General features: G+C 39.8%; 4 protein-coding genes across 6 annotated transcripts in view; 3 read left to right on the forward strand and 1 right to left on the reverse strand.

The window, feature by feature from the left end:
- Positions 1-24,749: 24,749 nt before the first annotated feature.
- On the reverse strand, positions 24,750-25,645 carry LOC116652029 (uncharacterized). Its single transcript, XM_032439726.2, has one exon. It carries the CDS (start codon positions 25,562-25,564, stop codon positions 24,884-24,886), a length of 681 nt encoding a protein of 226 aa, XP_032295617.1. The 5' UTR covers positions 25,565-25,645; the 3' UTR covers positions 24,750-24,883.
- Positions 25,646-31,517: 5,872 nt separating this feature from the next.
- On the forward strand, positions 31,518-120,940 carry LOC26530364 (uncharacterized). The gene is made up of 7 exons (XM_070209488.1): positions 31,518-32,025; positions 68,220-68,262; positions 99,515-100,488; positions 110,175-110,619; positions 110,721-111,016; positions 118,300-119,262; positions 119,327-120,940. The coding sequence occupies exons 3-6, from the start codon at positions 99,558-99,560 to the stop codon at positions 119,199-119,201; spliced, it is 2,574 nt and encodes an 857-aa protein (XP_070065589.1). The 5' UTR covers positions 31,518-32,025; positions 68,220-68,262; positions 99,515-99,557; the 3' UTR covers positions 119,202-119,262; positions 119,327-120,940.
- LOC116652028 (exopolyphosphatase PRUNE1-like) lies at positions 34,948-37,603 on the forward strand. Of its 2 annotated transcripts, none has more exons than XM_032439723.2 (2): positions 34,948-35,824; positions 35,873-37,603. In XM_032439723.2, exons 1-2 carry the CDS (start codon positions 35,758-35,760, stop codon positions 37,030-37,032), a joined length of 1,227 nt encoding a protein of 408 aa, XP_032295614.1. In that variant the 5' UTR covers positions 34,948-35,757; the 3' UTR covers positions 37,033-37,603. The 2 variants fall into 2 exon arrangements, with proteins under 2 accessions (XP_032295614.1, XP_032295615.1); XM_032439724.2 differs by having other exon boundaries at positions 34,949-35,824; positions 35,893-37,600.
- Positions 120,941-128,559: 7,619 nt separating the features above from the next.
- CHES-1-like (Checkpoint suppressor 1-like) overlaps positions 128,560-137,983 on the forward strand; it is an 18,284-nt gene continuing 8,860 nt past the window's right edge. The window contains exon 1 of one of the 2 annotated variants that reach the window (XM_002055115.4): positions 128,560-129,037. The gene's annotated coding sequence lies outside the window, so the exon portion shown is untranslated. Of the gene's footprint in view, positions 129,038-134,843; positions 135,011-137,983 lie in introns of those variants that run through there. The other variant, XM_032439660.2, reaches the window with a different exon arrangement.

Genomic DNA, 137,983 nt, shown 5'->3' on the forward strand with positions numbered 1-137,983 from the left:
AATTACTCAATCTGCAATTCAATCATCACGTCAGTAATCAAAAAGACCAGCACTTTGCGTTCTAGCATGAACCAGTTCACCGTGCGGAATCAGAACGCGCAGCATTAGAAGTGAATTGCATTAAGTTAATTCCTTCAGCACCCTTGAGCTGCCTACCTATGTATAAGTATACCGTAACTTGAACTGTATCTGCAGCTGAAAACGTAACTGTAGTCGTAGCTGCGGGCCAATGTTTGAATGCCGCAGTAAGCAACAGCTTTTGGCGGCTTAAAGCTAAATTTAAGTTTCAGTTTTGGCTGCTGATTAAAGCAGCGGGAGCATATTTCAATTGTAATTTTAATTAGACGGCCCGAAACGAAAGTCGCATAACTTTTGGCCAATGCCAAGCCAACTGATACTGTAACCAAGGCATAGATACGCGCATGCACACACACACCACACACACATACACACACGCACAGTCAGTGTTTGCGGGTGTTGGTGTGTGTGTGTGTGTGTAGTGGTAGTTGTAGACAAAGCGCGCAGTAGTAAGAGAATTCAATTAAATGTTCATCAAAAACTACAACAAAAATGGCGCACACAGATACACACATACAAAGTCAAAGATATCTACAGAGGCGAACAAAGAATGGTAACGATGATGACAACGACAAGTAGATGATGATGATCCTGATGATGCTGATGATGATGATGATGATGATGATGGTGGAAATGATGAAGGCACACTGTAGCTGCGGCTGGCGGTGGCCGTGGCTGTAGCTATGACTGCGATTGCGACTGTGACTGTGACTCTGACTCTGACTTTGGCGTTGTAATCAGCAAGAGGTGCGCAGCAAGCGGAAAGCCAACGACGACGCGCACAAAAGTTATAAAATACCAGATAGATAGTAATTGCAGCAACTTCCTCTCCCCCTTCCCATCGTCTATCTCGCCCTTGGTCTGCTAGTATGTGTGTGTGTATGTGGCTGGCGAAAATAAGCAGGAAACTGGAAATTACAAATGATACGGAAATAATGCGATATCATGAATCATTTTTATGAGAATCGAGACTTTGATTCTCATGGGCAAATGATGCTCTGTCGTTTAATACGCCTCTCTCTTTCTCTTTCACGCTAACGCAGTGTTTCTCATTTTGATTTTTTTGTGGAACGGCCTTTTGTTGAAGGCGACAGCTATGGAATTGAAATGCATGTGCAACACTTTTGAGTCAACAACTTTGCATCGGCGGCGACCAACTGGCGTCGACCGCACAAATAATGTCAACAACATTGCCAGTCATCAATAAAGAAAATCGACAGCTGGCATCGAATTCCCATTCCCACAACCAAGCTTCTTAACACGACCCCATACATTTTCATTCCGATTCCTTGTGCTGTGTGGTCCACGCCACAGATTGGCCAGGAAGTTGGCCCCAGCAATAAGCAGACATATTTTTTTTAGTTCCTTACCGGCTGTGCTCTTTACCCATATCATTTCATCTTTTTCTTATATATCTGATTTCTTGGACATGCCAATAACGACGTTATTGGCACAACAAAAAAATGCGAAAAAAGTTTAAATAATAATTTTATTATTAAAAACAATCGATACTTCTCGAGAAGCTCACTTTACTATTGATTATAATATCGCTAATAGATAAATTTTATCTCATCAAATGTTAAAGTTTTATAATCTGATAGACAAGAAGCCAAGCGAACCCCGTGGAAGGTCTGAGAACCTTTAAGTATCTACGAGTACTGAAAAATTGTTAGCATCCTTCAAGCAACGCCTTATGCAATTTTCCTAAGTCAATTTAATGTTAAGTGGCAAGCGGCAAGTGGCAATTGTCTGTTAACCGCTGCCCCCGTCGGCAACGGCGCCACATTAAAGTCAATTTTCGGACAGCAAACGCTGCTTCGAGATGCTAATGAACTTAAGTAATAGAAGGAGGGGCAATGTTGCCCGTAGCAGCTACCAACCTCTGCCGGCTGGAGGCGGGCAGGTCAGATTACTGAGGCTGCCAGTGTCGCCAGGGTCCTCAAGGTTGCTTCAGGTGGCCACGTTAAACAATTTGCAGCCTTAATGTGGCACCAAAAGTGTTAAAGTCCAGGCCCCATAAGTTTCCGACAAAATGGGCTGGCCTTTTATGTATGGCCCATTTACGTGCCGAGCCAGGCTTTCAACAGCGGTCTGGGGCCAGTCAGGCACCGGAGTCGAGTTCGGGGCGTTTAATTATGAGGGGCAAACCCTTGCTATTAAAACAACTGAAGCAATATCTAATGTGTATGTCCCATAATACAGGGATACACGGAGAGAGAGAAAGAGAGAGAGAAAGAGAGAGAGAGAGAGAGAGAGAGAGAGAGAGAGAGAGAGAGAGAGAGAGAGATAGAGAGAGATAGAGAGAGATTGGGGGAGAGGGAGAGAGTGAGAGATACGTTCACATTCCGGTATCGACGAAAAATTGCCGCTCATTTCGGTATGGTGCGAAGGGAAGGGCGGGAACGGTTCATTGAGGCTTCGACTTTAAAGTGTAATTTCTGTGGTTACATTTGCTAAACATAAATCTAATGGATATTAATACAAGTAAAGGCACATACCCCCACCTCAACCACCCCGCCGCAACCGAACAGCGCTTGTTCGTACGTGTGCCCGTATATTATACGTGCCATGGCCGTCGGGTTTGGGGTCTACGTTTGGTTTAGGGTCTGTCGGTTTGCTGTGGCGCTCGTCTCACTAGCGATTTCCGGCATTTGTGCAGCCCATTGCTGGTTTATTATAATTCAACACGTGTGTGTGTCTGTGTGTGTGTGTGTGTGTGTGTGTGTGTGTGTGTGTGTGTGAGCTTGTGTTTGGGACTGCTCCTGGTCTACATTAACTTGCTGCTAACATCAAAATATTTCAATTTTGCAGTTCGCTTTGCGGCCGTTTTGGCATTTCAATGTTTTTTACCGGGTCAGTTTTGTGGGCCAGGGCTGAAGAGAGGCCGGCCGGGCAGAGAGGCAGAGGGAGGCGTAACATTTCTACTTTAATGCCATAAAAAGCCATATCCGGTTTGTGTATGAGATTTTATGCGCTTTATGCATAGGAATAGCGAACGAGACGCTCATTTAAATTAGATCAGCGGGAAAGGTTTTTCGGACAGATTTGGCCAAAATGCTTTTGGATTCAGCCGCAGCTGAAAATCTAACTACGTGCATTTGCATATGTGTGTGTGTGTGTAATATATGAGCGTGCATATTTAGCATATGTAGCAGGCTAGAATTGATGACTGCTGTTGGGGGCAGTGGCTGCATTTGCCCAGCAAAAGCCCACAGTTGATGAAGGTCAGGATAGATCTTCTCCAAAGTGGGGGATAAAGAGAGAGAAAGGCGGCAAAGTTGTGGGATAGATTAAATCAGGTAAGCGGAAGTTTGTTTGAGAATTTAGTTGAGAGTCAATCGCTTAATTGAGGCAGCCGCTTCGATTTGCCTGGGTCGCCGCCTGCGGAACGACGCGCGTCTCGAACTTTGATTAAAAAGTTGGCACGTCAGACGATGAAGCTAGTCAAAAGTAGGCGGGGGAAAGCATGTGAAAAGGATTGAAAAGGAGAGAGGGCCAGCCATAGAGAGAGAGAGAGAGAGAGAGAGAGAGAGAAAGAGAGAGAGAGAGAGAGAGAGAGAGAGAGAGCGAACGAGAGACGGCGAGAGTCAGAGAAATGGAGAAAAGCCAGAACGAGCGGGAGATGTGGCAATGACACGAGGCCCACAAAATAATACAATGCGAAAGTTTGTTTCAATCAATGTGGCTTGCTGGCTTTCGCAACAACAACAACAACAACAACAAAAACAACAACAAAGTTGTAAACGAGCACATAAATAACTTTAGCTGGTGCTGGGCAACCCGGAGAAGGTCGCCAAACGTCAATGGAATATCAATTTTAAAGCACCCAGCAGCCGGAGAAGACGTGAGGCGCAGCCAATAGGGGGCATAGCCGGCAGGCAGGCAGTTGCGGTTGCGGATGTGGATATAGATAATAGACATAGATACGGCTGTTCTTCCTGTATATAAGCACATGTAAATACATACATGCCAAGCATTACATACATGTAATATCTTGACGTTGAGCCCAAGTCGGAACTCAAATTGAAATGCAAGCCGGAAGGAAATGAACAAAAGTGCCTTCTCAAATGGCCAAACCTAGCTGCATGCCCAGCTCCTTCTCTCTGGCTAGTTGGAAGCTATACCAAACTACGACGCTTATTTGTCACTAGGGCTGTCACCATGCAAAAATGTAGATTTTGGTGTGCCATCTTTCAGGGTTGTGTCTACAAGAGCAGCTTGCACTTAGGGATGTCATAGGGATGTATAAAAGGTCGCCTTTTCTTCACAACGCCCTAATTATAATGTTGCCTTTTTCTAGGGTCTCTAATTGGGATTTGCAAGTAGGATCATGTTGTCAAATTTATCATTAATTCATGGCTGTTTAAAAAAAGCATCAACAGAAATATTAATTATTTCAATTGTTAATAACGTTCAATGCGAATCAGTCAAATTCAATTGGAACTTTTGGTATTGTAGAGGTCAAGCAAACGTGTCTTATTCAAAGGCATTCGGATTCGAATCATAGCCGAACACAACAATAAATCTTCTTGTTGCACACGCCTCAGGCAAGACTTTGCACAATAACAAAAAATAAAGCAGTAGAATCCCAAATTAAGGCAGGATATAAAACTTTTCAACGAAGCTTACACGCACTTTTCTTTTAATAAACAATAAATACAAATGTAATCTTCGCTTACAAACTATAAATTGAGACTAGCTCCCACCTAATCTGCAGCTCATTTATCCTACGAATAAATTTATATCCGGCTGACACTGTGCATGACCAAGTTAATGTTTAAATGAGTAGCTGCATCAAGGGTATATAACAATGGAACGACAAATAAATTACCAAAAATGAAAGAAGAGCAACAGACAATAGGGCAAAAAATCCCGATAAACGGAAATAAAAAACAAGAAACGTGCACAAATCTAATTTCCAAATATCACGCGCACAGCCAAACAAAAAAAATTCAAAGGAAAAAAAGAATACATATACAGTATGTCAATAAAGTGTTTTTACTAACAAAAAAAAACTAATTTTTTGGGTTTAGTTGAAAATAAATGTACCTAAAAGTGAGAATTTTTTTTCAATTATAATTTATTTCGATTCTATATTTCTCCTAGAACTTAATGGCAAAAAGAATTGTTAAATAACATTACCCAAACATTTTATAAAATTAAAAAACTAAAAACATTCACATTTTATGCTGTCAATAAAGTGTTTTTACAGCTACGGTAAATTGTTTTGCCGTTCTCTTTTGGGTGATCCCGTTAGATTTGGGCCCATGCGTTTTGGCTTCTCTTGTGTCTTCGACTTTTCTTGTCATTTTCTATTGCAATTTATAACGTTTTGCTTTAATTTTATGAAAAATAAAATGCCAGGAAAAAGAACAACTTTTGAAGTCGCTCAGCTGGTGTATTATAACCATCAGATGGGACGTCAAGTCTCGGAACTGGCTGATATGTTTAATTTATCAAAAGCAACGATATACAACATATTAAACAGAGCCAATAAGGAAGATAGGCTAGAGGCAAAGCCAGTATGTGGTCGACCCTGCAAAATTTCTGACAGAGATAAGCGAAAAATTCTGAGAAAAATTGAGAAAAATCCACAAATTTCGCTTAGGGATATTGCTCAGGAGTTCAAGGAAGAAAGTGGTGTTGATGTGTCACATGAAACTGTCCGAAAATTACTGAATTCCAATGACTACACATCACGAGTTGCCAGGAAAAAACCTCTACTATCGGCGGCGAATATTTTGAAGCGGCTATCGTTCGCTCAAGTCCATGTAAATAGTTCGAACGATTTTTGGAGTAACGTCATATTCTGTGACGAAAGCAAGATGATGCTATTCTACAACGATGGGCCATCCAGAGTCTGGAGAAAGCCACTAACAGCGTTGGAAAACCGCAATATTATTCCAACCGTTAAATTCGGAAAACTATCAGTGATGGTGTGGGGGTGTATTTCGAGCAAGGGTGTAGGAGATTTGACCTTCATTGAGAATACCATGGATGCTAGACAATATCTGAGCATTTTACAGACACATCTCGTCAGTAGTGCACAGAAATTTGGATTCTATGAGGACAATAAGCCAATTTTTAAATTTTACCAGGACAATGACCCGAAGCATAAAGCTCATATGGTAAGAGTTTGGCTGTTGTACAACTGTGGAAAGGTGTTAGACACTCCACCACAAAGTCCAGATATGAATCCAATAGAAAATGTGTGGTCATATTTGAAAAAAAAAGTCGCAAAGCGGAGTCCAAAATCAAAAACTGATTTAAAAGCTGCTGTACTGGAAGAATGGCAGAAGATTCCAGAAACATACATACAAAACCTTATTGTTTCAATGAAACGGCGATTGCAGGCTGTATGTGACGCTAATGGCAGCCACACAAAGTATTAAAAAAAAATATTCCTGTTTTTTTAACATTGTTATTTAGTAATAAAGTTTCGTGTAAAAACACTTTATTGACAGCATAAAATTTGAATGTTTTTAGTTTTTTAATTTTATAAAATGTTTGGGTAATGTTATTTAACAATTCTTTTTGCCATTAAGTTCTAGGAAAAATATAGAATCGAAATAAATTAGAATTGAAAAAAAATTCTCACTTTTAGGTACATTTATTTTCAACTAAACCCAAAAAATTAGTTTTTTTTCGTTAGTCAAAACACTTTATTGACATACTGTAAGCAGAAATGGAGAGCCGGACTAGCAACAACACCAATAACAACAACAAAGGCAGGCCATAGATGACGACGACGTCAACGGCGTAAAAATTGAAATGAAGATAGACGCCAGCAGCAGGAGCAGCAGCAGCAGCAACAGCAGCAACAGCAGCAACATCGACAGCAGCAACAATAGCAACAACAACAACAACCACACACTGGCAAGAGCAACAACAAAATGAAACTTTTCAATATCCGCATCCGCTCATGAATAATAATTTATAATGGCAGTCGTTCGCTGCCGCTGTAAAAAGCGACTCTCACTTGGGTCCAGGCATCAAGACGAGAGGCAATTGAGCTCATCCTGAACCACAGCTGAGCACGGCGAATGTCTCCAGCCCGCAGCCAGCATATTACTTAACCGACGCAAATAAAAAAGCAAGCAGCGCGCATGGAAAAGCCAAGGAAAAGCCTGTGGAAAAACAGACTGACTAACTGACTGCCGTCGCACTGACAGGCACGACAAGCAGGTGGCATATATAGCGTCTATAGATAGATGGCATGTAAGTTATGGGAAGAGTTTTCAGGTTTCAATTTTCAGATTTGAGCTTGGGTTTTCGGCGTTGTATGCCAATGAGACGTCTCTTAGCAGGGCCAACACCAAACTGTTGTTAGTTGTTTTCGCACAACTGTACCTGGCAATGCGCACTGTAAATTTTGATTGTGCATTTTAAACGGATTATTGGCAAACCTTGATGTGTTCGCATGGCACTTAAATACAACGCATAATATTGAATAGCTTCCATTTTTGGCTTCGTGCTGGCTTATTGCTCGCTCGTCACTGCTGACATTGGCAATTTCCAGCGATTTGCATGCGCAACGATAATGATAAAACTTTTTGGCAGCGACTTAAAAATCAAAGCTCCTTGTGCCGCTTACCGCTTACCGCTTACCGCTTGCCTCGTGCCACACTCGCTTAATTCTTTGGCAGCACTTCGGGTCTCCATTAACCGCACATCAAATTCTTATTAGCGCCCATTGCCAGCGCTCAATTTCAATTGATTCGTTTTGCCAGATGCCAAAACTTTTCCAATCAGACCATCGCCAACAATTCCTATCCTTCTTGGGCCTCCCCTTTTCTTGGGGCTTTTCTTCGCGTCGCTCTTTTTGATATGTTTTCATTTTTCTCATCGTTGCGTGCACGCTAAAAACCCAATTAAACGCGCCATTAAATTATTTTGCAATTTGCATATATTTCGTATTTCGACTCAATAAAATTTCACACCTGAGCGCCTCTTAACACACACACCCCTCGCACACACATTGACACGCAGACGTTGCAACCCGACAGCTTTGCAAGTTTTGCTCTCCTTTTGATTTTTGTTACCTTTTATTTTTGTTTTGCCTCCTTGTATTTCGTTTTAGCTGGCATTTATTTGATTTGTTTTCCCCCAATTGTTGTTGGCTTGCATATTCTTTAATATGCGTGGTTTTTTATTGTTTTTTATTCTGAATTCAGTTTATTCGGTATTTCAATAGAAATGTGCTAACAGGCGTAACCACTAAAAGTAAGTCGATCTATCTAGCCCGTTTGTCCTCCTGCTCCTCTGAATGAATGAGATAATCTCCTGGTTAAGCAAAAGAAAAAAGCCATAGTCTTCAAATTTGGAAATTGATTTTATGTAACAGGCAAGATCAAAAAAATGTTGAAAAAACAAAATCAATCATTGTCGGCAATATGATTCGTGTTTCATGTTCGTATTTGTTTTAGCTTACGGCTTACGAATGGGATTTGACACTACGAATTAATATAGCTTCGGCTTCAAGTTCATTATAAGGAAAATAATTTGCCATTAGGGAAACAAAATATGCGTGTTTAAACAGAATTTGACGCCTCATAGCTTGTTATAGCTTAATCCAGAGGGTATTTTGGCTTGTTTAATCAAATGCCTAATAAAAACGAGTGTAATTTAGCACCTTTGCTGTTTAATTCAATTTTTTGACTACGTCTTGCGCAGCAATTCTGCTTGTCCTTACTCCAGATGTCTTATATACAGCTTGCTTGCCCCTGACTTTATTTTTGTTTTGATTTTATTTTACATCATAAGATCGGGCATTTGTCGATCCGTCGGAAAACGAGTTTTTGGATGAAAAAACGTCTAAGTTTTGAAATATTCCTAAAAACTGCTATTGGTCTACAAGGGCGATGTTGCCTATGTTATTCTATTATGCTTTCCAATTATTTAAAAATGATTTTCTGTTTTCCATTTTTCACATTTAGCAACTGGGTATCTTAAAAACTTGAATCGTTTGGACGTTATCTTATGATACTTGGCGCTCCTTGGCGTTCGAACTCTTTGTTGCAACTGTGCAAGCATTATCGTGAGACACAGACGGAACTCAGAGGTAAGTGGAGCTACTTAATAAATAAATATTTATAAGATGCTCAGATTGATTTAATGCACTGCCATGTCCTTCCACCCGCAACCGTCCAGCAATTCGACTGCTCTTTAAATGACCCAGAAATGTATGCAGCTCGCATATAACTCTTCAATTTGTTACCCTTTCTGTTTGTTTTTTTTTTCTTCTTTCTTAATTTAACTGCTTTGCACCCGCCCGTCCATGCCTACCCCCACAACCTCAAACGTCGTGCAATGCACGCAAAGCCGCGCACATAAAATAATAAATAAATAAAAATAAATAAAAAAAAAACCGTCTACATGAGGCGCATATTTAATTTCCCAAGCAGTCCAGCACCAGCCCCATCCCAAATTCCGACCCCAAGCCCCACAGATCCTGTCACAAAAGGATTTCCACTGCCTGCTGTCGGCCTGGGTTGTTCAGTTCTGTTTTTTTTTTTGGTTTTTCTTCTTCTTTTTTGTATTTTATTATTCGCTTTGAGCCTTTCTCATACGCTATATTCGTGTTTTTAAATTTCATTTTATGCATACTTTATTTTTATTTCTTTCATTATTAATCGCATGTTTACACACCAGAAACGCACCGTGCATGGACGCATGTGTGTGTGTGCGTGTGCGCGGGGCGTGGTCGGGTCGCAAATTCTTTAAATTTCCAAGCACGCATCGGGCAATGTTTTTCCAAGTTTTTGTTTTCTTTGCTTCTGCGCGCGGGCATAATGAAGTGCGATCATAAATCACATTAATTGCTCGCTAGATGGCGCTGTCAGCGTTCAATATGGCGACGCCTAAGTCAAAATGGCGCAAGCACACACACACACACACACACACACACACAGGCACACGCAAGTACACACGGAGTAAAATACATGTACATTAAGGACGAAATTAAATAGAGCGACAAAATAAGAATGATAGCGAAATAGACAGGGACACAGAAAACAGAGAGAGAGAGAGATATATATAGTTAGTAGCTGAGCGCGCATCAAAGTTTAATTAAAATTTTACTTGGCCAAAGTTGTTAAAATGTAATTTAAAATTGACAAAAAGCAACAGCAGCAGCAACAACAACAGCACAAGCAATCACAACAACAACTAAACAAACACAAACTAAATTGAACGCCAAAACCTAACGAAACGTGCAAGGAGTCAGCGCACATAGAGGGAGCGACGCTGGGTAGTGACAACTGCCAGAAGCAACCACGAAATCTGCTGGCAACAAGCTATCTACACACATTTAAACGCGCGCACACACACACACACACACATATGCAGTGTATTATCAGTGCATTGTCATGCGCCACGCCCATAAGCCCAATTCCTGATAAAGTTCAAAAGTGAATGCTTTTTAGTTACACAAATTGCCAAACAAACAAATACGCCAAACGCAACATAAAAAAAAAACTGTTCGCCCACACGCGCAACCCACACAACCGCATTGTGCAACCACAGAGTGCAGGCCATGTACCACACACACACACACACACACACACACACACACACACACACACACAAACACACACACACCCACAATCAGGCACACAGATACAAGCTTATAGCCAAAAGATAGCCAGCACACGGCCCACTTACCGTCAGAGTCAGCGGCAGAGTCGCAGTTTTCTGTTTCCAGCTTCATTTCCCAGGCGCACCCAACGCCGCCCGTCGAACAAGCGATTAGCTAAAGAAAAACTAAAAACATTTTATCCCAACAAAAAAAAAAAAAAAAAAAAAAATACGTGTAAGTGCGCCAAAAATATAACTGCTTTTAGTTTCCACTTCCGTTTTAATGCACCGCACAACGCGGTCGCAATGCCCAAAAATAGCTTTGCTCGAATTGAGCTAACGCTGCTGCCCTTTACTGAGCATATTGACTATCTGTTAAAAGCGATTGAATACAATTGAATGTAGCATTGGAAAGATCATGAATGCAGTGGAAAGCGGTTGAACGTTCTTCGTAGTTGAATGAGTGTAGTTGATAGTAATAAAATGCAGTAGAAACAAAATTGAATTCGTTGAGTCCAGCTGATAGCAAGTGAATGATATTGAAAACAAATGAATTCAGCTCAAATATTTTTATTAATTTAAGTAAAGTTTAATTATGGTAAAAGCGATTTCAAATATTAAACGTAATTTAACGTAGTGTAAAGCATTTAAAACAGGACAGTGCTGGGAAAAGAACTAAAAGTCGTTGTTAAAAAAGAATGAAGTAGAAAAAGGAAAGCGAATACAGTACCTTTTGCAAGAAATTAAATACAGTTAAAAGCAATTAAATTGAAGCAGAAAAACCAGTTGTCAACTGCAGGTGGAAATCAATTAAGGGCAGTTGAATGCACGCTAAGGCACGCAGAAAATATTGAAATGAAAATTGTTGATTGAAAACCAGCTTGAAATAACAATATTTTTAGAAATCAAACACTTCTGAAAGTTAGACATGATTGAAACTTGATTTGAAATAAAGCTCTTAAAAGCAGTATTGTTATTATATTAAGACTATTTTGCAGCTATATTGAAACACCATTGAAATTGCAATGAAACACAATTAAAAGTAATTGGAAGCTCTTAATTTAAAACTAAATTCAAACATTCTTCATACTGTACTTAAGCAGCGATTAAGTTAAATGATTCCTGTATTGGAATTGTATTGCAACTATATCGAAACTGAATTGGTGCTGCATTGAAATTATATTGAAACTCTATTGAAATCGCATAGAAAGCACATTGAAAGCGTATACAAAGCTTGTTGCAAACAGCTTCGATGCTGTTAACATTGTGGACCGTGGCTCTCAAGTTGGTCACATTGGTTGAATTGTTTAGCTCGCTGGTTAGTTGGTTGGCTCTGATTCGCCTGGGGTTGCCTGTCGAAGTTGGCGCTCTGTTGTTGGCATTGCCCTTGTTGTGGCTGTTGTTACTGAGACTGTGATTAACGCTGCGATCCGCCTGGATCCCCGACACGAACCGAAAGCACTTCGACCTCCGGACAATGGCGATGCCTGCTGACCAGACTACAATTTGCACCTGTTTGTGTATATTTTATGTAAGATAATTCAATTCAATATTCGGCTGACATTTGAAATTTAGTTCGCGCAAAGCGAGGACAGTAAATTGTTTTGACATTGGTTTAATTGTGTGAGAAAGAGTCAGCAAGGTAGAAAGCGAGTAAGAGGGAGAAAATAACAAGACAGAGACATAGGCAACTGCACACGTTGGCCAAGCGGAAATGCCTTCCCAACCGGAAACACAATTTCAAATCTCTCGTGACGTAATATGAGCGACTTCCGTTTGCACTTTAAGCATCCGGTGAGTGACACAACAAGTTGCTTTTGTCCGCTGACTTTCAGTTACCCAGCTCATCAAATTCTCAGCGAAAAAAGCACACTGCAAAAAATGGATTATCAACTAGTTTCAAGATTTGTAAGAAATAACACTAAATAATGCTCATAAAGTCGAAAAACCAACAATTTGCAAGAGACTAGAAAGTCCAAGAGCGAAACACATAAAAATCAGACTAAAAACAATTTAAAAAAGTATTTTTAAAAAAATTTAGCCACAAGTGTATAACAAAGATTGTTTTAGATTTAATTCCAGCTTACAGTGAAATCAACCAAATGTAAGTTTAGGATAATGATATAAGAGACTCCTTAAAAAGTGAAATACTTTAAGTGTAACTCTCTGCGCAAACCTCTTGAGGCCTTTAACTAGTTATTTATGTTTTGTTGAAAATAAGTTTTCCAGCACAGATAACTAATGATTAAAATAACGTGGAAAAGAACCCACTCAAGTTTGGTGAGTAGCCAAAGTCCATAAGATCCCCAGCATGGGAATAGGACAAGTTTTTAGGGGAATAATCAAGTAGTCGAGGTCAACGTCATCGTCATCGCCGCTGTGTCTCCAGCTCCATGTGGGCCCTTTAATTATTTATGTGCATTCGGCTTTGAGCGGCGACTGGGCCAGTGCCATTTTGCATGTGTTTTTCACGTGTTTTAATTAGTTTTGCAGAGTTCATCAACTGAGACCACCTCCCGACCAACCCCCTTTGCACAGCACATTCCACAAAAGTTGTGAGTTATGGCGCCCGCCCATGGCAAAGTCCTCGCAAATAATGAACATCACAAATCAACAGCTCGTCATTAGCACACAATGCCTTTGCCAGGTCAAAGCTGCCATAGTATTTTAGACGTAGGAGACCCAATTCTTTGGGTACATGGGATATGGTATATGGTATGTAGCTGGTGTCTATAATTTTTCAGCTCACTGAAGCAAGGTGTTGGGCCGCCCAGGTAGGGCCTGGGAACTCCGCCTACAAGTAATAACAGCAGCTGTTGACCAAATTAATTGTGCAGTGTGTGTGAATGGAGTGTAAAAGAGAACAAACACATACTCATACACAGGTGTATGTGCGTTGAGTATATACATATTGATAACAAAAAAAAAAACATTTAAAAAATTCTGTACTCTTTCTCTACTTATTGACGTGTATCGATATTGTATTATTGCGTGTTTCAATGACATTAAATATTTATTAACATGACTTCGCTTCTGAGGCCGATGAATTGTTTAAGTGACAAAATCATCAAGCCGCGAAATAAAGAGAATCCCACAGGAAAAGACATTGAATAAAGCTAATAGAAGCTTAAGTTAAAACTTTTTATTAAATTATTCGAAACTTAAATTAACTATTCCTCGCATTTGAATTACGTTGCATAATGCCGCGGGGTTGACAAAGTGGCCCATATGCCATTCATAAGAATGGTTCGCAAGCCTTAAATGCCTTAGATGCAATCCATGCATAAAGTGCATTCATGCGTCCTAAAATTTGACCGCCCATCACAACTGCCTTATCTACGATTGTTTGTTTTAATAAGGCACAAGGTAAACAGCAGCCAGTTCTGAATCGCGATAAATTGAGCAAACAGCAAATAAAATATTAAAAATATTAAAAAAGTAAAAAAAAAACACACACACACAAAAACCAAGCTGCTGATAGATACCCAGTAGATACCCTTTTAGTCTGCATGCTGGACATGGTATAACAGCATAAAGACCTGCATACCAACCTTGGGTTCTCATGCTGTTTTAGTCTCTAATGCGGTCACTCAAGCAGACAAATAAACACATATGAAATATATGCATATACACTTCAACATACATTTATATAGAATTATGCTGTCCTCCTGTGATAGCCGGGCATAAAAAATGACTGAATGCAAACCAAGTTGAAGTTTCATCTTCACTTCATAAAATACAAGATATTTTATTTTGCATGCTAAAAGCTCCCCTTTGAAAAAAATAACTTTAAAAAGAATGTTACAGAAATGATGTGAGAGCTCATATAAAATTGTTTTCATAACTATTTTTTTTTTTTTTTGTTTTGCTGGGCTTTGTTTTATCTGCTTGCATATATATTTTTGTAAAAGGGGGAACGGAGCAAATACAACCGGTACCTCTGGGATATATTCAATCAGACTCAATCAATTTGCCACTCAACACGAAATACGTAATTAAAAATATATATATATATATATATATATATATATGTAAATATATTTACTCAAATGTAAGTGCCGTATAATATATAATACTCGCATACTGCGCGCACTCACACATAATTGTAATTAGTTTGGGAGTAGTATTGCTGCACATTTACCTCCAAGCGAATGGTGAAAACAAAAAACGGAATACAACAATAACTATGAAAGCAATATGAATATCGAGAACTGTTTTCCCATTTCCCGTTTCTGTTTAAACTCGCAGTTTGGACATAATGCTTGTGGTTTTTCGATTTGGCCTTTAGGAGAGCCCATAATTCGGCATTGCCTGCCCGGTAGGCATGACCAAAATATGTTACCACTTCATTTGAAGCGTACATTTTCCTTAATGGAAAAATTTCACATTTTAGACTAGATATCTGAAGTATGCATGTGATTTTGCAAATGGGAACGCAACTGTTTGTCGTTTACCACGGGGCCAAACTGCATTTTAATGAGTCGCGAGACTGCAAAAACCTTGCGGCTAACCTGATAATAATGCAAAAAGTGTTCGCAGCTTAACCAAGCCAGCATAATTTGGTTTTGATTAATAATTAATGTAATTGCTAACAAGTGAGTGTCTCTGATTCTCTCTGTGTGTGTGTTTGGGTATGTGTGTGTGTGTGTTCCTGTGAGCAGTTGGAGTGAACGTCCAAGTTTTTTGTTTTTCATTCTACTCACGTTAATATTTGTAATAATATATTACAAAAGTAATTTTACATGTTGGGTGTATTTGGGTGTGCAAGGGATTTTGAATTCATTTTAATAACTGATCCATTCTCAAATTTTTCGTATTTTGCATATGCGCCAGGGCACAGAGCTACTGTGCGTGGCTATAACTCAATAACCACAATAAATATTAAATAAATATTAAAATTGGGAATATGCGCTGTTTAAGTGACTCCGTCATTCAAGCAGCTGAATATTGAGTATTCGGTTACGAATCACATGCAATATATGTAACTATATCCTACAGTGTTAAAAATTACAAATATAATTATAATAACAATACAAATAATCCGAATAATAATAATAATAATAATAATAATAATAATAATAATAATAATAATAATAATAATAATAATAATTACGTATACTGTTTAACATGTTAGCACACGCTACGCTAGTCAGCTTCCTTTGACGCCTTCGAACGCTGGGTTAAGATTAATTCATAGCGATTGTTTTCTGTGTGCTTTCTGGCAATATTTTCATTTTAATGCGCCGTTAGCAGCGTTATTATTTAATTGGCACATTCATTTAACCACAATGCCCTGATAAAAACACATCGCACCATAAAATGTAAATTTATTTTACTATTTTTTTTGTTAGTGCTGCAAGGCAATTTAGCCAGTGTTGCCAACATGCAGCGTCAACAATATTAGTGAATGCTGCAAATTAGCTCGTGTTCAATGACTAATTTAATGAACATTTAATGTGGATATGAAACCGAACTCGCAATGTCGAATATGCACAAGTACATGCTGAATGCATTTTTCTGTGCTAAACAACTGCCAACAATATACGTATGCGCGCGAGTGTGTGTGTGTGTGTTGTAGGCGTGTCTCCAAATTGCAAGCAAGTAAATCATAGCGTCAGCCACAACATCAATAACAATAACAACAACAGTAACAGAGTCGAGTTGGTTACGCAACAAAATCTGCGCCAACTGCCGCAGCAATGAAGTTTATGTTTTTTAATTAAAATTTGCTGCCCAAAAAATTTGAATGTGAATGTGTGTGCTAGGGGGTGTGTGTGGATGTGTATCTGTGTCTGTATATGTGTCTGTATTCCTATTTCGCTTGTTGTTATTTCTTGCTGCGCATTTATCATGAATGAAATTTTATATGGAACGACCACATTATGCGCAGGTGTGCTCAGGTGCGCATGTGGCTATTTAAAAATGGTCAGCGCTCATAAATTTTGCGCGAGCAAGAGGATATGCCCCACCCACACCGCCTTTGTATGTGTATGTGTGTGAGTCTATGTTGGTGTGAATAAAATCAAGCGTGCTAAGAGCCAGCAATTTGGAGCATTGTGTCCATAGCGAATGTTCAGGTCCTGACACCATTGCCATTTAATGCGTTTCTAAAATGAGCAAAAATTATTTTGCTAGTGTGCATTTTTGGGATGATTTTTCGAAAATCTGATATATAACACATGTGTCAAAGATCTATGAAAACAGCTACAAAGTCGGGTTATATCACAAGGCTTCTAGATTTTCCAAGAAAAACTCATGCCTTATACCACATAACGCAGTTACAGTAAATAAGTCAGGCAGTGCATTATATAGAAATATATATAGCCCGGGCAGCAGGTAAAGCTGCTGTGGAGCAAGGTTTTTAAAATAAAAGAAAAGCTTTTATAACTTTTAAATCTAATACAGATGTACGCAATGGGTAATACATTTAACCATACAATGGTTAGTGGTTATACACTCTTTGCTGTCATCGAATTTGAAGCTCGATTAATTACCTGCCACTTAAAGTTTGTTTTGTAATCGATTGCTAGACTGTCGGCTGCCAATCGATTGTCAGCTACAGTCGATTACGCGGCCAGCGCCAATCGAGCAACTTTTGTGGCTTTACCTGCTGCCCAGGTTATTGTCCAATTCACGCTTCATTTCGGCCAAAAGCAACGACCACAGCAACAGCGACAGCGACACAGCATCAGCAGCGAGACTCGATTAATTATGTGAGCTAAGGGCACCCCAACAGGCTGCACTCTAGCCACACACGCATGCACATACACACTCATGTGGACGCACACATGTACTATGGGCAATTAGAGGCATTGCTCTGGCAAAAACCCAATTTTTAAATGTGCTCAAGATATATATATATTTCATTTATTTTCGATTTATTATTTTGATCAGCGTAATGAAATCTTAATTGTTCGCCAGGTCTGAGATTGTCTATGATTGTGTGTGATTTATGGTATGGTAATATTTTTGAGCAATTTTTCTGAAACTTAACTTCTTAGCCGCTAACCTAGATTTTAGCAATGCTTGGCAAAACTGTGTTAAACTTTATAAAAAATAAAACTGGGTGCCATATCTATTTTCCAAAAATGCTTTTTTAAAATACACTGCATTGATTCAAGAGGATAATAAAAAAAAATACAGTACCCAAAAAGCAGCCCCAAGTTATTAATTTTATCCATAAAAACGGTTGAGATATCCCATAGTGACATGGAGAGACTCATGTGTGTTGGCGTTGGCATAATATATGCGTTCTTATTAACAATTTCGTCGCCATCGCAGAGCGCAGATGAGTTGCGTGAGTAGGGGGCGTGTGTGTAGTGGGTTTTGTAAGGGGTTGGAAGGTTGGGGGAGGCGCCATTATAACTCTCAACAACTGTAGCTTCATTTGGATGTGTAAACGTGTTATTTATTTCGAAAACTGAATGTTGCCTTTTAAGTGGCAATAAATCAAATTGAATGCCCCCAACATGGCCAAAAAGGGCGTCCATGTGGCTGACGTGAGCGCGGGCGTGGCCCTGTTAGTCAGTCAAGCAGCCAGGCAGAAGCCAAGCAGCAACAGCAACAGCAGCAGCAGCAAGCAGCGCAGTAACTTACTTTCATATTTGACTTAGTCATAAAAGCAGGGCATCCCATCAAGCGCCACAACCCGCCGTCGTATGTTAACCAAAAGAAATAAAGCTTCCAAAGCGTCAGCATAGAAAAAGCCAGCGACAAGTCAGGGTAAGAGCGGCAGAAGCAGGAACAGGAGCATAAGCAGGAGCAGGACCCGGCCCAAGACCAGTACCAGGACCAGGACCAGTACCACGAACACGAACCCCAAGTCAGTCAGCTCTAAGCCAGTTGACGACGATGACGTTGAGAGTCTCAGACTATGCTAACGCCTTCACCCGCTGCTTTCGGCTGAGCTCCTCTGCCCCTGGGTCTAAGGCGCTGCCGTCGTCGACTTCGTCGCGGATTTTGTGCGCTGCGTTGTTTGTTTAGCGCTCCTTAAGCTCTTAAGCTCATTTCGGTTGCGTTTTATTTGTAACTTGAGGCATACACTCACACACACACACACACAGGCACATACAAAAATTCCCACACGCACACACACATTCATTGCCAGTTGGCCTTATTTTTTTTAAATAGAGCTGCCAAGCTGGTAAAAAACATTTAGTCCAACAACTGCCAGACTACAGCTGGCAATGCAGTAGCGCAAGGACTCAATCAAATAGAACCCATCTTTTAGTCAGGTACAAACTGCGCTTGCACTGAGGCCTGGCTCTGAGCACTTAGTCGACTGGGTTCAACTTTAAGACAGCTGTAAAAAGGTTAGTTGAAGACAGAAGACTTTTGCTAAGGATTTTAAAAGATAATACCTAATTCTAATGGACTCTATCACAAGGAAACATGTAAGAATCCAAAATGAAAGAGGAAACAGAATCCCGAGATCAAGTTTTTATTAGAATGTGATATTATTGGGATTGTTGGTAACATCCATACAATACAAAATCTTAAATTGGCATCGATAGTTTTTGTAAACACCCGGCAATAGGGTATATTATAGTTGCGCACTCTCGCTTAAAGCACTCTAATTTTGATGAAGAAATTGTAGTTTTGTTTATCGCAGTTGAATTTAACGCTCTGTTGTTGTGCGTTTGAGCGAAACAATGACAGAATCCTTACTCCTTAGCTTGTATCAGATATCTTCTATCAACTATCGAGCATCTGCTCGATGTGGCTCTGCAGCTTCTATTGTTTCTAGCTTGTCTCTTGGGTGTTCACTCTGCTGCCCTGATGTCTGACTTGCATATCAAGTTGCTGGTTCGCTTTAGCTGTTTCCTAATCGTCTGTCTAAGTGTCAGTCCGTTTTGTTTGATTGATTTTGCGTGCCCCCAGCGAAGTGCCCTCCACACCATCAACATTCCCAGCCATATTCACATCCACATCGGCATCCACATCCCGATCCACAAAACGACTTTCAATTGGTCTCTAGCAAGATTCTTGTGTGCATTTATTGGCGTAGGAAATTCAATTTTCAATTCAAGTAAGAACGAAAGCCGATTGACAGCAGGCAACAGTGATGAGAACGAGTGTGCAGGGGCTGCTTGGATCATGCATATTTGCATAGTCCTTTAATCTTAAGATGTTGCCACTTCAATGCGGTTTCCAGAACTTGCAAAATAAGCAGCCGACATGACCTTTCATCGACTCAAGCTGTCAATTCTCTTGGGGCTTAGCGGCCAAGGTTTCGGTTAATTTGTTGTTAACTTGTGAAGTCTAATAAATTATAAAAATGTTCTTTCCTTGCATGCTTAAACATTTTCCTTTGACTCACTTCCTACTGAATGAAAATGTGAGCGAGCGAATATGCATGAGTGAAATGGAATGCAATGCATGAGTGAAATGGAATGCAATATCAGCCTACACGTTGACACCAAAATTATCGATTTCACTAATTAAGTCAACTGTTTCCGTGCTACTTAACGCTGCTTAAATGCACTTATCGCTTTGCAGCTGTGCGAATACTGAGTAATTCGCAACATACACATAATTTTCAGAATTAGCTAATGAACATATGACCGCGTTCTTGCGTGTGGGTGGGTGTGTGTGCATATCGCAACAGTATTCGGATGTTTTGCCATAATTAGCATTTCATCTTATTTCACTCAAGCGCGCAGCCGTGCGTGCAACATTTCATCATCAACAAAAACAACAAGAGTGCAAGCTGCAAGCAGCGACGCGAGCAGCAGCGTCAACTGCATTCCAATTGTCCGTCCGTGCGTATCCGGTAGACAGCAAACAGGGCGCCGGGCAAGCTAACATACCATACCGCATGCCACATGCCGCATGCCCCATGACTGATGCATCGCTGGTGACTTCTTGGCTCACGCTTTGTCAGCTGCCCACCCGCTGATGATGGCGTATTAATGACCTGAATGCGGAATGTAACAGAAATTTTTTAGTTGCATTGCAAAGCGCAAGGATGACTCTTGACGGTCGTGGGCGGCCCGGCGTGAGCGGGGCACATGCCTGACACGCTGCCGGAATGCATAATTGAATTGCGAAGGGGCCGAACGTAACGAACGAAGCGAATGGAGCGAATGGAGCAAATGTCGAATGATGCGAATGAAGCTGGCGCTTCAACACATTCGGCGTCGAGTGGTGCGGGCGGCTCTCCTGGTCGCCGGGGAGGGTCCCAGAAATATGACAAGCAGCGAGGCAGCGTGCATTCAGGCAAACCCTTTGGCTGCAATTGCAACTGAAGAAAGTCACAAAAAAAAAAAAAAAATAAAAAATAAAAAAAACTTAGCGCGGGTTTCACATTCCCAGTTACTCATAATGGCAACAAGCTTTCGGGCTGGCTGCTCATTGCATTTTATTTGATTCGTTTAATACCAGTTTGGTCCGTTAGCATTTCAATTCGAGTTGGGTAGGTAATGCAGACCGATAACAGATATATTTCAGATTTGCGATTCAATTCTTTTCAAAAAATTGCGTGTAAATCGGTTTGAAATTTGTTAAAATATTATAAAAGTGTGTTCTTAAGCACAATTTTGAATTATATGTGTACATGTACATTTAACATAAATATGAAGGTATGTCTTGTATCAGAGGGGATTAATGTGGCATAGCTTTATTTAAAATTCAGAATTGGTTTGAGGGCGATTCAACCCTAGTTTTATTAAAATCATATGAAATCCAAACAGATTTTTGGTACAATTCATCAGCGAAGTCGTCTGACACCTATTCGCCATGCCACGAACCCGAACAAGTTCACGGCCTTGATTTTTGGCCTATTTGTAGGGGCCGGATTTAGTTGTCAAATCATTTGACCTTCATGCCAATACAAATACCAAGGGCATTTTGCTCACGCATGCCCTTGCATACAAGCATATGTTGTCCGCCTTATTTTACTTAGCAGCCATATGTATTTTAGCGTTACTTTTTTTTACATATTGCTCATACGCCGTGTTGCATGTGGCACGTTGTCGATCTAAACGCTGATAAGACGCAGCAACAGCTGCCAGCTGCCAGCTGCTAGCTATGTATGTGGTATGCTATGTGGTATGCGGCTGTGTATATGTGAGTGTGTGCTTGTGTGCGTCCGCAAGTGTTTGCTCACTGATGTATATGTTTATATAATTCCCACTTACCGCTGCTACACATGAGTACAAGTTTATTGGTGTTTTTGTCGCTGCTGCTGCTTTTGGCTCAATGCTTGGCTTTTACTTGCCGTGTGTACTTTAGTCCTACACGCTTGCATATACATATTGAAGGGGGTTGAAGGACGGTCCCACCTTCCAAAGGGAAAGTAAAGCAAACCGGAAACCCGGCAAAATGAAAATTATGCTCTTTTTGGCATTAAGTTTATGAATAACGAGCTGCTCCACACGAATGTCTGCGGGCTGCTGTTATGCGCTCTCCAGAAAGCTTACAGGAATTTATTCTGTGCCATAACTACACGCACACACACAAACACACGCACATACACACACACACACATATAGATATCTGAGCGCGCGGCTACCATCGTGTTTTGCCGCTGCCTGCCGATCAAAAGGTGTTAAGTTCTGTTGTTATAGTTAAGCGCCTGAAAAACCACAAAGACATGCACAGCAAGCAAGAGCACGTTGACAGCAGCGAAGCTTTACTCCAGTGGCAGGACGAACGGACTGCCTGCCGCTTCATCCAGGTGCCATACTTTTGGAGGGGCCAAAGATTTGCCGTCTTAATAGTACCTGATGTTGCCATTCTGTGTGTATATTCATGACAAAGTTCAAAGACTGTTGAAAGACACGAGATTCCTTAGGTTCCATTTGTGAAGCTAGTTATAGTAATTCATAAGCCATATCTATATATATTGTAGCGAGTACTACCCGGCCTTCCCCGAGGATGACCGCGCTCCTGAAATTTTATACATAACCTATCCATCCATAATCCACCCGTGGAAAGTTTAAATTTTCTTGTTATCTTAACATGAAACATATTTAAATTCTTAAATTCTTATCTAGCATATAAATACAGAAAATATAGCTCTGTTGTCGGCTAGGGAAACCAACAACAAGCCAATATAAATTAGAGCAATTGGATTGTGTATCCATAGCCCAACAGCTGCCCGGAAACAACATCTCAGTCAAGCTTCAGGCAAATGTCCGTGGACATCACAACATTTGATAGTCTCCCGACACGAACAAGGGCAACGACAATATGAGGATATTAGACAATCTGCGACAGCTAGTTTTAGCAAAGCGAAGATAAGATACTCTTACAAATATAATACAAGTATATATAACTCAACTAAAACAGCAGCAATGTTTATACTTGTAGATAGTTGAAGTGACCTCAACTCAACTCTTGTTTAAGCACTGCAAATGTATTATATTATGTTGGATAAGCCCAACGAATAATCAGACATAGGATGAGGTCGCTATACGTGCCTTCATTTAAGCATTCACCGGCTGGAACTGTGGCCCATTGCCTCCACTCAGCTTGAGAGCCAGATTCGCATTTTTGAGTGCGTGGTGCCGTTCCAGAGTTCTGAGTCGCACTGGTTCCGTAATTATGCACTTGTCGGTTCAATTGAATCCCATCGAGTTTTCCAATTGAATAGCCGTGTGCGATTCGGGTATATTTTAACGAGCGCTAAATGACTGAAGTGGTTCGTCCACTGGCCGGCGTTGTCAGTTATTTCCATCTGCTATCAAAGCATGGCTTCTAACAACCCCCCACCTGGCAGCATGTGCCACTCGGCGCTCGTTCAAGTTCCATTTAGCCTTTATGTCTCGGTGTCGGAGTCGATGTCAGCATTGGCATTGGCATTGGCGTCGCCCCACCTAAGGGATGTTGTCGTTTTGAAGCACGCAGCGACACACACATTTATGCCAACAAAAGGCCTAGGGGATATAAATGGATAGCGAGCCAGGGTTTTTTGTGATTTCTGCTCAATGGGAACATGCCAACAGGCTTTCACATAAAACTATGCAGTAAAAGAAGCGGATACGGATGCGGATGTGAATGTGTATACATATACAAATGCATCGTAAACATGTCGCCGTGTTATATTAGTATTTCAAGTAGCGAATATGAGAAACGCTGTCAACGCTGATGTCGTATCAGCCTTTGTTGTTCTTTGCGAGGTTGTGGTCCACTAGGCATAAGCGCACGCTTGGCGATTCAGTAGGTGGGTAAAATGTGTTTGGCTTATTGAGCAAGCTACTTGGCTTGTGAGCTTGTCAGTTGGGACATCTGATCCGATACATTCTGCCAGTTCGAAAAATAGCCTTTGGTTTTCACCAAATGTGGCTTGGTACTTTACGACATGATTTACCAGCTCTTTTGAATAGATGCAGCTCAATATAATTGGGTGCAGTCTGCAGAATTTAAGTAGCGAAATAAATTCGCCGTTCCATTTAAGCCATTTAAGCAAGAACGCTTCTACTATAAAAGAACTAGTTCGCAAATGCACGGCAATAAATATGGGCAATTATTGAAAAACGAATATATTAAGCACGCTCTGAATCCAGCTTGAACTTAGGCACAACACGGAACAGCTAAAACCCCTGCAGACAGCCAGTTTTGGGAAATCACTTATATTCTGTTCGGAAATCAGATCTGATTTGATCTGTGTGTTTGTATGTCTGTCTGACTGACTGCCAAGACATAAAACACCGTAATTTATGGCACATTTCCAGCTTCACGGCGCGCCATCGGCTGTTGCGCTCATAAAATGGTCCTCGGCCCCGAGCCCAAAAAGAGGCAACGGGTCAAAATGGCGCAACGAGGCAAGTGGCAATAAAGTGCCAACCGAAATCAATAATGCGCGCGCCTCACAAATGTGGCAATAAACTTGCAAAATTCGTGCTTAAAAAAATAAAAAGGAAAACGAAAAAAAAAGCATGGAAAACTAAATAAGAAGAAGCGACCAGAACTGAGCTCAAGTCAACTCCAAATTGATTTTGGCTTATTAACAGAACTAAGCGCCGTAAACTGCACTAAGCGGAAAAGTTTTGGCTCATTATGTGAGCCCAGCTGACAAGTGCCACCCTCCCCTCCCCACCACAATTCAGCCATCAGGGCATCCAAAGCCAAAATCAAATGAAACTTGCTGATTACATTTCTTTTTCTTGTTTTTTGTTGTTTTCATCTTTTATAATCAAATGTAATTTGCATAAATTTACAAATATTCAAATGCGTGCAAAGCAAAAGTTTTCCAGGTTTCATTCGTTCCATTTCGTTTCAATTCTGGCTAATAGCCGCCATCTACAATGACCACCTCGAGGAAGGAACCACCCTCGTTGGGGCTGCACATCTGATCCATCTGGCTCTCGCTCAACGTCAGATAGTGCCTATCCGCGCCCAGCAGGAACTGATTAATGTGCATGCGGGTTGCAAAATTGCGTAGCTGGCGACAAACGCGAAGCCCACACTGCAGCTCCCGGTTGAGGAAGCCCAGCGTGGCGCAGACGGGGCGCTGTGTCACAGGTGCCACTAGCCAGAACACATACAGATAGCCCATGCTGGAGCCATCATTATCAAACTGTTCGGAGTTCAAGAGCAGACCCGGCCATGTAGTCTTGCAGACCATTACCAACACTGGCAAACAGGTACACAATGATCGATGACACAGCGGCAGATTGAGCTGTGGCGGCGACAGATTTCGACTGCCATCACCCGTCCAGTTAAGCACTCCCAGGCAATGATCGTGGCCAGCAACCAGCTGCTGATGCACCATCAGCAGCAAGGTGCACTCCCCAGTTCGCACCTTGCGCATGCGCAACCCAAAATTAGCCGCCATCGTAGGCGTTTCCACTAGGTGCTCGCTGAACAGGTGGCCCAACAACTCTGACTGTCCTAGCAGAGCCTGGCAGTCGCCCAGCGGACAAACTGCTCTGCTCTGCTCACCCTGCCGCACTGCATCTCCCATCATTTTGCTGCTGTTGTTGTTGTTGTTTTTGTTTTTTTTTTTTTTTTGGTTATTTTATATGTTTTCTTTTGTTTGTTTTTGTAAAAAATATTATAAATGTAAACCTTAAACGAAATTCAAAACTGAGAACAGATTACTTTTTCGAATGCAAACTTCACAGACATTGATTACAATGTACGTATACCATCAATCTGAGAACAGGTGACAAACAAGCGGAAATGCAAGTTGAGTCCTAGCATCAATTTATACGCATGTGTCATTTTTGCATTTATGTATATATATATATATATATATATATATACACGTGTACGTGTATACAAAACGTAGACCAAGTTTTCTTCTGGCTTCTCTGCAAATTCTCATGAATTCAAGTATGACTTACAGATTTTCATGCTTTGATTATAAGTGATAAGTTAAAAATATAGTTTTCAGGTTTCAATCTCCTCCTTTCCTTTCCATTCTTTGGTGCTCTTATTCTCTAATACGCTCTTTACTTCTCGTTTTCTTTCAGCTGTGGTAACAAAATCAACCACCCTCCTATGTGTTAATGGCCATAAAATAATTGGGATTTTTTATGTAAATTCTTGGGTAAGTACATAATTACATATATTTTAATATACACATAAAAATATAAAGATTGAGATTCAGACCTTATCACTGAAACCATCTGATATAAAAATTATTATCTGAGCGATCGATAAGTCTTTTAATTGTCGTTGACGAAAGATGGTGTAAGCTAAGAAGATAGGAGGAGACATGGCGATCAGTGTTCCAAATACAGAAGCCGTTTATAATTGCAATGCAACGCTGCGCACACATCATTATAGTCAGTACTTGAGAGCCAAGAACCTTTACGCAGGCAGTGGGTGGACCAGGAGCTGCGGCAGGAGAAGTAGCACCAGAAGGTGGACGTTCATTAAATGTGCAAATTGTGTGCCCTGCCGAAAAGATTTTTAATAGATTGCAAGCGTTTGAGACGCGAACCAACTATGGGGCTATGGCCTCCCAATATACAGCAAACGCGAATGGGGTAGCGAATGTGATGTGCAAACTTGGTGCTTAAAACGACGCATACTCTTAACTTAATGCATATTTTGTGCCTTTGGGGCAAGGGTAGGGTAAATAGGGGTACAAGATGGTGGCCAGATGGTGGGTAGGCAGTGGGTAGGTGGGTGGGCGGCAACGTCACAGTCTGTTTGCGTAACTTTTAGCCGACTTTCTGGACTAAAAGTCAAATATTTCATTTGGAAATTCCAGGCACTAAGGCTGGAATGAAATGTGAATATTTACAAATACATAGATAGAGGAACACACACATATATATAGTTAACAGAGAGTGTGTGTGTGTGTGTGGGTATGTGGGTGTATGGGTGTGTGGTGACACGCCTACAGCAACACCCAAACGATAGCAGCAAAACACATTTTTCTAGCTGCGCCCCCAACCCAGAGTACAACTCCAGCCGGCGGCTGCTTAAAAACTATAAATTAAGTTTACAACTTTTCCGCAAAAAACTTTTTTTGCAGCCGGTCATTTTTGTTGCTTTTATTGTTTCATTTGGCTGTTGCTATTGTTGTTGCTACTATTATTTCAGTGTTTTATCACAGTGTGACAAAATAGCATTGTAGCAGCAAAGACACAATAAAAAATGTGTGTCAAGTTGCTTGGCGACCGAACAACTTTGACATCCATCATTGCTGCGCTCGACACTTGTTGACCCTAAATGGGACAGACAGGACAGGATCGCTGGAGTAGCTATCAGAGTGCAAGGGGGGGGGCAGACATTACCAGCCCTGCAGCCAACAACTGACAGCTAATCAAAATGTCGCACAAAGTTCATTAACAACATTTTCCAGTCAATTGTCTTGTCAAGGTAGCCAACAGCATATTTCTGCAAGAAGTCGCCGACTCTGTTTGCGTTTTGCATAGACAGGCAGAAGCTGCCGAAGGTCCTTGTCGGAGTAGGTCGTTTAGGTCGTGGCAGCACTTTGTTAACAAGTTGGCATCAAGTTGTTTGTCTTTCACCTCAGCGTGTCGATGACACGACTCCTACTTAGAGCATTCTCAGCTGGGCGGGTGTGACCAATTTTATTGCCAGGCAAATCAACACAACTTAACGAACTGTTCCCACATTGCTGCCACTTAGAAGGCATAGACCGAGCTCCAGCTTTCACTTCGGTTAGCCAATGAACTTGAAATTGGCAACAGAAGGCTAAGCAAACAGACCGTAAATTGTTTATGGCCTTATACAGTTGCAACCCATACCATGCCCAAACAAATCAAAAATCATCTACTCAAATAGATACAAATCATGCATTTTGAAATTGGGTAAAATTTAAAATGCTCTTCATAGATTGCCAGCTCACATTACTTGTTCACATTCGCAACTAAACCCATTACCATTAGTAATTAGAGTTGTTAAAAATTTTAAAATATAAGAATAAATAATGCGTAATACTTAGTATCTTAAAATTGTGGTTCTATTTAAAGTGGCATTTAAGCAAATTAGAATTTCAGCTTTAATTTTAACTAAAAATAATTTGATATTTATTAAAATAAATTAATTTTAATTGGTTGACATTTATTTGAATACGCACTTAACGTATGTTTATTGATTGATGCATTATGATTCGCAATTAGTCTTAACTCAAGAAAAGATTGCTACTGATAAAAAAAAACGCAATCAATATTTTTTATAATAATAAAAACCCCTTGAGTCAACTAGGTTAGGGTAGACTTAGAAGAGCTTCCTAAGAAAAACTTGTCGTAAGTTTTTAAGTTTAAATTTGTGTCCACGATGTGCTTACTGAGCTTCACGCTGCTCTTTAATTCGAATTTGCTGGGCTTCCTAATAAAAAGAAATTTTAGAGTCTAAGAAAGCAGACATTTAATTACATAAATGCTTGATTTTAATTAAAGTACGCATAAGTTCATGGCCTGGCTTGACACTATGTTTTATATTATGCCTTTTTCATGCCAGCTTCAACTTTAATTACTTTGGTTCTGCTTTGAGAGCGTTTAATCCGCCCTCTCATCGTGTCTTTTGCTATAAGGAATGCTTCTGTTTTGTTTAGCTGTATTTTGCTTGCTGTGTTGTGCTTGGGTTCAGGCGAGCTTTAAGATTTCTCAATATTTATGTGAAAGTCGTTAACTGCATGGATTGTTTGCATATCAAATGGGCATAAGACCTGTGCGTGTGTGTGTATGTGTTTTATGTAAAATATGCGAGTAGTGTGGCCGGGCTGCAGGCACGCACTGCCTGCCAATGGCTAGGCCTTTGCCTGTTTAACTTCCTGGCACGCACAAAAGCGCAAGACACGCAAACGGGTCAAGGATATTATGCATATGAATATACAGAACGTAATCACAACAGAACCAAACCATGCCTTACCCAGCCAAATAAAATAAAACAAAGCCAAAAGCAGTTGCCAGCAATTGTAGGCAAACGTTTCATCAACTTCAAAGCAGTCGCTGCCGCCATTTTAGCTGCCATTGTCGCTGACGCGGCGGCCATTGTTGTCGAAGTGTGCGTGTGTGTGTGTATGTATGTGTGTGCCACTCAAAAGTCGCAAAAATGAACGCGTAATTGTTTGTACATAAATACATTGGATAAACATGTATTTACCACACACACACGCGCGCACACGCACATACACACGCAGACGTACACATTCAGAAAACGCTCCTCGTTCCTGCTGCGGCTGCATGCAACGCGCATTCATTTGCATGCAAAGACTAGATGAACGTCTAGATTGCTGCACATTGCCAAGTCAAAGGCGTTTTAATCTGCTTACCTTGGCGACATTTCCTTTTCTATTTTTTTTTTTATTTTCCTGTGCCACAGTGCAAAATTCATTTGCATGATTACGGGCGACGAATCGGGTGCCCGAGGGTTCGTCTGGGTTGGCTGCTGAGTGTGCGTTGCCGAGGCTGCAGCAGCTTTGCTTTAATTACGAGCCAGGCTTCACTTTGAGCACATAAACAAATTGAAAATTGTTTATGGCATGCAAATTAATCAAATCTCTTTCTCAATTAAGTCGCCTGCCGTGGTGGGGGAAACTGAGCGGTTCCTGGTCTGCTTCTGGTCTGGTTAGGACATGCAGACGGCAAAGCGCATCGAGATAAAGCACGACGGAAATTTCATCTTGTAAGCAGCAAATGCAGCCGCCCTTGAGCACAATTTACATTGTAAGGCATTAGTCCCAGGACAATAATTATTATAATTAAACTCAAAATACATACGCAAATCTTTTTGCAATTACGTTAGTTTATTTGCACTCGCCGAGGGTCGCATAAGCTATTACCGAGAATGTGGAGCGTCATATTTTGATTAAAACAAATTTTCAGAATACATATCGGTATCCTAAAATGACCCAGCAAATTAATCGAATGAAATGAAATCTCGTTTTGAACAACTGTTGTCACAATTGCCTGGATTTTAATGAGTTGTGTTAATAATTCTTGAAAACTGTAATGTCTCACCATTTTAAGAAAACTTAAAATCAAATTAAATAATTAGTTAATAATCACAGCAGTGTGTATTGTACCTTCGACAGATCTATAAGAACAATAACAACAAATCTGTTGTTTTTATGTGCTCCCAATCTTGCCAGCCAATTAGCAAACTAGCGCCTTGCCTCGGTTTCTTGGACCTGCCACATACAGCTGTTTGCAGTAAATGTCAAATTTTCGGTCACTTGTGTTGGCAAAACGTATGCTCATGCGCCGAGAATGAGTTGGCTCATTAAAAACTAAAGTGTAATTATTGTGCAGTAATGAATATAACGACAGCAAATCCATTAATCATTGCTAAATGGATTTTGATGGGGCAGCCAGTTGTATTTAAATTTCAGACAATTGTCTGTTTTTGCCTGCTCCAAGAACCTGAGTCACTTTAGATGATGCGCTTTAATAATGATTATTATGTCATATGGGTGTATATGTACATATAAATATTAATGTGTAAATATATTTATATAACAGCTGCAAATTAATTTGAATTCTTCAAGCATGCCTGCTCCGCGGTCACTAAACAAACATATTTATTTATTGTGGTTTTAATAAGTTTTCTTAAGTAAAGTTGACTTTCATATGCTTCATTTGCGGTTTATTTTAATTTTATAATCGCTCGCATAATTTGTGGTTAAAGCGACGCTTACACGTTATACTCAAGCTAATAATTAAAAGCAATGTATTTATATTATTCTCAAACTTGCTTATTCATATATTAACGTAATATATTCCAAAATATGCAAATAACATTTTACTTCTAATGACAATGATAAATACTTGGCAAGTTTCACAAGTTCAACTGAAATGAGTGGGAAACTCTTATATCCTGTGATGGTCGCAAAAATGATTGCAGCTATGCCAAATTTAGTTATTTTTTTTTCGTATATGCTCACATTTTAAAGCAATAGAAAACTGCATTGCGATGTAATGTAGCTCGAAACTAGCTTATGAGAGTAAAGCTCTGCGATCCCTTCGGCTTCCATTTCCAGTGCTATTTGCAGCAGTACTTTAGTATAGAATGCACGGGAGCTGCGCCTAGAAACACTCGCCAAAAGTAGTGATAAGGAATATACGGGGACAAGACATTGGACTGACACTTGCACGTGTATGCCCCGCACAGTCACCTCTTCCCTCCCTGCCCCTCTCCCACTCCATTCCTCACACCACCCACAACGCATATCAATTATGAGACAGATTCAGTGTAACCGATTCTGGCTTCGAGCAGAAGCGATTAGCGCCTCGCATCGAGGACGAAGAGAAAAGTACAGCAAATCAACAGCTGGCAAAGAGCATAGCTTTTGCCAAGGTCGCTCTCTTGCACACCGCCGCTCAGTTCACCACACTCACGCATGGAGTGCTGGCAGGAAACTCACCACAGTGGCTGCTTCATGCTGCTCGTCATCGCCAGCAGACAAAGCCGCCATTCAGTCTATCGTTGAACTCTGCTGCTATTTGTTGCCCCAGTGGCTGCTCTCAGTGGCTTCTCTCAGTGGCTTTCCCAGTGGCAAACGGTACGTGTGTTCGACAACGGCGTCAACGGCGACGACGACGACAGCTACGCGACGCGCCTTACGCCCGCCCTTCTTCCACAAATAGTTGCCGCAGCACGCGACTTACGGCTTTCCGTATTGTTAAGTTGTAATTCAAAAACGCGCCACCATTTTTTGTGATCACATTTTTTTTTGTCGTTTTTTGAATCTGCAAACATCTAAACGAATTTATTGAAACGTGCAAAGTTGGTTTATTCAACGGCGTTCAGGCGCAGGCAACTTAGTAAAATGCCGGCACAACAGTGCGTATGATTAATGTTTGTTAGTGCTCAAAAATGCAACAAATACAAGTCGAGATCCAATTCAAAATCTATTTATTAATGCACAAGCGAGTGTGAAATATTGCATAAACTTTTTACACTTCCACGCAGGAAATAGCCAACAGTTAAATTCCAGCTGAAACGGTTAGTAAAAATGTTTAATGAATTGAAAAAATGAAGGAATCTAAATAATTAACATATTTGCTGGCAGCGCTAATTGATAATTGCTGTTTTCATTCAATTTGACACCATTTACATCACGCAAATTGAGCGTTATTTTTTTTTTATTCAGATATATTGGTATATAAGTTAACTAGACGAATCAAACCACTTGATTAACAATCTATTACATTATATCCCGTCATTAAAAGATGTATGACCGAACACTCAGTGCAACCGAACCACTAGATTTCGGTTATTTATTTTTTTAGTATTATATTGATGTACTAATATCGCTCGGCACCTCCGTGAACTCTTTAAATTAGCTTAGCTCATATGATTATTTTTTGCATTGTGCATACTGACAATTAAAATAAATTCTATTGAGGCTTACGAAAATTCGCAATGAAAAACTCCTTAAAAAACAGACGCAATATGTAAAAATTAAATGTAATATGTGTTGACTTTCAATTTATATTTGTCTTTCATTTGAACTTAAAAAATAATATAAAAACGTTGTATATTAACCATTTGAAAATATTGTTCAGATAATTATTTCTTAAATTTCCTTATTTCAATATTTGATTCTAAGTCTTACTATTAAAACTTCTCATATTTTTACTTCCAATACTATTCGTGTTACCTACCTTGTATTGATTCAATTGATACTACTTACCTACTGCTTAGTACCCCACATGTAAATAGCAGGACTATTAAGTTACCGTGAGCCAAGTCAGAAACTTGTAAGCAAGCTTCATGCCTATATATTTTTATTTTTTAGCAGACACAAAGTTGGCTCAGACGTAATTTTTAGCCTATCGATTTCCCATTACTTCTGCTATCCATCGCGATTTTTTTTTAATTGTTAAAGTAATTTGTTGCCTGCCTTTTAACTTTATTTTAAAAGCCAGTGAATTATATATTTATATATATACTTGCTTTTTATTATACATCACTGCTCAATTTTAAAGCAACTACAACGAGTCGAGCTGCGTCGGTTGTCGCAGACCCACCGACCCACCAAACCGACATGACAGACTCGATTCGGCAGACGTATGTGTATCAATTTGGTAGACTAATTTTTTCCATGTTAGCGTGTCGCCAAACCAATTGTCAGTCTGTCATATTCAGTTGATCTAACAGGTTCTAAAAGGTATTACTTAGATATGACAAATCAGCTCGAGACACAAGCAGCCAATGGCATAAAGATCCTGGGTAACTTCGAGATATTGAAATGCTTGAGTTTATAAAAAATAAACAAGCTTATCTTATCTTAAGGCTTAGCTCAAGAACTAATTACCCCATCTTAAAATTGCCTTCTATTTGTGCTGATTAAGTAGCACCGGATTCAACATAACATGATTTGTGCTTCAGAACACGCAATGTTAGTGTTGGTAAATGCTTCGCTAGCTGTGACGCCTTTGGCAACGTTGCCAGCTCGTTATACCAGAAGACAAGCAGTTAATCAATCTTGGGTTTGAAACCGATAAGCAGTTATAAATATGTGAGAGCATAAAACAAAACGGAGCGCAAAAAAAAGAAAGCAAAATAACTATCCCTTAAGCGAGATGATAAAGAAACTACTTGTATTTGAAAGTGCCTAAGAGCATTCAGCAAAAACTGTGACAAACACGAAACGCCAAAGCCAAGAAACGAAAGCTCAGCAAAGACGGAAAGAAAAACACTAGAGGGGGACAGAGGCCGGCAGAGGCGTTAAGCAGTTGCTGGCATTGCCGGGCAGCTGAAAAAGGATCTACATGATTTATAAGGTACATTAAATTGAATATTCAACATAATGTAGCATTTAAATGGGCAAGCACACAGCAACTATCAGCATATGTATATATGTGTGTATGTGTGTACACAAACGTATGCATAACATAACGTATATAAATACATATACATACGCACATATACATACATAAGTGCGTTGCCATCTCAAGGTCATTTGACTCGCAATGGCATTTTTGGCTCAGAGCTGCCCACTTGGCGCGGCTTGGGTTGACTTGGCTAATGTCTAAGTGACTTTTGGCTGCGCCCGAGAGCATGCCACAAAATCAAAATACTTAGGCAGCACCTAATGGCATGCCTTGTTGATCCGTGTCCTTTTGCTGCTTCCTTGTTTGCCGATGCTTTTTATTAAAGTTCGCGCATCTTCAAGTTCAGCCAAAAATTGAGTTTTTTCCTTAAATGCCAACAATAATAACAGCAACAACAAATAAAGAGGAGGAAATAAAATGAAAACGCACAACTTTTAGCGTAAAAAATTATTGAAGTTCAACGTGTGCAAAAGTAATTTACCAAACCAAAACGTAGCGAGCATTATAAATCACACGTTCTGCCCCACAGCAGAGTGCCAACTATAACTGCAAATACGTACACAGACACACGCACATTAATTCAAACGCTCACACTCACTAGCAATATGTGGACACGCGTTACGTGTGCAGGTCAAATGTGAAAAGTCAGCCAATTTGGGCCACATTTGACAGACAAAGCGGCGTCGTGACCAGCTCTCTGCCAGCTAAACGCTGCACTACACCTACTCCCCCCGAAACCCCAACGCGTTCAACGCTTAGCAACACTTAAGCACATGCAATAACGGGATCACAGACACCTTTTAAGTCGCCATTTACTTAAATAATATCGTATATGTTTTTTAACTTTCTGACCTCGGCAATATTGATAAATTTTAACCAATTCGTAAGCACTATAACGATAAGAACTATCCATCAGTGTTATATTTAGAATATATTTTTATCGATTTCCCCAAAAAAACAAACTTTATTTCATTTCCTTTTCGTTCACTTTTAATGCAAACATTTTAAAGATAAAATATTTTGATGCTTACATTTAATCTTAAGTTTTCTCATTCTGATGTGTTATTTTACGAACATGATACCCTAAATTAGATTTTCCTTCCATATTTATTCAGTTTTAGAATAACATTTTATAGCTATGCTTAAAATAACCACACGAATACCTAAGCTAAGCTATAAAGTCCATGGTTGAACTTTTAGACCGTTTTACGGACTGCTAAAGTACCTTCTGTAGATACTTAAATAAAGTTTCTAATCCTTCTGATACTGATCTACATCATTTATTGAGCCTTTCAGAACCTGTAATATTCAATTTCGCCTACTTTCTAGTCTGTAGAAACTAGTTAAATTCGAATCCAACCGACTGCACTTTATTCTGTACACAGTGTGCTAAGAACTGAATACTACCTAATAGGAAAAGTTTTAACTCTAAAACCGCAATTTCCAAGCAAAGACATTCATACTGTAACAGTGGAAAACATGAATGATTGAAATTTGTGCATAGAGATGCCTTGATCTTGCCATGATCTTTGAGGGACTTTGCGGGAATTGCAGATTTTAGGGGATAGAATGGCGAACATTATTAAAATATTGATTTTAATATGAGATCCACAATTCATTAGGCAAATCAGCAAGAAGCTTACCCCCACAAAACGTTCGGTTAATAACTATGTTGTGTCCATGTGCAATTCTATGCTGTCAGTAGCACCTGTGCGTAAAAGTCGTAGCTGTTAAAGTAATGAAAGAATAAAAGAAAAAATAACAAAAACAAAACAAAAAATGAGCAAAACAAAAGGAAAACAGAACATCAAATAATAACAACAATAATATCTGAGAAAAGTAGCAGCCGAGAAAAGAGAAAACTAGAAATCTAAAGCTATTGGGCTGTGATGAATAGATGCCGCGAGCAGTGGAGCATGGACTTCATGAGCTTTTTGGTCAACGCACAGCGGCTGACCCAGTGGGTGAGTAGATGTAGACGTTGTCGTGCCACAACATCAAGGCAACCTAAGCTGCACGGCTGCACTTACAGCGCCCCACCGGCGGTCCGGAGCTAATGTATATCGCCCTCTCACACGAGAGCTGCGATCTGGACTCGGTGGTTAGTACGTTGGCCATTGCATATTTGCGGTATCGCAATCCTGGTACACTGCAGCATAACTATATGCCCGTATTAAATATGCTGCGACGCGATTATCCCAGCAAGTCGGAGGTGCGCTTTCTGCTTGACAAGCAGCACATCAAGCCCGATAGGCACCTGGTCTTTCGCGATGATGTTCCCGAGGAGCTGCTGTTGCGCAGTCGCTTCATTTTGGTCAATCATCATGTCAGCCCCTTCCACTATTGCACCGAGGAGGTCTACGACTATCGGCCCTATCAATGCGAGGCCGCCCGTCTGCCGATCTACTGCCAGCGCATCATGCACCCGATGCGCTCCTGTGCCGCCCTAATAACTGAACGCTACGACAGCCCCATCTATAACTATGCGAATGTGCGCTGTTTGCGCGTCTTTGAGCTGCTCCATGCTGCACTCCTCCTGCAAAACAGCAACTATGCGCAGTACACGCCGGAGCAGCTGCCCAATGTGCGCGACTATCAGCTTTTGGTCTATCTGGAGAAGCATCTGGGACAGCTGGATACACCGCAGCGCACCATTCTATATGATACGCTGGTCAGTGCGATGTTCGATCTAAATGAGCTGACGTTGCCGCAGATTCTGCGGCGCGAGTTCAAGCTGCTGCGCGCCAATAATGGCAGCCATTTAGTACGCATTGCCCAGTGCTGCTTCCCGATGGCAGTAACACGTTTCATATCATTCGAGTTTGCTCAGCTGGCAATCCAACAGTTTGCCGCAGAGCACAGCTGCGACTTTATAATGCTGCTGGGCACCAGCATGCAACCCAAGGGCGGACTGGTCATCAAAGAGCTCGGTCTCATACCGCTCGACTCACTGAGGGACGTGGAGGATAGACGCTTATTTGATCACATGATTATTAATCTTAGTGCAGCCGTAGAGCCGTTGCTTGCACTAGAGCCTTATCGTGGACTCAACTTCATGCAGGGCGCCTTCTTTTTTATTAATGTCTGGAACGTTCAGTTCTACGATATGCTGTACCTTATGCAGCGCGTCATCTACAACTGGGTATCTGAGGACAAATTCTCGCCAACCTAAGCCTTTATACTCTCTACATTTATTTCGAATAAAGCCTAACAAAATTTCACATGCCCCTCGTCCCAGCCCCTTTCAGTTCTCCACTGTCTCATATGCTCAAGTTGGCCCACCCAATCCATCAACACTCGTCTCGGTGGGACCCACTTTCCGATTCCTTGGCAAGCCAAACTGAAAACAGATTTAAAAAGCTATGCATAAGCGACTTGACTCATGCCCTACGCTTCAATTTAATTAAAAAATATTCAAATCTATTTCATCAAAAACTTTCAGTAACAATTCTATTTAGCTTCGAGAAATATCCCTTGTAGGCAAACCATCCAAATATAAGTGACTTTATTATTATTATTTTAATACATTAACTAGAAAAAAATTAAGTTCTTAGTTTGGACACCAGGCTAGATCTTAGGCGCTGTGATATCTCTTATTTTTATACCTTAAAGACACAAGAAAAAATTAACTGATAATATCTACTTTTTTACTGTTTTCGCAATAATGCTTATTATATATGGAAAATATAGATAAAACCTTGGAATTTTGTAATGTATATGACCAGTTAAAAGCACATTTCATTAATCCAATTAAAATCAAATTCAAAATCTTTTATAAATTTAATGTGATCTGGATCAATGTGCTAAATTGGCATCTACCAATATGATCCGGGTTTTTTCACAAAATATGGTTTAGTTCGGGCTTTGGTTCGATTATTTGAACTGATTAGCTTTTGGCTTACAGTACATTTAAAAAAGCTAAATTGGAAATGTAGTATTTTATTAAGTCTACTTTAAAACCTGCAATCTACAATTTACCCAACTTACGTTTGTTATTAGCATGTATGCCGACATCATCGGAATATTTATATTCAAAAATTATGATGGATGTGTAAACAGTCTGTTAGGGTATGAAACATGAGTGTTTAACCCATACGCAAGCATTGAAATTATGATTTACGCACACACACGAACACACACACGCAATAAGCGTGAGCGATTGCCTGTTCTATGTGCAGTCGATGACAGAGGGGCACCGCTGTGGGGTGAGGGCGGACTGTTTAAACCATTACACAATACATTAATCTAATCATACGAGAAAATGTGCCAGTTACCCGCACGCAGCCAGTTGCCAAATTCATGAACTCTAAAATGGAGTTTTATATATGAATCTGACCCTGGTTTTTTGTGTTTTTGCTGCCATACACACCACACAAGCGCACACACACGGCCACACACACCTTCAGACACACACACACACACACACACGCACATGGGCAGGCAAAAGTATTTGCAACTTGATTTATAAGCGCGCTGATGTCAGTTACGTGCACGCACTCAATAATGGCGGCAGCAAAAGCTTGCTGCGAGCGTGGAAGGTGGGTGAGAGGTTGGGGTAGGGGGTTTGAGCGGGTGGTGTTGTTGTCTCTTGTTGTCTTTCTGCTGTGGCAACAAGAATTGGCAAAGGACTCGCCACCATTGCGCAAATTGCTTGCAACACTTTTATTTTTTTACCGTCGCCATTTGCTGTTTGGCTTTTATAAATCGCTTAGACCCATCGGCTACAAACCAACCCCACCCACTCTCCACAGCTCACCTTTTCACTGGCACCCTCCACCAACCGTAATGCTGATAACGGCGACAAGTCAAAGACGCCAAAAACAGGAAATTCTCTGACGTCAGTCGAGATTTGAGAGTCGAGAGTCGACATTATTCTCTGGCGCCACTCAAAACACATCCATCAGCGCCGCATTTATATGAAGCGCTTAATGCTCTGAGCACACCCAGAGATGCTGCCGAGAAAAAGCATTGCTTGGGACAGGTGAAGGGGCTTTGCCTCTGAGTCTGCCCTCCTAATTGTCAGACTGCACGTCTTTTTTCATTTTCATTTGATATACACTTGCTGGGGGCAATAAAACTTCAGCACGAAATGTGTAAAGCTTTATTCGCCATTCCCTACATCAAAGGCCGACATATATATATGCTTGATCCTCGTGTTATTTTAACGTGCTATGGATATCTTTACAAATATATTAATCCAATAAAAAACTATTGACTAAATAATTTATAATAAATAGCATACTATAAGCCCGTCTCAATGTAACATTTTTGCATTCCAATTATTTTATTGCTAAAAAAATAAGTAGATATTTTCAATTATTTGAATTGATTTATTTATTTGCATACACTGCCACAAGTTCAAGGCTTATGGCTGCAAGGATATCAAATCGTCGCCATTCCGTTGAAAGCGCGTTTTTTCCGTTGTCTTCAGTTGTTTTGTCTGTTTTGTTCGTTTTATATTTTGCGTTTCTTGTTTACCATTGCATACTTTTGTGCGCATGGCGCGTAATGAAGATAATTGCTGTTAAGCGCATCTCTAGGCGGATTTAAGAGCCACGCCTTGCAGCAGACTGCCCGCCCCACAGCCTGTACGGCATTTACTTGTCTGAATTGTCAACGAAAGTTTAAGCATTTGACTTTTATTCGTGTACCCTATGGGAAATGGCACATTGCTTGAATGAGAATGCCAATAGATATACCTTTTGATAACAACTGTTATAAAGGAGAAGCAATTGGTAAATCTTGATACTCAAATTATAAATATTGTTAATATTTGAATCACAATTTAAAATTATTTAGTTTGCATTCAAACACAAAACCATTCGCTTAGTATTTTAGTACTTCTGTTGTTCACATTGCAGTAAATGCTTCACATTATTTAGCAAAAAGGGCATTTATTAGTCGACTACAACACCTTGGCCTTAATGCTTTTATTTATTAAATTTTTTAGTTGCGTTGCTTTTTACGTTTCCCTTTTTAATTTGCACTTGCCGTGGGTGTGTTGGAGGTGACTGGGGCGTGGCATGGATATTATTTCAAAGAGCGCACGAGACTTGCATTAATTAAATTCTTCAGACGGCTAAAAAGGTGTTGCCTTGTTTGTTGTTGTTCTCATTGTTGTTCTTATTACGCTTATTGTAGCTGCAGCAGCTGAAACGGCAGCTAATTGGCAAACTGCTTATAGTAGGTGGCACACAAGGCGTATGGGTGATGCGGCCAGATGAAGCAATCAGTGCTGCAATAACTTGACTGAAAGACAATAGTCGACTTAACTGAAAGAATTTAAATTGCAATTAAATATCATGCGATTCTACCCGCAAGTCAGCCACTTGACCAAGAGAAGGAAGGAAGGGCAGACAGCGGGAGCAGCTCCATTGTCCGGCTATTCCAAGCAACTCGCCATTTGCTCAGCTCGTGCTGGCTTTGCATATTTCCGGCTTCCGTTTTGGCTGCGACATTGTCACAAATTTCTATGCCACCATTTTTGTAGCGAACTTTTCTATTTCTACATACATTTATTTTGCGGTTGTTTTTTCTTCTTTTGTCAAACTTGTTTACAGGCACCAAATTATTGTGACAGACGCCAACATTTATGACAAATATAATAATAATGCGAAAGAGATTGGCTTTGCCATGTAACAGGTAATTGTTTTCGTGCCTGTCGCTACGCTTCATTTGGTTTTGTTTTTCGTCTGGCTTCGTCTTTACTTTGCTTACCTATTTGTTTCGGCTTTTTTCTCCGCTGCTGTGGCATAATTTATTGTATTCTTTGCCTCGCATTTGCATAAATATTTTAATTTGCATTTTAACAAAATGGGAATTTTGTTGGGGCCTGCGTAACATTATCTATTATATACATATAGAGTTTTATCTTTATAAATATATATATACGCTATAGAAAATTTGGCGAGGGTTTCTTTTACCCAGCTTTGGCCCAAAAATATTAAAATAATAACAACAAAATACTGAACTTCAAAGAATTGAATTTAAATGTTATTATACGAGAGCCTTAAAACATAAATAGATTGCAATATGCTCCGTTGATGCATAAAATTTTCTTAGCGTATAATTTCTTAGCCATGTACACAAATTGCAAACACTTATTGCATAGTGAAGTAAGAAAATCATCATCTAAATTTATAAAATATCTCATGTAAATTTGTGGAGCGCAAATCAGAAATTAAATAAAAGTAATTTATAATTACAATTGCCTCCCATGTAATTTTAATTGAAACTAATTTTCATAATTATTCAATGGCAAAACAAGCTTAATGGCAGCCTAATTGAGCTTAAATTAAATATCTATAAAATAACATTGTTTTTTAGTATTTTTACATTTATTGCGTTCGGTTTTGCATAAATATTGCATTCATATTGCGATTTTATTATGTTGCGCATACGCCACATGTGCCCTTTTGTTGGCTTACTAAACAAAGAGCCCTCGCATATGCAAATATGTTGTGTTCCATGACTAAAAGCAAAACTTTTTACTATGAAAAAAAAATGTCTACCATGCTACGCATTGCTCGTGCCTTTTACCCTTTACCCATGCCACTGTATAATATGGATACTTAAATTTAAGCATTTTGTATAAAAGCAGTTAAAGACATCTTCGATTCATGATACAAATTAAGCTTTAAATATCCTACGCAATCTCAAATCTATAAAAACCACAATCTGTCTCTATGAACACAATTTGAAAGTTGATTCTTAAAAAAAGGTAATGGCCGCATTATAATCAACTACGCTGAACTTTTCAGGCATATGTAAGTATGTATTGGATACAGCACATTTTATGCTCAATCCCTCTTATCCCAAGCATTCTTGTATTGTCTTGTGTTTATAACCTTTTGAACCTTTTATTTGTAATTTTCCAAGCAAATTAGATGAAGAAGAATGTTTGTATATATTCGAAAAATCTTTTTCATATTTCTCCTTTAGTTTTGCCTCGATTCCCACAATTGCCAAGTCGTGGGCGGGCAAAAGTGGTGGCGAATGGTATTTTGTGAGAAGTTTGATAGATGTTCGACCTTGCCTGAGGTACATCTTTCGAAGCAAATATCAAAAGCCAGCAACCGAAGACTCAATACAGTATCCAACACATAAAGAGAATTACCTTACAGCCATTTTAAAGATATATATGTTTCTGATATAATTAAATAGCTGTGTTTCTTGCTTGCATTTGAATTCTTGGCAGTTATTGGTACCCGTTCCTATAAGTGCACCAAACTTTGATTCAAATATCATTATCATTAAAAAGTATGTAAAAAATATCGATTGTATATTTGGGGTCAACTACGGACTGACGATTATCGATTTTCAATGTTCACTGCTATGTTACAGATATTGCTATCAAATTATAAATGATACGAGTTAAATAAAACTGAATTTGTGTGGCATCAAACGCGCATAATTTAATAAAGTCGAGGCACTCTGGGGTGGTGGCGCTGCCCAACGGCGGTTGTGCCCCAAAGTAGGCAATCACTTTATTATTAAGCCAGACACACACACACAGACACGCACACACACACACACATATACACAAGCGCACACATGTAGATTGAGCAGACACAGTTCATAAAAAAGCAACACAATAATGGCATCAAATTTGAAGATTTGATGCGGGAAAATGCTTTTCACGTTTTCAGCATTTTGGTGGCTTTTGTGTATGTCTAGGCAGCTTATTGATAGATAATATATTTATATTTAAATAACACTTCATCATGCTGTTGTCGCTGACGTTCTCGGGGCAGCACTGGATTGTGCTGTGCAAACGAACATCGCAGCGTATGCGTAATATTGTTTGCCTTCATGTTACGAACTGAAGCTGGGCGGATACATGTGAACTGAAGCCAAGCGGTTGCGGCAGCCTTATAAATAAACTTGATCCATTACACACATACAATTTGACTTGGCTGCTTTCTGGAGTGCCATAAATTTGGGCTTATGATTTTATCCCTTTTATTATTGGGAACGTCCATTGGGCCTACTGGCTCAGCGGCAGCGCAGCGAGTGCCTGTAGCCCACCATTTTCATCTTATTTTCATTTTCATTTGACGGCACAGTCGCATTTTCATTTTCGTTTTCATTTCCATTTTGTTTTTGGCTTTTGCCTGTCCGCTCAAGCGTGAAACAACGCTCGCAAACAGAATCTCATACAATCACACACACATGAGCAGCGCATTGTCAGCTTTTTGGGAAGCTGAAGGCATTTGCTTGAAAATAAATAAACTAACAATATGGCAGGCAAGCAAATTAAACACACACAATGCCCTCAACTTTTTCTTTGTTCACATTTGTTTTCGACTTTATTTTTTTTTTTTTGTGATTTTTTCTTGGCCACAAAACGGCGCAGAAGTTTTTAGCTATGTAAGTAAGGACTTGCAATCAGCCAGCACCAAATCAAACAAAATTAACACAATATAACAATGGGATACTCCCGATGAATTTCCTCGACAATGGTACTAAGCATAATGAGGTCACAAAGCAAATGAACCGCATGGCTGTAAATAAAAGTAGCGAATATTGACAGCAGAACACGCAAAAAAAATGGTCGGAGGTTCGGTTCACGATTTGAACCTACATTCTACCTTTAGGCTCCTTTCCTACAGCTGGTGTTGCGCACCCTTTAACCAAGACTTTAATTCAAGCCTTAATGTGTCTTATAATTAATTCGTTTTGTGAAATAATTACATTTTGTATTTACAATCATCCGTTGCTCTGAAAATATATCCAGTTGCACATATTTCCATGAGCAAGATGTGGACTAAATTTAATCTCTTCCCAAAAATGTCAGCTACCAAACGGTGGTTGACGCCACAGTTATTTAAGCTTTGGAGCTGGGTCTCTCCCAGAGGTTTTTTCTAACCAAATATGGTATGAGTCGGGTTTTGGCTGTGTATTTTTTTTTCACAGCTGGTTTGCTTTAAGGTTCGATTTATGATAAAATATATCAGATTTCTAGCCAGCAAAAAGCAATCATTTGATTCGTTTCTTTTTTTTTGTGTTTCTAAATTGGCATACGATATGGCTTACCAGATATTTGTTATTTGATTTTTCTGTTACATTCTAATAATGCTTCCGATTGAGTTTTCAAACCTTAAGCTTAAAATAAAATAAAATCAATTTTAAATGCATACATTTTGGAGTTAAATGCACGACCAAAATCATACGACAAGCATTACAGCTAGTTAAATCTGTAAACAGCTGTCAATAGAATTTGTGAGTGACTGTGCTGTTTTTGTGTTAACTCAAAAGATTATTTTATTGAACCATTATCTGTATGAAATTCTGTCTGTCTGCGCGTAAGTGTGTGCGTGTGTGCTTGGGGTGCTTATGCGTGCTCATAATTATGTGCTACATCATCTTTTATGAGCATAACATGCATATATCTTTCGCCTCCATTTTCAAGTGTATCAAACAGGAAATGTTCGTGCCTCTCGTAACGCCGCCGTCGCCCGCCTTGTTCGCCTCGCCCGCCTCTCGCTTGTTTGTGTTTAATCTCGTTTTAATGCCGTCGAGCATCATCGTAAAAATTATTACATTAAATGTCAACGCAAAGAGATTGCAAGCAACATCCAAGCAAAACACAACACAGCAACACACACATAAAGAAATAAAGAAACTGAGAAAAAGAGAGAAGAGTAGAGCGGCAAATGAAAATGAAAAGTATGTGAGCAGAGAGTATAAAGGAAAGCGGTTGGGCCGTTGGTATAAGAGGGTCGTTATTATTAAATTTTACACACACACACGCTACACACGTACTGGGCGCAACAATAAAATGTGCGAATGTATGCCCAAAAGACATGGTACTATCTCGCTTGCACTTGCACATAAATACACACAAGAACTTTATGCCCAAGCCACTAAAATTCAATTTTTACAAGCATAATATGTTGCAATGGCAACACTGATGACACCCGCACACATACACATACACACACACACACACAATCAAACAAAAACACACATACGAGGCTGTGGCGCACCTTTTGCCGTTTTCTGTCTTCTGCCATTGCCATTGTCTTTGGTCTTTTGTCTTTGTCTTTGTTATATCTTCTTCTACTGCTGCTGCTCATCCGCAATGATTTTGGCAACTGCCAACTGCTTTTTATGTGTCGCACGTTATTAAATGAATTCAAGCGCGGAAAATTGCCAGCCAACCAAGCAGACCGTCACCTCTCCAACCAATACACAAGCCCTCACAGCATACTGCCAACAACACCTTGACACACACACAAAGTGTGGCGCTGCCCGCAGCCATTGAGCTTTCAAATTGTTGGTCCTTTTGTCAATACCCGCCAAGGCCCATAAATGTCCCATCAGATACCATTTTTCTGCTTCGCTACAAATTGAAAATTTCATAAATTCTTGCTTCTGTTTTACAGACCATTCTCCCCACAGCACTACCCATTGAGTTCTTATCTGGCGCCTGGCGACTGCTTAACGCCTCATTAGTTTAATAAATATAACACAATAAACAATAGATCTCTATGTTTATCTTTAACTGGGAGAACACAAAAATCAATAGCAATTGCAAGCACAACAAACATATTTAAGGCACATAAACAACATTTTCAATTGGATATTGCATTCATGAAATTACGATGTAATAAGTTTTAATTTTACTTGTTACGTACATTTCACAAAACTTTCGGTATGTTTTTAAGGATGAACATCAACTTCAATAAACGAATTGTTTTATATAGTGAAAAAGAAACGAAATTCGGCAAATGCCTGAGATTCAAATAAGATTGGCAAAGCAAAAAAAAATAAAAATATAAAATGCTGGCTTCGCATTCCCAACAAACCCAACAATTTAATTTTTTTCATAGCATTTTTATTTGTTGTTTTATTTTTGACTTAAACAAATGTTCTCAACTTTTTATAGATTGAATTTCTGCCGGAGTTTAGAGCATGTATATGAAATCGATAAAAAATAAATCGGACTTTATTTTGAATCTGAAACTATGAGCTCTTAGTGCGATTTAAATTTTAATTACAATTTAAACATTTATTTTTGCTATTAGGCAGCTAAAAAAGAAACGTTTTTAGTTGAAAATTGAAATGCTTTATTTTATTTGAAATCAATTATTTTTGTACTACGGTTAGGCTTATTTATATTAGCAAACAGGTCAAACTACACACGCTACATAAATATCCTACTTGCTAAATATAACAAAGGGTCCTTTTAATGGCGTACCGAAATACCCACACACATACACTTGAGCAGATGTATTTACTAGAAGTCTATATATGCAAAACTCGCACACTTAGGCAGCTTAACGTGACCAGCTGCAAATGGGATGTGCTCAGTCATTAGGCATGCACTGCTTGAAATGTCATTACACTGCAGCGCACTGCTTGTCGGCAACTTCTTCCGGTGCGCGATCAAAATGCTTAGCATACTTTTGTGTGGTGCCTTGTTGGTATGCCTCAAGCTGCAGTTCTTCAGTTGCTTATTAGCCACACAAGCTTTGTCATAGCCACACTCGCACACGCAATAAGCTCACATATATATGTATATACATATGAGAAATGTAACTAATGAGGCGTATAATCATTGTTATGTCAACAGTTTTGCTGCCATTTGACAAACGACTCACGCTCACACAGACAGTCTAGCATGCTTAGTGTGTCTGTGTGAATGTGTGTAGAAGACATTTTGGGGCGCAAGAAATATACTTGCACATGTCAATATATATAAACAACATAGATACACGCCTGGGCTACCCCAAACCCATATCCTCCGCACAGTATGTGTCGAAACTTTAGAGCATAAGCTGAAAAAAAAAAAAAAAAAAAAACGAAAAATAACTTCATTATTATCATCGTTATTTCCATCACTGTTCTGTGTGTCAAGTGACATAAACACCCACACCCTTCACAAACGCTTAGACACAAAGAAAGCGGCCCGGGCGGGGATGTAATTGCCGGCAGCCAGCATCATGTAGGAAATAAGCAATTTGAGAGATCATTAAAAAGTTCAAGCGACAAAAAAAAACCCAAAAAAAAAAAAAATCAAGAAAAGAGTATAGATAAAAAACACCCAAGATGAAGAAATAAAAACGACATCAACGGCTAAGAGACATTAAATTTCAGGCACTCCGCACACATATAAACAAAAAAGAACACACATGCTCATGTGTTAAAGAGCTGAATTTAGAGCAATTTAAAATGCGTATGTGGCAATTGATTAGTTGATGACAGCTGCACACAACTGACAGCTATGCACAGACAGGAAATTGACTCAATTTGGCACACAAAATCTTGAGACGCACTCACACACATCCGCACACACATACAAGCACAAACACACACATTGAGAACTCGAGTCGGAGTCCTCGAATGCAGTTGAATGCACGCATTTTGTGCCTCACAGGCTTTTGTCGGTAAGTTTTGTGTTTCTTTCCCCCCTCCCACCACACCCCTTTTCTTTTGTCCACCCTCCGCTGCTCTCTAACCTCTCCTGACGTACAGTTCGAGTTTGCCAAGGCAAAGACCTTGCGTCAACAGCAGCCGAAAACACTTGACAAGCGACAGCAACAATGCAAAAATTTTGTTAGTGGCTTTTGCTGGCCAGTGAACAGATTCATTCTGGGACTAGGAGGGTCTACACTCGAAGAAAACAAATTAATTTAAATATGCATATAAGGAAGCTAAAAAAATAATAATAAAATAAATATTTATTTTACACTATATTGAGCAGAGGCAATAATTAAACACAAAAGGTATTAACTAACATAGGCGAAAGTGCGCTTCTTAGCTATATATATTTATATATTTATAAAAATAGACCAAAACCATTATACTTATATAATATAATAATTAAGAAAGATTGAAGCTATTTGCTATGATAGGAATCCTTAAAATTTGTATTAAAGAGTGCACTAAAAATTTATGGCTCTCTCTTTTTCTCTCTCTCCCTATTTTCTCTCTCTCTCTCTCTCTCTCTCTGCATCTCTCTCTCTCTCTCTCTCTCTCTCTCTATCTATCTCCCTCTCCTTATGTCTATCTCTTTTCGTGTATCCTAGCTCTAATATATTATATTAATTAATTAATTAAATTCTAAAGTAATACATATCTAAATATTTTTTTAAATTATTTTAAACATAAATAACTATTGTCATAAAAAATAATATATTCCCAATGTATGCATTTGCCGTAATGTAACAGCAAGTTTCACCATAAATTTTTGTAGTGTAGTTAGGACTTGGTCAGAGGTAGGTTGGTTTGCTGCATTGTTCCGCACTTATTCTGGTTTGTAAATAGTATTTGCATTTCATTTCTGGCTGTCGTCGTTTTGGGCCAGATGTAGTTGGCTGGGCTGTGCTAGTTAGCGACTTTTCGCTGCACTTTAAATGTCATTTGTTGAGTTTGTCCGCGGCTGCCTTTAAGCAAATTAGTGTTACGTGCCAGGCCGAGCAGCCGAGCAGCCAGGCGGGCTGCATCTAAGGACCTCGCATTGTGTTTACCCATGCGCATTTCTTTTTGTGCAGCGAGACATTCTGCGGCTGCTGCAACACAACGAAGACGTCTTCACCCCACCACGTCTACGTCTCGGGCGGCCGCCTTTGTTCCACTTGGTCGCATAGTAGCTGAAATTTGTTGTAACAAGATTTGTTTTTGATTTGGATTTTCTGTTGCCGCTGCCTGCAATGGGAACATTGCCGTCCCCGTCGCCAGCATCGTCTTCTTCTCTCTACTTGAAAAGTGTGTGGCGGACGCGACGCGCAACATTTTTGCGTAAACAACTTTTTTTGTGCACCGAAATGCAAAAAACAGCAACAATAACAACAACAACGAGTGAACTGCAGGGCGGTCAAGCTGTAGTTTAAGACCGGGCTAGGGAGCCACTTGGGCCAATTAGGCTTTATGCCACAGCCATGCAGCCTCCCTATGACTGTCCCCAGTCTCTGCAGTTGCTGGTTTGCTTTTGTGACGTCATCAGCCCAACAAAACACTTGAACAATTGTGGCAATCAATTGAGCTTGAGCCAGATTAAATATTACTTGCATCTTTAATGGATTTTACAAGCTGTTCTCGGGTGACGGCCAGTTCCTTCATTCAAAGTTAATATTAATACAAGTACATTTTTAGTTAAAGTTAAAAGTTTCTTCCTTGATTTACAATATGGTTACTCTGTCAACCCTCCGCGGCATTACATCGAAGCAAAAACTTAGAGAAATCTAAAAATTAGAGACGGAAAGGGATACTAGATGTCTGCTTCAAGACGGGCGGGACGGGAACACATCTTCTTTCCCGTGCCTATATCCAGACATATGAACCATATAAGTATATGTATATATATATGTTTGGTCCAACATATACAGTATCTCTTAGTCGAACTCACTCTATTTAAGCCCTCCCACTTGTTGGTTTCTGAGTGTGCAGCAAATATTACTTATTTTAATTACAAGAAAACTTGAACTTATTTGTAGTATTTTAATTAAGAAAGCATGCGAAATGATTGACGGACAAATGAGTGGCAGATGCTAATTGAAATTTGCTCAAACTCTAGCCGTACGATAGCTGAAAAGGCTTTCATGTACAGAAGATAAAAATTCTAAAAGATAGAAACAGATTTCTGATTAAGACTTCTCTTTACTCTATTCCATCCTTATCATATATTAATATTCATATATTTAAACTGTCCTGTAAATCGTATTTTCACAAACTGGCTTAACTAATTGATTTCAAGCAACACAGAATCTTAAAGGTACCCAAATCAAATATCTGAAAAATGTAGCCGAGAGAAGGAATAACTGAATACAAATAGCATTCATTTATTATTAAGAAGTCGGCATTGATCTCTCATTCAAATCAATTACCCACTTTCATGCGTAGATCTGCACCCTCGGCAAGGGATACTCCGCGCCGATGTTGCGTCATTATAAATCATGTAAGACCATCTGCAGCTCAGTGGAAAATTTGAATCATATATTCAGCATAAATAGATGCAGCTCTCTCTCTCTCTCTCGCTCTCTTATCCTTTTTTTTTGTACGCATAAATCCAACAAAATATTTCAACAGCATTTTATTTTTCCTTTTCATTCTTTTACTGCTGCCGTCACTTTTATTATTGTTTGTTGTTGTTGATATATGCTTATCTACGATGCTGCATGCGCCTGAACCGTGCAACACAGTTGCTGCCCTACGGCCCAGAGCTCGCGGCTCGCAGCCCTTTTTACAGCGAGCTACTTTATTATGCTAAAAACTCAGGGCAAAAGTGTGTTATATGGCATAATCCACTAACGAAAATTGAGCAGGAATTTATTATGTTTTATATGCCTAAACAGGCGTCAGTATCAGGAAACATGCGCGCATGTGGTAAAGGGAAGGAGTGGAGCCTGGGAGGCGTGGCGGCAGTCAAGCGCGTAGTAGCTTTTGAAGGCAAGGGGCGTGGCATGGGCACGGAAATACATAATGAATTATGCAGGGCACTCACAACTGGAATCCTCGCAGTCCACTAAGCACACATACACGTACACACACACACACACACACACATTCAGCAGACATATCAATAATTCAACAGTCCTAACGAAAAAGCCAAAACAAAATATACAAATCAAGTCAAAGAACCCTAAGACGTGTGCACGACTAAAAGATACCAAAAACAATCAGATACTTTACATTGCTTACATATATATAAATATATTGCTTACATATATATAAATATATAAGGTAAGCAGATCGTGTATACCCTACTGCCAACGGCTCGCTATAGGGTACAGAGGGACAAAGCAAATAGAGGACGCTGTCGACTTGATGAATTATAGAACTTAATCTGAATTGAAATATAAGTGAACTTTATGTATATATATTTTTATCATGCATAAGTATGTCAATACACATGTTTATATTAAAATATACTTTCACACATTCATATATGCATAGACAGATAAGTCTGTTTTGGGCGATTCAGTCAGACCAACGAAATTTATCGCAATTTTTTCAGTTATTATGGCCAAATAAAATGCACGCCACGTGAAGTGTAATATTTCATCACAGTTAGCCAAAACAAACAGCCGGACAACCGGACAGGCAGACAGTCAGTTAGGGAGGCGTGGCACAGGTAAATGCTATATATATATAGGTATATATATATATATAAGTATATATATAAATAAAAAGATTTATCGCCTCACTCGTTTCGTTGCGTACCGTATGTCGCTCGAGTGTAATTTATGCAGCCAAATATTGAATTAATTCACTTGGCTTTATCGATAGAAGCATATATTACACGAGACTAAAGTGCAGTTCATAATCTGCTCCTCAATTGCATCGGCCATCAGTGATGCGCGATGGGAGGAAGATAAGTAGAGAAAACAAGATAACTGCAGAGCTGATCTATACAACTTGTAAATCTTAGATAAATATGCGCGGACCGCATGAAAATATCTCATGGGAATATTAATTGTTATCACAAGGGCACCAATCTACAAAAAGTGCTTCTAAACTATCGAAGACTATCGATTATTTATTATTTGCCTTTCAGCACGCGATTGCATAGATGTGTCGTAAAAACCAAAATGCACGCGGACAACGTTGCTTCGAGAGTGTTAGTTAAATTTATATTTTAAAAATTTATTTACACACTAAAATTCCTTAAATATTGATATGCTGCAAAATTAAATATTAAAGCTGGCGGCAAACCGATTCAAATATACCAATGCACAAGTGGGCATGCGCATCGTTGTTGAAAATAAAAAATCCGTTTTTTACCCATCTACACATCAACATAGAACTCTCAGTAATTGAACAATACCAATGATACTTCAAGGCCTTTGCTTTCATGTTTTGTATTTTGTGATTTGGGGCGAGAGATGCATTCAATATTTGAATCACACTTCATCAGTGTATGGTTTATGAAGGCCAACAAACCAAAATTTCAAGAGTGCAGCGGACTCTTCATACTAATAAAAAAAAATGTTTTTAGTTGATGTGGTAGCTAGTACCTGTCTAACAGACAAAATGCACTCGAATAAGGCCACTTAACCTCACGGTATTTGATAAAAATAATACCAGCCGCCAGTTGCTATGTAACAACTTTGTCGAGTCTTTGGTGCACGTGGTCAGGGCTTAGCTAAGTGCCTGCAGTTTTTCGTTTTCTTGAATTGCTTTTAGCCCACAAAAAGCTGACGCAAGTTGGCCTCAGATCACGAGCCGCTTTGAGGCGCACTCGTGAGTGTTAAAAGTACTCGTACTTAAAGTGCATTTGTTTCTCAAGAGCGCCATGCATTTGAAGTGAACCCTGTGAGATTGCTCAAGAGACTTTGTGGACAAACAAAGGCTGACAAAAAAAAAAAATACTTTAATACTTTAAGTTGGTTCAAGCTGTAACTAGAGAATAGATCATGAAACTTAAAGGTACATGGTATTTGCACAGCTAAAACAAAAGAATTCTCTCAAGGAAAGCCGTCATCTAAGCGAAAGACTTCCATTTAGAAACAGCATATGTATAAGCATATATGAGAATCACAAAGAGAGGCGGCATTAAAATAAATGTACCTGAGGTTCGCAAAGATAAGTTACATTGGGAAAACAAACCCCACCTATAGGTATTTAAAGTGTCTGGTTTCTTTAAACATGCCTTGTGGAATTTAATCATCAAGCTAAACTATTTAATTAAAGTGTAAAACGCTTAGCACACATTGTATGGCTCCAATTTGGATCCAATTACAAATTTTTTACGGCGACAGCCGTGCGCCAAGCGAATTAAGCTACTCACACAATAATTGACTTCAACAAACTGCATTTGTTGCGCATTTATCTCTGGGCCCCGCGTCGAGCTATGTGGCGTGCCACCCAATAGCGCGCCCTATCGACCCGCCCAACCACTGAGCTCAAGTGGCACAAAAGATAAAAAGTAAACTTTAGCAAAGTGGCAGCAGGCGGGACAAACCGAGAGCTCTCTCTCAAGAGAGAGAGAGAGAGCGAGAGTGAGACAGAGAGAATGAAAGAGAGAGTAAGAGATGGTTTTGGGCATGGCGTAAGCTAGCGCTGAAGTGTCTTAGGCATTGTTTACTCACCAGACGGCACTTCCGCTTCCTCTTGCCAGCTGCGGCTTCTGGCTTTCCGACTGCTGCTGCGTCTGCAGCTCCATCAAATTGCAATATCCGCGACAGCGACATCGACATCAAGCGCCTGCCATCGATATCCAAGGCATCCGCCTGAATACGCCCCTCTCAATCCCAGTCCTGTTCAACTCCCTGTTCCCAACCGTATTTATCTTACTGTATTCTTTGTGTGTGGGTGCAAGATTAATGCATTTTAGTCAAGTGGAGCCACACTCTGCGCGGGGTGTGAGCATCTTAATACTTTGGTTTCACTTAAAGTGAACAGCCAACTTTTACCGCACCCCCTACCACGTATCCACACACTATACAATTCCTACCGCGTGCTCTTTATCAAGCAGTAGACCACGACAAGCGCTAGCTCTTTGCATATCGATAGCTCTTAAGCCAGTGACTTGTTACTGTTTAAAGAGCAGTTACCAATGATGAGCTCTAGAGCTCGGGGCTGCACTTTGATTGATGGCTCCACACACACACTTCCGCCTTAAATCTTTGGCACTCTTACGAACCCAAACATAAGCAGAAAGTTGAACAGCTTCATAGGAGACAATTGTGTAGCTGCCCATTGACAAACTGTGAACTTTACGCTTCAATAGTAAATAAAAGTAACAATAGAAGTAGCTGTGTAAATATTTGAGTACTAAAGCGAGATGCTATGTGCACCCAATGAGTGCAATTATTTTATTTTTATATATTGTAATGCCATAACATTATTCTGTAGACCTAGCCTGACGCTTAATATATAACAATTAGGGCAGTTGTATTCGAAAGCTTCGAAAGGCAATGATCGTGCAAACAATTCAATAAGTTATCGCTAGTAGTACGAGCCTATATTTTTCCGGAAATATTAGCTGTTACATGCCTTTTTCAAAAACAAAAAGGCAAGGCGATAAAAACCATCAAAACGCCATCATCATATAAACCCAATCAACTTCTACACATTTCAACACCTACAAGCTATATAGATCAAATTAAAAAATTAAATAAAAGTCGAGTGAGCATTAAATTAATTTCTAATGGACTTGCGTCAAAATAGGTTTAACAGTCAAAGTTGATTATTTACACCACAATGCCTGCAAATTGACGTTGAAAATTAGCGCGATAAGCAACAGAATTGAATGCCATTAATAATTAATTAAAGAGCTGTTGATGCGGTTGATGCCACTATAAAAGCAAGAGCACAACAACAAACAAACAATCAACTTCAAACAAGCAACAATAAAAAAAATCCAGAAAACAAGTGTCAGCGACACAAAGTCGCAATTAATTTAACAGCCACGCATCTATAAATACAAAATGCGCACAAAAAAGAGAAAAACTGCAACAAGAAAAAAGCAAAAAAAATAACCTGAAAAAAGTTAATGCACGCAACTAAACTATGGAAAAACTTTCAAATGCGCTTCATGTATTGCAATTGTTTCTGTTTCTACTGCAAACCTAGCGAGGGTTGGCTTATAAATAAATTAGCTAGGTCCATGTAACGCATGTTAATTGCAATCGATATCTTTTATCGCTGCTGTCATCGATAAATGTACCGAGCTTGTCATCAATTGCGAAATTCATCCCCTCATGTTTTCATCTAAATATTGATTCCTCAAAGATCCTGAACAAATTTGATGTTAGGCGATAGAAAGATAAACATATAAGCACATTTGAGTCCAAAACTGTGTATAGTGAAATAGTCTCTCTCTCTCTCTCTCTGTCTCTCTCTCTCTCTCTCTTTCTCTCTCTTTCTCGCTCTCTCTCTCGGTCTCTGTCACCCTTCGCCCTCTCCTTATGCAATTTGATCTTAGTATACACAAATAGAAAATTAAATGATGTAAATTTACTTTAAGCGACAAAAAGAATATCAGTCGCGCGTAAAGGTGCCGTCAGATGGCGCCACCAGCTTCAAAAGGACATTAGACTCGGAAAAGATTTCTCTCGTATCTTTGTGTACACATACGTGCATGTGTTATTTTTCGTATGATGCAAGTAAAGCTAACAAAGCACGTGGATAATTTTAATTTTATGTAGTTTCTGTTGCAGACACACAGCCAAACTTTTCAAAATTGTTTTTGCCAACAACAAGCAACAACAAAAACAAATAACAACCAGAGCTAGCAGTAGTTGCATCTATAAATCTTAGCATACCGCAGGGCGCACGGCAACTTTTGTGGCGCTTTCGCTCCACCAGCCGCAGTCTCGCCAAGTGCAACAATGTGGCTTGAGCAATTTGTGCAACAGCAGCAACAACAAGAGCAACAAGAGCAACTGCACCAACAATAACTGCAGCAAGAGCAACTGGAACAACAGTCAGTGCAGAAAGTATATACATACGTATTCATACTACTGCCGCATTAGTTTTAGTTTCCACATCACATGACGCTGTGGGTGTCATATTGAGAAAAAATTGCTTTCAAATTGGGCCAGACCAGAATACGAAGAATAAAAAAACAACTGCACATAAAAACAACTACGAAAATAAAAAAACCCAAACAAAGTGCAAAAGCTGAAACAAAATGACCGTCGGCAACTAAAAAAATGTTTGTTTCGAAATTAATTGCAGTGGTAAGAAGAAAAAAAAGCACAACAAAAAAAAACAGAAAACCAAATATATCGGGCAAATCGAAGAATGCGTACCTTTGGTAACAGTTTTTTCTTTTTTCATTAGTTTTCTCATGCATGAATTGAAGCCCAAAAGTAACACACAAATTTTGAGAAATTGTGATGTTTACAAAAGAAAGAAAATGATAAACCAGAAATAACTTTATATGAAGACTCGCTGTGCTCATGCTCCTTGCAAAGTTAATGATAGCCATTTAGGTAAAGGAAGATAAGCTATACTGGGTTTTTGCTGTTTACATTCTACAATTAAAGTATACAGCAACTTGAGAAAATAAAGTCAATTGTTAAAGTTAAAATATATGAACTTACAATGCACAGAAGAAAAATGCCATGAAGATCACGAATGCGTACAATGCTATGATCCAGACAGGTTATAAACCGTAAGCTAAACCGAACCGAAACTTCACCAATCCAACAACTGAACTGAAACATTTTTCTGATCCAACATTATATTTTCTGCGCATCTTTTATAACCAATACCTGGCGTCCTGGATGAGAAAAGCAACGGTCTGATAGTCCACAATGTAATATTCCTTTTACAGTCGGTTGGCATTGCAATGTTTCAATGTTGATGTACTGAAAATCCGTTGGCTAATACATATATGCAAATATTTTGCATTCTTAAATATTATGCTTATTGAAATCGCCGAATGTTTAATGAATTGTAAACACACAACGAGTCAGGCCAGGGCCAATGTTTATGTCCGTGTTTGTATCTGTGTGCGGATTTTAATAAGCGCTGTTGGCCCAATTAAAGCCCAAATTGCATATATGTTACAGTTGCAGATTTTGCAATTTTTGGGACATTTTTTCAACGTAAATTCGATGTAATATTTTCTGTAATTTGTGCGCTTATATTTAGAGCAATTTAAACGCCCGACACGAGGCCCACAGTGCCTACGCTACTAGGAATTTGCGCAACGAATATCACGTTTCCCTTCCGTTTTCGTTTCTTTTTGATATTTTTTCATAAGTATTTTTTTAGCAAATACATTTTTATTAGCGCACAATATATGAGAACCAACAGATATCTGGAAGTTTGTTACAATCTCTTTATTTGGCACTCCATGTTTATTTATCTTGTTAGCCGCATTTCCAAACACATCAAGGTAGCCACGCCCCTTTGAATCATATAAATTAATCAATTGCAGACACACATCCACATACACAAATGCAGAGGGTACAATTGCCCGCAGGCAAATATTTGTCACATCTGTATATACTCCGGACAAAATGCCGAATGTGCGAGTATCTGGTCCGGCTGTGACCCCGGAACGAGTCAGTTGGCCATCAAAGCTGCAGTTCAGCTGTCAATATAAGTCTTCTCTGTCACCGCCATGACAGACAACATCGCAAATATATACACACATACACACACACACACACACATACACGATCGCACACGCATACCACATACGTGTTCTGTGGCCCGCTTGGCTGACTGATGCTCGCTGTTGGCTGTCTGTTGTGTGCTCGTCTATAAATCATGTTAATTACGTTATAGCAAATAATTTGCCTGCATTTCCACAAGCACACCCATACGAAACTTACTTGGCCAGCTCGTCAGACCAGAGTGCCACAGACAGCCAACCCGCGCAGCACTCTTTATATGCCCAGCTTTCAGTCCATCACTCGTCGACGGCAGTTGCCAGTTGACTCAAATCTGTAATGCATCGCTTATTTGCTTGTTGTCATGCGGCTCAGCAATATTTGCGGTTGGCTTGAATCAGCAAACCAATTTGTGCGGCCTATTGGTATGAAATTCTGTTCTGAAACTAAAAACATTCTTAGCCAAGCCCTATTTAAATACTGATATATTTCTATTAGTTTAATGGTTGGCTGCGAAGGTAAGCGAAGAGCACTACTCTCAAGCGTTATGCAACACTTTTTCTAATGTTGGGTGGTTTTTTCAACACGTGTTGTTCACTGTGGCTTCAGTTGTTTTTCTTTGCACAACAGTACAGTATGATTTTTCGCACTCTATAATAAACAACTACACAAGAGACCTCATTATATACTATCTTTGCACTTATTATCTTAGCGCACTGCGAAAACAGTTTGGAAAAAAATATCAAGCGTTGCACAACACTACATACAATACACTGATTTCGTGCACGTTAGACAGCATCACAATCAGCTGTGTTAAACAGCAATTGTCAGCTCGGAATTTTGTTTGCGCTCACTCAACTCCTAATGCGGGACCTCCGCCTGCGCTGCATGACAATGGCCGATGGCCGACCCATGGGACTGCATGGCTGACTCGACTGAGTAATCGTGGACTAGAATAAGTAGGGAGAAGAGAGTGCTGGGTACAGTGCCCTGGTTTAATTGAGTTTGCCGCAAGCAAATAGCTCGAGTGACAGTTGAAGTTGCAACTTGCCCACAAGACCGAGCGCACGAGCAAGTCCTTTTGGTTTCCTACACCCTGTAACTATATGATGTTAATGTTATTCTGGGCTTGTAATTGGCAAAAAAAAATAATAGGTATTTATACCCCATAAATAAACAGTATTTATCATGTCTTTTTATATGCGACTGGCCAACTAAGCAGCTTTCAATTTAGGGTCTATTAAAACTTAAGCCCGCCAATAAAATATGTAGGCGTAAGGGCTTTTTTCAAATTTACGATATTAACCTCCACAATACCCAAGATAGACAATAAATATTCAGTAAGCTTATTTAGCCATCCAACAAATCAATTTTGAGAAATTCATAAGAAAAGAAGCTCTTTATCATTTTTTATACCAAAACAGGGTATTTCCAATTCGGGTAGCAAATACTAGACGATTTTTCTAGTTTTTTTATTTGTTGAACAGACAAGTGGCCATCATAAAGCGGGCCATATAGAAAATGGCCTCACGTCCAGATTTCCACACTCTAACAAAAAGTGCCAGGCCAAGACAATGGCGATAGGCCATCATCATTTGGGACATCGACACTGGCTGTCCACTTACTTGGTGGCCTACATATTTAACCATGTCGCCCATTCACAAGCCTATGCTTATACACACACCAACACACACACACACACATATATGTGTACATATATTTTGTGTGTGGCTGGGCCGCTGGCCGTCGTTTAATGCAGTGGAAAACTGATTTGACTGGGCTGCTTCCGCTGCCCAATTTGCGGTTGAGTTTCTTTACAAAGTCTGGACCCACTTATATGAGTTCGAGTTCGGGTTTGGTTGCAGTACTAACCCATCTGCAGAGATCCACTCGGATCACGTCTTTGTTGTGTGTGTTTTTGTGTGCTTTAAATTTATGATTTGCCATGTGACTTTGAAAAGCAAAAAACTTCTTTGCCGTTGCCTTTGGGGTCGGGTTTGCCTTTGCCTTTTACTCTGCCACGTCTTTCAGATTCATCTTTGTGTTTGCCTTCGTTTCGCTTGACATTTCACTTTTACCATTTTCACAATATTTTTCTTCATTTTTTTTTTCTTTATTCATTTTTTTCTGTTGCCCTTTTGCTGACAAACATATTCTTTTTTTCTGTGCCCTATGGTTTGCTTGTTGAGCAAAGGAGTTGTTTGTCATGCATGCACGAGATGTTCTGATGCTGGCACATAGAATTATCAGCAGAAGCCTCAACTTCAGACACAGTGCAGCTTGGCAAGTGATGGACTAACATAATATATGTTAAAATCTAACGTTTAATAATACGAGCTAAAGCTTAAAATCGCTTAGGCTTTTGGATATTCTTGCAAATACTTAAACGTATAGATGACTTTGGCTATATCGATAAGAGATTTAAATATTCTAAATATATAAGCTTTTCGCTGGTCTTTTAGTTATTGAGTCATAGGTATTGACCGATATATATTTTTTATTTTTAAAAATGCTCTAGAGATGCTTTTTCAAGGAAACTCAAACTAATTCATACAAAACCAACAGAATATCTGTTAAGCACACTGTTATATAATCTAGCTACCTGCGATTTACATTTATTACTCTACATCAGATTTTTCTTCAGTTTTATAAATTCATCATTCATGCCTGTGCAATAATTGAATCTGCGTTGCTTTCTTATGGCGCATGTCCTAGATACGACCATGCTCATGCAATCAGTTCCTTTTATGTTTTTAATTATTTTCTTATGCCTCACTTGAATACCTTCCGCTACTGCTGCCTGCTGCTACTCGGCCCTCTTTTACACAGCCCATTTCTTTTCAGCCCATCTTGAATGCTTTGTAATTTTTGCGGTTTTTAAGCCTTTGTGGGTGGTTGCCTGTCCGATTCCTGTTTCTGGCCTTGGTCTCAGCCTCTTGCCACACAGCCCTATATCAATAATGTGGATTTTTGGGCCTGCCAGCTGCCGGCTGTCTTCCTCTTTTGTTGTTTCTGTTGCATCCTATTGTTGTTGTTGTTGTCACGATTTAATCTTTGGCTGCTGTGGATAATTGCGGGCTTAAGCATGCGCATAAAAGTCATTACGTTGACTGCCGCAAAACGAGTAATTTAGATTTATTCTAATTAGTGGCCCAGCAGCAGCAGCAACAACATTTCAAAAGCTAATCAAAGCTTTAGATACAAACGGAAGCGTGTCTTGAAAAATGTCGCGTCTTAAGTGATGTAGTTGTCTGGAAAATCTCATTGAAATCGACAGCAGCTGCTCGCATTAAGGTTTTTCTTTTCTTTGTTTTCATTTGCATACCCTGACAACGGAGTACTAAGAATTTGTCACAAAGTATGTCATGAAAATAGCTTTTGTGCTGTCAACTATGTATATTGAAATTCTGAACACTTTTCGTTTAGCAATAATTTGTCGTCATTCAATGTATGCTCTATTTTCATCAAAGCTGCTAACATGAATTTTTAAGATATATTAAAAATTATGTCCAAGCTAATCCTCTAAGCTTTATTAAGCTGTATTAAATAATATATTCTTTTATTTAAAGTATCTTTTTTTTGTCAATACTGTCTCTTAAGAATGAATGAGGTATGATAAGCTATACATTATTTTTATATTAAATAAAAACGTATTATCGAAATTTTCGAAATATCGCTGCTCGTAAAAAGCTTTAGTCTACTTTTGTGTGAGACCAAATATATTTACGCCTGATTTCGGAATAATTTGATTATACGTGTGCTGAGACAATCAGTTATATGTGCCTTATCTAAGATTAACCGGCTTTGTACCTTGACATACAATTCTCTTTTTATATTGAGTTGGTGCTTTGGCTAATGACTCGTTGCCACGCCCCAGTTGAATTTTTCGTTTCTCACCCACGATGGCCACGCTGCGTATACGCAATGGGAGTCACTTTGTTTCAATATGCATGCCACGCCTCACCACGCCCACACATGCCGGCTAGAGGGGCTCAAAGTCACTTAACCAAATAAATTTTGCAAAAAGAATACCAAGAACGAAAACGAAAAACGAGAGAGACAGCGCCGCTTGTGGTCCTTGTTGTTCTTTTTGTTGTTGTTGCTCAAGTATTTATTTTGCCTGAGTGCGCTACAGTTTTTAAGTTTGTTTGCGCTGTGTTTGCTGCGAAGCTGAAGGCACAACTTGCAAATATTCATTGCAAACACACAGACAAACTTACCGACAGAGCCCACCGTGGCGAGTGGGACCAAGCGAGAGGTTACCGTAATTCTATCTCACTCTCACAGGCTATCTACTGGGTGAACTTAATGTGATTAAAATTGTATGGCTGTTGCCGGCTGCTGGAGTTTGTATCGCCACCTTATCGCTCTGCACTTTCACCTATGCCTTGCGCACCGCCTTACGCCCACTGACAACGCGGCCGCCATGTGCAGACTGGCATCTTTTAAAAACAAGAAGTTCGCGTTGCCGTTAAAAGCAGGCGGCGGCAGCAGGCAGCAGCAGCATCAGACTGCAATAAAACCAAAGTATGGTAACTCTGGCGCACTCACGCCCCTGTCATGCCCCCACACACTCAGACCAGCGACAGTAACTAGTGAGACTTGCGACGCGGCAGCCACAGCTTAAAGTAGCAAATTTATTTGGCATTTTTTGATTTTATGTTGCGTTTATTTTGCGATTGCGCATACGCCACATTGTACCAGCAACAGCAGCAGCAGCAGCATTGTTTAAGCGCCGCCTAATGGATGCTTAAATAAAATTTTAAAGCATTTCAAATTTAGTGTCGAGTTTTAGTGTTTGTCATTAGTGTTTTGGCAGGCGTTAAATATTTAATGGTCGCCGCGGCACTCGAGACGATGAGTACGATGGAAGCAACGAGGGAATGAATACTTCTTGTCGCAAACGAGAACAAGACGAAGAAGAAACAGAACGAACAAACGAACGCGGACGTGAACGCCGTTGGTGCTTTGCAAATTTGCAACAAAGTGTTTGTCTTGTGGATAATTAATATGCCGAATGGCAGGGGCTAGTTGACTGTAGCTTCCGGCAAATTGACAAAATGTTTACGACACTTTTGACATGGCCAGCAAACGAAACAATTGCTTACGTTATTTCAAAACACATATATAACATGTACATACAAATATCTTCAAATAATGCCCGGCTTCACCCGTTCTACATTTGTTTTCTACTAACAATACTTTTCCACAAAATTCCTTGGATCCCACAACTCAATTGGCGACTTACAAAGATCTTTTTTAATTCGAGCAAGTAAAAAAAAGAGTCTTCCAACCAAGTAATCGCTAATGTTTTTGACTTTCAAGCCATACAACTTCTGACATACTTTTAAAGATCTTCGTGAAAATACATTTGAGATGATATGACGGGAAATGGGACTCCAAGGCCTTAGAAGCGTACAGGGTAGTACGATATTATTTATTTACCTGAAGACAATCAGCCGTTCTTCTATCAGCAAGTTCTTGATGTTGCAAAACTGAATCAGAATCCTGGCTAGGCTTGCCGTACGATTATTAATATTATATAAATATATATAAAGTAATATAAATGTCAGCCTAATCTTTACGCTGAGCATGACACACAGAAAAGTACAGTTGAGATATGCATATTGAAAGCCGCACTCAATTGGCACTGCAAATGTGAGAAAAGTAAAGCCAAATTACAATGAGAAACAGAAGCAAAAACAGATTCAGATGCAAATGCAGATGTTGAGGCAGAAGTAGCAGCAAGCGGCAGCGATGACTATGCCTGAATGGCTATTAAATACACGAGGGAAGCTAGTTTTAACCCAAATCTGCGGGCATAAAAGCCAGCTAGGCAGCCAAAGGAGCAGGAACAGAGAGGCCAGGCCACACATGAGCACAAATAATGCAGGGATGCACCGGCCATGATGGCCATGTGGAGCACTGCCAAAGCCGGCAACAGAGTGGCAACTAAAACGTGAGGGGCTAGCCAGAGAGATACGGAAAGAGAGAGCGAGAGCAGCTGTGACTGCGAAAATGATACTTGTCTAACAGTGGCAGCAGCCTGGCAGGCGTCATCCGGGTGCACATACTCCTAAGCGCACACACAAGCTGGATTCCAACTGCAGTTGAAGGCACTTTGGCAGCGCCACATTCAGATGCACATGTTTCGGGCGTGATTAAGCTGCAATTTTTATACAATATTTACACAGTGTGGGGCATTGAGAATTGCACCAGAGAGTGTGGTGCTGGTTGGTGGTGTGAAATCGTAGCTGTCCGTGCCACATAATGACATTCATACACAGTTGCAAATGCCTGCAACAAACGTTGCGCTGCGCCGTGTCGCTTCGCGTCGCCTTGGCGGCTTCCATATAATACAGATATTACAATATGCGGATTATTAGGCATTATGCATGTGTATATCTATCTCTCTTACTTTCATTCACTCTCTTTGCCGTGTGTGTGTGTTATTGTACTAACAACTCCTATTCATAAACTTATGTGTGTGTGTGGGCTTATGTGCGTGTGTGTATGTGTGTGTCGCATGCAAATTTATTGTGTACTTTGCAGCGACATTTTCATTTTGACTTTGCTTTTGCTTTTACTTTGGGTTTTTGATAGGGATTTCCAATTTCCATTGGCATGTGGAAGGGTGGCAGGCGGATAGCTTTGGGTTATTGGGATTTGGGTGCCAAGGTTTCTGGGCTTCCAACTGTGTTTTGTCCATTTGTGTGTGAGTGGTGTGTGTATAAGTTTAATGCCAGGCTGTCATTAGCATCACATTTGTTGTGTCCGCCCTATGCGGTAGGCTTTAAAAATCTAAGGTGTCAATTCCGCAAGCAATTCACTGTTAGCTTGGGTAAATAAGAGACAGCTTATAACAGAGTGTTAATTTAATTGGAATATATACATTTTATTATTATATTTCCAGGTATTCGCACAATTTCATGATAACCAGTTTATCTCTTAAATAAAATATGATTTTCTACATAATCACAACTACTAATATTGTATCATGTCTGGTTTGCGGATTTCTTTTTTTTTTACAATAAAAACAAACAGTTTATACAGATTCGTTTAGATCGAGAAAGCGTGCCACCATGAGCTTATGCCCAAAATCATACTACATTTTTAAATCTTTCGTTAAAGCTCCATTGAGGACTGTTAATGTTCGTTATGGGACACCGAATTTTGGTCTTATTTATTTATTTTGCCAGTTAAGAATTTAAGTGCCAACAAATGCGACTATGACCAATAAATTACAATCACATAGCAAATAAATAAAGCAAGTATAACAACAACTTAAATAGCAGAAAATTACCCCTAGAAATGATATCATTGAACAGATGAAAAGTGTCAGAGCAAATAAAACAGCTCAAGTGTTGATATTAATTAATTAAGTCGCCCATTTGAAATCCGATGAGGACAAACTGAACCCGCAATCTGACACCACACACCATCAGACACAATAAAATCAAAAACTACAACATGTAGCACAATTTCAATTAAAATGACATTTTATTAGAATTAATTGACCATTTTTTTCATTTATTTTTTTTTGTAGTTTTTCAATTGCACTTTCAGTATATGTGTACATCCAAGTATGTGCCTTATATATATATATATTTTTTATACCCTGAATCCATTGAAAATGTGTAAAAAGGGTATTATGTATTTGTGCAAATGTATGTAACCAGCAGAAGGAAGCATCTCCGATTCCATAAAGTATATATATTCTTGATCAAAATCAATAGCCGAATTGGTCCGTCTATCTATCTGTCCATATGTCCGTATGTATGAACCCAAGGCTATCAGAACCTATAAGAGCTAGAGACTGAAATTTTAGCTGTAGGTGCTCCTAGTGCCTGCGCAGATCGCGTTTGTTTCAGACAATCGTTAACTTACTCCGTTTCCAAAGAATCGATACAAATCGATATCGACATCCGGTTTTTCGAGCAATTTTGGTAAAAATTAAGAGCTAGAGTCACGAAACTTGATATGTTTATTCTACAATAGTATATATATATCAAGTATCTTTCCTTTTATACCTATCGTCACCGCCACCGCAGAACTATAAATCAAGTTATATTGCCCACCAATTTAAGCCACAATTTTGATTAAATTGACTTTTTGAGAATACACATATATTCTATGGTACAATAAGATGACATCCCTCGTGTTTGCGGCAGCTAGCGCATTGAAAGAATTTCAGTATACATGTACACACACATTCATGCGCGTCTGCTTCGAATTCTATTAACAGCATTACAATTGCGATTGTATTGTTCTTTGTTTTGCTATTTTAATTCGTTTTTTCTCATTACGACTTTATGATTGGTTTGGCTGTTGAGTGGAGGCTATGGTAAGTGGTAAGCTCGAGCACTACCGGGGAAACTATTTTTTTTTTTTAGCGGGTGTGGCTGTTGAGTAGTGTCGGCTGCAAGTAATGCGGTCAGTTGCGAGTCCGAGCCCTGCCAAGGGAACTTTCTTTTTGTAATTTATCTTTATTACTTCAAAGGAGCGAAATGCATTTGGTGTTGGAATAAGAGGGTTCCGGATATTTTTTTATATTCGGGAGCTCCCGACTAGAGCCTCTTACTTTTACCTCTCTATCTCACTTTTCCCTCTCCGGTTGCTGCATTCTCTGCATTCTCGATAAGCTAGATAATTTGTCGCAATGCCATTTAGTTAAAAATTGTCTCAAGTTAAGTGACCCAAAGTCAATAAAGCCAAATCTCAACTAGCATGTTCTGAAAATCAGGGTGGAATCTAAAGTGCAACAGCCATTTGCCATTTGTGTAATTATTGTGCCCATTCATATCAAAGCCAATTTAATTTGTGCACTCATTTTGCCTACTCTCACATTTGGTCACATCTCGTAAATTGGTCATGGGCCAAATATCGTTTTCAAACATCAATCTATTTACAATTCCAACACAATTAGCACATATCATCCGTATGCGGGTGTGAGAGTGGATCTATGTGTGTGCGAGGATGCTATGTTATTCATAAAGCAATGCCTCACAAGTGCAAAGACTGATAGTCTGGGGCAAACCTTGGGCAAACAGTTGTAATTTCAAACAAGCTCGTAAATAAAACAACTGAAAGTGTATTGGCAGCAAATTAGCCAGTAACAGCAACAATTGAGCAGCCAAACAACTGCCATGGATCGTAATGCTGCTGTTTCAGATGGCTTTATAGCTAGCCCCTAGCTAAATGATTTAACACCCCAACCGATAAGAGCACAAGTGCAAAGTTCTCTAAACGAGAGTTGTTGACTTGCATATGCTCTGAAATCAGGTCTGCAGTATCTCGTGCTTCCATTTGCTTCCATAACTTCATTTTAGTTTTCATATGACAAATGTTTTACATGTGTGTAAAGCTCGATGGTAATTGTAAAAATTGGGAAATCCAGCCTGAGTATTTTAGGGAAGATCCAAAATCGATTAAAAGCGTTATAAGATATACTCGGCCAGATACTGCCCACTGTTTTAACTTTTTTACTAGTTTCTATGTTAATCATATTATATCTACCTTTAATCATAATTTTATTGGCACTCCGAAAAATAAGAATTAGTATTTTATGCAACAATGGATTAGGCAGGTTTCAAGCATTATACAGTTTGTTAGCCCTTTTTGGGTTTCAGGGAATAAAAAGGCCAATACGTGCGCAGTTCTAAAATTCTAACGGATGGCCATAGATATATATATTTTAGTGTAGCGTTCTGTCAAATAATTTCAAATCCACAAGCATATTGATATGGTCATCTAACTAAATTGGAGCCAATGTTAGTGTGTATGTGTGTGTGTGTGTGTGTGTGTGTGTGTGTGTGTGTGTGTGTGTGGGTATGTGTGTGTGTGTGGGTTGATGCCACATTCATTATACAGAATGCCCGCCAGCTGGCAGGCCATTGTCGATGCGGCCTACAGGAAAGTTGGCAGCCCGCAACTGTTATTAAACATTAATTTATGCATTACTAGACCGCTTAAATTAATCAGTAAATTGCATGCTGCACATCCGAAGCACACACACATACGCACTGTCCTTAGGGGCAGTAGCCATCAATACCGAATGCTCAAAACAAATTAAATTGCCACAAAAGCTGTTTGCTATTTGACAGTCCCTTCACTTATTTCATGTTTCTGCTTTTGTTTAAGTATTAACGGGTCAATTTAAACCGGGTCAAATCTGATGCAGATTCTATAAAGAATTGAAAGCTTAAATGCAATGTGAATGCACTGCCTGATTTTAAATATATTAAAATAATTTTCAAAGTTTAAGTTTATGTGATTAAGTTCATGGTTTTATTTTTTAATTATGATATTTTAGCCAATTCAAAAGCTGTTAAGTATCTGACAATATTTTTTGGATGATGAATAAACACTACAAATAATAGTCTTCATGAATCATTTTGACCCGATAACAGTTTTAGCCACTCTTTAATTCACGCTTACTTCAAAGCTAAATACTTGATTATTTTTGTTTTCTGTTAACCCTTGGCAAGGGCAAGAAACAAGCTTTACTTGCCATTCAGTGTACGAGCATTTCTCCTTTATGCAATGTCTGCTTTGTGCTCTTTCTATTTAGCTTCAACAGAGTAAGAAATGAGGAGGAATATCAACATTCTTTCATTGCAATCAGCTTTTTAATGCACAACTCTGCTCCGTTTCTAATTAAATGCCTCAAGGTTCATAGGACCCTGGCCTTACATATTCTTTTATTAAATGTTGGTAAAGTCTGAATTTAAAAGCCGCTTAACGCTGCAGGCTCATAATAGCAATTCGATCTAGCGATTGCCGGCAGATTCCCCCACAATTATGGCTCTTTTGATAATCAATCAATGTTATCGATAATATTAGATGATTGGGGCGGGTTAATACAATTTAAATTTCACAGCTTGGTTATAGTGTTTTTGAAAAATAAGTTTGGGCAAGCATTCTTTTAAAATTTCCAAAAATAAACATATTGTAAAATGTTATCGTTATAGTGTTAGTAATGTATCGATAAAAAGCTATCGATAGCTATAATCGACGCTTTATTAAAATTTACCTATGATATCATTATCGTTGCTATCGATACCTTTGGTATCGTTGTTATCGATACCACTTTTATCGCCATCCATTGTTGAACAACACTAGAAGGTTAGTCCAAAGTGTGTTCTGCCTGCACAGTCATAAGATAGTGTTTTTTTTTGTATCAATGTTTATTGTTTTTAATCAAAAATAGCATACATTTTTATTTAAAGACAGTTGGCTTGACATTTACAAGTAAACAAGTGTTATTCATGCTTATTTCCATATTTCACCAAGCATAATAAGCAGCTAATTATATTTGTTCTACTTGATTCTCGTCTCGTTTCAGGCCAGCATTTGAAGACAGCGGACAAATTGCATTCTCGCTTTAGGTAAGTCAAGCAAATGCTCCCACAAGTGTGCAATTTATAAAAGGGAAATTTGTAGAAGAAAAAAAAACAACTATTCCAGCTCCTAAGCAATTTGATTTACCTGCTCAGAGCATAGATCAGGTTCAATCGTATTCCTAGCTCTGGTGCCTCTGATACAGTTTCGTAAGGTCAATTTGGTTTTTTTGCTGCCATTTTATTGTACGGCTTCTGTCAGTCTGTCGCACGTCAATCCCCCAGTCCGTCAGTCTGTCAGCTCGTCAGCTGGCCCCTGCATCCGCCTGCGCCTAGCGCCCCGTTTCGGCTCGGGTGAATGATAAATGGCTGGCACTGCGGTTGTAGGCAACATTAAGCGTTGTTGAAGCGCCACAGATTGCAATTGTTGCCCGCGTACGCCCATAGCCCCTCCTCTCTGCCGCCTTTGTAGCCACCACCCACCCATTTACTAGCTGATTTTTTATGCGCTTCCCTTGCACTCGTCAAAGTTTTGCAGGCTGCTTTTTGTAGTTCACAAGGCTTTGGGAGCTACGCTTCTCTGTCAGACAGCAACTTGTAATTTGTAATGCTCCGAGTGGCAAGCTGTTCTTGTTGAGTTTGTTGTTGTTGTTGTTGGCGGTGGTGGTGGTGCTGTTGCAGTTACCGGTTAACAGTTACCAGCTATCAGTTACTGCTAGCCAGGTCATGATTTTGAAATGAAATGCATTTGTGAACTCTTGCGCTGATTTAATGATGTTTTATAGAAGCGCCTCAAGGAACTTTGAATGAAGGCACACTTCAAGTGCCAGCTACGCCAAACATTCTTCTCCCTTCCTCTCTCGCTCCATTACTACCTATTCCTTTACTTCAAATTTATTTAAGCGCGAGTTTTGCCGAAATTATACCTTATATATTTATTATAACCGAAAATTGTTTAAGGCAAAAAGTTAATACTTTGAAGGTAAGTACCTTGTTGAAAATACGTATCAATATATGTCGACAGCCAGGCTGTCATTAAGGCAGACAGACATCTCGTACCACAAAAAGCAAAGCAAAAAGCTTTAAGTCTAGTCCAACACCAGTCAATTTGGGTATCTGGACAGTTAACCTGATGGCTGTGGTTACTGAGGAACTCAGCTCCTATTTTCAAAGCTGCAACATGACCGCTCGAAAAGATTTTTCAAAGCCATTTGGCATAACCTTCGTCATGACTCAATTTACACAACAGTTCAAGGCGTCACTCAAGATACCAAACCTGAATAACTGTTTAAAATAAAAAAATAAAAAAAAAATTAAAAAGAAATATTATAACTAGAATTAATGCAAATACATGTTTTCAACATACTAGCACTGTGTCCTTTTTCGCCTTTAAAATTGCACTTCAATGCATTTAACAAGTTATGGCCAAATGTCAATTGACGTGCAACACGGACTCGTTTATTTTTCCCTTTTCTATTTTATTTCATCATATTTGCTCAATTTGCTCACTTTCATTTAATTTGCGCATCTAATTAGGGTCAATTATGTGATTAAAAACAGCCTAAAAAGGAAAACATTTCGTAAAAACATATGCCTACACAATTTGTTGTGTGTTTTTAAATGGGTATCATAATTTATGCAGGAACCAAACATTTTTCGAGCCGCATAATAAACGACAATTAATTGTGATATCAGCTACAAAAAATCAAAAAAAAAAAAAAAAAAAAAAAAAAAAAAACAACAAATAAGTGTTCAACTATGAAATATCCAGCAATCAGGCGTTTTGTCCCTGTAGCTTCTAACGAAATTAGCAGCTTGATATCAAGAACATTCATTGAGAATTTCAATTGTCTAAGGCAGGTCCGACCCCTACGTAAAATGTACGGGGTATATAAATTATGGAAGCCGCGGTTAAGAAAAGCAACAACAAAATCTGCAAATTGTCAAATGCCCGCAGGCACATACAAAAAATAATATGTTACATGCATGATGTATGTGTAGATAGGGCGTATTCAGAGTTGTCCACATTCATACATATATTGAAATAATGACAGCAAAAATATTGTGATGACTTTTTAATTAAAAATAACAAAAATGTTGTCAAAGCGTCGATAGCAATTGGCGGCCACTCATAATTGCTAATGAATTTTATCAGAATAAATCTTATCAAAATTGCGGTCCAATTTTGGTCAACAATGTGTCAAACAATTTGGCATAACAAATAGTTATGGATTTTTATTATTGTTATTAGATTAAGGAGTTTTGCACTGCGAATTTGTTGGGGCATACAACCCACGGGGTGAGTGCAAACGCACCATAAGGTCACAAGTGGGGATCAGGGGAGCCATTCTGCTTCAAAGTAAGCCTCGGATAATCACGTAGAACAAGCTTAACAGCTAGTAATCGCCTTAATTCGGTTTTAAAGGAGCCGGTGGTCTCTAAATTTATGCAGGGGCCAATAAGCTGTTTAGGGCGACTGACACCATGTCAAACAGCATTTTTACCGCCGCACTTTTGACCTTTCATCCCTTTCAAGCTTCGGTAGCGCTACTTTCTACTTTACTTTCCTTTTGAGGAAACCCAGAACGGCGTACAGAACGTTTCGGCTGCATTTACGGGGCCACGTTTTACATAACTTCTCAGAGATGGTTAAGAGTTCCAACAATTCCACTAATTCAATCAATTGGAGATATGAAAGTTACCCCTTGTGATGGAAATGCACACTGAAAGAACCTTCCAATTTCATTCTACTACTCCCGCGTCCCCTCATTCTGGGCAGATAACCAACATCATTCATGTAAAAACATTTTAGACGTGATTTACCGATTTCAGAAAATCCACTCCGCTATGTGGAAAGCTAAAATAAGAAAATCTAAATGGGCAAAGCCGGGTAATAGCCGATAGTGCCACATAAATTTGGCGCTGTGCAAATCTGCTTAACTATACGAAATTTGCATCATTCGGAATCTACGCTGACATATTACTCATACGTAATGTTGACAGCCGCTGGTAACTTCAGATGATTGGCAAATATGTTGACACAATGCCGCTGTCAGGGCCATTGCCCAGTTATTAGCTGACTTTGGATTTGGTTGTGCGCTTCTCTTTTTATTTCTGTTGGCCAAAAACAAATGGACGTTTTATGGCTAGGCCATCAACCACAAACTATGCTGGCCCAAGCACAAACATATCCATACTCATACATACATATAAATGTGAATCTCTGTGTATTTTTTACTGTTCTTATATATATATATGTGTGTGTGTGTGTGTGATTTTTGGGTAGTTGCCATGAGCTCGCCATCGTTTTGCTGTTTGCTGTTGGCAAAAGTTCTAATTTTTCAAACCACAAAATAAAAAACACATTTCTTATTACAAATCGAGCAACCGGCGTGCCAAAAAAATATGCTACAATTCTCTTCTCACACAGAGCTATGAACCAAACACACCCACTGCCCCGCATAAGTTACCCTTTCGCTATGCTTGATATGCAAGTAGGTAATACCCTTTTCATAAGCATTCACGAAATTTGCCAAACGTGGTTTCTTAACCCGGAAATATTGTTCTTAAATCTTAAATTATTCTTAGTTCTAGCGAGGAGGGAATAATAAACTATACAGCAATCATTCACCTCCAGATTTAATTGGAAAAGAATCTTTATTTTGATTTCATAATTATTTTAGTAATAATTTCTATGTATATAACTCAGTAAAGTGTTGGTAAAAATCCTTAAAAATGATCATAGGCAAAAATTGAATAAATATCATAAAAGGAACCCTGGATAAAAACATGGTGTTATAAAGGAAAATGTATTTTTTTATATACCATACAAAGAGGAATGTGAAGAAAACAGAGTATTCTGTATGCTGTATGCCTTTAGATGGATTGATTTTCTTGCTTGTTATTTTCATTTTGTTTTTGATTTCTTTTTTGTTTTTTTGTTGTTTTTTCATTTCATAAGTGAAATGGGCGACCTCCAAGCAACCAACTGACGCACTTATTTTGCGCTTTGAATCCAATCACGTACCAATTTCCAAATTTAACCTTTTTGAGCCGTGCCGGCGGTCGTGCAGCAATTGGTGGCAATTGAACTTGGCGCTATGTGGCAGAAGCTGTGGCTGAGCCCTTGCCCGCTGCCTGGGCCTAGAAATATGCCTGTGGTGTGGTGCCAGTCGCTGGTGCCAATAAAAACCATTTGCCAGAGTGAAATTTATATGGCCGCGTCAATAAAAATAGAAGGAGTTGGCAAACGATACGTGGCAGGGGCAAATTGCTCAGAGGGCAAACAGTCTTTGAACCGTTTCAATTGACCAACGGCCTGCCCCTCGTCCTCTCCCAGTGCCGCACCTGCGCCGCTTTTGCCTGATTGCGGGCAGCTGTGGGTTTGGCGCTCCCTTAGAGCCTATAGTTGAATTTAGGCCACACTTTCTAGGGCTGCACTTTGTTGCGGCCCTTTTGCTATATTAATTTCGAAAGCTGCGTTATTTGAGCGGCCGCACGAATTTGGCCTCAACTTACCCCTGACATCTACCAATTCCCCGCCTGCCTTTCCATCCCAGCCTTCGAGGCACAGTTCTTTGCTGTCTATTTGGCCATTCGATGCCTGTAAGCGACACCATAAAATATTGAACGTGTTGAGCACACGCATTTATACACACACACACACACACACACGCAGAGTGCACTCCCTGACTCACTGACCTCGCCAAACTTTGACCCCATCAATAGGCCCTCTGTTTGTCTCTTTTACGCTCTTTGTGCACCTCGCTCTGTCTACACAAATATTTTTTTTACTTTGCTGAGAGCGCGCGCCACTTTCAGCTTTTGTTGCCAATGTTGCTCATCACACCTCTTACCCCGCTCCCCCAACCTTCAACCCCTGACTCATGCCAACCGCCCATAGCCATTTCGGGTCCAGGCGGAGGCTTCATTTTCTTCATTTTGGCTGGCAGCACGCGCATTACATTACATTACATGGCCGGAGCAGGTCGCTGCGGGTCTACATCCATGTCCTGCCATGTCTGCCTTTAAGGGCCCCTGAACGCTACCCAGTCCTCACGTATTCTTTTATAACACTTTATTCGCATTGTGTTCCACTGTCTCTCGCTGACTGTAGTCGAATGAATGTAATGCACTATTACAAATGTGAGTGTTGAACTCATTGCAGTGATTGATGGAGCTACTTATGTGAGTGTAAGTGAATGCAAGTGTTAATGCTCTCTACTTAAGTTTCATTTTGTCTTTTCGACAACAATAAATCTGCAGACTAATTGGTGGTATGCCAAAACTGTCCAGATAACCCTCGCTCATTTGCTATTTCATAATGAGCTCCACTTAACCACGCTTTCATCTCTATCTATCAACGCTATTGATAATGAATATTACCGTCGATAATTACCGATTACAATCGATATGTCGATAGTTAGTTCAACAACAATCAATGTCGCCTGCTTGCGACTTTTCAAATATCGACTTATTTACACTCAATATATTAATTTATTAAAAACATAGGCATGCACATTGCCATACAACAACACAAAATAAACATATTTACTTCCGAACTTTCTCATTTAGGTATTACCAATCATCTATTAATCTTTCATGTACTTATCGCATTTGCTAAGGAAACCACAAAATCGTCCCAGCAGCCGCTCATATTACAAAAGGATTTACTGTCGCCCCAATACCCCTTGAAAATATATCCCTACTCTAAAAGAGTTTTAGTGTTCTTTATGGATAATCATTTCGATTGCTATCCACTCTTCCTGGCGCTAGGCGCGTAATATATCTGGCGCGGTTTCAGCTTTATATTGGGCAAAAATTGATGCCATCTGTTCGGCATTTAATGCGTTTGGCCAGTGTTGGGTACCGCTGCAGCAGTCTTGGTATGAAGTTGGGCTCGTGTGATACAGTACTTCTGCCTAGACGCCAGCTTCGTTTATATACGTATGTATTCGGAGCTTTTTGTTTTTTAATGCAGTGGCTGCATAATTTGAGCACACGTAAGTCGCCTGCATTATCCGGGCAATAAATCGGACAAGGCTTTCCACGGTATGCGGTCGAGCAGTTAATTTTAACCCTGGCAGCTCAATTTGCACACGATTTGCTGCCCCGTGCTGACCAGTGGTCAGTGACCAGTGGCCATTTGCACCTGAAGCTGCCTGCAGCTGTAGTCAGTGCCAGAGCCACTTGAGTTGGCATTCAAATTACGTTTCATTACGTTTATTGGTACGTAACCTAGTACCCCTTGCCATCCATTTTCATCCGCTGAAACTCCGTCTAACCTTATTTTCCTGTCGGCCCGAAACTTTTGAATTCAATTTGTTTGCCAGCGGGCAAGCTGCCAAACCGAAACCAGCTCAATTCAGGCGCCCGTTTAGCATTTGCCCGGCTGTCGCTCTGGCTAAAGTTATTGATTTAATTCGTATCTGGGGAATGCTTAATCAAAAAATATACCCGCTGCCAATTTGTTAGACACAAAGTGTAGTTCATGTGTGTGTGTGTGTGTGTGTGTGTGTGTGTGTGTGTGTGTGTGTGTGCGTTTGCCATTTCTCGTTTGCTGTATTCCAGCATAGTTTTTCCCATTTTCCTTTTTATTTGTTTTGGGTATATTATTGATTGGCTCATAATTTCCCCATGGCTAGTTGGCCATGCTTCGGCTGTCAATTGCCCGTCAGTCAGTCAATGGCATTTTCTTAGCTCTATTCTCTAGCTCGTTCCAAAACGAAATATTATCCAACAAAAAACGCATCTATTTTTATACAGATAAAACAAGTGTACGAACGAACACTATTGACAATTATCTCTACGTGTAAAACTGTTTGTCCCGTCTGATTGACTGACTGACTGGCTGCTTGATTGGCGAGGAGCACCAAACCCAAATTGTAAGGGCTAGGACTGTAATTCAATTTGTGGCGAAGATGCACACTACGGCGGGGCAAGTTGGGCAATTGGGAAAGCCTAAGTGTCGAAAAATCGTGGTAAACGGCGGCTTGTACCTTTGTTGTTTACAATCCAATCGGCTTCTTAGTTATGTTCAGAGATCTTTGTTCAAATACATTTGATACGTTTTTCGCTTCCATGCGTCATGAGTGAAAAATACGAGTCAAAGGAAGTTTAAGACTATGTTCGATCGGCTTCAATCGCGATTGAAAATTCCACCCGCATCCGAGGAAAATTGGGAAGAAGGTTGCATAAGGTATTGGAATTGAGGTTCAAGATAGTATTGAAAGATTTGAGATGGAAAGATCTATCATAACTGAATTCTAAACAAAATTATTCACAGTAAGGATTTACCTTTCAGTTATTGATAGCTTTATATTAACCACTAATTATTTTACAATTTTAACAAGACGTACTTATACCTTTGACAGCCATGCATTTACTTGGAGAAACTCTACCAAAAAGAGTTTTTCATTATAATGCGATATAAATTCCTTTAGATTTTGAAATTTATTGTTATCAGTATGTTCCCTAAGCTGGTTTTTTTATGGCTTATAACTTAAATTTTGGCTGGGTGCCAACTAGCCGAAACTCTTTGTTTTCATCAGACAGGGCTCTGTTGGGGATTGGGTCCATTTTGTTCAAACACGCTCAGCCATTAGGCACTCCATTAAACGTACGCTTAACAAGCTGCTGTTCCAAAGTGCTTCCCCAAATGGCTTAAAACTGGCCTTAAAGCCACAACTTTGCATCGTTCACCCCGCATTTAACACTTTGCCAACAGCTTCACAATTTTATTATTTTTTTTGCTCCACTTTTAAAACATTTTAAATCTGAATCTATAAATTTTAAATTACTTGCATGTGGTAAAATCTTTGCAGAGCTGAGCAAAACCGCAACGGCATTTTCATTTTGTCACCCAATCCCAACGACCTAACCACTGTCTGACCATCAGCCAGCGTCCACCATCCAACTTCCAGCAGTTTCTCTCTCCATCCTGCTGTGAGTCTATTACTGTCGCCTCCCATTTTCACACTTGAAACGGAACTTGGTTTTTATGTACGTAGCATACTTTAACTTCACTTTTGCAATGGACACTACAAATGTTCTATACGACATTTGTTGTCAACGGGCCAGCCATTAGAGTCGTATAAAAAGTGATAGCCTCTAAATATATATAAGTATGTATTTCAAGCAGGACTATAACAAGAAATAACGATATTTGGCACGCCGAAGATTAAATACATTCGAAGGCATAGGGCTGAGTAATTCATTAATTCCAAAGCTATCTGACCGATATTTCTAATACCAGCCATGTTGGTAGTCTAATTTAGTACAGTTAAAAACAGGAAAGTTTCCCATACAAGATCCACGTACGTATATAGGTATTCGTATTAATATGTTTTTGTGTGCAAGTGTGAATGTATGTTTTGTTATATCAAACGCTCAGAAAGTTACCCTTCCGTTTCCATGCAATTGTACAAAAAAGCCCCTTACTGGTTTTTATGGTTCGATTATATGTGGTAAGTGATGCTTAGTTTTGCCCTGTCTTATGTAGAATGATACGTATGTATGTTTGTATATAAATATATATGTATGTTTGTATGTACGTATGCTTGCTTGTATGTTTAAGCATGCATGAACTTTTTAATACCGATACGCTCCAAATAAACCTTATAAGCGTATAATCTATATTTTAATATAGATAACAGCTAGTCAAATAAGACTGATATCAGTTGGTGAAGCATGTTAATTGTAACTAATTTTTTGACACTTTTCCTGTTGATAGTGGGAAATGACAAACGCTTGGTGTCTTATTAAACTGTAAACGGGCAGAACTTAGTTGTGATTTAAGTTTGCCCTTTTCGAAATGCCATCAGGTCTAGTTATTCCACTTGCTACTTCTTGGCACTTTTGAATACTTGCAATTGTTCAGTTTGGCTAACAAAGCAAATGCAGAGATCTCGTCCAGCATTTTGAGCTTCAGCCACTCGAAAGTGCCAGCGAATTGAGCAAGAGGCAAGAATGGAGCTAAAACAGATAACAATGGCCAGCAACTGCGATGGCCAGGATGACGAGAGTACGACGACACTTCAACCTTCAACGAACTTTCAACGTAAAAGGTGCAAAATAAGAATAGCCGAACAAAAAAAAAAAAAAAAAAAAAAAAAATAACGAAAACGAGAAACGTTGCAACAACAACAAAGGGCAACCAGAGCTGTGGTAGTAGCAAACTTCTGAATAATTTATCTGGCGCTGAAAGGACGTTTTCATTAAAATTCGCCAACGTATTTAAAGTGCGAGATAACTCCCAAAGAGACGATTATTCAAGTGAGTTCATTTGCCTGCTTGGAATGCAAAATGCGATAATACCGACTCTACATGTGTACAAATATATATATATATATATATATATATATATATATATATATATATATATATATATATATCAGTAAATAGCAAAAGAAGTAAATAAGGCATCCAAATGTTTTCGAGGAATTTTATATGCTTAATGGGATATACCAACAAGCTTATAATATTATGGAATTATGGATTATGGAATCGAGCCAAATTAACCTCGTTTATTCGTTTCAACACTATGATCACCTTTTTATCAGCCACATTTACCGACTGCACGATATTTTATTCGGATTAATTTTGAAATTAGTTAACCAGAATTTGCTTAATTATGAACTTACTTTAACCAACTATTTCACTCGGCTTAAGAATATGTTTAAAATATAGCGTCAGAACTGATATCTTTAAACTGTATTTAGAGTGCATTGAAAGTTGGTGCTATTTGTTTGTTGGGACTATATGCATATTCGCAGGCAATGTATTTTTCACTTGTTTAATATTTAACAGTGGCCACAAAATGCCACGAAGCAGGCTAAAGCGTATGTGGTGGCAAGAGCAACGCGCGAAGAGGTAAGCGGGAAAATGTTTTCTGTGTTGCGGCACGGCTGGCAAGAATATAGTTTACTTTTTAAAGGTACCAAATGTGCTGCTGGAAATTGTTTTACATTTTAATTTAATTCGATTCTTTTATTTTTGCCGCTCTCCCATCTCGCGCCCCTCCTCGCAAAACTTGTTTGACAATTTTGTGCCGTTGAGGGGGCAGGAATTCGAATACGAGCTCAGCGACGAGTATTATTTGTATGTTGCGCATGTTTGTTATTGTTACGCCTCTTTATATGTGCAGCTATATATTTTTGTTCAGTTTTAATGCGCTTTTTGTGTTTGTCTGTGCTATCCACGTACACACGAAGTTGTTTTTACCTCAGTTCGTTTGTTTTTGTTACAATGAACAACTTTTCCATAAGCGTTTGTTCGTTAATTATTACCATAAAAAATGAACGAAAAAAGGAAGCATAAGTCCAACTAAGAGCCCCAAGCGCTTTACAACTTTACAGATCAAAATGTGTAGCAATTTTTATATTGTGAGGAAAACATTTATATAAAAACGTTATATATTCTTCAATAATAAAAGATAGGTAAAATGACGGATTTTCTATCAAAACTTTGATATTTATTGTTTTTTTTTTTTAGTGGATTCTTAATGAACTTTTACGCTAGCAAATAATTCAAAGCATTTAACGACCTCTACAAAATATTCGTTAAAGATTGTATCAAATTTTTCTCAAATTTAAAGCGGTATTTTAAAACTTCAAAATCGATAACCATTTTTTAATGGCCAGCGTTAAATAATAGTTTAAAAAAATATATTTATACTCCTGTAAATCGTTTTAGTTACACTATTTCCATCTAGAAAGCTGCTTGAATTGATATATTTTACCAATTTCAAACAGAAAGATGTAGTTTATTGCTCTATTTAAGCAGCCCGTGTACGAAACAAACATCATGTCCTTTACTCTATCTAACTCCAACAAGTATGCTATTTATAAATCTAATGTAACTTTCCATCAAAATCGGGTTTAAAAGCAATATAATGGCCACTGCGCATTTGGATCTCTGAACAGTCAAGATAATCTATTATTGTAGGGCCGATTCCATTTGCTGTAGGACCAACATGAGCAAATACATATCGCATGGTGCATGCCTCTTGCAATTTGCCATTTGCATAGTAATTGCATATTTATCTTGTGTGGTTAATGTTTATCGCTTCCATTGCTTACAGCCTATATATAGTCTGGCCCAATCATTGTATTTTCTCATCTCTTAGCCCACTTTTCGAGTTGCAATAAACATAACATAAATTTAAATCGTGGAGCTGTTCGAGCGGCCACTTTAAGTGCAAGATGCATAATTTAGTTAATTCTTTTTACGTTTTCTGCTCTTGTTTTTTTTTTCTTCTGTGTTGTATCATACATATACATACACACTTTTTTCTTGCTTTGTGTTCAGCTTGTTTCAAGCTGAATTATGGCGCATTTGCAGCGCAACCATTTGCTGCGTATCTCTCGTAAATATCGCGTATACGCCCTGTGCAGCAGGGCACCCAACGCCGGAGCGGATGCTGCCAGTGGCAGGGATTGCCGCTGCCACGTCTGTGCGGGAGAGGAAAAAGGGGAGAGTGTTGTTAGTCGCACTGTTGTGTTACCGTGTTTGGCTACAAAAATGCATATCCATGCTGCAGTGAGCCATTTCTTTGCTGTAGCTTTTTGCCGTCGAGTCGTTTCATCGCGCAATTTCCGCACAAGTGTTGGCAATATAAAAATAGCGACAAAATATAAAAGTAATTTATGTGCACTTTTTCCATATCATTTCTATATATGCATACATACATACATATTTACATATTTACATATATGTAAATTCATGAGCTGGTTGTTTGCTGCTTGGCGTAGTTTATGAAACTGCATTCAAAAATATGAAAAATGCATGCTGATGCTCTCGTTTATATGCACAAACTGCATTTAATTTATTAAAATAAATATTTTTGCTCGCAGCAGGCAGATTGCAGAGACATTGGGCCCACAAATTTGGTCACTGTGCATCAATTATGCATGTATTGAAAATATTGGCTACCAACTGAACGTTTAATATGCCGTTACCCCAGTCAGGTGTGGACATGTGCGTGTGCGTATGTGTAAGCGTGGGCTTACCAACAACAATGCCCGAGACTGACAGCTTTCAGTAATGGTAAATTTCCGAATTGCCATAAATATTTAATTGACTGAACAGAGCGCAACAATTTCGAATTTAATTAACCAATTTTGAACTTGATGGCCATGCAAATTACATGAAGCGGTCGCTAAACAAAGCGCCTAAATTAAATGTGTGCTCCAATCTATTTCAATAATGTACATCAATCAGCGTTAGTGGCACAATCATGTGGTCAACCACATAACCACTACTCACACATAGCCGCACACACACACACACGCACATTCTGCTGGAGCAGAATTTAGAAATTTATCGACACAGTTGACAAATTCTCAGGAACATTGCGATAGAGCTTAACAACAACTGTTGCTGTTTTTATTTGAATTATTTATATTATAAACAAATCGAAACTTTACTACTTATTGGAGTAATTGAACTATACTGGCTGTATAAATATTAATTTTATTGCAATATTTTAACACTTATAAACGAACACGGACTTTTAACATATTTGTCAAATTATCGTTACCACCTGTTGCTGCAGCCAACAATGTTTTTTTAAGAATTTAACTTATGAAAGTTAAATTTTATATTATTATATTGATTTTAACGATGCATCAACACCACATGCAATATGCTCCCGCTCATAAATTCAACTTTTATATAAAAAAAAAGTGAGCTTCATTGAAAACCAAATCAATCAGAAAGTGCGTATTTTAACTGCAAAATATAAAATAGTTTTCTGTATTGAAAAAATTTCTGCATAAATATACGCATATGTATGTATATTATTATTATTGCGATCAGGGGAATTAAAGTTATTATTCATAATGTCAAAAAAGCTGCAGCTATTTGCGACATGCAGTGAGGCATATTTGTATAAGCTATTAAGTATGCAGAGTACAAAATTATAGAGAACGAGCAACAACAATTTAAAAGTTAACAAATAAAATAAAATTATGCAAACGTAAAAGGTGCAGAGCAAATTTGCAACTGAACAACTTCGCAAAAAAAAAGCGGAAAAACTCTGGAAAAAAACACGACTCCATAATGTATGAAAACTGTTGTCAGAGTGTAAAAATGTCTATTTACATAGTCATGCATCATGAACACAGACACATACTGAAAGAAAAAGAAAGAGTAGGAGAGAGCTGAAGAGTGAGAAAGTGTGTTTTGGGTGAGCGGTAAAAACGTTTAGATTTGCGCACACGTGTAGAAAAATTAAAATATATGTATATAAATACGTACGTAGGTGCATGTAAACTATATATATGTGTGTGTGTGTGTGTGTGTGTACAAAAGTTCATAAATTTTAAATGCGACACTCGCAGGCCAGAACGAGACACAGATTGCGGCAAACTATTTGCAAAATAAACTCTACAACACGAGAGCAACAGCGGCGCCGGCAGCTGGAGCGTACCAGGAGGCCAGTGTAAATGCAAATAAATCCCAAAAGCAAAGCCCAAAAAGTATGCAACACTAAATAACAGCAACAACTGCCACAGTTTGAGGCACGTCCGCAGACGTCGGCGCTGCCTCTTGCAGCGCTCGCTTCATGGCTCGTTTGCTTGTTAAAAGATAACTGTTACTGCAAACACACACACACACACATACGTAACCCCATATGCAAAACATGCCCACAACTGGACAGGTGCCCCGCCCCACTCACAAGTAAACAAAATAAAAATATAAAAACTGAACATGCCGTTGAAATCACCACAAAAATATTCTTGAAATATATGCATTGCTATAAGAAGATAAATGATAATTTACTGGCATTTGTCGACTGTATTTTGTCCAAAAATCCCAGGCGCATCAACATTCTCGAATTCGGATATCTGCAGAAATGCATTGTTGCCACATAAAATCCTCGCGGCACGAAAATTAAGCGGAAGTGCTGGATCAAAACAAAGACATCAATATTCCAAATTCTCTAGACGAGAATGTTGAGCTAAAAGATAGAAAATGGCTAACACACTTATTTAAATACATGGTCACAACATTATCAAATATCAGCTGCGTGTGTTCTCAGTAGGCCACAAAATAATTTAGCTAACTCTTACTCAATTTCCGAGAAATTACTAATAATAAGAGATACTTTATACCTTATACAGTTAGAGGAGGCATGCGTTTACTTGTTCTCGCCTACATAAATCCTATTTATTGATACAACAACAGCCACTGTGTGCTGTATGTACCCTACGTAGAACGGAAGTCTCATATTTCACAATCGGAAATTTCTGATTTGATTATATTTAGCGCCAATGGCGACCGCTTAATGAGCAAATTTTAGCTTGCAATTAGCAGTCGAGGATTTGAAGTGGTCAGCCAGCTGCACGGTCCCAGCTGCCTGGCTTGTGGTTTTGCACATTTCATTTCACTTTTATTATTCATTCAAAGTAAGCCAACAACAAAAACTGTGCAAACTTTTTAATGCGCAGCAAACGGTCAAAAGCCTTCCAATGGGCGCTGGGCATACGCCTTGACGGCTGTCAAGTCGACTTTCGATTGCCCTACACTTGGCAAAAATAGCCTGCCAAGGCCAGTATATTTGAAATGCCTCTTGAAACTTGCAACAACCTGTCAAGTGTTTGGCTAGCAAATCAAATGGCTAACACCTTTAAATGCCTTGCAGAGCATTTTAAATTGAATGTAACTTTATATATTTTTATCATATTGCAAACTAGCAGGAATTATGCAGTCATCTAGTTTGATTCAAATAATACTTATAAAGCTTGGCATAATATTCGCTAATTACCAGGCCCTTCAAAAGCTGCTAGTTATGACACCTTAAAGGTGTTCGAAGAACAATATAATATTGCTGCAATTCCTTGCAGAAGCTTCTAGTTATGACGCCTGAGGTGCTGCAAAGAACAATATCAATATTATGTATGCTAAGTAGCTTACAATCCGTGTAAATGAACGGTTTGGGGCACACAGCTAAAATGTGTTGTAGCTTTAACTATATTTAGTAATTAAAACTATTTTACAATCTTTGCAGCTTATTATAACATATTTTTCCAGTTCAAAAATACTTTATGTATATAAGTATATATATATGTATATATTATAATATATTTTTGCCAATTAAAAACTACTTAAAAATCTGTGGAATTTTCATAAAATTTATACTTTATTAAAAGTAACTTTTAACTAGCCCATCATTTTAATGAGCTCTATTATTAACGTAATATTATCGCCCGACTTGTGTTGAAAATTATAAAACATATGTATATATTTAGAGCACGCTCTGTGCTCTATCTACACCGATTTTCACTTTGTGTCCTGCTCTCGCTGCTTGTTGACTGACTAAAGTTAATGGAAAATGGCAAAGTTTTTCAAGCATTTTATGGGCACAGGATACAAACCTTTGACAAGCGTGGCAGTCATAACTTTTAATGCTCTTGTTGCCTGTCATGTGGCACGCCCACATCTAAAAGAACACCTCTTAAAAGACATTTACAGCTTTACAGCTTGCCGCAATGAAACTTTGTTTCCGTTCACTCTTGTTTTTGTTTGAAGCATTTCAATGGCAGATTTCCTGCTTCCTGTTCGCGACGAGGCTCAAAGTGATTTTGTTTTTCTATGCAGATATTAAAATGGTATAAAACTGGACAACACCCCTACCCGAAAACCAAAATAAAAAAAAAAAAAGAAAACAACAACAACAATGCCGAGCTAATTAAAATCATTTCATAAATTTACCATTCCGTTGGGTACAACAGCAAAGTGCCCCAAAAAAGTGGCCAGCAAACAACTCCAAGTCGCAGCCACGAGCCCAAGGACGCAAACAACTGGTCAAAAGAGAGTGTGAGGGGGTTGGCTGTGGAAAGTTCGCGGGGTGGGGTGTCCGGATGGACGTTGGAGCCTGCGGCTGGGACGCGACACGTGCAATGGGCGCGTCAAATAGGAATTCATTAACAAAACGCTACGCAAAATTTTAATTAAATATTAAAGCATAAAAGTCGTGCGCAATATATTTTTATTTTTGTTGTTGTGGTTGTTGTTGTGCGACAGTTTTCGCAGGCTGCCCACGCCCAGCCATCTCCCTTTTATACTAGAAAATTATGCTCTATTTACGGCCAAAATGAAACTTTTCATTCTATTGAGGTTTTATTATATTTTATTCTCGTGTTTATGCCAACTGTCATTAACTTAATAAGTCGAATCGAGCCAATGAACGTCACAGCTTAGATATATAAATGTGGATAAGTGCAGCAACAAAAATTAAGTATACGACCAGAGCGCCCCTGCGTAGTCAACGACATTAAAGCTTGAAAATAACTATATGACTTGCGAGTCTACCAGAAATACACATACACACACAAATACACAAGATTCACTCACACACAAACACAGCAATTCACATCTGCATGGTTTGCCTACGGCATTTAATGTATCTTTAATTTCCCCAGAGGTTAATGTCGCACACAATCAGAGAGGTGGCGACCTCTATGTGAGCACATCACAAGTTTCTACTTACAATGCGGATTAGCTAAATAGCAACAGATAACATAACCCTTCGAAGCATATTTTCCGTAATAGCTGCCTCATTCTTAAACGAACATCTAATACTTATTAGCTTGGTTACGTTAACAGAGCATGTTTTTTGAGAAAATTTTCAACCAGAGTTTCAATTTTATTTATAAATTTCTCAATTTAAGCTTAAGGCCGATCGACTTAAGAAAGACAAAATGACATGCACACAGTTTCTCACGCTTTATGCATTCTTAAAATATCCAAAATCACGTCTAGGTACGCATAGTATTACTATAGAAAATTAAAACTTCCTCTAGCACGAGTTTAGTTGAGTAGAAAGTTCTCATAAATGCAACATATAAAAAACTTATACATAAGTATTAAGCTTACATATCTTTACTAACTGTCACTAAATAATTGAGCAGCATTGTATGAAATACTCATGTAAATGGCTGCGAGTGTATTTGCGTGTGTGTGTATGAGTGGGTGTGTGCTTGTGTGTATGTGTGTGTCATATACACTCCCACTTACTCAGAAACAATCACACATGAGTGCACCCATCGTGTGTGCGTATTCGTATTAACGCCAGTCCCAAATTCAAAATACAAATTGGAATTGGAATTGGAATTGGGAGAGGTGCCTTTGAGTATAGTTTAGTTGCAGCTCTTTCATTTTGCGACTTGAGAGAGTACTCTAAATGCCCCAGACGATAATAATGACTTGTAGTTAATACCGCTAAGCGTCTATGTTGCCCATACGAAACGAAACGGCACGAAGCGAAACGGAATTGAATGGAATGGAATGGAATAAAACTTAATGATGGGCATGGCCATGATCGATGCGTTGCCGGGAAACCCTTTTCTCTTCCCGGGCCAAGGACTTACTCTTTCTCGCTGTTTCTGTTAGCAACTAATGATGCCGGTGGGACCGGAAATGCGATGCAATGCATCTAATTAACTTTGGCAAACTTTGGCCGGGCTTAGCACAAACTGCCAAGTAGCGATACCCCCACAGATTACACTCCACCCAGCTCTCTGGCAGCCATTGAAAAATGTTTGCAATTTTCGTTCGCTATGCTGCAGATTTTGCTGCTTCGTGTTTGGTTTTTGGTTTGTTCCATTTTTTTTTCTGTCTTGTTTTTGTTTTTGGAAGGGTGTTGTTTAATAAACTAGGCAAACATGCAAATGAACTCGGTTGAAGGCACAGAGGCTGGTCTTGAACCTGGAACTGCATATGGTCCTGAACCTGGCCGAGACTTTGACAGTCAATGGGAATGCTGCTGATTTTCCAATGGGTATTCATGAGGAGCGCCCGGTATGCCAATAATTTATAATGCACGAAGGATCTGTGTGCGTGTGTGTGTGTGTGTGTGTGTGTTTGAGGGAGTGAGTTGTGTGCTTGGGTCGACGGGCGTCGCCATAATTGCCTGAGTAACTTGTTAATGGCTCGACGGGCTCCTTCATGGCTGCTGCAGCTGCTGCTTGGTTCTTTTTGTTGTTGTTCGAGTCCTGGCCCTTGTTTATTGGCAGCGTGCTGCAGGGTAAACAAATTCGCCCAGGCTGGTCAAAATTTGATTGAATTGAACTGCGCCATGCATCATGGTAACTCAAATGGGTCAAATAGCATTCGCAACTGCCGCAACTGAAGAGCCCAACAACAACGTTATCAAAGTAAAGTAAAGAAATTATGTGGCTTAGTAAATGGTAAAGAATAAATAAACAAAAATCTTATATATTTGCAAAATTTAGATTTTATTGTTTGCCTGTCCATAGCCATGGATTACATTAGGGCACAGGGTATCTCAAAGTCGAGCGCTGTTAGGCTTGACACTTTGACTTGTGGAGTATTCATGGGGCATGCAATTTGCTATAATAAGCTTCCTATATCGATTTAAAAGTTGCTTTCGTTAACATGAATTTTCTGCATTTTAAACATGAGTTTTCTGCAAATTTGTATATTGTAGTTTCTGGAAAAAAATATGCAGCTGTTCTTTTGTGGCAGCTTATCCTTGACTATAATAATTTTCTTTTTTAATTTACTAATGATGTTGCTGAAAATTTAAGTGTAGCACTGGGAAGCCCGGCAAAACAACTGTGGAAAAAATGAATGTCATGACGCTGCACTTTTCCTGCCTGCTAACGCGTTGACGATGCCAGCTCGAGGGCAGACCTCACCTTACCACATTTTTTTTTTAGCCAAAACTCAACGCCTCGCACAGCGGCTGCTCTAATGAATTTGCATTTTTTATAAATCCCCATTGATGTGCTCCACTTTTGCAGGCCCTTGCCGGCCAACTGCCAAGCGATTGCACATTTCTTGTATGCACAATGTAGCTGCAAGCTCTTGTTGCAGTTGTTGCTGTTGTTGCGCTGTCCCGGACATTGGCATGCCCACAGCAATGTCGAGAGTGTAAGCGGATTCGGAAGTGGACACGAAAGCATGACACAAGTGAAGAATTGATAGACACGCTTGTTGCATTTGACGTGGATTCTATGTCAATGCGTACAGGTTTGTCAACGAGCGTGAGTTGTGTTTGTATCTGTGTGTGTGGGTTGACGTGTGTCTGTAGTTGTGATCAATGGTCGATTAGGCCAAGGCTAGCAAGCTAGATATACGAGAGCAGTCTATCAAATTTTGATGAAATTTTCACAAGTAACTGTCAAACTTGTTCAAGCTCGACATGTTTCATCCCAGCGTTGCGTTGATTAGAGTGCATTAAAATCAAAATAATTAGGATAATGTTTAATAAAAAATAAACGTATCTATAGATAGGAGGTATCTGTGAGTAGCATTGGATTCTTAATTGAATTAAATATACCAAAAATAGAAATATCCTTTTGTAAAGCTATTAAGATAATAAATGTGTTAATTCGCTTTCTCTGCTGCTATAAAAAGTGAACATTTCAAACTTCCTTCGAAATTTAATTATATTGCATAGAAAAAATATTCAACTTTATGTAATAGGCTTTGTTTTTGTCAGGAAATCATGTTAGGAAGTTGACGTCCTAATATTCAAACCTTTTGCCTATCGATGACTGTTATCGATAATTATATTTTTATTATCAGCAAAGGATGTACTATTGCTTGTATAAGCTTCTATTGCTTAGAGACCCTATAGTAAGATGACTACTATGACTTCACTACAAGTTCGTATCCTCGTTGTTCAGCTCATGATTGGATTGTCGATAACCTAGTTTGATTTTTCAAACTGAAAGAGCCACGATTGGTTAACTATAGGGAATTGCATAGTCAAGCATGCAATGCGGAAAATGTGTTTACTTGGCTTTCTGCCATATATGCTAAAAGTGCCGTTCAATATGGCAGATTGGCCCAGTTGCTTGTCGTTGTCGTTTTTACGAGCTGACTGCTTTATGCTGTTTTCGTGCCGTGTTTTGTTGTGTTTGTCTTTGCACACACGTCGACAGTTCGGTTCGGCATCGACTGCTCCCTCATTGGGGGCCGCTCCGATGGGGACCTGCACTGCATTTTGCACTCTGCACTTGCCATAAATCTCAGTCAGCACTTGAGGCAAAAGAGAGAAGAAAAAAAAGGGCAAACTTTGCATTGTTACTGGCAATGCAAAGTGAAATTCTGAAAATCTCTTTTCCAAGTTTTCGTTACTGATTAAGCTAGAGAAAACGCTAGCCATGACCAATTGGCAGACAATTCAACAGTCATAAGTTTAATCAACATCAAATTTAATTAAAATACTAAAAGCATCCGATACGCTCACTAATGCAAATCAGACAGTGCCACAAACCAAATTCAAGAGTGTAAGATAAAAGCTCGAGCAGTTGAAATAGTCAAGGACTGCCATGCACACTTAAACGGAAATCATTGTGGTCCAAGCACCCTGAACCCATGGAAGGGCCTCTGAGAACAGCAACAGGAACCACAACAGCTGTGGGCGAATCAACATTTGCAATACTCTTGCTCCTCTACTTGTAATTAAGTAGTCGAAGCGAGCTCACAGAGAAGGGTTCACAGGTCGGACAGCCACATTGGCAATATTAAATAAAAATCAATTTAAGTGCAGTGAATGCACCTGTGCGAAGCTCAGCTCAGTTAACAGCTGCTTCATTTTAAAAATCGATAAGCCAATTTTAACTCAAGAATAATTACTGAATCTTTGTTCAATCAACAATCCATTGAACACATATCCGCTGCATACTAATGCTTCAGGACTATTGTCAGTTAGTTGATATTCGACTGCCACGACAATTGCTGTCGATACTATCTGTAACTATCTGCCTTCTTCACATGTTATAATTTTGCCATTTGCTTGAAAAGAACAAATAAACAAATTATTTTTAAATTATAATTTGAAATATTTTTTATTATTATTAGTGAATATTATATATTATTATTATTAGACAAATTAACGAATATTTTTTAAATTATAATTTTAAGTATCAACATAAAAAACGTAGTTTTTATAATGAAAACGTAAAGTGCTTGCAGTAAAAACTAACTGCAATTATTATTAACAACATTGTAGAATAACTAACTTTTACAAATTAACTAAAAACAATTGTAAACACATTTCGCTCTCACATATCTGAGCGATTAAAAAATAAAGTAAAACAAATGAAAAAAAGGAATTTGACCTTTGTGTACTACCATGTTCACTTTCAATTTGGCTTTCATGTCAGCTGAAACAATAGAAAAGTGTAATTGTTTTTATTTTTTGTTGCGAGAGATTGAGCGAGAGAGAGAGAAAGAGACTGCGAAATGGTAGAAACATTTGCCGCTTTGCAACACTTAGACAAATGCTGGCTAAATTAAACACCTCGCGGCGCAAAAGCTTACTTGTATGCGTGTGTGTATGTCGGTGCCTGAGTGTGTGTGTGTGTGTGTGTGGGCAACTAATTTAAAAAGTAATTTTTACTTCCGGCATTTACACAGCTGCAGCACAGCAAATTGCCACGCCCCTTGCTGGTTGGCAAGTTGGTGAACTACAGTTTTATGCAATCTGGCCTCAAATTTGCGCTGCGAACGCTTCAAGCAAACACAATAGCGCAAGTTTGTTTGCGCAACCAGCCAAATCAGAGTAAATAATAATAAAAGCGCCCACAGTCAGAGCAACAGCAACAACACCAACAACAGCTGGGGCAACAGGCAAACAAAAACAACAACAGGCAAGTATGCTTATTTAACGCCACCAAAACTGAGGTGTTTGACTATTCTGTGACGGCTTCTCAGCCGCAGGTGGCAGGCACTCAAATGACAGGTGTTACCCACCGGCTTTTCGAATCTTCCGTCTGCCAAGCTCATCCTGTCGCGCTTAATTTGGTGAACATTCAGCGAATTTCATTAAATTTATTGCCAACTTGCAATTGAATTATGGTAAATCCAATTAATTGCCATTTCGCGACCAATAAATTGTAATCAATTTCAATTGTACAGCGCTCGCCAGCCAGTCAAAATATATAAATATACATATATACATGTATAAATATGTATATATATGTATATATTGTTTGCCAAATTGTGTAGCTTACTCTTATTATAATAATATGTTGTTAATCTAGGATTGAGGTTTTCGGTTGAACATTAATACAACTTAATGCCATCCCATTCAATCAACTCGTTTTTAATTGCCCTTTTTTATCATAGCACACACTTATCTTGATTATATAATATATTATTCATTAAGGCCAGTTGTCTTTTGTGAACCATAAAATCAATTATGTCTGTGTCAAAAACTCAAAGCAAATCATTTTTAAATTATAATATTTTGATGTACAAGTATTTTGTCAGCAAGTAAGTCACTTTATATTCACTTGAATTTTACTAAAATTTGAAACATTCGATAAGACAGCCCTGCTTGAGTCTATATTAAGAAATATCTGCTCATACAAAATTTGGTAAATGCTAAGTGTGCCTTAAGTTTCATCAGTCCCCTTTTGCCAAAACCCTAACAAGACCACAAAGTTACCTTTGCGTACACTTTGCGGTTGCTTGGTTAAGTAGACCACAAGTGGGATAAGAGAAGAGGTAATTGCCGAGTAAGAGCATGTGTTGTAAGTGAAATAAACATAAAAAAAAAATACAAAAGAGCTGCCAACATCATAATTGAATAAGTAAATAAGCAAGTGCCGGTATCTAGTGTAGTTGAATAGTGTATACCCTTCAACCAATTTGAATGTATCTTTTTAGATGTATATACATACATACTTGAGCTCTGCACGGCTGCATTCTAATTTGAGCTCCGAGTACTTGTCTTTGAGTACCGTTGAGTTTTGCACTCTCTTTTGCGCACAAACAATTCGTCTGATCGGGCTACCATTGTATTGAATGTGTGCAAAATTTCGAGTACTCAGATCAAACGGCATGGAATGAATGCGTGTGCGAACTGGAATAAGGGACAGAGTGCAGCAAAGAACAACAACAATGCACAATGCGCAATTTAATTGAGTTTTTTATTTTTATTTTGTTTTTACTTGTGTCCGTCAAAAATCGGTGGTTGTAGTCATTGTGTGGCCGACAATACAGAATGCATTCACAAAATGAAGAAACAACCAAATTATATATTCCAATTCAGAAATTGATAACAAAATTATGTGTTCTGCCACTCTAATATTATTACCCGAAACACTAAATAATATTTTTGAGCATCATTCAAACAATTGAAATAGAAATAAGCACGAATCATAGTCTTTTATTTAATTATTTTACCCGAAACACTAAATAATATTATTGTATAGTTTTCAAACAATGTAAATTGAAATAAGCACGAGTCTTTTATTTAATTAGTATATTCAAAACACTAAATTATTGAATAATATTGAATTAATAGGAATAAACACGCGCCATAGTGAATACTTTATTAGATTTCGCTAAATCAAAGCAGAAGCAGTCGTAAACAACAAATTACAGCACACATTCCTCTCACTCTTTTTACCACTTAATTCGCTTGTGTAATTTAAGAATGTGTATGAATGTTCGAGTGCACATACGCCAACATTAATTAGGGAACGCATCCCAGTTCATTCAATTAAATTTGAGCATGATTGATTCATAGTCTTATCTAAATGCAGGCATGCAAAACTCCAGTGTATTAATGTATATTCATGCATATTACCTATGTGTAGCAATACATCTATACAATTAATCAAGGCTGTAAGTCCAAGAAACGTTTGACTGTTCCAATGTCTCGCTCGATTTGTCAAATGAATGTTTGATATTGAGCCCTACTTCGAATCTGAATTCATCAAGTTTTACTAGGAACTAGTAGTTATGGAGTACAATAGAGTACTGAATTCATTAAAAACGCAAGAGATTCAAAAGGGTTATTCAAAATTCAAAAATGAACCGAAACACTTTTTGATAAGAAATGGTAAATGGTTCGGCTTAAAACCGGTTTACGGCGATAAGCTTATTGATCTCAAAAAGTCGTAAGACTATAAAGCTCAAATTCGGTATTCTTGTAACTGTTTAGATATATGACTAGAATATTAAGGTTTGCCTTATAAAAGTAAGACAAATAATAATATATCAACTCCGTTAAGCGGAAATTTAAAATGAAAGATGTCATCGACTATGTGTGTATATGTACTTATAAATTATGATGCATGTAAAAACAAAAGATTAGCAATCTGTTTTTGTGCCATATCAGGCACTCAAGTGTCAGAGGTTAAGCCGACTTAATGTAATAACAGAAATCATCTAAAGACATTCAAATAAGCGCGCGCCGTCTATCGCATCATTTACTAATTCATACGCCTTGGCAAGCACAGCGGAGGGTAGCGAGGTTGGAAGGGACGCGCAAGGATACAAAACTGAGCGAGGCAAGTGGAAGACATTTAAATATGCAGCTAATCATAAAAATAAATAAATAAAAAATAAACCAAACAAACACTCGAAAATAAGCACATAAATGCCATATATAGCATATAAGCAAAAATGCGCCATAAAAGCCAAAAACTGAGAGTAAACACTGGCGTACACAAATGGGCCGAAAAAAAAAAATAAAAAAAACAAGAACAAGAACAAGAAGAAGGAGTTTGAGCTGCAGAAGAAGCAGCACAGCAGCAACAGAAGAGGAACATTTCATTTCATAAGCTCCGGCATCTTAATCTTGGGGAAATAAACTCGTTGCCAGCGCCAGTGACTAAACGCCCCATATACACACCCTTACAAAATGATACCCTTACCCTTCACACCCCACCACCCAACCCCCAACACCGCTCACACACACCCCTTACAGAGCCGCTTTCATGTGCCGGCGCCGCTGGCTGTGGGCGATGCGCCATGTTTGAAATTAATTTCATTCACACAAAAATTTTCTCGCGCGCATACAATTTCATTAAGCAAATATTTTCGTCGCCCAGCAGTGCCCACCCTCCCCCCCCCTCCCTTCTCTTACCACCCACCCGGCAATCTACCTCCCCGTCCCCCACCCCCTCGCCTTCCACCGACGCCACACTTTTACACCCACTGTTTTTCCCCTGCTCGTCTATTTGTTTGTTATTTTTTTCTTGCTTCTGTTTTTTTTTTTTTTTAAGCGAGTTAACGACGCGCAGCATTTATGCCATTTTAATGCCGCGAGCGTTGCTCAAATGAGCCGCTCATAAAACGACGTTGGCACAATGATAGTCGGTGCCACGCCCACATTGGGCAACAAAGGCAGATGAACAATTAATGCATTAAAAACGCGATGCGAAACATTTGCATGGCCAATAAAAATGGCATTTAATAGCAGCTGCAAATTTGCAGCCTCAAATAATCAGCATAAAAATAAAGCAAGTGTGCTCTAGTGGGGATACCGAATCTACTCGGCTAATAGATACCCTGGACTCAGAACAGAGCTGCCATTGCAAAGATTCTAGCTTTCTTCTTTAATACATGCACAAAAACAAAAACACATTTTAGGCGGCAGCTAGGCTTCTTCTTCCTGTAGCCCTACACTATGGGATATGATTTATGCAACTTTTAGGAAAAAAAACGTTTTACAAATTTAATGGGAACGAAATATTCTGGATCAAAGTATATTCAAAGATATCGTACAAACCAAATTCAGCTTCTCTTGAGCTTATAAGGAGATATGGTAAGAGAAAAAACAGCATGGCTATCGATTATCAATATTACGAAACCGGAACAAGCTATCGAAAATTTACATTTAATCGGGCTTTACAACAGGAGGTTCACTTCGTCTGTCTGTAATAGATTGTCTATAGATTCTGAGATGGACGGACATGGCCAGATCCGTGATGATCGGGCATACATGTACTTTATGAGCTCGCAAACACGTTCTTCTGCCTGTAACATACAAACACTCAAAACCATTACACCCTCTTATTCATTTTCTACGGGTTCAGAGTACAATCAAAATAAAAACAAGGCAGAAAAAATGAGGCCAAATGCAGTAGACTGGGGACAGAAGACAAAGCCAATGACAATACACAATAAAAATGTATAATTGGAAATGGGAATATTCCTCACACAGTGAAAACAACAATAAAGTTGCCCAAAAATAAATACATTGCAATGCATGCAAAACGGATAGGCTTTCAACAACTTTGATTTCTTTTAAATAAACAAATGCTCAGTTGCGAATCTAAGGAATTCTATGAGATGAAATAAAATGAATTCAAATTGAAATGATACTGGCACAAATTTGGCAGAATGTAAAGGGAAAGCTGAAAAAACTATAAAACAATTTTTAAAAATGGCAAAGGTCAAGCAGAAATAAGCTAAAAGGTATCACGACAAAGTATAAAAAGCAATGTGAATGATGATATGGCACAAAAGATAATGAAAGAACATAACGATGAGGCATCGATAAGCATGGCGCAACTGGGCTCTAAATTAAAAAACATGAATAAATAATCAAACGTTATTCCATAGTCAAAAAATTATAGATTTACTGGAACAATTTAAGGTCAACTTTAATATTTAAAGCTTACAAATTCCCCCACATCTGTATGCCAAATACATAAGTCCACATTCTCATATGCAACCGAAACCTTTTGCCAGTGAATGGCTATTCGAAACAAGTGGCGAAGCGAATGCACTTCGAATCGAAAGTTTTGAAGTGCACGCGCCCCAACAACAACATCAGCAACAACAACAACAAAAAAAAAAACAAAGTTACGCTCTTTAATTGCTGTTTGGCCCAAAGTTTAACGCAACAGTTTCTGTTGCTGTTGCAAAGGCAGTAGAAGAAAAAAAGTGTGGCCAGGCCTCGGCACAACAAGCAGCACTCGCTCAAATGATCCGAAATGAACGGACGTGGTCCGGACAGGGTCTCGGCTGGGGCTGGGGCTGGGCTGGATCAGGGGCTTGGTGTGGCATGCCGTGGCGTTTGGCGCTGAAATGATTACGCGCGCAAGAGCGGCTTGTCGTTAAAGCTGGCTATGCCCAGCGGCCGCGCCCTCCACTCCGCTCCAGCACTCGCAATCAGACAGACACAAATGGATGCGGCAACCGCAGAGCCACACGGCCGAACGGCCGTAGAGACTTTGGCCAATATTTCAAACACGCGTCGAACGCATTTCCGTGCGGAAAACGGTTACAGCGGAAATGCAACTTTGGCCGTTGTTCAAGCATAACTGTTGTTTATGTTTGCACACACACACACACACACACACACACACACACACACACTCTGCCTCGGCAGAGGCAGTGAAACATGGCAATGGACGACGCTGGTTGGTTATCAACAAAAGTGCGACCCGTCCTGAGACACGGACACAGCTGTGTGCCGCCAGCATAAAATCGTTGCTCACTTTTTATATACTCTAGCTTAGGTATTTGAATTTTGTCATGTTATATGTAGCACATTTAAGACGACACCCTTCACACTGCAAAGTATTTTTATTCTCGCAAAACTATTCTGTTACAAGATTCCCGATCGATCCACGTTATCTCCGTTGCGAACTATCGATCAACCAACTTTTTATTTCAAAATATTCCGATCAAACACACCTGCTTTGAGTAAGCTTAGAGATTAGATCAAAATATCGCAGACCATATATTGCATGTGTCTGGTAGAGCATTTAGTATTCAGTGCATCTTTTCGTTGCCATTGTTTTTTGCAATTTTGGGTCAACAGCAGATACAGTTACAAAGCCGGTTACAGGCCCGCTTACAGACCCAGTTAACCATTACGCTACCAGTTAGTTTTGGCCCATTGCTGGCCAGACGAGACGGCTTATATATTTTTTTCTTTGCCCCTCTTCGGAATTGCAATTTTTGACAGCAATTTTCTTGCCGTTGACAAAAGCCTCACGCAGTAAATTGAGATGGATGAAAGCCAACAGACAGACAGACAGACAGATAGACAAACAGACAGAGGGGCCAGTTGGAAGTGAGCTCGTCTCTGACTGAGCCAATAAGCTCACTTGGTTTAAGGCAACGGAGACCCTTAAAAACCGCCCCAAAAAAAAAGTAAAATAAAATAATTGTTCAAGTAAAATGAAAGCCAACTAAAGGGCATTGCTGTTGTCCGGTTGCAGTATTTTGTGGACTGCTTAATTGGTTTGTCCTGGCAAAAAAGACGAGAGACTGAATATGAAATCCTGAATACGGCTAGCCAGCCAGCTGTTTCCTTTGGGTCAATGAGACTTACAACTGCGCGGAAACTAGCAGAAAGAAAAGAGAAAGAAGCGAGTAATAAAAAGTTTGCATCCCACATGGAGGGAACTATTTAATAATATTGCAATAGCTTTTTAGAGTATTTTCATATCCTTTAAATAAGCAGGGGTGCAAGCCAAAAAATATGTTATCGCTGGTTCGGTTCACAGCTCGAACCAGTTTCTTGCGTAAAGTAATATTCGCTTTCATTAAACAAGAAAAAGAAACGAGATAATATTGCAATAGCTTTTAAAGGTACTTTAAATGAATAAATTTAAGATGAAACTGCAAAATATGTAGATGAAATAGGTTTTTATTGTGAGAGGGCTGCACTCCCAAAAAAGTTAAAGGTGGTTCGGTTCACTGTTCAATCAGTTCCTTGCTTAATGTTCGATTCATGAACCTTCTTGTTTTCCACATCGTTGAACCTAAGTTTCGGTTCAAACCTAGGCTTATCATATACCAACTGCTCTCGATCTACAGGAAAGTTTTGAAAAATATAATTTTTTTCAGAAGTTTGGATCTACCAAATATAATAAGATAAATGTAATGATTAATGAGAAATCGATAGTTCCCAAGACCAGACCTTAAAAGTCTCTGATTTGGGGCTAATGTCTTCTTGTCACGAACCCAATAATCAAAAATCTGTGCGATTAACTTAATCGTTTATTGTGCATAAAGTATTTCACAGTTGGTTACACCTGACTGACATGTCCCTAATGCTTTTCACACGTTGCTAAGGTTTGTATTTGCGTGCGTGCGTGTGTTTGGTATTGATAGGATTTGCCTACGTCCTTTGAGTTTCAATCGAGCTTACTGCGAGTCATTAAGGGACATTAAACAAGACGACACGCCCACACGCCAAGCTCAGCAACAGAAGCCAGTTTTGGCCACTTTATGGTTTTGGCTTAAACGGTGCAGACATTTTCATTAATTTGCACAATTGAATGATTTTCATTAAATTGTAATTACCCGAAATTAATCGCTTTGGCAATTGGCAAACCAATTGATGAGGCGGAGCCTGCTGAGGAGATTGCGAAGGTTGCTCTGGTGCCTAAGCGGCTTATAGCTATTGCTTTGCCCGGAACCTATTCAGCATAGACATCATTTTGCCTTACTCTCCTACTCACTCTCTCTCTCTCTCTCTCTCTCTCTCTCTCTCTCTCTCTCTGTCTAGTTGCCTCTTTCTCTCTTGGCAGCCTTAAGCCGTGCTGATAAGGAAAACTTACCGAATCGATTCAATTGCATTGTTTGTGTTTGTCGACTGATTGAAATGCATGTGAGCGTGGAAATTGTTTAGTTTTCATTAGAAAACGCATTCCGAAAATCCATTGGCAGGCAATTAGAGCAGAGAAAAGTGTTGAAAAATAAAAGAAACGCAACTGCTGATTAGCCTCCAGCTATAAAAGCGCAAATGAATGCAAAGAAATGCAAAAAGGAAACAAGAGCAACAAAAAATCTGTTGTCTTTATCATGTCGAACATCAAATACCCTTGCAAAGCTGACAGCCTTGCGATACATTCCCATAGTTAGACACACAACGATGTCAATTTGTACGTTCTCGATAAGATATTGGGCGTAAAATAAAGCTTGAAACTTGTGTATGAAATCCCATATATGCTGAAAATTCTCTTCATGTCCTTCTTCATGACTTAACTAATAACTTCAGACTTGCACCCATCTATCCATTTGCTCAAAGCTTGTACATGTTGTGAATTACAGCAAGGTAAGCTTAGCCAGACCCTAAACTATTGGTACAAGTTGTGCTATATATCATGTAAGATTATAATTTATAATATTTATGTTTGGGGAGAGCCATCTTTAAGCCGTCACACATTTTACGACAAAATTATAATACTCTCTTGGAAGTGTATTAAAAGGCAAACGAAAATGCAAATAAAGCAGCCAAATGTCAGGTGCAAGTGTGTAGAAGGCTGGGCAGCAAGGGCGTGCGAGTCTTGGCAATTAAGAACGCCTCTGAACGGCAGCTGCCACTGAGTTGCTTAAGTGTGCGTTGCATATTTTAAGCTGCCGCCGCCTACGGCCCCCCGCATACCAAGTTCTGCACACAACCTTCTGCCACACCCCAAACAATGGGGCAGATGGTGCTGTTGCATCGGCAAAGCCGGTCAAAAGGCCGTCAAGGGTCGTGCCAAGTAACAATTTGCAACAACAAGTTGCAACAACGGCAATAATTCAGTTCAAGTGCACAAATGTGTTGCACATTTCGCATGCAGCTGCAAGGTAAATGTTTGGGCGCACTGCTGGGGCTTGGTCAGGTGCGAATATTGCCACAGGGCTGACAGCTCGGACAGCGCGAAGGTCTTTTCATTTCAAGAGGTTTTTCGAGTTTTTCGCAAACGACAGAGAGAAAGCAAGAAACATAGATAGAACTAAGTGCAAATCAACACGAACGGCGAGCAAGTGAAAGCAACAGATTAACACAATAAAACTCAAATGGAATAAACATTTCAAATGGGGCCAATTGAATAAATATAAGAATAACAATTAAATTTCCTGCGCGAATGCTCGCTTTAAGTTACCCTGTATAATAGTGGCTGTGGCTATACAATACCTTGATGGTCTTGCATCCAAGTGGCAACGCATGGCATATATATGGCATATGCCATAGAAGAAGATGAAGCAAAGAAGCATCATTTCTATTTAACTGGGAAAATAAGTTGACGGTCACTCTGCAAATCTTTTTTACTTTCAGTGAAACATGGGCACACACTTTATCAGTGGTTCGGTTCACGAATCAAACCAATGCTCCATCTTATGCTACAGTTGCTAAGCCTGGTTTTCGACTTGACTCGGCTCAGATTCCGACATATGGAAAGCTCTCTCTTTCACTCAAATCTGAACAAGATAGAACTCAAATAGTTTGCGTGTACAATTTTTAAATAAATGTTGTTGTTAAGTTTCAAATAACTTTATTTTCGCAGAAAATAACGATCCACTTTTAAATAAAAAAATAATTATTTTTGACTTTAAATAATTGTGCACATTTTGCATTCCTGCATACCGTAATTCGCTTTTAAACAATTCTTAAAATGAGTAAAACATTTTGAATAAAGGAAACAAAAAATTCTTAAAATAAAAGTTATTTCTTGCGTTCTGTTTTTACTTTGAATATTATAACCTTGCTCATAGAAATTCCATTAACTCAGATAATTGAAGCGAGTTGTTGAAAATATTTAATATATATCAGCTTGTCTTCAACAATTGATTACAGCTAACCGAACGCCTGGAGCAAATACCCGCACCACAAATGCAAAATGAATTCGGACCAAACAATGCAGATGCCATCTGGGCCGCCGCCTCCCTCGCAGAGAGTTACATGCGGCGAGTTCAGCGGGGACAGGGAGAGCTATGGGGCTGCCGCGAGTCTGGGATATGGCGGCATACCGACATCGTCCACCAGCAGTTACGGTTCGTTTGGCGTACTCTCCAGCTTATCCAGTGGTGGGACAGGTACGTCCACGTTGCCGCTGCTGTTGTCCACGCCGCCATCGACAAGCACGTTTAAGACAACGCCGATTTCAATGCCAACATCGACGCCTTCGCCATCATCATTGATTCCGATTCCGATGTCGACGCCCGCGCCCTCCCCTCTGATCCCCATGACGAATCCGACAACGACAACCACACCGCCGCCGTCGACGCTGCTGCCCATGTCAATGTCCATGTCGCTGACGACGCCAACCCAGCTGCCGACACAGCTGCTGCCAATGCCAACGCTGGAGGACATTGAAGTAGCTACCCAGCAGCAGCCGTCGGCGCCGCCACAGTCGCAGCCAACCGGCATACTCAAGTACCCAACAGCATCGAGCATTGGCTACGTCAGCGAACTGTTGCCGCCGCCAGGTCCAGCCCTGGCCAGCAGCGCCAGCAGCTCCATCAACAGCAACTGCGGCACACTTAAGAGCAACGCCAAGCTGCTGCCGCTTCAGCTGGTCGCCAATGCGGCACCCACACGCAAGGAGCCGCCATCGAGCGCGCCCACAGCACAGTCACAGCAGCAGCAGCGCCAGCGGCGGCAGGGCTGGTGTGCCTGCTTCGGGTCCGGTCCGAGTGCATCGGAGGCCAAAACGCCGCACGGCTACGGCTCCAAGACCAAGAAACGCAAACAAACGGCCCAAACTGTTTGGTCTGCCCTTCTCACAAATCTGGGCATTTGCATGCTCCTTCTGGCCTACACATTGCTGGGTAAGTGTTCATATATAACCTTCCACTCATTTGCCGTGTATACAGGTGAAAAGCTGGGTATACAAAACTGATGAAAAACGATTTGATTTGCGGTCTAATTTCTATATTCCTTTTATTTTCACATTTCCAACCATATTCCATGATTGTTTTAGCACTCGCAAAACATAAATTCCCAGCTGTAAGCCGCTTAGCTATAAAAATGGTTTATAATTTCTGAGAAATGTTTCACAATTCCTAGAAGTAGACAAGAAATAGAAAAGAGATTTTCTTTTAAACAGTAAAATAGATTCCTTGAACGCATTTTAAGAGAGATTTTAATATGAACAATGTTTAATTGAATTTATAAATCGTTTATTTCATTTAAGCAATACGGCAAAAGCGTAATTAAGACAATTTTAATGAGCTCAGCTCAGTCGTAATGTGTCGCTGGCATTTCGAATCTAGAGTGGATGTGCTCATTAAAATTGGACGGCTTCTGTGGAGCTTAGCTTGATTAATTGTTAGCACATAGCAACTATCAGTTGTACAAACATTGTTGTTTTTATACCCTTAAACGCAGTATACCAAATTTGTTACGAAATGTGTAACGCATAGAAGGAGACAACTTTGACCCGATAAAGTGTATATAATATCGATCAGTATAAACAACTTTTGTCTGTTTCTATACCAAATAAATCCTTGGTTTTAATACTATCTATCTTAATACGGAACATATGAATAATCGGAATTGTAAATCCCATAGCTTTGATTGGAACAATCGGTCGAATTTCGATTTCATACAAGAACAAACTTTTTATTTACTTAAATATTATTTTGCTCCTATGGGAGAAATCGAGTAAAAATAAAACATTCGTATAACAGGACTCTCAGCCGCAAGGGTATTTAGGCATCGGCGTACCGGCAATAGCTACGGCTGTTAGATGTTATTTATTTATTTATTTATTTTTTCTTCTGTGTTTTTGGGTTTCCCTTATGTTGACTAATTAACGCAGCATTTTCCGTCATTTCCCCTTTTGAGCATTTAGTTAGCTGGTTCGCCCTGTCTGCGGGCCGCTGACTTTTTGCGGCTGTTGTGTGTCAGCTACAGATACAGCTCGTATCTCAACAGTTGTAACTACAGCTACCTAATGTGACCTGTCACAATTTCGACGTTTAAATTGACAACAACAACAAATATGTGATGATAAATTTAATTAATCATTTTGCCAGCCGCATGTGAATGAAACAAAACACCAAAATGGCGTCGGCCGCGAGGCTTGCCACACGGCCGAAACTTATCCGGCAACTGGCAACTGGCAACTGTGTGGCATCATCTACTTTCTGTCGTCTCTGTCATGTTCGCCAGCCATGATGTACTCGCATTAGAAACCAAAGACGGCTGCGCGAACATAACGGCGACGGAAGTGACAGGCTGCGAGACAATGTGACAAAACAGGCAACATGCAAAAGGCTGGCAACACATGCGCCACATCAAAATACTTTAAACAAATCGAAGCGTCTACGCTTTAGAGATGCCACCTGTTTGTGTTACTTGTCACGGGTAACGAATCACAACACTTGGTACAGGGCTCGAACCAACTCGGTTTGTGCACCTGATTTTTCTCTACTTAGAAGTCAGGTTCTTGTGTAAAACTTAATTAGTCAAATATTTTCAAAATTCTTATGTAGCAATTAAATTTTTGATAAACAGCCGCCCGCAATACTGAAAATAGATAATATATAGATAATATATATTTTCATATGCAAGATGCGGGCTAAATTTGATATCTACGCAAAATGTATATCCATCAAATATGCTTCAATAAGTGCGTTGGAAGAACTTCCTCAAATGTTTTTTTCTTACACAAAACTTTTTTAGAAAAAGAACAAATCAGTTAACATCGATTTTCGGCTTTGTCGTTTTTTAAGGTAACTTTTTTTTTTTTTTTAGCTTTTCGTTTCGAACCAGTTTTAACCCTTAATTCCATAATTTCCAAATGAATCTGAGGCTTTTACCCTGTTTAGTACTGCAAATACGAATATCAAAGACCACTTAAAGCATGCTCAGACAAATATGTACCTAGAGTTTGGGAAAATACCATGTAATTACTTTTCTTGTCCTATTAGGCAAATGTTTCTTTTGGATAAATATAGAGCATGGATTAGAATATTATAAAGGAGACTAAAGCTAAAGTTGATATTGAAAACTTTTACATCTAATTGAAATATGTATTTGTAAAGCTGTTGTCGTATTTACAGTCTGTACAGTTTTCCTAAACAACATTGTCTCAATTCTCACTTTTGCTCATCTCCAGCACGTATGTGTGTGTGTGTGTGTGTGTGTGTGTGTGTATGTGTGTGTATGTGTGTGTTTGTTTGTTTGTTTGTTGTGCGTGCGCGTGTGTGCGGCTGTATGTGACAGCTGCGCAAAAAGTTAGCCGTGTTGCCTTGTTAAAGGAAATCATCAAATGACACAAACAATTATTTAACTTTCTCTAGGCCCCGGTGCGTGAGTTTGTGACGTCAGCGCACGCCCGTGACAGCTCCCCAGTGCGTGTGTGTGCCTGCTCTTTTGTGTGTGCTTATGCATATGTATGTATGGGCTTGTATGTGCTCCATTTTGCGTGCATTTTAACGCTTCAACAAAAGTTTCAAGTTGGCCAAGCACAACAACAACAGCAACAGCAGCAGCAGCAACAATTGCTGCTGCCGCGCTTCTCTCTGCTGCCGGACAGCCAGCAATTCACAGTCCTCCCACACGCTCATGTATTATTTTTAACTTTGACATGTGTTGGCTTTTGGCGACGACATCGACTCATCATACACCATAATGTGATTTGCAGCCCAAAAAGAACAAAATTTGTTAAAGTTACGGCAAATGTTACAGAAAAACTTTTCCATAAACTTGACAAATGCCGCTTCGGCGACACATGTTTGCCTATGTGCATATGTGTGTGTGCGCATTAGTTGATCAGCATAGACATTAAATGACTGACAAGGCTTCAGCTTAGGAATTTACACAGAACCTACACAGGCTTAACATACATCATGTCAACGAACTGAATGTGACCCATTGCCCTTAAATACCCGCATTCCTAATGGCATGCCCTTCGACCACAGTGGCCTATGAGAAGTCTTAAAAATGTTTGTGTTATAACAATTTTAGTCTGATTCGCTAAAGAATTAGTGTCGATTTCATAGTTAAAGCTATCAGAGAGAACTGAAGTCAAGCAAAAGCCGCATTTAAATACGGAAAAAGTAAGTGAAAAGCCAAAGCAGAAGCGAGAAGCTAAGCCAGCAGCGTTAAGTTGTAGGGGCAGATAAGAGGGCTTAGTTGGGTGAGAAAATATGCGAAAAGTATATGTATATACTCTTGATCAGTATCAGCCGAGTCAATATAGCCCTGCCCATCTGCAGTCCGTCTGTCTGTCTAATCTCTCAGTTTTAAGGCTATCATCATACAAATTTACAGAATAATCACTTTCTGTTGCACGCAAAAAAAATTCTAAAAAAAAATTAGGTTCTTGTACTTTTTATTATTAACGGCATTGAAGAGGTTGGGCCTGCAAGGGTATTAAATCTTCGGAGTGCCGAAGATAGCACTTCTTTCTCGCTTAAGCTATAAATTAAATTGTCCAGGTTGAGTTGAAATTTTGTAAAAAAAAAAAAGTTTTATGAAACTTCTATGTTTCCATTCAATTGGCGTCAAGCTCATTTTTAAATATCTACATGAAAAATCAATAGAGACGTGTTTTAGCGATTGCGAAGCATTCGACTCCTTTCAGAGGAATAGGGATTCAAAGTAGCTCTCCTAATCTCGGGAAACATTCACGTTTGTGTTTCTCTGGAGATCGGACGTGAAAATTGCAGTCTCGTGTGTGTGTGCGCGTTAGTGCACCGCTGGCAGCAGGCATAAACCAAGAAAGTGACAGTGACACTGTATAAAGCCCGCCCCAGGGCAATCCATACAAATCCCGCTTATAGTGGGTAAACTATACGCAACTGCTGCCTCTGGCAGCCGGAGTGTTATACAAATTAACAATATTTTAACAAAAAAATTACCGCGTGCAGTGCGTGAGAACAAGTTCTTGCAAAACTTAAGCTGCGCTCAGCTGATCGCAACTCAAGTGCGTGTGTGTGTGCGCGAGTGCAGCAAAGCTTTCGCGAGAGAGCTTTCAGCTTGCAGCTGCACTGATAGTGCTGGCAAAACAGTCACTGCAGTGACAGTGCTGACACTAAAGTCACAATTTGTGATCAATCACTTGTTACAAAAATACGGGTTATTTTTGTAATTAAGTGTAAAAAACTTGTTTTGTTTTTATTTTTTATTCTTTTTTCTCCCTGTGGGGAAAAAATTATAACAAAGTAAAGAACAATGGCTACAAACAACCGACCCCAAAACAACGAAGAAATTCATTCGCCAATCTACCCGCTGCCGAACAGCTCAATTATATCCCCTACAAATATAGCCGCTAATGTCGATCGCCTCGACGGAAGCAGGCCACTGGAAGATTTTTACCAATATTACAACAACGTGCTCGCCAGTAGTGCAAACCGGAACGGCGCCTCCACCTCGCTGTCAGCCGGTACCCAGCAATGCTCGACTTGGCAACCGCAACAGCACGGCACTGTCAGCACAACGACAGCAACAACCACCACAACCACAGCGTCATCCAGCAGCGGCTGCAGGACATCTGCCTCAACAGGCACAAGCCGCGCCGCTTTAGAGCCCATCGGGACCCGCCCCAAAGCCGCCAATCCGACCTTGCAGTCCACCCCTTATGGCACCCAGGCAGCTGGTTCTTGTGTCACAAACCCCCCTCTGCCTCCCATAAAGAACGCAGGTGCTACGCCAGCCTTCGAAGAGCCACTGGTAGATTGGCAAACGGTTTCCGCAAAAAAACGGCGTGGGACTACATTATTATCCGAAGGCGTAAAAAAAGGGAAGCAACTAAATAACCGCAACACCAGCCGCGCTGGAGCTAAGCCCGCAACTCCCAGTACCGCTTCGGCAATTAGCAACAGATATGCCTCCCTTGAGCCTCAGGAAGACGCCTCTGTAATCGATGACGGCGAGATGGACACTGCCGACGAAGCGCCTCCAGTCACAGACCAACAACAATCAGCGAAAAAGATCTCCAAACCCAGGCCGATAACAGTCCCTGGAGTCAGCGATATTGTCGCAATGGAGCGAACCATAGATCAGGCAGTGGGCGCAGACGCCTATGAATTCAAGGTCTCTCCCTCTGGCTATCTAAGAATTTACGCCAAAGATGCCGACACCCACAGAGCAATTGTCCGCAAGCTCACTGAAGTGAGAGTGCAATTTACCCACTTCTGCCTAAAGGAAGACAGACCATACCGCGTTGTGGTTAAAAATCTGGCCGCTTCCACTCCCAGAAGCCAGATTGAAGCTGCCTTTACATCGCACGGCCATATTGTGACGAACCTTTACAACCCGGGCGCCAGACAGCCAACAAGTGATGCAGACTCCACCAACGACTTTCCAAGTCGCAACTTCTGGTTTGTCGATCTCAAGCAGTCTCTTAACAACAGGGAAGCGCTGCGGCTCAACAAGGTTGGCCGCCAACGGGTCACTATTGAGCTTCCGAGGAAGAACAATAGTATAAGGCAGTGTTTCCGCTGCTTCGAGTTCGACCACACCAAAAACTACTGTCTCAAACAGCCCAAGTGTGGTAGGTGCGGTCAGTCCCATTGGACAAACTCCGAGCAGTGCCAGGCCAAAACAGTGGCAGACCTGCGATGCTCCAACTGCGAGGGAAACCATGCTGCTTCCTATAAAGGATGCAAAAGCTATCAGGTGAGACTAAATGCCAGGCAGCCGGCCATCAATGTCTCCCCTCCTACACGATATAGCCATCCTCAAAATACACGAAGAACCACTCAGCAGTTCGTACCTTCCCGAATTGTGCAACAGGGCCTGTCGTATGCTGATGCGCTACGGCCAGGCCATCATGTACAAGTCCGCCAACCCCCAGCGCGCACTCTTCAGCCCACCGTCAATCCAATGCAGCTCCAACAACCACTGCAAGGGCCTCAGGAGCAAGACGCTTCCCTTGGAGGCATCCTTCAAAACCTCCAGCAGTCCATTGCAGCACTGAATGCCGCAGTTGCAACCATTCTGGTTAGCATTAAAGAGCTAAAGGATGCGCAAGGTTCCCCGCAGCTTAGATTCCCAAAAAGCCGCAAATAATGGCTACCCAGTTACGTCTCGGATCGTGGAACGCTCGTGGCATCCTCCAAAATGCTAACGAGCTCAAGCTTTTTCTGAAAAAGCATGATGTAGACATCATGCTCATCTCAGAAACACATCTGCACACAAACTTGTACCTAACAATGGAGGGGTACGTCTGCTACCGTGCGGATCACCCTACAGGACGAGCCAGAGGTGGTGCTGTAGTGCTGGCAAAGCAGGATTTAGCACACTACCATCTACACACAGTGACCTCCAGCGACACACAGCTGGCTGCTATCATGGTGGAGACTCCCTTGGGCGAAATCCTCGTTGCGGCAGCATACCTACCACCAAACATCCCCTGGAACCGAGCGGAATTTGATTCCCTGTTTGGCCAGCTTGGCCCCAAATTCATCGTTGGAGGCGACTTCAACGCTAAGCACAGACTGTGGGGAAACTACAGAGCTGACAGCAGAGGCACTGCGCTCCATGAGGCGCTCACTCCCTGCTCAGCCCAGGTACTGGCCACCGGTAGACCTACCCACTTTCCGTACAACCGGCAAAGTACGCCTTCCTGTATCGACTTTTTTATATTCAAGGGCATCCCCAACAGCGTACTATCGGTTCGCGAAGAGTATGATCTATCTTCCGACCATCTGCCACTCCTCACAACGATCAACACGGCTGCACAAAGGATCCCAAAAAAGCGCAGGCTTGTCCTCCCTGGGTCGAACATCCAACGATTTAAGGCCGAACTAAATAGCTTGATCAACCTAAACACGCAGATTCTGTCAGTTGAGGACGTCGACGCTGCAGTACAAACCCTGTTGGACCAAGTACATGCCGCAGCCGCCAACGCTGCGCCCGCACATATCTACTCAGCCCCTACAAGCCAGCGGCCAAGGACGTTTTCCCCCATATTGGAAGGTCTTCTCGCCCTAAAAAAGCGACTGAGGAGGGAGTATGTCCGTACCCAGGACCCCACGATTGACAGGATCTATCGTCGTATTGCTAACAGGGTCAGGAAGGAGCTGATTATCTCGAAAAGAAATGCCACAGACACCATGCTGGAGGAAGCAACGGCAGACGAGAGCTCCAAATTCGCGCTGTGGAAACTTAGCAGTCGATACAAGCGGCAAGCTGCGCCAAAGTTCCCCGTTCGACTTCCCGATGACACCTGGGCCAGATCACCAATGGACAGAGCCGAAGCCTTTGCCTGCAACTTGGAGGAGCGCTTCAAGCCGTTTGAGACCGCATCGCATGCAAGGATACAGCGAGTCGCGCAAATCCTGGAGGCGCCACTCCAAATGTCACTCCCTGTATCGCCAATCACCTTCCAAGAAGTAGAGCAGGAGATGAAGAGATTAAAAAGCAGCAAAGCCCCTGGGGAAGATCGGTTGGACAACCAGACAATCAAGCTACTGCCATACAAGGCGGTGCTTTTTCTCGTCGCCATTTTTAATGCAGCTCTTCGGCTAGGTTACTTTCCAGTGGCTTGGAAGAAGGCACATATAATCATGTTGCACAAGAGCGGAAAGCCCCCTAATCAACTGGGATCCTATCGCCCCATCAGCCTCCTGCCTGCCTTTGGTAAGATTCTGGAAAGGTGCATCCTCAGAAGGGTCCTGGATACCCCGGAAATAAAACGCTTGATCCCGAAGTTCCAGTTTGGGTTTCGACTCAAACACGGTACCCCTGAGCAACTACATCGGGTCACAAATTATATTTTGGACGGCTTTCACAGGAAAGAGTATGTGGTGGCAGCATACCTTGACATCCAAGAAGCCTTCGACCGGGTGTGGCACGCAGGACTCCTCTCTAAGATAAAGGACAAATTGAATCCGCAGCTATTTAGCACCATTGCGAGCTTCCTAACTGAGAGAACCTTTCAAGTGGTGCAGGATGGAGTAGCCTCTCAAACCAAACGCATAAAAGCGGGCGTTCCACAAGGCAGCGTCTTGGGTCCCACGCTATATAGCCTGTTTACACATGACATGCCCACAGCAAATGCAAGCAGACGGAATGATCGGCAGGACCTTCTGGTGGCCACGTTTGCTGACGACACGGCAATCCTTGCAAAAAACAAATGTGTGTACGTGGCAACTGACCTCTTGCAGGAATACCTCAAGCGATTTGAAAACTGGGCTTGTAGATGGAACATCGCAGTGAACCCTGGAAAGTGCGCCACGGTTACCCACACTCTACGCAAGGACTCATGCCCCGGACTTTTTCTTCATGGTGAGCTTCTAGAGCAATATCGTCAACACAAGTACCTAGGTGTCACTCTCGACAGACGACTTACATTTAGTAAGCACGTCTCTGCAGTAACGAGCAACATCAAATCTAAGATAAGGCGAATGAGCTGGCTCCTCAACTCCAAAAACAAACTCTCGCTCCGAAACAAGGTCCTAATCTACAAGGTAATCCTTGCCCCAGTGTGGCGTTACGGGCTTCAAGTTTACGGTATAGCTGCAAAAACACACCTGAACAAAATTCGCATCATTCAGGCCAAAACCCTGCGCAAAATAACTGGAGCCGAATGGTATATTCGCACACGCGACATCGCCAAGGACCTCAAGGTTCCAATGGTGGGCGACATAGTCAACAGGCAAGCAGCGAGCTACTCAACAAAGCTCCACAACCATCCAAACATCCTGGCGAGGAGCCTGCTAAGGAGGCGAAGAAGAAGGCGACTGAAGAGGACCTACCCAACCGACCTAATCGATCGTTATGTATAGGTGACAAGCTTCGTTAATTACACCAAAATATGTTTCTGTAATCTGTTAACCTAATTGTATAACTAATTGTAAAACCACAATCATCGCTAAGCTAAGTAATTATGTCACTCTGATAAAAGTTGCTAACATAGAGTAACAGGATACCAGATTTCTTAATAAACAAAATATAAAAAATAAAAAAAAAAAAAAAAAAAAAAAAAAAAAAAAAAATCTCGGGAAATGTGTGTTATAAAGTTCTATGTTATACATTATGTGTACTACGAGTAGGAAAACCTTAGTTAAAGCAACTAATGCTAACTTAAACTTGTTTAACAACTAGACAGCATTGATATTAGCACTTATACTAGACTGACTTCTATAGAATTGAGCCCATTCAAGCATTTAAATAAAGTTTACCAAGATATTCAACACAAAGTCCCTGAACGAATAGATTGAATGGGTAACAGGCAAAATAAAAAATGAAACACAACTGCAGTGCGGAGCTAGACATAAAAGTGGTCTATTTAAGAGCTGATGATTGCTGTGCATGACTCTTGGCCAGTTTGGTGGGCCAATGGCTAAACCAAAAGCCCCAACTGACCCCAAGCGATCCGTTGGAGCGCTCTGACAAAACAAATGAGTTGCCGTCGCTTATTTGGAGGCCAACACTTTGGCATTGTTGTGTTGTTGTTGTTATGTGTGTGTGTGTGTGTGTGTGTGTGTGTGTGTGTGTGTGTGTGTCAAGTCTCATGTGTCTAATGCTGTTTGTTGTACTTTGTTGCTCTTGTTTGCAGGCTCCTTCATATTCCTAACCATCGAGAATGAGGACTCGGCACTGCTGCATCAACAGCATACGCTGGCATCCACCAAGCGCAACATGGCCAGCAATAGCCACAGCAACACCAATGGGAACGGCAATGGCATCTATCAACAGCAAAGGTCGCCACAGACGCAGCCACAACAGCAGCGGCAGCAGCAAGGGCAACAGCAAGGACCTCACACGGACAATGACACGATGGCCGCTGCAATTGCCCAGGGCCAGGATCTGGGGCATGAGCGTAGCGTCTATGGGCAGGCATCGAATGACTTTGTTTATGGATTGGATGACTCCGACATGGAAGCGGGGCAGGCACAGTTTGCCTTATCGCCGGATACTTATGATGTACGACAGCGCACCATTGAGAATATCTGGGACATAACCGTGTCCCTAAACATACTCTACAAGGAGAACTGGACAAAGTAAGCCAGCACGTTCCCCCTCTCTATCTCCATCGCACCTAAATCTCTATATCGCACCTAAATTTCTCGAACTTCTCACTTCTCTTTTCACACACTCACAGATTAGCCGCACTTGAAATTGCCAAGTTTCAAGACCAATTAATCAAGAGACTGAACGAGGATGTTATGCTGCAATTATCACACGACGATGTGGCTGGCGGACATTCGGTTGCTGGCGGTTCTGCTGGTGGTGCTGGTTCAGCTGGTGGTTCAGCCAACAATCCGGCCACGGAAGCTGTTCTTCTGCACACACACTTTCATCATCATCGTCTTGCCGGCGGTGGCGTGGGTGGACCACCACATGAATGGAATTTCGCCAAAGCGTTTTTGTATTCGCTGACCGTTTTGACCACAATTGGTAAGTGCCCAGTGACCAGAGACCAGCGCTTAGCACATGTGTGACAGACAGAGAGGCAGAGACTGCTGCACAGTGAACTAGACAGGGTGGGAAAGATGGCGAGAGGGGGCATGGGCAGTGGGCGCCAGTGCGAGTTGGCTGCATTGTGCCATGGCTGCCATGACTGTGGGCCATAAATTTTATATTCCACCAAACGGAAATTTGCTTTACTTCAGTGGCGAGCATCAAATGAACTTCGTGCACTCGATTTTAGATAGCGCCGCAATAGGGTCTACGACCCATTCACCTTTTGACTCCACCACAAAACCAGCTTCACTAAATGATCGATGAGCAGGCGTAATGAACTCTTGCGCTTTGACATTCAGAGTTCAATTAGCCAAATGAAAAGGCGAAGCAAAAAAAAATTGAGGTAGCATAGCCAAGGGCGCGTAGCGAATAGTACTCGGACGCGTTAAGAGGGCGTATAAAAACGTAGTGAAGTGAATAAGGCGTGACGAAAAAATCACAGCTCAGCGAATGACTTAGTGGAAAGCTTAGCGAAAAATGTAGCAAGAACCCTTACGAGAAGCGAAGGGAGAATCTAAGGAAGATTAGCGTGAAGCTAAGCGAGAAACTTAACTAGCAAAGCAGCGAGAAGCATAGCTAAACCAGAAAGTTAACTAGAAGCAAAGCGAGAAACATAATGAAATGTGTATCGAAAGCCTAGCCAAAACCCAAAATAAGAGCAAGGAGATAAGCTTAGCGTGAAGCTTTACGGGAGACAAAGGGAGAAGTGTATCGACAAGCTAAATAAATAGCGTAGAGAGCTGCATAATAGGAAAGTAGGCAAGGCTAGGCTAGGAGAAATTAAGTGAGAAGCGTAGCGAGAAGTTCAGGGGAAACATGACAAGTAGGTAGCTAAGTGAGAAGCAGAGAAGCTAATCCAATATCGTACCGACAACTTAAGCGAAGGTCTGGGCGAGAAGCGTAGATTTGGCGAGAAGCTTAGCTTTTACCATAGGTTAGGGAAGAGTAAAACAAGAATCGGAGTGAGAAGCATACCATAGCAAAAAGCGTAGCAAAAAATTAAGCTAAAAGCGTAGCGAGAAGCAAAGTGAAAAGCTCAGCGTGAAGACAAATCGAAAAGCTTAGCACGAAATGAAGCAGAACAAAAAAAAAAAATAAAACAAAACAAAAACATTGAGTAGGATAAAAAATAAGAAACAAAGGGACGCAGAATAATTTTGTAGCAATGATTTTCGGTGTCAGAATTGGCACGAGAAATGAAGCGGAAGCAATACTCGAGACTTAGGCCGAAGAAATAAATTCGTTGCCCAGTTAGTGAGGTAGATAAAAAGTCAAATAAATAGGGAGAAAGGGCGAGAAAGAGAGAGGGGGAGAGAGCGAGAGAGAGAGAGAGAGAGAGTTAGCTCGGATACAAGTCGCCAGGGTCTATTTATTTATGCAGGCTTATTACAAACAATATAAATGAACACAACAGAGTGAATAAAGTGAAGACAAATACACAAGTTACATTCTGTTTGCTTAGCTACACATTCGATACTCAACGAAACAAATTTGCCATACATATGATTAATATATAATAATGTGGCACAGTTAGCCAATGTGAATTCCCCAAACTTAAATCATGGTGTTCAATAATTAACAATAGCTTAAAGACAATTATCCACTGGAGATGCTATTTTATGCCAAGCCAATTGACCAATTGTCTTTATTTCTGTTGAAAAATTGAAAATTTGATAATGGGCAATATGTGCTCAATCACATTTGTGTGTGTGTGTGTGTGTGTGTGTGCGTGTGTCCAATTGCCCCGCATGGCTGTAAAAACTTTGAAATCTGAACAATTTCGACGAATCTTGTTATATGTATGTGACTTATCAGATATGCTCATCTGTCATTTGTGTGCTCATGTGAGAAGAATATCTTTCAATTGGCATTGTTAAGGCGCTTTCACACACGCCCACAAACAAACGCACCTCAATTTAAAATGTGTGTGTGTGTGTGGGTGTGTGTGTGTGCGGTGGAAATATGTAAGCAGCCTGTACTGCCAGAGTTTTGCAGTTGTCAGTATTCCCATGGGCTGTCAAGTGCTGGCGTTTGCGCTTTTCTTTTCCTTTTTTTTTTTGTTTTTTTTTTTTTTTTTTTTGTATTTTTTGTTTTTGTTGCCTGGTAATTTTGTAGGTTCACCCACAAAAAACAAGCCGAAAGTCAAATATTGATAGAGCAAAACAACAAACGAAGCTATTTGCTTAGCCCGAATGGCCAAAACACAGACACACACACACACACAGCTGGCATGAGAGGCATAGACACGACTTTCCACTTGTGAAAATGCTATAAAATAAAATTTGCAAAAATTTTCTGCTGATCTTGGCAGTTCATGCAAAGGGGCCGACTAGCAAATACGCCCTGCCCAACCCACCCCAAAAGCCCATAAGCGCACGACCAATCCCAATCCCAATCCCAATCCGAATCCGAATCCCAGACCCAATTCCCATGCCCCCAATGCCGCCCACTGCATAAAATACTCAACATTTTGCGTTGGGTAACGTAAGGAGGGTGAACTGCAGCATACGGCGCCTTTTTCGGGGGCGTACAGTTGCGGGTCGCATTGTCAGTTTGCAATTGTGTTAGTCAGCAGGCTGCTGGGACATTTGTATTAACATGACTTCCTGCTTGCCAGCCGGCTTATTATTATTATTATTATTATTGTTCTGCGGCTGCCAATGGACACGCTGGCCCCTTCTAGCGCTGGCTGCTAACATTGTTCTTGGACGAACGCCTACAAAAACTCTGTATGCGAGCACCCAACAATATGATTATTATTATTATTATTGGCCAGCCCTCTGCTAAGCCACTAGCCAGCACTGCAGTGTGGATCAGGCACAGTTCCGCCTAGAGATGGCCCCATTTTAGGTATTTTAATTTTGTATAAATTTATATTTAAAAAGTAATAACAATTATATATATTAAATATTAGAAAATAGTAGTTAGCCTTTCGGCATATTTGCAATATTTAAAAATTATAAATTATAAATATAAATTATTAAAAGCAATAGTTAAGCTGTCGACACATTTGATTCGCAGTTCACTTAATTCGCAATTAAACTTTGCGTGAACTTTGGCTAGGCAACAAATTCAGTCAATCGAGTTAAATATTTTAAATCGGCATCTGCTCTTAAATAGTGTAAAACTCGTGCATATTTCTGTAAAATTGGAAATTTGATTTTGCAACGAGTTTTTTTTTTCATTTATTTTTCAAAAGAAAATTTACATTCCCCATAGCTAAAAGGCTCCATTATTCGATGCCTCATTATGAACACACATCTCGTCGCATATTTTTCATTTTCTATTATCTTCTATATTTCATACAATATTCAGATGCATGTTTAATAAAAATGTAAAACAAACATCATAATCCATATTTATTTCTTGATGCTTTATTTTAACATATTCCTATTTTAATATTTTCATGAATATAATTTACAACATTTTAAATTGTAAGTTTCAAATTTGATGTGGCTTTTAAAAATTCAAAATTCAAAATGAGTTCAATTATCAATCACAATTATCGCAAATGATTTTCAATTAATGCAAAGCGCATGCCTGGCATTTCGGGCTCCATTTCATCTCCCTGGAACACTTGCATTTTATTGAATATATCAAAGAGTTAGATAAAGACACGTATGTGATGCAAAGGACTTTTATCGATTGTCACAATCAACTCGAGATTAATTGATTTATCGATTGACTGACAACTTTTTGTAATATAAAACAGAGTATTGGGCAGTCGTTAGATACCAACTGCAGCGTTTTATATTTCAAGATCGTGACACGTTCGAATGCTGCACACGCGCCCATTTCTAGTTCCATCCAAGGAACAATTCCAAATCCCCATACATACACATATAAACATGTATATGTATGTATATGAGCGTGAGTGTGTGTGTGTGTGTGTGTTCATGTACATCTCGCTATGATTGTCTTGGGCATAAATGGGAATTTATAGGCGGTTTGCTGCCTCTGTCCCGATTTGGCTCCTTCTCGGGCTCTGCCACCGACTCCGGCACTGGCGCAATAAATAGCCAGACCCAGCAATCCCTGGACAGCAATAAGACAAGTAATTTAGTTGCAAAATAATTTTAAATTTCATTTTCCATTTTCACAGCACTCACTATCATCAATTGAGCATCTTGCGCGGGCAATGGGTGTGAGTGTGAGTGTGAGTGTGAGTGTGGATGTGGGTGTTGTTTCTTGCTGGAAAATGCGCCCAGCCGATTGGCTTTTATGCGATGCCATTTCCTGCTTTATGGCTAGCATGTGGACTCCACACTCCAACCAGGCATCGATATCAGCATATTAACAAATTGTACGTTTTATTGGGACTTGAACAACTTAAGAGCCCAGCATTGCATTTATTTATTTACAACTTTATAGCAAACTAGCAGACAACATATTTCTTCTATCTTTCATCATAAGATAAACTATTTTGTACATATACTTGGCTATCGTAGCCATATTGGAAATGTTTTAATCTTAACTGGCCTGCACCTTTGTCTGGCACATATATTCAAATCACAAGTTTTGATTTAGTTTGAACCAAACAAACTTTGGTTCTAAAACAAGACTTTGGCTACACTGTGAATTAGTTCGTGTAAAACTTGGTCTGCAGCCCTAGCAAATGTGCGATAGTTGTAAAATTCGCATATATTAAATCGAAATGGTAAATTTAGCTACATTTTGACTAAGACCATGTTATCCAAGTGTTCTATTTAAGTATGAGTATTGCGAGATTAGTTCTGAATTCGTTTAGAAAACTTTTAGGCTTACCATTTCTAGTTATATTTTGTGAAAAAACAAGGCTGAAGCTTTCAAATAAAGTTGTTTTAGCTCTTTCTTTATATTAAACGATGACATGTAGTCACAAAAATATATTATTCAGCTAATGTTAAGCTTAGGCCAAAACTGACTATCGATATTTATCGATACGTTTTTAACTCTAAACATATACATTTGCCCACTTTCATTTTACCATTTCTAAAGCATATTTAGTTAGATTTAAGAGAGGTATATGCCAAATTTCATCCCTCTAGCTTTTATAAATCCTAGTTACAGCCAAAAAAAACGTCGTTTAGTAAGGCGATTTATCGATAAGTCTTAAATTTACATATACATTCGAGCACTTTTATTATACCATTTGCAAATCATTTTTGGATAGAATTTTAATAGATCTATGGAAAATATCTGAGCATAGTCCACGCAATTCTAATTGAAAGTCAGCAAGATTCGACTTTGGATAATATTTTAACAACGTTCACTTTCGCTGTCCCACGCCCAAGAGCAGAGAAGTTTCTAGTCTTCGTTTTCGATTATGTTCAATTGCAATTTTAAATATTGTCCGACAAAAGAACATTTATATGCTTATGCGCTGAAAATAAGCCTAACAGACCTTTGACTGATTGATTGATTGAGAGGCACACGCCCATTATCGTCGTTCAAATAATGCATTAAACTGGGCAACCCGCTGACACACCCGCACAGCTCACAATAAGTGCGTGTGTGCGTGTCTAAATATTGAAATCTTTCAATATCTTTCAATAAAATATGTAGATGCTTCAATCAGCCCCCCCCCCCCCCACTTGCCGACAAATTGACAGCGCGCCAGCTGAGTTTTACAGCAACGGCTTTGGTTTCGGGTCAATGCCAATATTATTAGCCTCAGTCAGCGCCCAAAACCCCACTAACCTACACAGATGAGCGCTACAGCACCCACTATAAACACACACACACACACACACTAGCGCACACACACAGACACATCGAGTGGGGTCCTGAGACTGTCGTCTGCTTTCTGACACATTTGACATTTTGCTATAGCTCAGATTTTGGGGCCAGACGGAGGATTTCATTTAAATTTGCTGTCAACGCAATTACATGCTGTTTGTGTGTGCGTGTGTGTTTCTGTGCTTATGTGTGTGTGATTGAGACCCTTAAGCAATGTAAAATCCATGGTCTAGGTGTTACGCCTGCCCCCCCACTCCCTGCGCTATTTCTATTGCCAGTTTCGGTACTCGACTTGGTTCATCTGATTTTATATTGATTCAATTTATTTGTGATGAGTGTTCTGGGCTGTATTTAATGTCCGGCGCCCGCAAGTAGGCAACGCAGGCCGCAATCATAAAAAAAAAATCAACAAAAAGCGAGCGAGACATAACAAACATGCCTGTCATGGCAATAAACCACGCCCTCTTGGCAGCGTAACGCCCACGTTGCCTGCATAAAAATACATCAAGCGGCAACAATAAAATTAAGAAATTTTCAATTTATGCATGAGACACCTGACGTCGACGACGACAACGCTCATGTGTGCGTGCGTGTGTGTGTGTGTGCATGTGTGTGTGTGCTGTTTGCGGCACGCCCATCAGCAATATAAATGCACATATAGCCGTGCATAACTACGTTCATATGCGGTCTACCTGGAGCAGCTTGTTAGGCATTTTTATTACCTCAGCCGCTTAATTATTTTTGCCAATATGTGCGGCTGTAAAGCGGGAGAGATTCCAGAAGGTGTTTGAGGTGTGGGCGCCGGGTTATATTATGCTTAATATGTGTTAATATATAATAATATTATATATAATTAATATGTTTTTAGTGTCCGTCATGCCAGACGGAATTGCGCTCTTGCGGGAAACAATCAAACAAATAAACAAAACCTTCAACTCATGCGTCCATGCACAGGCCAGTCGATTATTTCTGCACAGAGATCGCTTTTCTTCAATTCAATTGGAGATGTATTTTATTACATATGTATATAGCACAGTTTGAGCTTTCCCTTAAAAAAAAAAATGGGCATTATAAAGTACCAATGGGCCTTGGGATGAATGCGATCCGTAACGGATAGAGCGGCCTGCATAATCTAATCTAATTTTTCTCAAATAAAACAAAAGCTTTAAATGGACACTCGATCCACTTTAGGTAGAGCGACATAAATAATATGAACTTTCTTAATGCATTTGAAATATCGCCTTTCTATGCGATTTTCATGGTTTCTCAGTGTGTTTAAGTTCTGTATTTTTGTGATAAAGCACTATCAGCATTTAGTATTTTAATATACTGATTCGTTCTTTTGAATGTGTATCTTCGTGACTTGATACTCACTCTCTCTCTCTCAGTGTCACCCACCTTCTTAGTCCCTCTGTATCTCTGTCTCTCTCTCTCTCTCTCTCTCAGTCACCTCTCTCTTGGAATTACCTTTATAATTTATCTATTTGCATTTTTTACAGGCTATGGCAACATCGCACCCCGTACGGCGCTTGGAAGAATCGTAACCCTGGCTTATGCCTTCTTTGGAATACCCCTAACGCTGGTCTATCTGAGCAGCACGGGCAGCATTCTGGCCAAAGTGGCGCGCGAAGTGTTCTCGAAGGCGCTGTGCTGCTGCCTGTGCTCCAACTGCGGCTACTGCTGCTACGACGAGAAGCGGATGGCGGAGAAGGAGCGACGCATGAAGCGTAAGCGGCAGCAGGAGGAGCTGCGCAAACAGCAGGCTGTCATGCAGGAGCCCTACTATGTGCGCGATGTGTATCATGCCACGCCCGAGAAGCAAGCTGGCGGCACAGTTGGTGGAGCTGGCGGCGGAGTTGGAGGAACCGGCACTGCCGGAGTTGGTGGCACTGGCGCACCCACTGGCGTACCCGGCCTGGGCATGCCGCCGGCACCGCCATCGGGCGGTGCATCTGGCGCGGACATTGATTCGCTGAGCGCCAGCGAGTCGCGTGGCTCCATGCACGGCCTGAGCATATTGGCGCCCATTCTGCTCTGCTTCTCCATGATGATCATCTACATAGTCTTTGGGGCAGCGGTACTGTATCGCCTGGAGAATTGGCCAATTATCGATGGCATCTATTTCTGCTTCATGAGCCTCTCGACGATTGGATTTGGCGACATGCTGCCTGGTCTAAGGCGCGATTCGAATGCCACCACCTGGTTCTGTTCGGTGTACATTATGTCCGGCATGACACTGACGGCCATGTGCTTCAATGTAATCCACGAGGAGATTGTCCATCGCATACGCATTGTGGTGGAGTTCAAGAAGGCGGGCGCTGCTACAGCTGCCGGCACCGGCGGCTCCATGTTGGATGTCACACACGAGGAGGGCAATCAGTACTATGTGCCCGCATCTTGACACTACGAGAAGCGCGGACATCTCTATCAGCGCAATCCCACCGAGGAGACACTGGTGACAGGTAAGCCCCGGTCGGCTTTTATTCGCCTAACACCGGCTAATAGCTTATTGTCTTCCATTTGCAGACACGCCCACATCGCTGGTGCTCAAGGACTATGTTAACCACGAGCTGGTGCCCATTTTGACCATGGATCCGAATGGCTCACGTCTGGGCCTGGCACAGCCAGCGCCCGTTTATACGTCCGCGAACAACACGAATCCAACTGAAGTCGCCGGCGAAAGCAGCGCCCTGGGCTACTCAACGCTCAACAGTCCGCTGCTCGAAGGACTCACAGCGGGTGCAAGCGGGGGCGGGGGCGGAGGCGGAGGCGGAGGCATCTCATCACAGATCAAAGCCGGCGTCTACACGCTGGCCGAGGAGACGGAGCTCGAACTGCAGGCCGTGCACACAGAAACGCACGTGGAACGCGTCTAGAGCTGTGAAACGGACAGCATTAGGTCGTAGGTCACATAGAATTAGTCCATAGTCAGTTTAATGTGTAATATTTTTTTTTTGTGGGCAATGCCCGGATAAAAACCAGAAACCAAAAGCCTAGCTCTAAGTTTGACTATCATTGTATATAAAAAAAAAAAAAATAACAAAAAAGGAAATCAAAGTCGAAAAAGAGAAAGAGAACACATAAAATATGAAACAGAAAGAGAAAGGGAGAGCGAGCTTCAGCAGGAGCGAGGCGAAAGGATACATTTCCATAGCTCGTAAGCAAAATAACTAAATATTGGGCAGCCCCACGGCATGCTACAGAAATTAGTCAATGTAGTAAAAACAGGCAAAAAAAAAAAACACCTTAAGAAAAAACAACAACAACAAATCAGTGGAAAAAAAACTATTATACAATAAGCACTTAAATACTACGTTTATGCGATGAATTTCACGATTTCTCTAAAAGCAGCTGTAGATTTCTGCTTCTTCAATTTCGAGTTAATTTTGTAGCAATCTGGCAGCACAAAATAACTGTAAATGAAATTCCAGCTAGTGCATGAACATATATACATATATGGCATAGTTTTGCTGTACTTGATTCAAGCTCAATTCAGCTGAATTTGTGAAAATAACGGAAATATACAGTGAAAAATATTGTTTTAAGCTTTCGACGTAGCATAAAAGATAAAACTGTTTCGCATTTGACAACTACGTTTACGCAATGCACTTCACGATTTCTTGAAATCTTTTCCATATGAATACGTGCTTCTGTTCTTTCAATTTCTTTTGGGCAATCTGGCAGCACGTTTAATGACATACACATGAAATTGTTGTGTTTTTAGCACTCGAGCAGTTCATGAAATAATCAACATTTCTCAATACTTTGCTCACAAAAAGTGTTTTGAAAATCAATTATTGCTAACTCTGAATTTGCCGTGCTTTCAGCTAGATTTTTCTGCAAGCGCCACATACAAGTTAAAAACAAAAACAAAACAAAAAAAAAAACAAAACAAAATGAAATAAAATAATAAAGTATTAAAATTACTCGTACATATATAAATAGGTACATATGCATACATATAATAGCAAATCGAGTAAGAACTTACTGAAGCCCAGCCACATTAAAAAACGTACATTTAAATGCCCGTAAAGCATAAAGCATCCCAACATTTTATACGTAAATCAAGCTTACATAGTTAATATATGAATATCAAAAAAAGTAAACAAAAAACATTAAAAAAAAAGGAATCAACAAAAATATGCTACTTACATATATAAAATATGATATAAATATAGATAACTGTTGTTGTTTTTTTTTTTTTGTATTGTAATTGTAATTGTAAAACCTAACATAAAAATACGCATATTATCAATGAATTTAAATTCATAAAATTTCAATAACGTTTAAACTCAAGAACTTTGTAAATTGAATGCATGTTTGAATGTATATTTACAACACAGCGAGAAAACAAAAATGCATAAATAAAACTTAAATAAGTAAAGATGTTGAAAAGTGCCAGCGTATTATCACATTCCACAACACTGGCTATCACTAGATCTGGCAACTCTAGGCCATAATTATTAGTAACTGCCATTTATCGTTGTAAATTCTTTTTTTATAAGTTGTATTGAGCTTTACGAAACAATTTTCTTGGCATTTCATCTCATTATTTTTTCATTAAGCATAAAAACTGCCAAAGTCGGCAAAACATTAACTTGAATTTTAGTTCTGTTTGTAACATCAGCTTTCATCATATTTGTATCATATATAATAATCATATTGTATGCTTCTTTAAGTTCACCTTGTAACCTTAGTATTAATCATATTTGTGTACGTGTGAATCCCCCGAGTGAGTCCAGCGCGCCACCTATTGGAAGGCAAGCGTAAACATTTCATCAATGCAGTTGGCGCCATCTATCGTTACGCATGTCAAGCACCTCATCAAGCAAAGTTTGCAGCACGTGCTTTGCCCGCGCATTTCAAAATAATAAGAGGCGCGTCGTGAAAAGTTTGCCGAAATAATTGAATATAAATGACTGTGTGGATTTGTTGTTAACGCCGTTTAGCAACAATTATGAGATCAGATCGGGCTAAAAGTGTTCGCACTCCAGTTTCCAATAGCAGGTAAGCCAAACAAACGACGCCATCAATTTGTTATTAACAATTTAACCTTCAGCAAATTATCATAAGTATGTGAGTGATCGCGATTTGTTTACTCAATTTCGTTTCTTCATTTTTTTTTTTTTTTTATGTGTGTGTGTTTTGTGTTCTCCATTACAAAATTTGTGATAAGCAAACGATTTCGTTCATTTCGGACTATGTAAATGAGAAAAACCCGCCGCTGCTCCAAAGCCTGATATGAATTTTTCATATTTACATTCGATTCGGAAACTTTTTTGAACCTATGTATAAATAATATGTATTTTTATTTTGCTGTGTTTCGTTAGGGAACAACACAGTGAAAATTAAGTTTGGGCAAGCGAAAACTCATATTTTGTATATATGTATGTCCCTATGTATGTGCTTACATACAGTCATCAGAATATTCACAATAGATCTGTAACATCTTATGGGATTATCGACGCAGCTGCTGCGTACAATTCTTCATTGCAGTTGCTCCCCAAAACTAGATGGCCTTACATTTACATACATACATATGTATGTGTGTAATAGGTATTTGCATAAGTATGTATGTACGCACAACAAACTTGTCTTTAAAAACAAAACAAACAAAAAAAAACACGCAGTCACACTGAAAAGTAGTTGCCTATGTGCGTAAATACATATGTACATACACACACACACACACACAGACACACCAATATGTATGTATTTTATTTTTGCTTGTTCTTACACAACGCACAGTGTGACCTCTCTTCCCCAGCCATTGCCTACCCTCTCATGATCCACCGGCATACACACACACACACGCATAGGACGAACAGAACATTGTGTTTGTTGTTGTATGCGGCTCTCTCACATGCGAAATGCGCACTAATTGAGGCAACACGTCGCCAAATACAAAGAACAACAACTACCAAATCATTTCAAGCGGATTTTCATAGCTTCTCTGTTTTTATTGGGTTTTTATGAGTGGCTGCGTTCAGCAGAGAGTATTTGTAATATGTATGTAAGTGAGAGAGAATATGGAGCACAACAATACCATATATTTGGGTAACAAATTTGATTAACTATTACCATAAGTCTGAAACTCAATGACTATAGCTTAAAATAAATCAATCACTGTAAACGCTTAACAGAATATCATGCTGAACGCAGCCAATGTAAACGAGATCGGTTTTTGCGCCTGTTGACAGTGCGAAGCAGCAAGAGCGCAAGAGCTGAGAGAGCCATTCAGAATGAGAGAGAGAGAGAGTGTGTGGAGGCAGAGCGACAGAGAGAGCGCGTTGGTTTTGTTTTTGTTTTTGTATAGATGTGTGCGTGTGTTTGCATTGCTGTCGTTTTGTACACTGTTGCCTTTTTATTGCTCTTTATTAATCACTTCTACATTTGTTATTTAACTATTTAGCTGGGTAGATGAAAAACAACAATACTTGACCAATACCTGGAACGCTTGCTCGCCTGAGCGCAGCGTACAGCAAAATTTATCACACTCAATAACGCAAACCAAAACAAACCAAAACAAAACAAAAGCAAACGAAGAACGCTGACAAAGTAAACAACAAAAACAAAAACAAAACAACCGCGAATTACAAATAAAAAGTGAAATAACAAACTGCTTTAAAGCGGCAAATGCAACGATTGCTGCTCCGGCAGAAACGCGTTCAGTAAAATTAAAAAAAAAAAATTAAATGTTAATTTGCTGCAATTTTTTGCCTATTTTTACACGGCTTTTTCGTGCACACACACCAACGCATTATTATATACATATGTGTGTGTGTGCATGTGTGCGTGTGTATGAACACATGTATTTAATGCAAGCAAATTTAAAGTGTGCGCCCAAGGCCCAGCACACGCCCTCCGCCGCCCATTTCTTAAAAAAAGCCACTAAAAAAGATACCCATACAAATAAACATACATTTAGCACTGTGTACAGTGGGCATAGCAGTATGCAGATGTGCATGAATTACAAACGGTATTAAAATTATGTAAGTAATCTCTAAACTAACATTTAACAAAACTAATTGGTATTTGTGCATTGGATTTACATAGCTTTTGCAGCAGCTATCAGAACATTTGTTAAATCAGCATGTCAATTCCCATACAAATAGCACACTGGCACCACTGTGCGCCGTTAGAGTCGCTTCTAACGCTTGTCAACAACTTTGCGGCGCTTTCTCTGTCGCTCTCGCTCTCTCTATCCCATTCGCTCGCCGCTGCTAAAATTGTTTTTACAATTTTGGTTTCTTTGTTGTGCTTTTTCATTTGTTTTTGATGTGTGCGCTGGCCGAAGAAGAGGCATTTCAACTTTGTCTCCAAGTTGGCAGGTATGTACGCACATATGTATGTATGTACACACATGTATGTACATACATTCTATGCAACTGTTTAACTGCAACTTTTGCTTTTTCATATATGTATGCATAATTTTTTAAAAAAAGCATTAATATACAAACATACAAACATATGCATATAAAATACAGTTCTCAAGAAATTATGTATGTATGTATGTTGGGCACAGCCTATTGCATATGTATGTAGAGTATTTGGGCTTCGGTGTTCCGGAATTGATTGTGTTCTGTCTGAATGTATTTACATAAATACATATGTGCATATGTATGTATTCGTTAAAAAACAAAAAAAAAGCTTTTCTTTGCATGCTGTTTTCATTTTCACTGAAATTTAATACAGCGGTTGTCTGAACAAATTTTATTGTGCGTATCTTCTGACTCCCTGTTTTTGCTGCTGTTGTTGCGCGCAGCATTGACGGACGCTATTTGCATAGATTTGGGATGTCTTGCTGTAAATTGCAAATGCAACCAATAAGAAATGGGCGAGCTGTTGCTGTGCACGCATACATACATATCAATGTAAGCATGCATGTGTGTGTGTGTGTGTATGTGTCTGCATGCAATGTTTTTGTTTTCTTCTTTATTTTTTGGCTGTTTCTTTTTCGACCATTTGCTTTATTGCTCCACTTTTGCTTGTGACTTTTTAGTGCCTTGTCGCAGTCGCTGTTATTTGATTTTCACATTTTTCTTTATTTTTGGTATCACATGATTATACAAACACACACACACACACACACACAACATACATACATATGCATTAGTATTTGTGTGTGTGTGTATAGTTTAAGAAAATGCCATTTGAACATTTCAGTTTACGTTCACGTTTTGGGGTTGAGTAAGTGATCTGTTGATCTCCACATTTGTCGCTGTCTCTGTCTCCACTCTACACAATTTTGTGACGTAAAAGATTGCCTTCGCTCGCTTGCTCGTTTTGTGTTATCTTGACAGCACACGCATTTTCGTTGATATTTTTTTGTCATCACGTGTTGACGACGCAGCGTGACTGCTTCTAGGTTTGTTACTTTTATCGCTGCTATTGGTCACACTGTGCAAGCTCAACACATACACGCTGTGCGTGTGCGTGTGCGTGTTTGTTTGTGTTTCTTTGCATGAGTGTGTTGTAAGCTTTTGCACGCTCTCACGCAGTCGATTCATTGTTGGTATGCCTTTTGCACCTGTTTAACTGTTTATAGTTTTCTCTCTTGCTCTCTGTCTCTCTGCACTGTGGCGTGTTCTAACTGGTTTCGTGCTCATGCCATCGCTCTTGAAATTTTCATGCATTGCAATTTCCAATCAAGTAATTTTACTTGCTTATTGGATTTGAGCGGATTGTATAACTCTATATATCAGCAGACCGAGACCCCAGAGCAGATTCCTAGCAACGGCAAGGGTGACCGCATGGCGACAGTAGCGTCTATAACTGTGTGTAAACAATTTTGGGGGCCGCTCTTATCGTGCCAATGCGCTCGCTCTCTGGCGCTCCCTCTCTTTCTAGTGCGCTCAGTGTGGCCCACATAATTTTTGTTTGTTAGTTTTTCTGTTTCTTGCATGCAGTCGCTGTCGCCGTATACGCTGCTCCGCTAATGCCGCTAACTCTCGAAACGCTGCCTCTCTTTGCTTCATTTGTTCTATTTTATATTTATACGAATGCATACATATGTATGTATGTATGCATGTATATGTACATACATACATACATCGTTAATAATTTGAACATATTTAGATGTACATATATAAACTTTATCTCTGTTCGTGTGTGTGTATACTTTTGGCCAGCAACGTTAAAAAAACAAAAAAAAACACTGGCCAAAACCGGCCGGAAAACGGGCATACAACAATTCCAATTAGAGTAAAAGCCGCCCGACGCCACCGACGTTCAATTACGTGAGCATCGCAAAATGTTTTGCAGTGTGCGAAGTTGGCGTCGACGTCGACGTCGGCGTAGTACGAAAATGGCAACGGCAAATCATAAAAATTTGTATAATTGAGTGGCAAACGATAAGAATTCTTGTTGTTATTGTTGTTGCTTATCGGCTGACTTTCTTTTTGCTATGGCATTGTTGTTGTTGATGTGCTAGTTGTCGTGTCTATTCTGGCCACATGTTGTGTTTTACTCAGTTTATGCTTTGCTTTTTTGTTTTGTTTGTTTTCACTTCGGCAACGCAAACACAAACATACTCACAAATAAAAAAGCCGCTCTCTTTGTCGCTATCTCTCTCTAATTAACACGTTCGCATTACACTTCATTTTCATTAATAGTGCGACGTGGAACAAGTGCGTCGTCGTTTGTCCCACTGTCTGCCTGCTTGCACACATACATACATACATACGTACGTGCATGTGCTCCTGCTTGTGTGCGTGTGAGCGGGTGTTTTGATTCGTGATCAAAACTAGAGCGCAACACACACGCAAAAACAATAACGGCATTTTAGTCTCCACTTTGCTTTATTCAATGGACAGCATGCTGCACACAAATATTGTGAGCAATAGAATATAATTTCATAAATATTGCAAGCAATTTGTTTTTGACATTTATATATAATATTTTTTGTAAATTTTCCCCAAAAATAATTAAATTATGTGTGTACATAAATATTGTCATTGGTTTTGCTCGTGTGTTTAATGCAGCCAAATGTTTTGTTTGTTGTTAGCATACCTAGCCTAAATCAACCAAATGCCAATACATTGTACTTAAGTATGAAACAGCTCGCGATTGCTGCGGCCGCAGCCAGTGCATGTGGGAGAATGAATGAGAAAGATAAACTAAATGTGTGTGTGAGAGAGAGAGAGAATGCGAACAGTCGACGATTGTTGTCGACGACGCTATGTTTTGTTATTTGCGGGCGGGTGTCGATGGGCAATTCAGCGTCAGACGCAGACGACAGCGTCGTCTGATATTGCAGTTGTGTTTGTGTGATTGACTTTTTTGCCTCTGCGTGTGACACATGTGCACACATACACGTACGCACATGCATATAACATTTTCATGGTTTACACATACAAATATATCAGTACCTTACTAAATATTTGTACATTTTTAGAAATGTATACATACACACAAGCTTACATACATACATATGTATGTATGTACCTATCGAATTTGAAACTATGGGTTAAGTAAGCGTCTATAAGGTATAGGTAGATATCGAAATGATGTTGAAATTGTAGTGAAGGTATTTTGACAATAGAACCTGAAAAATACACCACAAGACACTCACATACATATTCGGGTATGTACGTATGTATGTATGTATGCAGTTCATCAATGTACAGCAAACACATACATACATTTCTTTTTCTGACAAACAGTCACATCTTTTATAAGAAAATATATGAATAATATTCTATATATGCATATAAATAAACTGTACGCATACATTTTTGTACATTACGACATACATATACATATGTACATATGTATACGTTCGCGTCATACAACTTTTAGCATACGCCTTGCTCCACTGTGCAAAACAAAGTAATACACAGACAAACACATTCATGCTTAAACTAACTGTAAGCGATCCATGCTTTTGCAGCTACTTCTTTCTTGCTGCCAAAAACAAAAACCATGTGTTTGCCACGCGCTTTGATCTTGCTCTCTCGCTCTCCCTACGCTCACCAACACACACTTGTGCATGTACATGCATGCATACATATGTATGTATATACGCAAGCGGAGTGCCAAAAGAACGCTATCATTTGTATGTATGCATTTGTGTGTGTGCTATGTTTGCGTTGGTATATGTGCGTCAAAATCACATAAACAAAATGTTGTTTTTGTATTTAAATAGTAAATAATTGTGAGTGTCATATATGTGTTTAAACAAATGAAATTTGCAAAAGGCGGCAACACCAAATTCCGATGCTTCAAATGGAAAAAGCTGGCGATGCCGTTGTTGTCAAACTGCGTCAATGTGTTGACAAGTTGCAACAACAACGTCATCGACAGCCGATACAACAACAAACTGAAAGTCTGGCGGCGGCAGCGTCAACAATACGCACACACGTACACACACAGCCAGGCACACACAGTTACAGCGGCAGAAGCAAAACCGATTGCTACGGTAGTTCTTTCGGCGGCACCGTGGGCCACATTGTTATTCGAAATAAATAAAAGAGAAAAAATAGACGGACAAGATTTAAAAAAAAAAAGAAACAATTCTAGAAAATGGCAAATTAAACATACAAAAAATTACATACAAATTTTAATTAAAATATAACAATAAATTGTTGTGTTATTTTGTACATCAAAATGTTCAATGTGAACACCGAATTGTCCCATTGTGCGTCGTAGGCGCTGCGGTGCGCTGCGCTGCGTTTGCCGCCTTGGACCTCTCGTTTTGTGTTGTTTCGTTTCGTTTTTCGCTTCGTTGTCGTCTCAGTCGAAGTTCTCTCAATCTCATTCATTTTGCATTGTGCCTTTCAGCGCAACGGACGTGCGGTGTCGAGACAACACTAATAAAGTAACTTAAAACAAATATCTAAATAATAGTAAACACAAACTTTACTGCAATTTCATTAAAAGTAAATGCTGATGACTTTGATTTAAGAGAATGTGCAGTTATAAAAGCAAAACATATTTTGCCTAGTTGTTTTTTTTTTTTTTTTTCCGTTTTGTTTGCTTCGGCTTTCGCTGTCTTTGGCACATTTTGGCGGCGCGCTCGTGTGCGCTGTGTTTATTAATTGCTCGATACAACTTTCAAGAAGAAGAACAACAAACAAAAAGTGCGTAATAAAGGTTTGCAAGTGCCGCCCCCCTTCCAACACATCAGCAAAAAGGAAGTAAAGAGCAGGAGATTAAGCGTAAGAGAGCAAGCGACGGCAGCGTTGCAGCGGGAGAGCCGGACAGCGAAGCTGGCACTGACAATAACAACAACAAAATGTGAGTGCAAAAACAAAACAATAAATAAAATAAACGTAGCTAAATTCAATTTCATGAGCAACAGCGCCAATAACAACATGGTGTCTACATTGTCTGTAAATGTTGTATGTATGTATGTGTGTGTGAGTGTAAATACAAAAGTTGATCACACCAACAACCAAAAAAAAAGAACGTATGCTGCATAGGCAGAGTGCGGGCAGAGATGTCGCGACCCCCGCGTCTCTTTGCGGCTTGTTATTGTTGTTGTAGTTTTGACGCCCCCTGCTGCAGTAGCCCGCAGCAGACGTGCACGCGGCGTCGCTGCCGGCGCATAGTCAGCAACAATTGAAATTGAAATGCAACTGCAAACGATCAGCGCTTGTGGGTCGGTGTGGTGTAAGGGGCGGGCAGCAGGCGGCAGCGATTATTGTCGCCCGCATTTATACGTACATATACTACGTATTGATACAGTGTCGTCCGACACAATGATGCTCCTGTCTAAAATGGCGAGAGAGCTACGCTGAAATCTATGGCTTATTTGTGCCGCCTTTGTGATAATTTATTTGCTGCGCATAACATTTTAGGAATATTTTTCTTTTACACACTAATGAGCACATGGCGTGCCTGTGACAGAGGTGGTAAAAAAAATGTGCTTACGCATTGCATGTGTGTGTGTGTGCATTTACTGTTGGGTCATTTGTGAAAATTTAATATACATATGTTTGATTTATTCCCATCATATTCGCATGCTAACCAAACAGCAATTGTTTAGATACTGTGCATATTGATTTACAATTGATTTGCATTCAAGTTCAGAGCTAAACAATTTACAGTGGCATCCCAAACGTCTTCGGTTTCAGTTTGTTGTTGCCGTTACGCGCTCACATTTAGGAAGTGGGGAGTGAGTGAGTGAGTGAGAGAGAGAGTGAGTGAGAGAGGGGCAGTGGCCGCTCTCAACAATGTCTGCGTCAGCAGGAAAATAGAAACAGAGCGACGGCGCTGCGACGTCGGCGTCTGCGTTGGCGTCCCATGACGACGTCGTTGCTTGTGCTTTGCAAACTGTTTGGTTGTTTGTTATTGTTATTGTTGTTGTTTTTGCGATCAGCCTTTTATGGATTTGCAATGTTATTACACTCTGCTCTCAGCTCTGTTGTTTTTCGACGCATACTGAATCAGTGTGAGTGTGTGTGTGTGTGAGCATGAGCACGACAAAAAGAAAGAGAGAGAGAGAGAGAGAGATCACGGAGAGTCGTTATTGTATTGTTGTGACGCTTTGACGTCGGCGCTTGAATTTTTTGATAAAACGTCGAGTCGTGAGCAAAAGCGACCTCGTCATTGTCTGGCTTTTGCCTGAGGATCGAAGCTGCGCTCGTAAGCTTCAAATGGCAGCAAGAACAAGAGCAACTTTTTGTGCAATTACCAGGTACAAAAACAACAACAATCGACAGCCAAAGAGATTATGCAACCTAAAGAGAACTTAAGCTCTCTGTGCGTGTGCTGTCGATTTCGGACTTAAAAATCAATTGTAAATTTCTTCAACGCCCCCATTAAAAACTAATTGAATACATATAAAAACACACACGCACACGCACAAGCAAGCCACAATATTTTTGACATGACGTCTGCGAATGAAGTGAGAGAGAGAGAGTGAAAATGAGCATCGCACGCATAGGTGCCCACCCACTCAGCACCCAACTAACGGCGACATACTCGTGCTCTCGCTTTTTGTTGACGCTTTGACTTTGCACCTCACACGAAATGCGTGCGTGTGCGTGTGCGTTTGGCTTGCTGTTGGTGTTGGTATTGGTGTCTCTGTGCTTTTTTTGAGAACCTTGGCAGAGGGAAGCAAAAGGCAGAGGAACCAACGTTGACGCCGTCGCCGACGCCGCCGCCGCATGTGGTCGCTGTTTGTTGATTACATAAAAAATGAAAATAATTATTTATGTATGTATGCATTTAGCTCGCACACTACATTCATGTATGTACATACATATATGTACATAAAATATGCATGTATTGGCTTATGTATATCTCTTAGTATGTAACTGTTTGTATATATACACACACACACACACACGCACAGCAGCAAAAAGAACTTTGTATTCTTAGCGCGATAAGATATACATACATACACACGTACAGCAACATATACAAATGCACATATGCATGCCTGTGTGTGTGTGTGTGTCGAGCAAAAACAATAACAAGAAGAACGATGCGCGCAAAATGCAAACAAAACTAAATATGAAAAAAAAAAAAGAAAAAAAGTTACAGAAGCAGCAGCGGCGACCGGCGACAACTTCTCGTGCGCTCTGTTATACAACAAAAGCAACAACAACTGTGAGACAGAAGAAATTTGACAACAAAGCGCATTAGCGAAAAAAAAAATCGAGTGCACATACCCTTTTTTGGTAAAGGCGACACAAATGTCGATAACAAACAAGAACGCATCAAATTTCATTTATAGGCCAAAAACTCAAATTCGATTGGCTTATTGCAATTACCAATTAAATTGAATATTTCTATGCTATTTTTCTTTTTAATTATTATTAATAAAAAAAATTTAAATCATGCTTTATTTTCAAACTAAGTTGAGCTCCAATTGTTAAAGTAATTCAATCTGCAAAAAAAAAAAAAAAAAAAATCAATGCTCCTAAAATATAAATTTAATTTCCCGCAGCTTATAATTCTGTACTATGCCTAGTTTATCTACGCATTTACCTCAACAGCAAAAATGGCTCGAAGTAAATGCGCAAGTTATCAAAATAGCTCTCGCTAAGCGCGTCACAATTCGTTGTGCGTAATTTGGTCACGTTGTTGTGGATGCTGCACCGTGTTGTGCGCACCACCTGCACATGTTTTGTAGGCATGCAGATGAGTTCATGAGAAATTTTATTTTTTTCCGCATGTGTAGCTTCTGCATCATGTTTAGACATGTGAATCAATTTCACATGGCCGGCTCCCCGCTGGCAAGTGCCTTATTTTTGGATCTGTCTCATGACGACTGTCGGCTTTGACGATTGTTATGCATATTTAAAGCTGTGGCCACACCGACAGCCTGTATAGTTTGCAGTTTTCCTCCCTCCATTGAAAAATAATTCGAATGTGCTAATTAACTGAAAACGTTTATCACGCTCTTTCGCTCTCGTGTGTATGCCAATTGGCTTGAGTTAGTCGATTGAAGAGCGCAGACAAAGGTACATTTAAAATGCTTTTAACCAAGAGAAAAAAAAAACTCAATTTCAATGTTGAAGGTTTCCAAATTGTTGCTAACCAAAAGAATAACACATAAACGCAATTTTCTTCGCAATAAAACTGTTGTGATTTGTAAGCTAAAATGATTTCAAACTTAAATTTATTTTACAAATAAATTTAAATTTAATTATTGTTCAGTTCATGCAAATCTACTGACAACTAATTGGTTTAGCTCGATAAACTTTTATTTTGATTATGAAATAAAATTGATTTTTCGTATAATTATTGTTCTTGCATAACTTTCTGACATCTATTGCATCATATTGTAAAAATATGTAAATTATATTTTTATAAATCTAATTGTGAAAATATCTCAAGCTGTAATTTCAAAAATACATTAATTTTTTTTTTTATTTTTGTTGGTGAAAAACATTTACTCTCTCCCTTTTGTGTACAGTTCTGCTTGGTCCGATATTAAACATTGATTTTTGTTCCTTGTGGATTTTCATTTCTAAGCTTTAATCGAGTTGCGTTAAAATGTCATTTAAAACTTGTGTCGGGTGCACAATTCAACTTTCTTACGGTTAAACAGGTTCTTTCGGTGAGGGGCGTGATCGTCTGCTCTGCTTTCCACTTCTTCAGCTGCGAGGCTGATCAAGGCTCAAAAGCTCTCGCGCTGCGCTCTCTCTCTCTCCCTCTCTCTCTCTCTCTTTTCGGACTTGTCTCTTATCAGCACAATTTGTTGTTGTTGTTTTTGTTGCTGCAAATGCCATTTTGTCTAATTTAGTAATATTCATTGTGGTTGACCCAATTTGTTGTTGTGCCAGCAAATTGCTTGGCCAAAAAGCAGACACACACGCACACACACACACACACACACACACGCGCGCGCACACATATGGCAAAGGTCTATTTTCAAATCAATTGAAATTGAAATTGCCCAAGAACTGTCACTTAACTCGTGTTGCGCTACTCTAAGGTGCAAGGGGGTGGCGGGGGGCAGTGCTGCACTCATTCTTTTTTTTTTTGGGGGGGCACCTGGCAACAGAGCAGCGACAAAAGCAAGGCGAATTCAAATTCAGCCAACGCAGCGCGCGCACTCTCACTTAAATGCCAAACCAACAACAACAACAACAACAACAATTACGATAACAACAAAGATGTGCTTATTTTTAGTTGACGATTTAGTTTGATGCGCTTTTTTTAGTTTTCGTCGCTGCTGCTGCGACTGCAGTCCCCCCGCTGACCCCTCTTCCATGGCCCTCAAAAAAGCCGGCAAAAGCTAATTTCGCTCTCGCTCTATAAAGAGCGTACTCACACACACACACGCACTCTCTCTCTCTCTCTCTCGCTCTCTCTTTGATTTCGTTGGCGTTGTTTTTGTGTTGTGCGTGAATAAAATAAAAGTATAATTTATTTTTAACAATAAAAAAAAAAAAAACAAAGACTGAAGAAGCAGCGCAGCAGCGGCACATAAGACAATGCCGTTTTTCAATTTTCCTTTCCGCCTGGCTAAAATTAAATATGCTAAATACAACAACAACAACAACAACAAGAACAATTAATGCTTACACTGCATTTAGAGCTTTTGCTGGCGCGCTGCTTGCGTTGTTGTTGTTGTTATTGTTACTGTTAGCTTTTTATAATTTTTGTTATTCGTAAGCTGTAAGCTTTTTGGCTTCTTGTATTTCCTTGTATTTCCTGCTGCGGCTGCTGTCGCCGTTGTTGGCGGTGGCGCTGTTTTGATGCGTTGGCAGCGCACGTGTTGACGTCGACGTCGACGTCGCAGTCGCAGTCGCATTTAGCACTCATCATTAAAAGTAAGTTAATTATTTATTAATTAACAAAGCAAATTTGCGTTAGTTCTTGCAATTCGGAATGCAAAACGCGAAGCTTTCAGAAATAAATAAAAACAACAATGTCTGCGTGTGTGTGTGTGTGCGTGTTTGTTTGTGTTTGACTGCGTCGATGCGTGTGTGCGTTTCTTTGTATTTATAAACACTTGTAATTAACGACAACAAAACGAGAGCAACCAAGTTTCATGCTGCTCTCTCCGTCTGCTCCCTTCACTCCTGCTCACGCTGCGCACTCTCTCAATTGAGTCACGCTTGTCTTAGGGCCTAACCCAAACAGCTGTTTGTTGTGCTGTTGTTGTTGTTGTTGTTGCTGTGATCCTTTGAGCAAAGCGCAACACAAATCGCGTGTAAAACGCGTCCATAAGGTCGACGCTAACGTCGCTCGTTTTGTTGTTGCTGCTCGGCTTTCAATAAATGGCAATGTCATGCGCCAACGCTCCCATACACACACACACATACACACACACACAACTGGCTCGCGCACACAAACACACCGACCAGGCGGCGGCACCAGCGACTATCTGTTATTGCGCTCTCCCACTCTCTCGCTCTCTCTCTCTCTCTTTGGCTGTCAAATCAAGCTTTCTTGTTGTTGTTTACGTCGCGCTTTTGACTTTGTGTGTTGCATGCCGGCTCTCTCATACATTGCAAACTTACGTGTCTTTGTTACGTTCGCTCGCGAGAGCATCTGTTCGTGGGCTTGTGTTTGTGTGCGGTTCGTTTCGGCATTTCATTTGCTGCCGCTGCCGCCGTTTCGCTTCATTCGTTTGTCTGCTCGCGTGCTTTACGGTTCGAATTGTGCGAAGCTTAAAAAAAATAAATAATCCAAATAAAAAAAGATTAACTTATAAGTAAAAAAAAATAAAAAATAAAACAGAAATTCAATAATTTTTTTTTGTGTGCCAAATGTTCATAAAACGTAGTGAGTTCTTCTAGTGCAAAGGTATGTGGATCATCTATGACAACAACAAACGTTGCTATACATATATGCTGATGTGTTTGTGTGTGTATGTGTATGCGTGTGTGCCTGTGCCTGTGCCTGTGTGTGTGTGTGTGCGTGTGTGTGCATATGAGTAGTCAAAGGAAGGTGAGCTTACAAAGAGACAGAGGCAGACCGCGAGCGCGCTCTCAAAGTGAGAGTCATGGATACGAAAAACAATAACAAAATATGCAATTGTTGCTGCTGTAATCGGTTTTGCATTTTCTTAGCAATTTTCTTTTCTTCTCACTATCGAAGCGTCCTAATCTGTGCCTCGATTTCATAATCTCATGCTAAAAAGAGACGAATTTCGAAAAGCGCCGTAATGTATAAAAATACATAGTAAAATAAGCAAAAACCACGTTGAAAAGTCAGCAGAGTAGTGTGTGTGTGTGTGAGCAATGGATGGAGTGAGAGAGAGAGCGAACAGAGCTGTCACTGTCGCTGTGTGCGTGTGTGTGAAAGAGTGAAAGCTCCGCTGAAAGAGAGCGAACAGCAGATTGGGTTTGTTTTAAGAGGTCTTACATGAAAATTGAATGAAGTGAATTTTGAATTTTTATTTTTAAATTTTGAATTTGGTTAAACAAAAAAAAAAAAATGTATATATATGTATGTAAAATAATTTCTATATATATATATATATTCAATACATATTCATTTTTCCAGAAGAACATGTTATTAAATTATTTACCAAAAATCTAAAATGTATGTTTAGCAACAACAATGAAAACAATAACATGATGACACGCATACTGACACACACACACACGCACACACACAGGCAAACAAAAACGTGAGAAGAACAAAAACATTTAAAGCGGCCTTGTCGCGTTTATCTGACGCTCAATTTCGCGCTCTCTCTCTCTCTCTTTCGTTTTCTCTCTTTGGCTCTTTATTTTATTTACTTAAATGTATTTTTTTTTCTATTAATTATTTGTTAATATTTTTCTTGATATTTTTGCACATTTTCTTTACTTTTCTGCCTGCCAGTTGCTTATCAGTTGCGTGTGTGTGTGTGTGCGAGAGAGTGTGAGTGTGTGTATTTTTCCCCCATTTCCTTTGCTTGCCTTCATGCGAGGCGTATACGTAATGCACAAATGTATGACCCGACTTGAAAGCATCCCAACACACACACACACAGACACAGACAGCAAGACATGCCTGGCTCATATACATACGTATTTGTATGTGTGTGTACGCACATGCATATACAGCCACACACACTCACACAAGCGTGCTGTATGCATGGGGGGGTTACGTATACGCCGGGTTGACGCCGTCAGCTTTTCGCTGCTTATTGTAGAAGCTCGAGAAAATTCTGAAATACATGTGTGTGTGTGTGTGTGTGTGTGTGTGTGAGCAAAACGTAAACACGTTTATTTACAAACTAAACAATTTAAAATATATATATATATTTATTATATATGTAAATTTTATTCAATGCAAATTTTTATGAAAACTTCCAATCAAACAAAACTATTGCATATTATTATTTTGTATTATTGATTCATTCGCAAGCAACATTTTTCTTTTTTTTTATTAATAATTTAAAACATTTTTGTTTATATTTCACGAGCAAGCACACGCACACACACACACATACACGCGCAAGTACAGGCCCCATAAAGATTGGGTGATTGGGTATGGGAGAGCGGGAGCGCATGTCATTGGACGCCGTCGCCGTCGCCATTAAAAAGCTCTCAAAAAATGCTTGGCCAGCTGTTGTTGTTGTGTTGTTGCGGCTCTGCCGGAAATATGCAAAGCTCGCTCTCGCTCTCTGCCTTACGCGCTCTCTCTCTTACGTTCTCTCTCATACGGTGTGTGTGCCGTCGTTGTTACGTGAATTGTTTTGCTATTTGTTATTATTTATAAAGAGAGCGATCGAAATGACAATAGATAAACAAGGAGGAACAGCAACAAAGTGTTGAGATCTCTCTCTCTCTCTCTCTCTCTCTCTCACGCTCTCTCTCTCTTTCTGGCACTCGCTTCTTATTATTATTAATATGTTTGATGTAAAAATGTGCTGTCATTGTGACAAACCCGCACCCGCACCCGTTGGCCCCCATAACCCCCTTTGCTCTCACTCTCATTTTACTATAATTATTATTTCATATTTAAATAGGAAGCAGCCCATTTAACGCATATTCCTCAATATATAAATTTTTTTTTTTTTTTTTCAACAGAGCAAACAAAAACAAGTGTTCTTGTTGTTTTTGTGGTCTTTACGTGATTAGCACGCGGTTAAAGTTGCTGCTGCCACTGCATATTACGTGTGTGTGAGTGTGTGTGTGTGTGTGCTTGTGTGTTTTCATATGAATCATCTACACAACTACAAAGCGCGTTTTATAAGCGACAGCAGGTACAGTTTAGCCAGCCAATCGTCTTTTACTGAAGGGGTCAGACTTTTAACGCCCACATTAGCAATAACAACAACAACCACAACAACAGCAGCTGCATAAAAGGCAGCATAGAAAGCGCCATTCAAAAGGTCCATAGGTCACACAGAAATCGGGCAGCGGACGGCGGACGGCGGACGGCGGACAGCGGACAGCGGGCTGCGCTGCAGCAGTTGACGTTTCTAGAACGAAAAACTGACAACTGACGCGACATGGACAGCACGGCTGCTGGTTGTCTCGTATGCTGCGAGAGGTGTGCAGACAGCGAGGCGTAAAAGCTTAATGAACTACAAGAACAACGGCTTAAAGCAGTAAGCTTCGCTCTCTGCATGCGAGCACTCTTGCATTGTCCGGACTCTCTTGAATTTCACTGAGCTCAGCCTGAAACTGCGCCGTTTGGTTTACGCTTGAAAAACAAACAAAACGCAACGTAAAAGCAGATTAACAACAGAAAAGAAACAGAGAGAGCGAGTGAGAGAGAGGGAGAGAGCGCGGCTAACAAAGCCAGTGAGCAATAAAGAAAAGAGAGAGGCATGGGAGA

This window comes from Drosophila virilis, chromosome X, assembly GCF_030788295.1.
Source record: "Drosophila virilis strain 15010-1051.87 chromosome X, Dvir_AGI_RSII-ME, whole genome shotgun sequence".
Taxonomy (NCBI): domain Eukaryota; kingdom Metazoa; phylum Arthropoda; class Insecta; order Diptera; family Drosophilidae; genus Drosophila; species Drosophila virilis.

Bases quoted from the DNA above. Each gene is read 5' to 3' on its own strand.
- LOC116652029 (XM_032439726.2), bottom strand. From the start codon at position 25,564: ATGATGGGAGATGCAGTGCGGCAGGGTGAGCAGAGCAGAGCAGTTTGT.
- LOC116652028 (XM_032439723.2), top strand. From the start codon at position 35,758: ATGCCGCGAGCAGTGGAGCATGGACTTCATGAGCTTTTTGGTCAACGC. The intron at 35,825-35,872 runs GTGAGTAGATGT...AGGCAACCTAAG, and splicing joins CACAGCGGCTGACCCAGTGG to CTGCACGGCTGCACTTACAG.
- LOC26530364 (XM_070209488.1), top strand. From the start codon at position 99,558: ATGAATTCGGACCAAACAATGCAGATGCCATCTGGGCCGCCGCCTCCC. The intron at 100,489-110,174 runs GTAAGTGTTCAT...TCTTGTTTGCAG, and splicing joins TCTGGCCTACACATTGCTGG to GCTCCTTCATATTCCTAACC. The intron at 110,620-110,720 runs GTAAGCCAGCAC...ACACACTCACAG, and splicing joins TACAAGGAGAACTGGACAAA to ATTAGCCGCACTTGAAATTG.